General features: G+C 44.1%; 1 protein-coding gene across 3 annotated transcripts; it reads left to right on the top strand.

The window, feature by feature from the left end:
* The first annotated feature begins 36,685 nt into the window (after window positions 1-36,685).
* IBTK (inhibitor of Bruton tyrosine kinase) lies at window positions 36,686-141,158 on the top strand. Of its 3 annotated transcripts, none has more exons than XR_009463610.1 (29): window positions 36,686-36,859; window positions 51,031-51,709; window positions 67,800-67,896; window positions 70,149-70,273; window positions 72,722-72,832; window positions 75,523-75,693; window positions 78,481-78,592; window positions 82,331-82,511; window positions 83,512-83,635; window positions 85,499-85,676; window positions 87,625-87,799; window positions 89,933-90,538; window positions 93,004-93,090; window positions 94,855-94,937; window positions 95,021-95,058; window positions 98,542-98,638; window positions 100,286-100,387; window positions 101,310-101,427; window positions 102,806-102,866; window positions 103,801-103,925; window positions 104,937-105,049; window positions 105,619-105,764; window positions 106,538-106,701; window positions 110,741-110,833; window positions 116,254-116,403; window positions 126,196-126,345; window positions 128,081-128,263; window positions 135,114-135,373; window positions 138,021-138,092. XR_009463610.1 is itself a non-coding variant. In XM_006275612.4 (29 exons), the coding sequence occupies exons 2-29, from the start codon at window positions 51,386-51,388 to the stop codon at window positions 139,921-139,923; spliced, it is 4,062 nt and encodes a 1,353-aa protein (XP_006275674.1). In that variant the 5' UTR covers window positions 36,688-36,859; window positions 51,031-51,385; the 3' UTR covers window positions 139,924-141,158. The 3 variants fall into 3 exon arrangements, 2 of the variants coding, with proteins under 2 accessions (XP_014452167.1, XP_006275674.1); XM_006275612.4 differs by lacking the exons at window positions 128,081-128,263; window positions 135,114-135,373 and adding exons at window positions 138,200-138,332; window positions 139,798-141,158 and having other exon boundaries at window positions 36,688-36,859; XM_014596681.3 differs by lacking the exons at window positions 128,081-128,263; window positions 135,114-135,373 and adding an exon at window positions 139,798-139,927 and having other exon boundaries at window positions 36,687-36,859.
* The last annotated feature ends 3,021 nt before the right edge of the window (window positions 141,159-144,179 follow it).

The raw sequence follows: 144,179 nt of genomic DNA, 5'->3' as shown, positions 1-144,179 counted from the left end.
TTGATGTGCATTAATTGCATGTATAGATACACCCACTGTGCATGTATAGTTGTGACCACTGAGTAGCAGCAGATAAAGAGCCAAGCCTGCTCATTATTCTGCCTCCTGTGAATTGCTGCTGATTGTACTCCCAGTTCTAGCTGGCAAGCAGCAAAATCTGCATAACTGGATTTCTCACATATAATGTGCACTCTAATTTCCAGCAACTTTTCTGGGGGGGGAAGATGTGCTTTGTATATGAGAAGATATGATATTTCTTCCTGCAAAGAATAGAATGCGGTACTTGAGGTAAGGATAGTAACATTGTATTGTTTGTCCCTGGAAAAATTGTAATTAAAGGGAAAAAAATATCATTCCGATGGATGAGAAAAGAGTATAATTTTTAAAAGCTTCCAGCATAGTTTGCTTCTGTCTGAGCCATTGATTTCAACAGCAGCAGAGGTAGGACCTTGCAAAACACTTAAAAAATCTGGAGTTAATTGACAGACTAGTCATGGTAAGCAACTGTTTTAGTACTTTGACTTTAAGAAAATTACTCTAAAGGAAGTGTGATAAGTGAAATATCAAAGGGAATTAAGTTGCATCCCAAATGGTGTTGCTCAGATCAAACTTTCCTATTACCATAATTGCAAACACTTTGATATTTTACACATAAAACTTCTGTGACTCTCTCAAATTCCACTTAGTGGCAAAAATTCTCTTCAGCTTTTAAAAGATGTCAGTGCCAATCCTGAAAACATTATGGATGTAGCCTATGTTTCTCCTAAGCATTTCCTAGAAAATTTAACAGATACATTAAAGCACCAGTGTTTTATAAAAATCAACACATTTACTGGCTGTGCTAATGTCACTTCTAATTGCTTATTTCTTAGTGCCAAAATACTATATGTCTTTCATTATATTTTAGTATCAACATATGGCGAAATATGGAATACAAAGAAATTATTAGTCAAAAGCACATTAGATTGTTAGACTTGTAGGGCATTTATAGAAGTGCTCTAGGAGTGGGGGCTGCTTTGAGAGCAGCTTTAATTAAAGTGCCCGGAGCATCACATGTATCAGCGTCCCCACGCTGAAAAATGGCAGCGGGGGCACTTTAATAAAGTTTGTTTGATAAGCTTTAGTTAAAGCACCCCCGCTTTCATTTTTCAGCATGGGGACGTTGATACACATGACTCTGGAGTGTGCTGGAGTGTGATAATTACCCCACTACAGCAGACTCAATTGAGTCGGATCTGATGCACTGTAATTACAGAGCATCAGAGCAGCCTTCCTACATGTGTATAGGTGCCCGTAGTTCTTAAATGTTTGAGGCCGATTCTTCTTCTCTGGCAGTAATCCTCAGAGAGGATGCTTTGACTCATCTCCCTTTCCCCTCTCTCCCCTTATACAGGCAGCACAGTCTTTATGGGACAGTGCTGATGGCCCAGCTTCACAGGTATAATAGTCTTCTTCTGTTGTGACAGATGCACTGATAACAGGTATTACATGGGGAACAGAAATTATTTCTCTAGGGCTTTTCAGGTGCATACTGAATATACTTGAGATGCTAACATTTCAATTATATTGAAATAGGCATTGCTGCGCTTGAGCTTCATATATAAATATTAATTGCTAAATTCTGTTAAAACACACTATAAAGTTAATCACTGCTCTTTGTTTAAAGTACCAGTCATTCTGCTGAAGGGAAGCAGAATGACATTGGTACAGGTGCTTGCAGTGAAACTCATTGTGGAGCAAATTGTGTCACTTGGGACAAAATAACCCTGCCTGGCTCCTCCCGGATCTGCAGCCAGGGGGAGCTAGAGCCCGGGGTCAGCACCTGTGCTGGCCCCAGCAGTATAAAAACCTGCCATGGCCAGCAACTCAGGGCTATTTGCCCTTAGCAGCTTCTAAGGGAGAAGCCTCTGGGAGGAAGTTGGCCACACCCTTTCCTGTCCCAGGCTGCTGCTGGCTTAGTCTCAAGAGCTTCTGGGGAAAGGATGACTGGGCCCCTTCCTGCCTCTGGCTGCTGCTAGCTTGCTCTTGGAGCTTTTGGGGGTAAGCTGGCTGTACCCCTTCCTGGCTTGGGCGGCTGATGCTGCTGTTGCTGGTCCTCCGGGGGGGGGGGGTCCTCTACTGCATGCCACTACCCTTTCAGGGAGGGGCCCACTGCACTGCACTGCACCCCAGCAACACACCCTAGCTTCTGCACTCCTGTTCCAGCCTGCTGCCCAGCCCACTGCCAAGTTGCAGTCAGGGGAAAGCCTGGGGAGGGAGCCTGCACTGCCAGTGGGCCCCTCCCCCACCATCACTGCCTGAGCCTAAAGGTGCCTTGCCTGCCCCAGCTGCCTTTATAGATTTCTTAGATTTTAGTGTTGGAAGGGACCTATTAGATCACTGAGTCCAACCCACTGCCATGGGCAGGAAAGAGTGCTGGGGTCAGATGACCCCAGCCAGATGTTTGTCCAATCTCCTTTTAAATACTTCCAAGGAAGGGGACAGTACCATCTCCCTTGAAAGCGTATTCCATATTTTGGCAACCCTCACTATAAGGAATTTTTTCCTGATGTCCAGTCTGAATTTGCTCTCCTTCAGTTTGCGCCCATTGTTTCTAGTTACCCCAATGGGCACCCTGGTAAACATCGTATCCCCCATTTCCTGCTGTCCCCCGGATTGAGTTTGTAGACGGCTACAAAATCACCTCTTAGTCTTCTCCTATGTAGGCTGAAGAGGTTCAGGTCCCTCAATTGGTCCTTGTAGGGTTTTTTCTGTAGGCCTTCAAACAGATGGGTGGCCCTCCTCTGAACCCTTTCCAGGTTATCTACATTCTTCCTGAAGTGTGGCACCCAAAACTGGATGCAGTACTTGAGCTGTGGCCTGACCAGTGCAGCATAGAGGGGAAGTATCACCTCCCTAGACCTGTTTGTGATGCACTTACCTATGCAAGAAAGCATGCAGTTAGCTTTACTTACTGCCTCATCAGACTGGTGGCTCATGTTCATTTTGGAGTCTATTACAATTCCAAGATCCCTTTCTGTAGTTGTGCTACTTAGAAAGGTACTTCCCAGGCTATAGGAGTGTTTATGATTCTTCCCCTCTAGGTGCAACACATGGCACTTATTTATCTTTCTTAAACTGCATCCTATTCTATTCTGCCCACTTCCCCAGCCTGTCTAAATCCTTGGCAGGCCACCCCCCACCTTTACCTCCACTCTCACCAGAAGCACACCCTGAGTGACTGAACTGGATGGCTCCAACCTCCACTACTACTGTTGCTACCATCTGTTCTGCTGCTGCCCACTCTCAGGAGAGAGGGAGATTTCCTGCTGCACCACCTTGCACCACTGAACACCACACCTGCACTGGATTACTCCCTAACTGACTGATTGCTCCTGCCCTCCCCAACACTTGCCTCACTACATCTGATCCTGCTTTGTTTTTCCTGCCTGCTGCACTGTTGCTGAGTGCCTGGCTGGAAGCCTGAGGGGCTCCTGGACTGATCTTCAACAAACAAAGCCCCTCCACTGCTCCAGCCATCTTTTACATCTGCCTCAGCAGCCTTCTCTGTGTGTTTTACCCTTGTGTGGTAAGTCCTGTGGTCCACTCCTCCTACCCTGGTGTTCCTTGTGTAGCTGAGTAAGCCGGCTTGAGTCTCCCCAACCTGTGTGTGTGTGTGTGTGTGTGTGTGTGTGTGTTTTCCCCCTCCCCCCACACTTCCCAAGCATAGCCCTCCTGGCTTTTTTCCTGTGGGGATGTAGCTCAGTGAGCTTTAGCCTCCTTTCCCTTCCCCTTCCTCCATATTTCCCCCACAACCCCAGCCTGCCCCTATTAGATTCACCAGCCCCACCGTACATTTTTAGGTTTCTTTATTTTTTTCCTCTCCCTGATGTGAAGCAATGGCATGGCAGGAAACTTCTGGGTGGGGGAGATGCCCCCACAGAACTTCATGCAGCCTCCACTATGGGGACAGATCCCAGTGAAGCCCCCAAGCTGATCCATGCCCCTGTATCCCCCACCCCAGAGTCTAAACAACCTCCTCCAGGGGTAGAGAAGCCTGAGATCTCTGTTGTGGGGGCAGGGGGCTCCAGCAGGGCCAGAAGGTCTCCCCTTGCCAGGCCCCTCCTGGAGGGGTTCCCAAGCCCCTTCCCCACCATCAGGGACCAAGGGCAAGGGCAGTGGGAAGGGCTCCACAGCAGAGGGTGGGAAGGGAACAGGCCCCACCCCCAAGCCTAAACCACCAGCACCTGAGGGGACTAGGTGTGCCACACCCACTCAGCCTGTCCCTGATCCTAGCCCCAGCCCCACCAATGCAGCACCCCCAGCGGGGGAGCCTGGACCCTCCACTGCCGGCCCTTCCAGCTCAGGTGGTGGGGCCCCCTTTCTGGCACTCACCCGTAGGCAAGGATTGAAGTGGCAACTGCCCAAGCAGGAGAACCTGCATTTTGAGAACTGGCTGCAGGCCCTGGCACGGGTAGTGGGGGGCCCCCAAGATTTTGGTGACTTCCCACTTTCATGGCAAAAGGGTCTCTTTCCCCTGCCTTGGAGGCCACTGCACAAAAAGCAGTGGAGAGGGGGTTTGTGGTGGAGAGCAAGTACGTCCCTCTTGAGTCCCTAGAAGAGCTGGGGACCAGAGTGGTCCTCGGCTCCATCCCACCTCACATCCCCAGTTGGGCCCTGCTCCCCCATCTCCAAACCCTGGGGAGAGTTATCTCCTTCGTGGTGCCCTCTTGCTGGGGTGCTGAGACCCCAGCCTCTGCCATGTGTACTCATTCCATCATCAGGTCATGATCCAGCTAGCCACAGGAGCATGGATTGAGGCCAAGGGCAGCCTCATAATTCCTCTTCTGGGGGCCCTAGTGAGGATTTTCTATATCCTGGGGGACCTGCGGTGCTTCCGGTGCCCTGCCCCAGAGCACTTGCATCATGAGTGCCCCATGGGCCAGGTGGGGAGGGCATCTGCAGGTCCCAGTGGCAAAAAGGGTGCCCCTACTACCAGCACCCTTCCCTACTTGGACCCCCCTGGCACCCCAAACACAACTACCAGTCTCCCTGTGAGCTCAGGGGATGCTGCCTCCCAACCAAGTTTGGCAGAGTCCCAGGGAAGGGGGAAGTAGTTGGGGGAGGAGAGGGAGCAGGACCCCCTAGGCCCCAGCCATGCCCCTGCTGTAACTGTCCCACCACTGAAAACCTCACCTTTTCCTACTCGAACCTGTCCACCTGAGGACCACCCCATGGCTGAGTGGGTGCAGGTCCCCTCCAGGCACAAAGCCAAGAGAAAGGCCCAGGTGCAGCTGGAGCCCTTTGTAGAGGTCCCCCCCCCCCAAACTCCCAAGACCATCACATGGGGCGGAGTGGTTCAGCTTCTGGGGGCCTTCCCAGCTGTGCCCAACACCCCACTCCCAGGGAAGATTAAATGGGTTATCCCAGTAGAGGAGGCCTTGGGGCTGCTGGACACTCCTGAACAGGAGCCCATGCAGGAAGCCCCTCACTCCACTAGCCAGGGCCTATCCCCTGAGACCACGGACACTGAGGCTGAGGCCAACACAGAAGAAAGTCTGCAGCTGGAGACAGCAGGGGAACATCTCCTGCTCATCTCCAGGGGCTTGTCTCCAGCCCCTTGCCTATCCTCCTGCTTGTCTGCAGCCTGAGGCTAGAGGCTAGAGACAGCAGGAGAAGTCTCCAGCTTATTTGCAGGGGCTCATCCCCAGCCTCCTGCTTGTTCTCCTGCTCATCTCCAGCCCTCTGCTCATTCCCCAGCTTGTCTCAAGCCTCAGAAGGCTGGAGATGAGCAGGGGGCTGGAGACAAGCCCCTGGAGATGAGCTGGAGACATTCCTCTGCTGTGTCCAGTCTCCTGCTCATTTCTCTGCTCATCTCTAGCCTCCTGAGAGATCTTCTGTATCTGTAGGATTTAAAGTCTAATCAGAAGTTTATCAGTTCTTTTTTTTTTTTTTTTCAAGAAGCAAATAAGTACTTGATTGGAGTTTAACTAGTTAGTAAAACAGAACATTCCTGTGGAGAAAGAAGCATTAAGATTCAGCTTCCTGTTAAGAGGAAAAAATATATATAATAAAGTTTTTGGGTTATTTTTTTTCCCTTTTAGACCAAATTACCTGTAAAAAAAGCTGTTTTTGGTTGTAAGGGGGCAGGCATATGCTGCGTTAGAAACTGGTGGGACTTACAATTACAAATACTTTGTAAAGGGATATGCACACAGAGTGAGGGCAGTGTCTTATTAGGAGGAGTTGAAAAAGCTGAATGTAAATTGCTAAAGTTGAAAAAGGGCTGATCACAATACTTTGCTTCATACAAAAACTAGTTTCAGAAAGAAAAGGACCCTGAGGAGGGTTTCAAATTACTCTCATAGTCACCAGTGAATAATCAAATGGTTCTCTGCCTTTGATACAATTAAACCCCATCTATTTGTAGCGGTTTATTAAAAACCCCCTCATATTCTATCTTTGGCATTACTGTGCAACTGCAATAACTTGGAAATTCCTGATCTCAAGTGCACGCTACTCAAGTAAGTTATCTCTAGCCCTGGGGCTTGGACATTTGTTCTGTGGTGGAAGGAAAATACAGTACTTGGTATAAAATGTAGCTGCATTGGAAAGAAGATAATCACAGTTTTGTTGTGTCGCTGTGCAGCTGAGCTAAGATATAAGGCAACACTGACATGATAACTCTTTCATAATGGAACTAAAGAGTAAGCAAAAATAATTTCTCACGGATCAGCTCATTAAGGATGCTGCTTAAACAACATGGACAAAAAACTGGCTCCCAACACATTTTAGTCATGTTAATTTTTTTCAGATGCTGAATGAAATAGATTTAATAAAGGTTAACATGAAACATGGTCTCAAACTTACTTTGTTAAAACTATATTCTATAGAAATAGAGCTGGGAGAGCAGAGAAATACCACCTGGCAAATGTACCTCATTATCCCCTTGAATTTATTTAAAATATGAAATTGTTATATATTTGTATATCATGAACATTTATATATCTTATACACATATATACATAAATAGACACACTGCTTTCTTGATTGCACTTGGAGGTAAAACAAGTGAATCCTAAAATGGACACGCATGTGTGTTGGTACACATTTAACCTAATCACACAATCCATTAAGTAATGGAAATATTAAAAATGTCTAAATATGCTTGAAATTCCTGTTGTGGACCTAAAGGAAAATCCTACTTGCACATATTACTTTTTACAAAGTACGGAACTTATCCATGGGGATGTGGGGAAAGAAATGGGAAGGTAAAAAGAGAGGGAACACTAGAACTGATTCTTGTAGATAGTGAGTGCTTCCTGGAGGATACAAGGACCAACATTAAGAAAAAAATGGCCTTCAGTTTGAGAGATCCAGCTTGAAACACCTTCAACCTCACTTTCAGAGGTACTGAGCACCCTTGATTCCTATGGGTTTTAAATGCTTCCGCACTGCAGAAAATTGAGACTGAATCTAAGCGAAAACTGAAAAAGGACCTCAAGATCTTATTCTGTCATGGAACAGCCTTAGTTGGCCCTATGGTGTGGTGCAGCTGGCTCTTCAATATAGCATTCCTTTGCTCCACTAAGCCTGCAGCCCATTTGACATACTTACATATTGCAACACTTCAGTGCAGTGCACTTTTAGAAAGCTCTTTCCCTACTGCTTATAAGTCTCTGCATGTTTTCTTGACCACATCTACAGAACTTATGAAAGAATGTTCTTTCTGGTCTTTCACAATCATTTCCAGCTGGGAATTTTCTTTTACCTCTGTAACCTTTCTTTCTCCTCTTTTTCATGACAAAGAGAATATGATTTTAATTGACAATACATATTTCAATTATTACTCCAGCTGGAGTTCAGCCAGTATGTGATCTGATAAAGAATTTTATGATAGTAGTTGTGAATGTTATTAATTTACTTCTCTTTCCAGCTCTCTGGAAAAACAGTCTGTGGCTCTTCAATATTCACGTATTGGTTGGACAGGCTAATGGTGGCATTCAGTGCTACCGCTGACAAGACTTGAGTGAAATGGATGCTGTTAGCCTTGCAGGAGGCTAAGGCGGCTGCTGTTTCTAGCATCGTCAATGTACGCCCACAGCATTAATTGAACTGGGGAGCTATACTGTATACTAAAACCTGGATATACCCTTATTTTGATAGTATGTATTTCAATATTGAATGTAACTGTCAATCAGATAACAGTGGCAGAAGAATCCTAACTTCAATCAATCCATGCACATTAAAAGGTAGAGTTTTTATTTTGTCTGTCAGATTATAACATAGAGGGTCTGATGGACCAAAGACACAGGCCTAATTCCAAAGCTAAGATCAAGACCTTTCTTGGAGAACTGTCTTAAGCCCATTTCCTTTTAAACTTCCACTGATGCTAACTATGGTTATAGGTAGCCATGTCTAAAATGGTTCAGGAAGGGTGCTGGCTAGCTGATAAATGGAACTTTCTTTTAAATCATAATTAAGCAAGGGCTCCAACATCACGTCAGGAGCCCCTAAATTGTTGGAGGTACCATCTTTTAGATGAAATTCAATATTTTTTGCATCAGCAATGGGCAGCCTTTCCAGGCTGTGGACTCAGTGACCCAGCTCAGGTCAAAAGCAGGTGGATATGAAGATACTCTCACAGTTGCCACTTCTCTCCACTGCTGAAGCCCATCTCTGTCAAGTGCTACTCAACGATGTCTGTGAGCCATAGGTTGCCAACTCCTGGTTTAGATGATGCTTAAAACAAAGCATCTCACCCCTTTGCACTTTCTCATAGCACTTTCTCCAACAGCAGGGTTATTAACACAGGCTACCAGTCACATTCTAACTCTCTGGAATTCCTTTGGCAATGTGGTTTTTAAATGGAAAGAAATTGTTTTTCCTGCTTTAAAAAGGTTGGGTTAGGTTGTTGGAGTAAAATGACTCTACTTTTCCTGTCAGTCAAGCTGAGGAATGGGAGCAGTTAGGACTAGTGGCTAGACTCAGGGACAGGATTACAGCCAGGGTTTGAAGTTGGCAGTTAAACTAGTGTCTCTATAACAAAAATATGGTCAAGAACAGGCTAGAGTGGTAATCAGGAAAAAGCCAAAGTGAGAATCAGGAAGCCAGGGTTAGGCATGGTAGCCAGAAGCAAACCAAGAGTTAGAAGCTGGAAACAGGAGCTCTGAAACAGGGAACAAAAGCAAAGACAACCAAGGCAAAGAACTGACATCAGGTCAGTCAGCAAGCTCAACAAAAGGCTTGTGCAGGCAACTCACTATCAGCTGTTCCCACCATCATCTGCTCCTACTGTGTTTGGGGCAGGGTCAACTTTCTGCCAGCACAGCAACCAATGACTGGCTGCCAGAAAGATGATTCACCCCCCCCAGCTGGAGTGCTGACTTGTCATACTTCCATACCTAGATAAAAGCATTTCTGGGCTGGTTCAGTGATCCTGTAAACACGTGTGCAATTTTTAATGGATTTTGTGTTTCTTGCATATTGAAGAGGCTGTCAGTATATTAAAAAAGCAGCAGAGATGTAACCACATGTTCTGATAGAAGCAGGTGTCTGATAATATGAAATACTACCACAAAACACGGAATCAGTAAAGGTTATAGTGTGTGTGTGTGTGTGTGTGTGTGCATTTTATACACACACACACACACACACACACACACACACACTATATTTTAAAGAGTCGAAATTGAACGTCTCTTGCCTTTTTTTCAGGTATAGTTTCTTGTATATGAGACATTATTGCTTTTATGTAGTCTTTTACTTAGGAAATATGTTGAGCATTGCTCTCTCCTACAGACTTCTATGCTAGCTGTATCACAGAGTAAGATAATATTTAGTGTAAAGGTGGCAGAATCTAGTATTCTATTATCAACATGCATTCACAATAGTGTAAGGATGGGTGGGTGAAAGCACCATCTAAGAGAAGGTGTCACTCCTTTCCCCCACGAAGCAAGAAATGGTGGTGCAGGAATTTGTGCAAGTGAGTGCAGGGCTCTCTGGGAATTGGAGCTCTGCAGGGCAACAGCAGCTGACTTTGCTGCTGCTAAAAGGGGGGGGGATTCATCACCCCATTTTTTTGCCACTGAAATCAGATTTTTTTTGGCTCACTAGACATGGGCATCGGCATCTGCAGCAAAAAAATGGAGTGACATATCCCCTTAGCCACAATGAACTTCAGGTGCTACTGTTGCACACTGCCTACTCCTGGTGCCTCTGGAGACAGAAGGTACAGGGAAAAGAGGGAGAACTGCCCAGACACTGTTTTGAGGAATTATGCCTCTGTGAATTCATATAATACTTACTTTGTTTATATATATATTGCTTACCTCCCCATATGGGTCAGTCTGTGCGAATGAGTGTTTTTATCCTACTTAGCCTTGTGGATAATGGGAGAAGAGAGTTTTTCTCTTTCTCAGTGGGAACTTTTGGGGATGGGGGGAGGAGACACACATGTAGTGGGTTACTTTTCTCTTCTGATGGCTAGGGATTTATTTGGTCTCTGCACTGCACAACAGAGGGATAAGATGACACAGAACCCAAGCTACAGGTGCTCTTGGATCAAAACTGCTGATGGCAATAGCAGACAGAAGCTGCCATTTTGATAGATCCAAATGAAACAAAAACCTTGACCAGCTCAATTTCTTCCTACTTTTAAATCTGTTATTTGAAAGAATTTGCATTTAAGTAAAAAAACCTGTCACTCCATCCTTAAATTATGTCATTATATACTACAAAATTTGCATATCTCTACTAGATACTTTGACTTGAATAGTTGGAAAAAATTTTCTTTGCAAGCTTTTGAGTACAAATACCCTTTGTCATGCTGAGGAAGCATCTGCAGTCAGTCTGTGCTCTTCCTGGATTTTACCTGTTCTACCTCTGCAAATAGGAGAACATGCCTCTCCATATTATATATTTTTACATTTCCAGCTGTCATGCTTCAGGAATAAGACTGCCGAAATGACACCAACAAAATATATTTTGTCATTGTAATTGAATTCACCAAGTACCCTTGAAGGAACTTTGGGAAAGGAAAACGAATGTGTCTCAACAGTGCCATCTAGTGGTAAAATCTTACCAAGCTATACTGTACTAATGCATACAACTTTTTCAGACTCAAGGCACCCCTCAAAAGATTTCAGGCATGCCTTGGAGCATGCCAGCTCTCAGCTTTCACTCAACTTTTGACTATAAAAAAATAATTATTCTGTTGCATAGATCTCAAAGACCACAATAGGTCAGAATGTTTTTAATACCATAGAATCCTAGTTGAACCTCTGGATTTATCTTGTGAATTATGCTTGCATGTCTAACAGTAATAACATTACGTGGTACCCTGTGGTACCCTGGAAAAGATCTCAAGTCACCCCAGGGTATCAAGGACTCTGGTTGAGAATCATTGATATACATGCTTACTGGTATTTTGAAGGATGGTATTTCAGCTGTCCAATAGATTCTTTAACATGCTGATTAACAATTGATTCATTAATTTGTTTTTCTTAGGAACTGCCCTGTACATGTTATTTTGAGATTTGTTTAATGTTTTCATTTAGAAAAGAATGGGAAGAGCCTGTAACACTTTGCACAAACAGCAGAGATAAGAGGCCATTCCCACTGTTTTGAGAAAAATGGTCCTTAGTCTTAGGTGAGCTAAAAAGAAAGTTTTGCCCTTTTTTATGTCCACTTTTGCCCTTCACAGTCACAAAACAAAATTGCATAGTCCTGTATGGATAAATAAAGCTGCTGAGAGAGACTATAGTTTCTAAGAAGGAAAGGGTTCTGTTAAGTAGCTTAGGTCAATGCCCTAAAACATGTATCAAGGGTTTGAAAGTGAATTTGTGTTCTATGGGCAGCCAGCCACCCTATACGATACTTTAATTCAGCAGAGCTGGTAGGAGAATGTCTATTAATGGAAAAGGAGAAAAAAATCACAAACACTGAACAGTTATCTTGCCTCATTTCCAAACTGGACTGCACCATGGGAGCATCTGGGGACATTTTTTAAAGTTCCCAAATCATGTAAGAATTCTACCCCCTCTCCCCATTCCCCTCCCTGCCACTTTCACTCTCTTTCAGTCCTGGGGTGGAAAAATCTCTCAAACTCACTCTTGCCCAACCCTCCAGTGTGGGCAGACCATGCCTCAAGAGCCTCCATGCCTCTCTATGCTCAAAGGCATATCCCCCTTTCCTTCCCCCACCCTCTTCTTCCCTGTCTGCCACTGCTTCTTTCCCTGCTGTGCTGGGGGCAGTAGAAGCCACTCCTGCCCATTCGAGCCAGGCTGTGTGGGGACTGGGGTCAGCTGGGAACAGTGACAACAGCAGCAGCAATGGACAGGGGCTTTCCCCCTCCTCACACCTGCTCCTATGGGATGGGGCCAGATGGGGAAACCCACCCTCTGCCCTTCACAGCTGTTGCTGCTGTCAGTGTGTCCTGTTAAGCCCAGTCCCCACTCAGCCCACCTTGAGCGGGCAGGAGTGGCTTAAAAATGTCTACTGCCCCTGGTGCAGCAGAGAAAGAAGCAGCAGTGGACAGGCGAGTGGGGGAAAGGGAGGGGGCATGCCTTTGAGAATAGAGGGGCATAGGGGCTCTTGAAACATGGTCTGCTCACACTGATGGGTTGGGCGGGGAGGAGGATGGGAGCAGGGGTGCAGTGACCTTTACAGCACCAGTGGTTGATCCAGCACCTGCCGTTGCCAAATCCTGGGTCTCCTTCTGAGTGGGGTGATTATGTTGGAGACTAATGTTTCTTCTTTTTAAGGTCAATGTGTCCAGCAATATTTGGAATTGTCTATACCACAGCAGTAGTGAGGCTCAGGGAGGATGGGAATTAGCATGTCCTGTCCACCTGAATCAGCTAACATGCTCCAAGCCGGAAGTTCACCCATGAGGTGGCTGCAGAATCATTTCTGGACACACTCTTAGACTTACTGGAGAGAAGGGGCTCAGCAGTCATGGGAATCAATGAGTTAATTAACTAGTTAAAAAGTTAAAGCAATGGCTAACTTGTAACTTCAACTAGTTAAAAAAAAGGTTAACTTTAACTTTAAAAAAAATATAAGTTAAAAAAAATGAAATCTGGCTTTCCCAGAGTTTTTCCTGACACAGTCACTCTCTAGGACTTACATGGAATGATATTTCTTAGTTGAAACTCTAGGACTTCTTGTGTGAGAGACAGAGAGTAGTGTGCCTTCCTATGACATATGGTCTAAGAACTACAAGTCCCAGAGTTCCTTAGTTCATGCTGGCATTTTCTGTGCATTTGCAGAAGTCAACAGGGCAGCCCACTGGCTGCAGGAGAGGGAACAAGCACCACCAAGCAGAGACATTGATCCTAGTAAGAGTGGGAGGAAGTAGTGAGGGTGAAGCAGATGACTTTTTAAATTTTAATGAAGATCAGAACCAGCAGCCCAGGGTCCAAGTGTCACAACCCAAGGGTGTGATTTTTGTTTGTGTGTGCTTTGGCACCACTGAATTATTTTCCCGCCGTTTGAAGCTTTCTTTGCAGGGTGCATTTCTTCTTTGCAGCATAGAAATGCACGTTGCAAGGAGTTCCCGCCATTTGTATTTAAATTCGACCCCCCACTATTGGTTGTTTCTAAATTATTCCCACGTGGCGGCTAGCGATTGGCTTGCTGGCCGTATAAGAGGCTTGGGTGGTTTCCACCCAAGTTGGAGAACTTTGAGCACGCTGCAGAGTGCCTCTACGGAGATTTGACCTGCGGCTGGATGATTGATAGACTGATCACCTATCGATTCTTCTCCCCGTCGCCGAGCGCAATGCTTGACGTATCCCTCTTCCCTGCGCGCAAAAAAGTTCCACGGAGCCTCGACAACTTCGTGTGAGTCAGAGTTTTGTCCGAGTCCTTAAAATAGGGATTTAAGCGGAGCTTTACCTGGGAAACTGTCCAGCCTACACCGCGACCATCTACGGTGTAAGTAAACAATCTTGAATCAACCACTAAGCGTCCGTGCCTAATTCTAGCGTGTCGCCTGCTTTCTCCGACCCAGCGTGTCCGGGCTGCTGGCCACAGCCCGTGGCGCGAAAAAAGGGCCCCGGATCGCTCCCGGCCCGCACACCAAGAAGTTGAGCATTACATCTCATCTGTGAGAAACATATCTGAGATGTCACCTACTATGAAAAAACTATTCATCTGCATTATTGTAACACAAGCATTCCCTCTTCTGCCCACGTAGAGTGATTGTTCAGTAGTGGGGGCTTAGTTTTGCAAGATGGAAGAGGAAAATTGTCTGATGTAAATTTTGAAATGCAGCTTTTCCTGAAGTTCAATAAGCATGTTTAAACAGTTTCTGCTATGCAGTGGAACATTCTTTTTCTCATTTAAACTGATTTTCTCATTTCAGTCTAATTTTGATTTTCAGACACTTTCATTATTTCTAAGTCAGATGTATTTCATACTCTTTTGTTACCTTTTGAGCAATAAAATTGTAACAGCAGAGATTTTCTGTGGGAACAGCTTCCATTTGTCACCTGGCTATGAATATCTCCTTTCTGTTATTCTGGTATTACCTATATGATGCACTGACTTTTACAAAGTACTTCACATGGAGAGGGTGAGAAGGATGTAACATTACATAGGCATTGGTAAATTGTTATTCTGAAAACTATATGACAAGTGGAACATTGTTTTCAGGTAAAGCAGGGAGAGTTCTGAGTAAATCAGTGTGCTTCTGTGGGCTTATGGAAAAGAAACACACGCATTGCATTTGAAAATGAAAAATGATGCTAAGAGGCAATTCACCATGTTTCACACATTTCTCACAAATCAACTTAACTTTTAACTAGTTATTCTCTTTTTAACTTATATTTTAACTAGCTGAAAGTGGAAATATTTAACTTTTGAGTTAATTTTAAAGGCTGCTAACTTTTAACTTTAACTAGTTACATTTTTCATAATCTTTTCCCATGACTGGGGCTCAGGAATTAGTGCAGGGGATGAGCAGCTTCTTAGACAAACTTGTGATATAAGTTCTCATCTCAGAATGTAGATTCTGATCTCAACCAGGCAGTAAAACATCATGCTGATTGTACCAATACTGTGGGAAATTACTGCAGAGTAGAGAGCTGAGCGTTTATTTATCATCTTGCAAATAAGGAAACTGAAACACAAAATGACTTGCCCAAAGTTACACAAGTTGTTGAATAAGTGGCTTTCCCAAGTCCTAGTCCTACACTGAATGCACTTGGCCATCAGACCTTGCCAGTTTTAATTAAGCAACCTATGGCAAGTGTGTGGCAGGTGAGATAAGATAAGCAAAGAAATTTCAAAATTTTCTTTGAAGTCTGTAAACAGTAAATTCTGTAAGCTGTTGATGCTGTTCATGTCATAAAAGTGATCCCTGGACTTAGACTAGAAATGCCACTGCAAAATGAGTGAAAGGCTATTTGATGACTGTTGTGCAGTGTCAGGTCCTATCGCATGTTTATTATAGTAGATTCTGAAATGATATGACTGATGGGACCCAGAGAAGCGAGACCAGTGGGATTGCCCAGTTACATAATGAAGCCAATCACTGTCAAAGAGCCTAGGAAGGTTGTCAATCTTTCATATCCTTTGTGGTAAAAACAAAAGTATAAAATACAGATTAGGAACAGACTTCTCCTGACACATCTGTGACCATGAATGCTGTATAGAAACAGATTGGTTCATGAGCTCAGGTATTTTTATGGTATCCCCCTCCACAGAGGCAGCAGAGTTCTCTGTGCATTGTCCAAATATTTATGTGGAGAAATGGTGCAGACTCTGTGGGCTGGGAGAAAGAGTGGATGGGCAGGTTGGGGATACAGTCTCTGTCCCCATGGAGATTGTATAGTCTGGGTCCCTGTTATTGTTCCCTCCACCTGGGAGTCCTGGTGGCAACTAGACACCTGGGGAATTCTTAGTAGTGCAGCTAGGTTCTTTGGCCTCTTGAAAATCTAGGAGCATGTCAGTTTGGAGATATTGTGGAGTCTACAGCTGATGGGATCATCTACAGCATAAGCAAGAGACAGCTGTGCCTCTGACAGTAGTATTTTTCTGCAAAGGCCTTAGGCATTTTTTCTGTTCTCAGGAACAGAATCTCCCAATCTCAAAGTGCAGGATGGTCCAACTGGTGCTCTACAGCCTGCATCCGGCCTGTGAACGGTTAATGCACAGCCTGTGAGCTCCTGCCCAGCTGTCACTAGCCCTATTGCTTCTGCTTCTAATGTGGTGGCCAGGATCTCTGGAGCAGGGCTGTATGGCTGGAGGTGGCCTAGTAAGATTGCTGCTTGGGCAGTGGTGGGGGAGGTTTGGACTGCCTAGGTAGTAGTGCCAGCAGCAAGGTGAGCCTTATGCTGCTTGTGCAGCAGCATGAATATGAACTCTTCCTCATGTGATGGTGGAGAGTGGTGAGAGCGAGCTTGTGCTGCTCATGTGGTACATGAAGGGGGGAGGGACTCACCTGCCTGGTGGTGTGGCAGCAGCAAGAGAGCTCATATGGTGTGGAGGCTGCTGGGCTCATGCTGTTCTGGTGGGTGGAGAGTGCTTATATGGCTCACACAGAAGCAGAGAGGCTCCCAGGGCCACAGGTGGTGCTTGAACTGCTCGTGTGGCTGGAAAACAGTGCATCCTGAGAGCTTGTACAGGGTGTGCCCCTCTGGCATACAGCCCCCATGCTTATGAGCCAGGGCATGCTACCTGTGCGAGAAGTGGGTCCTGACCTGTTTGAAACTGTTACAGTGAATAACAGAGTCAGAGGTAGAAGCAATTTTGGAGGCGGTGACTAACAGAAACAGCCTAATCAGGTTCTCTAAGTGCACAGACATTCACTCAAAGGTGAAGGCTTCTTCCTGAAACAGAAGTACACTTTCAACAGTACTTTAATAGGACTTCCATCTAGTCTTTATGTCTTTAGCTTGTTAATGAGAATATCATGGGAGATAGTGTTAAAAGCCTTGCTAAAGTCCAGGCATGCCATACCCCCTGCTCTCCTGTCCACACACCCTCTCACCTTATCACAGAAAGAAATCAGATTGATCAGGCATGACTTGCTTTTGGGGAATACATGCTGGCTGTTCCTAGTCACTTTGTTTTCTCTAAGTGCTTCAAAATAAATTTCTTGGGAAACTGCTCCCTGATCTTCCCAGGTATAAAGGTCATTCCCTGGACCCTCCTTCTTTCCTTTCTTAAAGATGGGCACTGTATTGGCCCTTTTCCAATCATTCAGGACCATACCTACCTGCATAGGTTCTAGAGAGGATAGCTAATAGCTCTGAAATTACCCCAGCCAATTCCTTCAATACCCCTAGCATGTGTCCTATTCTTCTCTGGACTGTTTGTTCAGAGGGTTCCACTACTCCTTCCCCATCTTTACTGCAAATTATGCTTGTCTTCTGGCAGCTGCCCCTATTTCTGAAGATGGAAGTAAAAAAAGGCACTAAATACTTCAGCCTTCTCCATATCACCCAGAACTAGATTGCTTTCTTCATTATGTAAGGGACCTATGGTTTCTTTGGTCTTCCTCTTATTCTTGACATACTTATAGAATCCTTTTTAAGTGTATTTTTGTCCATTGCAAGTTGAATAGGAAAATGCCTTGGCTTTCTTGATTTTCTCCTTGCTTGCCTGTGCAATACTCTTACACCCTTCCCTAGTACTATGACCAAATTTCCATTTTTATAGGATTCCATTTTGAGTTTCAGCTCATTGAAGAGATTGCTGTCAAACCAGGCTGGCCTACTGTTGTCCTTCCCATTCTTCTGTTGCACTGGGATAGCTTGCTCGTATGCCTTTAAAAGGATGTCTTTATGTACAGCCTGTGCCCCTGAACTCCTTTTCCCTTCAGACTTGCCTTAGGGGATCCTGCCCAGTAGTTTCCTGAGTCTCACCTTGGTATCTTGAACTCTTTAATTTTGTGGTCACTGTCACCCAAGTTACCTTCCACCTTCACATTCTCAACCAGTTCCTCCCTGTTTGTGAACAGCAGGTCAAGAAGAGCACCTACGCCCCTCTCCAGTGTACCTCTTTACTACCTGCCAAAAAGTTATCCCCAACATACTCCAAGAATTTGCTGGACTGCATCTGCACTGCTGTGTTTCCCTCCCAGCAGATGTCCTAAAAAATAAAGTTCCCCCTGAGAACCAGGTCCTGTGATTCGAAAGGTTTCATCACTTGTTTAAAGAAGGACCCATCCACCTCTGGTGGCTTGTTGCAGATGCCCACCAACCCTCCTGCTGCTCTCCCCTCTGACCTTTATTGAGAGGCTTTCAGCAGGCCTTCCTTCCACTTTGTACTGCACCTCAGGACATGTGTGCATCTCCTTTATATATAGGGCAACACATCCTCCTTTTTTCTACTGTCTATTCATGTTGAAGAAACTATACCCACCCATGACTGTGCTCTAGTCATGTGAACTATGTTACCACATCTGCCTATCCCCCATTACATCACTTTCTGTTGTCAAAAAGTCCTTGAGGTTTACTCTCAAATTTCATCCGCTGTTTCCAAGGACTTATTCGGATGAATGCTAATCCATCCTTTAGTAGAAGGATCTCTTAATTGGTGGCATCTTTTCTATCCTCGTATTTTCATGACTGCTCTGGTGGTAGGCCAAAGTTCACAAGAGCGGTTTCCCGACTCAGAAACTGAATTAATCCTCATGAGGAGAGTGTCTTGAAGATTAAAAACATTTGTTGAAGAATACTTTTGTGGCATTTCCTTATAGGCTGCCCATTAGTTCAGCAGATCAAGGACTGCCTAAAACCATCCTAAAGCCTGTTGGCTTAGAAATGGTATTTAAAGGTTGTTTTTTGGGAATTGGCTTATAGATATATAGATTATAAGGATTCAAGATGAGCAGCAGGGGTTAATTGATTTGAGTCACACAAAAAGTGTGTCACAGCCTTGGAAGCAGGCAGGCTATCTAACACAACAAGGCCAACAGATGGACGCAGACTAAGAATTGAGGGGGCATGCCATAACATGAGATCACAGCCGTCAGGGCACACAGGTTGCCTAAAACAATAAGGCCAACAAGGACACATAGCCTGGGAAAGAGGAAGATATGTACCATACTGTCCCATAACATGAGATAACTGGCACCAGCTAACAAGGCCAAAGAACGGGGAGGGGAGGGGAGAGGGAGGGGACCTGAGTCCCGGTTTTGGGGCAACAGGTCAAATTAGGAGAAGGCCCGGAAGGCGATGTGGACGTGTGACCACAGAGAGACAACCAACCAGAGATGGCCACAAGTGAAGTCATCAAGAGTCATCACGAGGGAAGGAGAATACAAAAACAGAGACTTGAGAATAACAAGGGGTTCCTCCCTGTCCCTCCTCACTGTCCCTTCCTTTGCCTTGTCCCTCCTCCCTCTCTCCTCATCCCCATCCCTGTGTCCCAGAAAGGGTCCCCGAGGCTGCCATGGACAGAGGGCACACACCAGCAGGCTGTCACATCCACCCCACTGGAGTGGAGGGTGTGGGCCTCGGCATCCCACCTCCAGATTGCTGGCGTGTTGACACCTAAGAGACAGCCTCAGAGTGAAGACTGCATCCTGGCCAGATATACTTTGACTCTGATGGCAGCCCTAGGATTGGTAGATATGAAGAATTGCTTGATTGTTTGTATTACATCTTTTCTGCTATCACCGTGTATCAATAAATTTGCCTGTTATCAAATGGAAAGGTCGTGGTCTGTCTGAGGGTTGGGGGTGGGCCCCTGGACTGGAATCTGGATCCTAAATCCAGAGCCAAAAAAGCCAGTCAGGGATTTTTTAAATAAATCTATTTAGGGCTTGAATATATTCACAGAATACACTGTGAAAAAAGTGATTTTTGTTCTCTAACGGGATTCCACAGCATGTCTTACTGGAAAAAGGATAGACTGTCCTAGACAATCTAACATCAACCTAGTGATTTCCCCGGGTAGAAAATATTGTCTGTCACTAGAATTTTTTTATTTTAATTTGGGTACCATGCTATTCTCAGCTGCTGTCTCTCTATCTTCTATGTCTAGGCCAGCACTTGCTGCCTGACAGGGTTGCAAAATGAGGGTTTCTGTTTTTTTCTTCTTAGGAAATATTTTAAAAATGACTTTACTTTGGCTTCTTTTGATCAGTACCCTGGGACTTTCATGGGCTTTCTGCCACCATTGTCTGATTCTCCCTTGAATAACAGGTTGAATTTTATACATTTGGCTTTAAAGAGTAAATGTCTGATTGTGTAGTAGATGTGGAAGAAAGACTACTGCTTTTCTTGTACTTGAGCACTGATTTTTTTCCCCTATGTAATGCAGTGTGTGGATGTGTTTGTAAGGTGTTTTCTTCTTTCCTTCAGAAAGCAGACTAAAATCCCAGCTGCCTTATCTTCCTTGCAAAATGTTTCTGGCTTTGTAGGCACTGTAGCATCTATGATAAGCAGCTGTTGCTATAAGGGTAGGAATAATGAATTGTGTAATATTTTCTTGTGTTGCATGTGACATTTGTGTGCCCTGAAGTGAGGGCATCAGTGAATTTGCATCGGATTCTCCTCAGGTTCAGGTATAGCTTCTGAGCTCCTTTGCGTTTTCTGTAGTTAAAAGGGGGTCCTTCAGTTCTGTTTTTATTTTACCTGGACTTATCCCATTTCCCCAGAAAGAAAAAAAAATATATCTTGAAAATCAAAAGAGCCCTTGAACTATTATTAAGGAAACACAAACCTAAGGGAAATAGAGATTTTTTTTCTTTTCTCTTCCAGGATTCAGTGCTAGGCCTCAAGAAATATGACACAGCATGGCTGTAGAAGGCTTCAGTAGGATTTCCCAGAATGTGAAACTTAGGCCATACTCCATTAGAGCCCTGCACTCCTCCAGGGCCAGGAAGGGAAGTTGTTCATGAATAAGGATTGCAAAGCTGTTACCTGGTATTTGCTGCACTTTCACAAAGTGCTTCTGACAACTGTAGGAAATTCTGATTTTGAATAGAGTGATAAAAGCATTAAAAGTTCCTATTTCCCTTTCTTATACCACCCCAGCCCCCATTTTTAGTTCAACTTCAAATATCTTATTTTTTGTGACTCTTTTCTTGACTATTTATTTATTTATTTATTAGATGTATACTTGGGCTGTGCGAAGCTTTGGTTGCTGATTCAATTTGGCCTGCTTCGAAGGACGAATCCCCAAATCCAAATCGAACAAGGAGACCCTTTAATCTCTCTGAATCTAATTGGAACCCTCTGAATCAATTCAGAGAGATTCAGAAAGATTCAATGATTCAGACATAGACACAGCTTTAAATGTTTTTTCAACATACCTCAAGGTACCAGGTGGCTCGTGAATGCTGAAATGCTAGGGCTGATGGAGCATCTCACGGGAGCGCGAGGAGTTCCCAGTGTGCTCAGCAGTGGACCCAGAAAGTGGACCAGAAGCACTGGGTCTACTTCTGGGTCCATCGGGGAGCGTGTGGGGGACCCCCCCCCCGGCTTGGCGACTAATGTTTTCTGGGTCTGGGGGGGGCACCCTGGGTCCCCCTGCAGCAGATCACCAAGCTGGAAAGGCACAGGGGAAGGGGGGTGGGGGGGAGTCCCCCGCGCACTCAGAGGTGGACCCAGAAGTGGACCAGAAGTACTTCAGGTACATTTCTGGGGTCACCACTGAACATGCAGGCCTGCCCCCCAATGCTCCTGTGAGATGCTGCATTTGCCCCATCATTGCAGTGTTCATGAGTCGTGCCTGGTACCTTGAAGTATGCAGAAAGAACATTTAAAGCTGTGTCTATGGCCAAATTGCTAACTCTCTGAATCAGCATCAAATCTTCAGATTTAGATCTGGCCAAATCAAATCAGGACAGTGATCCAAATCAATGACTTGAATCACTGTCCCCACGGGCTGAGTCTGAAGCCAAATCAAATACGGCCTGTTTTGCACACCCCTAATGTATACCACACACTATCCAAAAGAGTATGTTTTCTTAGACCAATTGAAGTAGGCTCTTGGTAGATGGGAGGCATTTTCTTAACACACAAACATTTATTTGGGGGCATGTGGCCATCATTTCAATAAACTGTAAACATTTTTTGTTTCAAAAGCTATTTTTTTTCTTTCGTTTGTTTTTTGCAAACACCAAATATTAATCTTGTTCTGCTGATGATTGCTCATATTATGATGAATCTTCCCCTATCTGTTTTGTGGTGCAAGTTTCAAATGATTTCATTTGGCTTTTACTCATTTAAAGTCCACAAAACAGAAAGATCAGCTGGATTCACAAGCAACTTGTTTGGTATCAGCAGAAAGCAAGCCTACAGTTGATTAAGTTTTCTCTCAGCAGAGACTGTTATTGCTACCAATAAGAATTATTACTGAAAGCTCCAGAGGACATTGATAATAAGTAGGCCAGCAAAAGCACATACGCAGAAATATGTAGAAGGGAGAAATCTGTCACTAGACACCTCCTGTAGCTGAAAGGAAAAATAATTGCTTTAATCTGTTTGATGTATAGTATGAACCTTTCAATTACTGATTGATAAAGTAATTGTCATTGGTTCTAATGTTCTGACTTTATTCCAAAAGTTTGTTTTTAGATTGTGCCTGTAATAACAAACAGTATCTTTTTCTTGCTGTATGGTATATGGTTCCTTTTATTGCCTCCTCATACCTAAATCTGGTTTAGCAGACAGGCCATAAAACTATACCTCTGCTAGTGTCAGCTATTCTGGATGGGTGAGGCTCTTTTGTATAGGCTTGGACTGTCAAAATGCTGCACAACTTCAGCAATGACCTTGCTGAATTCCCTCTATCATAAACAGTGAGGGAGGGTGGCTGAGGAAGCAGTACACTGGTTCAGTGGCAATTGGAAACACTCCCCACACTGGGAAATCCTCTCTTTGGCTTCTGTACCAGTGGACTGGATCAAAGGAACTATAAGCATGGAAGAAAATGTAAGTGAAGCTGTTCAGTTACTTCCTTAGTGGCCATAGATGTGTTAGACGTGCCTGCTGGGACAAAAGTAGTACAAAGCCTGCAGTTGGAAATGTTTAAAGAGAATCTGAGATATAACAGCTGTTTTCACTTTCTAATAAGCAGGTGCACAGTATTATTACATCACATGGCTTTTGTAGTTTACTGTAGAGATGGAATATGTTTGACAGCAGGAAATAAGAACATATTTCTGTGATATGTAGTTCAATGAGTGCTATTTGTCACCTGATCAAATGCCCAGCCCTTGTTCCAGTTTTAGCAGGTTTTAATAAAAACAAATAAAGAAAAAACAGAAGAATTGTAAATAGTCTAATGCAACATTCCCTTTTTTGTCAACTAAAGAGGTTTAAAGACCAAGGGTGAGATTCAAGTTATTCAGGCTAGGCTTCAGGAGAATTTATATGTTAATGTCACAAAAAGCAATCCAGGCTGATTATTCCAGAGGCTGCAAAAGCACTAAGGTGCTTATATTCACTAGGTGCTTTCATTTTGGCCTAAGACAATCCCTAGGACCCTAGACAGGCTTCTAAGCATGCTCAGAAGTGACCTAGTTTGGTCAGTTAGGTACCTAACACCCACCTAAGTTACAATGTGATCCAGCTCAGAGTTGAAAGCTGGATGCTTAAGTCTTACCTAAATCAAGCTGTTAGGTACCCACAGAGCACATTTAATTCACACTGGTAGCACTGATATCAGTACAAAGCTCAGCATTTATAATAATTTCCACCTGAGAACACTAATGGTGGTAGTGGTGCTTACTTTGCATAATAGCTTAGTGGTTTAAAGCACGCTCTTAGAAAGTAGGAGGCTTGGTTCTAGGTCCTTCTCAGCCTGGGGAAATTGAACCCCATATTTTCCACCTACCAACAGAGTGCTGTAAACACCAGGCTATAAAATAAACCTCTAATTTGTAGACACACTATGTTATAAGCCATAATCAAGATCTTCCAATATTTGGATATTTTGCCTGTCATGGAGGTCTCAAAATATTATTTCTCCTTCAAGATGTGTTGCCTAGAACAGTGGAGCATCTGACCTAATGGGTCAGGTGAGTGGTATGGAACTGGTCCATGGGCCAGATGAGTGGCATGGAGCCAGTCCATGGGCTGAATTGTTCCCAGAGACCATCTCCACTCACTGAATTCAGTGTGAAAGGCTGGTCTGGAGTGGGCACCATGATGGCAATTATTTTAGCTATAAGGGTGGATGAATCATAGAATCATAGAAAATTAGGGCTGAAAGGGACCTCAGGAGGTCATCTAGTCCAACTTCCTGCTTAAAACAAGACCATCCCCAACTAGATCATTCCAGCTCCAGCTTTGTCCAGCAGGCGCTAAAAAACTCAAAGGATAGAGATTCCACCATCTCGGTAGGTAACCTGTTGCAGTCCTTTACCACCCTCCTTGCAAGAAATTTTTTCCTAATACCAAACCTTCCTTGCTGCAACTTGAGACCATTGTTCCTTGTTCTGTCATCTGCCACCACTGAAAACAGTTTAGCTCCATCCTCTTTGGAACCACCCTTCAGGGAGTTGAAGGCTACTATTCAATCTCCCCTCAGCCTTCTCTTCTCCAGACTCAGTAAGAGCAGTTCCTTCATCCTCTCCTCATTAGTCTTGTGCCCCAGCCCCCAGACCATTTTTGTTGCCCTCTGCTGGACTTTCACCAACTTGCCCACATCCTTTCTATAGTGGGGGACCCAATACTAGACACATTACTCTAGTTATGGCCTCACCATGGCCCAATAGAGTGGAATAATCACTTCCCTTGATCTGCTAGCAACACTCCTACTATTGCAGCCCAGGATGCTGTTAATTTTCTTGGCAACTAGGGCACACTGCTGACTCATATCCATCTTTTGTCCACTGTAACCTCTGGGTCCTTTTCTGCAGAGCTGCTGCTTAGCCAGTCAGTCCCTAGGTTGTAGCGGTGCATGGGATTCTTCCATGCTAAGGGCAGGACTTTGCACTTATAGATTCATGGATGTTAGGGTTGGAAGGAACCTCAGTAGGTCATCGAGTCCAACCCCCTACCTTGGGCAGGAAAGAGCGCTGGGGTCACATAACCCTAGCTAGGTGCTTGTCCAGTCTCCTCTTGAAGACCACCAAGGTAGGGGAGAGCACCACCTCTCTTGGAAGCCCATTCCAGATTCTGGCAACCCTTACTCTGAATAAGTTCTTTCTAATGTCCAACCTAAATCTGCTCTCCATCTATGTGTGGCCATTGTTTCTAGTTACTCTAGAGGGTGCCCTAGTAAATAGATCATCTCCTATTCCCTGCTGCCCTCCCCTGATGAATTTATAGGCAGCCACAAGATCACCTCTCAGCCTTCTTTTGTGATGACTGAAGAGATCTAGGTCCCTCAGTCTCTCCTCGTAGGGCCTTGCCTGCAGGCCTCTGACCACTTATCCTTGTTAAACCTTATGAGATTTCTTTTGGTCCAATCCTCCAATTTTTCTAGGTCACTCTGAATCCTAGCCTTACCTTCCAGTGTATCTACTACACCCCCCCATCTTCAAGTTACCACCTTGTACTCAGACCATAAAGGTGCCATTAAAAACTGTCCTGAGTTTTACCCAGGGTGAGCAGCCAGTGTATCTACTTGTCAAATCAAGGTAACTGCTTTCCCTGATCTTATTCTTCTCAAACAGAATTTCCCTACCCTCACACAGTGCTCTGCCTTTTTACCCACATAGGCCTGAGCCTTGAAATAGTCTTCTTGGCTATTTCTTTCCTTCATCAAGAGAGGTAAAGGTACAGCAATATTGGTGCAGAAACTGTCCAACTGGATACTGAACTGTTTTGTGTTATAAGAATATCAAAGTGAAACAATTGCTTTTGGCAAAAGTGCATTCTACCAACACCCAGGCAATTTCCATAGATTCCCTATTTATTGTTTCCATAACTGATATATCCAGGGCAGCCAGATACAGCTCAACACAAACCTTGCACACTGAAGTTGCAAAACTCTTCTAAGCAAATGCTGCACTTGATAAGGCAATCTCTCAGTTATTTTTTGACTTGGGGACTCCAAAACACACATCCAGGTATGTGGTCACAGTTTTGGAATCATTCACAGTAAGGATGTGCATATGAACAATCATTCAAAGGATGAAGAAAAGCAAATTACCAGGAATTGGAGGGCTTCCAGATGTGCTGCCCATATGCACATCTACATCTTGTTTTCCTTCCCACCTTCCTTGGAGTCACATATATGATTCTGTGATTGACAGGGATTTGAGGAGTAGAAAGTATGCACTACCCTTCATTTCCTTGTCTTGGAGCAGAAGGAGGGGAGGACCTATGGCATGTGTTGTGGTATGTGGGATCTATGGTACATGCTTTTTGCTAGAACTAGAACCTGGAACACACTCCTAGCAGAGGTGGTGCAGTCGCCATCCTGGAGGTGTTCAAGATGAGGCTGCAAAGCATCTTGTTGAGCTAGTTTGAGCTCTTTAACCTCCTGCCTATGGCAGGGGACTGGACTCAATGATCTTACAGGTCCTTTCTGGTCCATTGACTATATGACTCTATGACTTTATGCTAAGACAAAAAGTTCCCAGTCCAAATGGTGAAGATATACATATGTACAATGCTTTTCCAAAAAGTCCACTTGATAAGTGGAAGTCATTCAACAAAAGATCCTTCTGCATTCTGAAACTCATTACTTTCCAGGTGTTGATTTCACCAAAATTCAGTGTTTTGCCATGTAGACTCCCAAATAGTAAGGAAAAAGCTCAGACACCTCAATCTTGTCATGGTGACACACAAAGACTTAAACTCTGAAGTTCAACTAAAGATCTCTGATCTTGAATTTCTCCAAAAAACGTCAAGTTGTATGATACTGGTTTCTGCAATCTAAGAAATCTCTTTCCCTGCTCTTGGGGAGAGAGGTGGTAAGGGTATAAGTTCTGGACCTAGCGCAGAAGGAAAAGATAGTTGAAGCAGAGAAATTTCTTTTTCCTATCAGATAACTAGATGTTACCAAATACATGTGATAAATCAAAAATATGCAGTGCATAATTAACTTAAGAGGCTTGAGAAGAGCGTTCCACTTAAATGTCAGACCAAAAAGACAGACCAACTGCTTCTAACTACCAGAGACCTATTACTTACCTCAACTGCTCACAAATCTATACAGAGTCTGTTGTTTGGAATGTCCAATTAAAGAGACTGTTGGGTGACTTATTGGCTTTTTCACTTTTTGTTTATAATTCTCTCTCAAATACTTAAAATAACCTTTTTTCCATACCAACTATGTCCTTTTCCATTTGGGAAAAAATAGTGATTTCTACAAAGAGCTCAACTTAATCTGTTGGAACTGCTTACACTTTAGAGCAGATACTAATATATTATTTTACCATGTCAAAACGTCTGTGAAACAAGCTTTGTCACCCTAATTTTTGAAAGTCTAAACTGCTTTTGCAGAGGAAGCATAAAACAATGGGCTTTTTGGGGGACACCTATAAGCTAGTGGTAATTAAAAACATCTTAGTGGTAAGAAAAAAAGTAACTAACTTTTTCATCAAAAGAATCTAACTATCAAAAGGCAATAAAACTTTTTTGCGTAGGAACCCTGGCCTGTTTGCGGATGGGTCTAGATCCCTGGACAACACAAACAGATCCAGCAAGGTCCGAGGTACTTTCTGGCCCAATTTACAGGCCAAATATTTCCTCTTCATTGTTCCTTACTACAATGTTGTATGAAGCTTTCATGTTACTGATAAGTATTATGGACTGTGTTAAAGAGTAAATGCTGAGGTTTTGTTCAGAACTGACATATTTTTCCTTGTACAAAACCTATTGTTATTATCCTGGGCCTTGTTGTGGATCCCTTGATCTCTTCACAGTACCACTTGCCACTCTAGCTAGTCACTAGGCTTCCTCATCATGCAACAAATAATTACTTATGACTAAATTCAGTTGTTTTTGTAACTCCTTATCTTCCCAGATAGACATTATAGTGTCCACAAGCCAGCTGGCAACATACTTATACCTCTGAGATATGCTAGTGATTGAAGCAGAGAGAATTTGGTCACTGGGAAAACTGTGTGTTAATGACCTTCAATTTAGTGTGCAACACTATTTGTAGGGGTAAATGACTTGTGGCAAACTTGATCTTTGTGTATCAGAATGTAGGAAGCAGACCACAAGGCCACATTAGCTGGGTCAGATAAAAGAGTAGTAAACATATTTTTGCTTCATCTATACAGCAGCCTCTATCAGTGATAGCACACTAAAATTGCTATTACAGAAAAATGCATACAACTTTTTTCTACTTGCAGACCTTTTTATATGCTAGATAAATTACTAACCACTATTTTGATCCTCCTGCCACATCTATTACATTGTGGTATGTCTACATGAGTCACTAACTATGCAGTAGCCTAACAACACTGTGCAGTAGCATGTCAGGCAAAACCCATGCTAATACAGCACTGCACAGTAGTATTAGGCTACTGCGCAGTTAACATCCAAAAAAACCCGTGTGCTGGCACTACTGTGGGCATTACTGTGAGTTACTGCGCATTGATTTAGTACTTGGTTATCTAAGTAATAAATTTAATGTGCTGTAACTACAGCACATTAATGAATGTGCATTAGACTAATCTAATGTGCAGTAAAGCATCACTGTCTACACATGTGTGGGACTTACTGGGAAGTAAAGTAGGCTAATGCGCTGTTTGCTAGTACCTAGAAATACAAGTACCAGATTAACAGTGCATTAGTTACTGCACAGTAGCGCATGTGTAGATGCTGACCAGGAGCAATTTGTTTCCAGTTGGGCCAGGCAGCAGGGAGCCTGCTGCTGCCTGGCTAAGCACTGATGCAGGGGTAGGGAAGCTGTGCAGGCTGCAGGGGCAGCAGTTTTTCTGCCACATGGGGATTGGGATCTGTCCTGATCTCCACATGGCTGGGAGAGTTGTCCCAGCAACCAGGACTGCTGCATCCCAGCCACATGAAGATCGGATTAGAACCCAATCCCCATGTGGCTGGGAAACCTGTCCAGCCAGTCAGGACTGCTGCATCTCAGCCATGTGGAGATTGGGGTTGCAGCAGTCCGGGTTGCTGGGACAACTCTATCGGCCATGTGGAGATTAGGTTCAGTAGCAGTCATGGCTGCTGATCTGCACATGGCTAGGATGCAGCAGTCCCAGCTGCCAGGATAACTGCACCGGCCACGTAGAGATGGGGGCCTGACCCTGTGCTTGGAGCTCCCCCTGGCTGCTGCAGGGGGGCGGAGCAGGGCAGGAGAAGCCCTGGAGTGAGCTGCTTTAGTGGGGAGGACATTCACATGAGTGCAGAGGCACAGTTTTATGCACCTGAATTTTCTGCAAAGAAAATTTAGGCATATTAATTCAGGCAGCACTGTGCAGACATGCCTACAGTGGCTGAAATGCTGGCCCTATTGAAGTTATACTTTGATTTTACTTTGTTTTACCCTGTTAAGCCATATATAACATTTCTCCCAGATATACACAGGTCATTATATCATCATTTGGACTTCTTTGAACAGGGCTAATCAATTAGGTGTGCCTCTCTCTTGGCATTCTCCATTAGGGTTTTGCCAGTGTAAATAGGAATCACTAAAATAGTGACACTAAAAATATAAATGGTTATTCTACTTTCACTCCATGGTGCACTGATACCCAAATATAAGGCCTGTGCTCCGTGCTTTTTGAAAACTACTGCATATGAGTCACAATGGCAAGAAGGATTAACTTCTTACCAAGTACAACCTGCAATTGTTAGGTGACTACTGTTTTCAAGAATGACTAGCAGTATTTGGCACAACTGTTAAAATACCTACACTCTGTTTATATTTTATTTTCTACTACTGGTTAGCACTTGTGCAGAAAAATGCTTACAAATTTTCCTAGTTTTGATGAAGATTTAATCATGAATAATGCACATACAGCTTTTTAAAGGAAAACAGTAAAAGACATAAAGCTAAACATAAGTGATTGCAAAAGGAAGTGATTGTGTAGTTAACCCCATCAATCCTCTGGTTGGGTAAGAGGTCTAGTCAGATGCCTGATGAATCCATCTGTGGCTGACAAGCCCAACTAGAGAGCAACACAGCTTGTTACAAGTTTCATAGATCCATATGTTGTCTAAGTTGGAGTCCAAATTTACAGTGTCCTGTTTTCTTTTTCCTTACTTTGTTTCCATCCTCTGGATTAAAGCCGCTTCATGTTGAGCTGCACCCAGTGCCAGATGTTCCCTCCAGACTGGACAGGATCCTGCACACACTTTCCAGCTTTCTTCACTGATGTTGAATGACTTGGTATAATTTTTGCACACTGTGGTATCACCAGAGAGGGCAACACCGCTTTCTAGAGCCATCTCAAATCTCACTGTACAAAATGTTCTTGGGGATACAGTCTTCTCCCGTTCTTCTGATGTGGCTGATCCATTGTAACCTGCTCTTCTTGATAGCGTGTCAGTCCCATGTGCTCCAATACCTTTGTGTTTGGTATTCTGTTTTCCCACTTTACTTTCAGGACCTTATGCAGATGTTTCATTTGGAAGCTGTTCAGTCTGTTGATGTGCCTAGCATAAGTAGTCCACGTTTCTGAACCATAAAGCAGGGATAACAGCACACAAGTCTTGTAGATTTGCATCTTTATCTTAGCTGATGGTTTGCTGTTATTTCATGCATATTTTTGTAATAGCCCCAAATTCTTAGCTGCTTCTTTGATTTTGTTAGTTCAGTCTGCAGGTCAAGATTCCTGCTGATAATAGAACCCAAGTAGCAAAAACTGTCAACGATACAGAGATTTATTCTGCAGAGTGATGCCAAGTATCTACATATCTACATTCTATCAAATGAATTAGTTAAGAGTACGGGTGCACTGATAAAGATTTTTATTGGCCAAGGGCCGATTATTAGCCAGCCATATCGGCCTATACTGACTTGACAGCCAATATGAAGCCTGGCAGCTTGGAGAACAGCATCCTGCTGGTAAGTCTGTGGGGGGAAAGGGGCATGGGAGAAGGAAGAGGCATGGAGGCACAGATCAAGGCCCCCACTGTGAGAGATGGAGTGGGGTTGGGGCAGGACAGGGCACAGGATGGAGCCATGAGCGGCTCATCTTGGGGGCAGCTCCCTGAAGCTGCATGCACCCATGGGGGAGGCATGGAGGGTGTGTGCCTCCCAGATCTGTGCATGGGGCAAGGGGTGGTGGGCTTGGAGTCAGGGGCTGCTCCAGCCTCTTCCCAGTGGGGGATTGCACGAGGGTTGCACTTGGGAAAGGTGGCGGTAGTGCTGGGGGGAAGGGCTACAGGGTGGGCTGTGGCCACTCCAAAATTTGCCATAGCTCTCCCATTGCCCCCCACCCAGTGCTGCCACCACCCACCCTGTCCCCACCCACCCTGAGTGCAGCCCTTCTGCTGGGAAAAGGCCGGCACAGCCCCTGGCCCAGAGCCCACAGTGGGCAGCCTGCCTGCACCCTGGGCACAAATCTGGTGGGGGGGCACATTCCCCCATGACTCCTGAGGGGGTGTGAGCAGCAGTGAGAGCAGCCCTCCCTCCCTGCCCCCCAGCACCCTCCAGACGAGCTGCCTGTAGGTCCACCCCATGCCCCACCCCACCCCGGCTGGACAGTGCCTGCCCCTGCCCTTGCTTCACTCCCTCCCTCATTATGGGGGGGCCTCAATCTGCCCTGCCATGCCCCTTCCCTCCCCCATGCCCCTTCCCCCCCCACAGACTTACCGGCTGCTCTCCAAGCTGCCAGGCTGCATTCCTGGCTGTGTGCATGCTGAAGCTACAGGTGTGCACATGGTATTTATCGGTGGGTGACATAATCGGCCACATTGAACAAAAAAAGCTGATTGCCAATAATGTTTATTTTCCTTCTACTGGTGCTGATACGATATGGACTGATATATTGATGCACCTCTACTTAAGAGGTAGATTTAAGTTATCTCTAACTTGTGATACTATTAAACAAAGAAGTCCTTCAAGTTCCTACTTTGGTAAAATTCTTAGCTGTTTTAATAAGAGTTTTGCTTAAAGTAAGGACTGAAAACAATTACTACTATATTATATCCTATGAGTGATTAAATAGAATTAAATAGAAGTTGCTTTAATGACATTGTCTACAAATGTCATCATTTTATCACATTGTGCTCTGGTTTAAGACAGCCTCTGGAAATATACACAAACCTCTGAGAAGCTGAAATTCCTGATTTTAAATACAGTGACCAACTGCCCTGACTAAAAAGTTGTTAACTATTTTTTGTCATATACTCTTATGCAATTATTTTGACATCCATTTGCAAAAACAAGATTCCAGTGATGGGAGTTCAAATTATGAACTGAATGGTCAACACATTGGGCAGCAGGTAGCACAGGGAAGGGCAGCAGTCATGGGGATGCATGCTGGGCACCACACACCTAGCTAGGCAGGGGAAAAGTTGCAGATGGGTGGCTCCTGCCCCAGCACACAAGGCTCCAGCTCCGAGACACCTTCCACCCACGTGGCTTATCACACCAGGTGGGCAGAGTAGGTGGAAGGTGCCTGGGAGCTGGAGCCCTACACACTGGGGCAGGAGCTGCCCAGCAGCAGCTTCCCCCTGCCTGGTTGGGTGTGTGGTGCCCAGCAGGCATTCCCATGGCTGCTGTCTTTCCCTGTGCTACCTGCTGCCTGGAGCGGTATAGCAGGGGCAGCAGGAGGAGGAACTGGTAGAGACAGGGGGAACCAAGGAATACCTGGGCAGTTGCAGCCACACTAGGAGCAGTCCCACTGGGAAGCCGTGTGCATGCTGGCCCAGGCCAGATTGATTGACTCTATTTGTGGATAGTTTAAGGCCTCCATTATTTCTGTTTTCTGCTTTTGCAGTCTCAACTCCCTTAGCATTTCTACCTTGCTGCTTCTAGCCTGGTCTGGTGGGAGGGGAGAAGGGAGCTATACTTTTTCTATTGAAACTTAGCATTTCTAACCACAGAGGTCCTAGGGTACCTCTCTCATCAGTTAAAAAACAAATCTACCCTAATTGAGTCAATGCAGCATTTGATGTAGAGTTCCACTCCCCCACCAGTCCGATCTAGTACTGGGGTCGGCAATGTTTTTAGGCAGAGTGCCAAAAACACCTGCAACCTTGACTTGTAAGATGTTGGTGTGTCAGGGGCAGATGGTGGGGGAGCCATGGGGGCCCCTATCCTTGTTGTGGCAGTGCAGCCCCAGCCCATTCCCTGCTGTTCGCCCCAATGTGCGCATGCCAAACAAAATGACTTTGTGTGCCATACTCTGGCACTTGTGCCTGATGTAGTCTAGCTTTCTGTATAACTTGTATTTTGGTATTACATCTTCCAATTGATTTTCCTCACTTCACATTTCTGAGATATCTAGTATGGCAGTATTGTTATTTACTGCTAGGCAGTCAAGTTCCTCAGTCTTGGACCTTAGAATTCTGGCATTAGTATAAAAGCCAGAATCTTTTAAAAAAAATTATTGAAATAAGAATAGGAATACATAAGAATATAAATATAAATCTTTTTTATTGTTGCCTGGGTGGCCACTTGTATATGACAGTTTAATTAGTAAATCTATTTTTTCATGCTGTTCTCATATTTCACCTGCATACTTCTAGTCTGTTTCTTATGCTTATTGTTCACAGCTTCACCCCTATAGGGTGTTTCAATCTGAGCCCTATTCTGTACCTTTTAGCTCCCCATTTATTAGTTTCAAAGGTGTTCTACCACCTTTCTAATGTTTACCCCTTGTCAAGCCAGGACATAGGCAGCCAGGTCTGGGGGATCATCTATGGGTCAGAAACACAGCTGAGGTCTGAGGGGAGCAGGCCACATCAGAGGTAGGCAAGTCAGGAAGCCCGAAGATCCATCCAGGAAACATGTCAGAAATCCAGAGTCGAGCAGAACACAGGGCCAGGAGACTAGCTGGGTCACATATCCAGGAGATCAAACCAGAATTGGGTCAAATATCCAAAGGATCAGGCCAAGCTTGGGGTCCACAGGCCAGCCAGGTCAGGCCTGGAGACCGTCAGGAAACCAGTGGCAGCATGACCTGAAGGTACAACCCAGACACAGGACTGAACCTTATTGCTCTGACATTTCTTCTTCCAGGGCAGGGGTTTATATTGGAAGAGGTGAAGGGCCAGCTGACCTAGGCAGACCACTTTTCTGGCAGCGAGTGGGTATCTGCTAGGCCAGGGCTGGGCAAAATATGGCCCGTGGGCTGCATCCGACCTGCCAGGCCATTCGATCAGGCTTGCGGGCACCTCTAAAATTTAGATAATTATTACCTGCTGGAGGCTGCCTGTCTGAAAGCGGACTGCCCTACCCTGCCCCTTCCTCACCCCACAGAGCTTCTGGAGACCAGAAGCTCCTGGCTAGTAGAGAATTCTGCCCTGGCAACCCTGTGGCTGTTCCCCAGCCCTCCCTCATCCGAGAGTTGAAAGTCAGGTGAGAACTGGCGGGGGGAGAAGTACCACTGGAGATCGTCCCACTCTGTGGGGGTGGTGGGACTCTGGCTGTGTGCCTCCATGTGCCACTCCTGGCTAGAGTGCCAGGAGCACCGCGTGTAGGCATGGAGCTTGCTCAGCTTGATGGCATGTGACTTTCCATGGTTCTGGCACTCTAGTGTGCCACTGGGTCAGGCTAGGTCAGCTCCATGGCACACTGTGTGGGTCCTGGCCTTGCAACCAGGAACCATGTGCTGCTGGGAGGAGACAGGCTGAGCCAGGCCAGCTCCATGCTGTGCCATGTGGGCCCTGGACATGCAGAGCAGAACTGCATGCTGCTGGGATGGGCCAGGCCTGGCTGGGTTGTCTCTGTGCCACACTGTGTGGGTCCTAGGCTTTGCAGCCAGGACCTATATGCTGCATGGTGCAGCACAGAGCCAGCTGGTTCAGGCTGGCTCTGTGCTGCACCATGCAGGTCCCAGCCTTGGACCTGGGAACCATGCAGCGCAGCAGGGAGCCAGCCCAGCCCACCCTGTCCCCTCTTGGGCAGCATGTGGTTCTCCGCTGCATGCCCGGGATTCATGTGGCACAGCACAGAGGGTCTGGGCCAGGCTGGCTCTGTTCTGTGCCATGTGGGTCCTGGACTTGCAGCCAGAACTGTGTTGTGCCTGAATGGGTTGGGCCAGGCTGGCCTCATGTTGCACCATATGGGTTCCAGCCTTGTAGGCCGAAACTGCATGCTGCAGTCAGGATAGGATGCGCAGGGCTGGCTCTCCATCTCCCACCATACCCCCAACCCATACCAACACCCTCCCACAGCCCCCCACACACTCCCAGCCCCCTCACCCTTCACTATATCCACACACATACTTTCCCACACTCCCCCATCATACTCCCACACACTCTTACAGCCCCCCACTCCTACCATAATCACTCCACAACCACACAGCCCCCACATGTGTCCCCTTATCCCCCTCCCCCCTGACACAACATACAAGAGTAAGACTGTATTTTGAGCTATTATGCAATCACCTCTACACCAAAATACATACAACAGGGCAAAAATATTTTAATTTTATTTTAAAATATGTTATAGTAGATATTATTTGATTTTTTTTTTTTTTAGTATACGATTCGTTTTTTTCCAGTTTCACGATCGCAACCCCCACCCCTCCCAAAAAGGAGTACTTCATAGATTTCATAGACATTAGGGGCTGGAAGGGACCTCACAAGATCATTGAGTCCAGCCCACCTGCCATAGGCAGGAAGTCTGCTGGGGCCAAATGATCCCAGCAAGATAAGCATGCAAACGCCTTTTGAATGAGCCCAGAGTAGGTGCTTGCACCACCTCTGGGGGGAGTCTGTTCCAGACCTTGGACATTTGGACTGTAAAGAAGTTTTTCCTTCTGTCCAGTCTAAATCAGCCTTCCCGAAATTTGTGGCCGTTAGACCTTGTTATCCTTTGGGGGGGCCCTGGTGAACTGTTCTCCCAGTTCCTGGTGCACAACCCTTATATACTTCCATGGCAAGGGGAGGGACTTCTGGTGGCAAAGGTCAGGGGCAGGATTTCTGGTTCCAAGATGGTGACCAGGGGGCAGGGCACCTGTCAAAGGGCAGGGCTACCCTCACCACCCTCCTTAAGCAGCCCTCCAGCAGAAATAATTGCCCACCCCTTGCTAGGCCCAGCTAGAGGTTTCTGGCCACCTGCATCTGCCCCCTGTGCTGTTGGGAAGGTGGCAGCCTGGGGCCCAGGCAGGGCCCTGGGTGCCTGACACCCCCTGCCGGGAAGCAAAGAAACCCCCAGGCCCCCGCCTTCTTCGCCACAACAGCGGTTTGCTTTCCTTCTCTTAGTGCCGCTGGTTTCGGAGCTTTTCTTCTCGCCTGACAACGTTTCCTCTCGCCCTTGCTGACTGGTTGAGGGATGGGAGGGAGTTATCACCCGCCCCTGAAGTCAGCAGAGGCAGCGCAGGGAGGCACCGCATCAGCCTGCAGTTAGTCCCCAAGGAGTCACCTGCCCGCTGCCCCCGGCCAGGGGAAGCCTCTGTGCCTCCGGCTCCTTCAGAAGTGCTGGCGGCCCCCTCGCCGCACGCTGCAAAGCCCCGGGCTCCTTAGGCCAAGCCCAAGCTCCCGCTCGGAGCTGCGGGAGTCGGAGGGGCAGCGGCACAACCCGGCGCGCTTGGTTTCACCAATGCTTGTCCAGTCCCGGTTCCCGTCCAGTCCCCCGAGCCCACCCCGTCAGTCCCGCCCGGCTCCGCGGCATTGGGCAGCGCCCTGGCTTCCGGCAGCCAATGGACGCGCGGGACGTGCGGCGCTCCAGCCAATCCCGCGCGGCCTTGTTGCGGGGTGGGGCCGTTGCTCATCCCCTGCTAGTGCCAGCTCTGTGCCGGAGCCGTGGCAGTTGCCCCCTGGTCAGGCTCGCAGAGTAGCCTGGCTCCGCGCTGTCGCCACTGAGGATGAGCCCCCGTGAGGCCCAGCGCGCGGCCTGTTCCCCCCGCCCTGGCCCCGTCATCTAGCGACTGGTGAGGAGGCGGCGGGGGGGCTGCACGGGCCGGCGGAGTGGGGCGGGGCGGTCAGGTCCCCCCTCCACCTCCGGCGTCTTAACGGGCCGTAACCGCCCGGGCAGGAGCAGTGGCCCAGCGGCCGCCCCGGGGGCAGCGCTGGCGGCGCCGCTGCTCCTGCTCGTCTCTTTCCGCTGCTGTCCCTTGCGCCACGTCGTAAGCACTCCGGGAGCCTCCCCAGGCATAGGCGGGTTTCGGCTCCTGAAAAGGGGGTTCAGGTGCTGCGGTGCTGTCAGCACGTGTAAAACGACACACTTTTCTCCAGTATAAATAAGATCGAAGCTTTGCTAATGGTGGGAGGGGTCAGGTGGATTATTCCCTTTTAAGATGGAAATGAAAACGAATTGCTGAAGGAGTTACAAAGAGTGCAGAGGGCTGTGAAATAGCGTCTTTCCCAGAGTTAGCAAGCAGCCACAAAGGCCAGCCCCTGAGTACGTGGAGACGATTAAAAAGAAGAGGTTTGTTACCAGTGGTAGGATGAGTTTAGAAGGGATCAGGTAGGTTTATAATGATACATGAAGTCAAGTGTCTCCCTTGGCACTGCTGGGACAGAGTTCATGGTGCTGCTGCTAGGCACTAGGTTTTGAAGTTTCAGTGGAGCAGGAATCAAAGTGTAGGGGGAGGGTGCAAGTGCATTTCCCTGGATCCACCTCTTTTTCCTGCCCCCAGGCATTTGGTTTCACTTTGCTGGATGTTTGGTGAAGCATTTACCAGCTTGACTTCAGAGCTTCATGTTTCGGGTAGCACATCTGTAAATCTCCAATGACTGTACAGGGGATCTTTGAAATAATATTTGGGGTTCACAGATCTGACTTGTCAGCAGCATTGAGCAATTTGAATGTGAAGAGTTAAAGCAAAGGCCCAGCCCCTGGTCCTGGCAAATAATGGGAAGGGAAAACAGCTGTGCTTTTGTGTGAAGTCAGAATGGTTTTGACCATTTCCAGTTGTGCCATTGCTCTTTTTTGTTTTTAACTTAAAATTTCTCCATAGCTGTATCTTTTTTTAACTGGCTCATGGACTATGTATAAAGTGGAAGTCATTCCAGGATGATTTAAATGAGTGTTGTAATTTACATGAATGGCATTTTTATGTTTTGTTATGAATTAAATACAAACCTTTCTATCTATAGCGTGCATTAATAATTAAAAGGTTAACAAAGTGAGGAATGAACGTTGGATAAGGAGACTGGAGTTGCTGGGGTGCTGTTACTCTTTCTCCAACCACAGTTATGGCAGAAAGGAGACTTTATGCCAATGTGCTGCTTGGTGACAAAAACAATAATTGGAGCATGTTACCTGGCATTTTGAACTGTTTGTGTTATGATCAGAGAAACTTTAAGGTGAAATAAAACACTACTCTTAGGTAGCAAACGTACTTAGACTACCTTGGATTCATGTTTACTTAACCTGTTCTTAAAAATCTCAGTCATGGGGACTCTACAAACTCTATAGATAGCTTGTTCCAGTGCTTACGTAACCTCATAGTTAGAAAGTATTTCCTCAAGTCCAATGTAAATCTTCTTTGCTGCACATTAAGCTGATTACTTCTCATCCTATCTACAGTGAACCTGGAGGACGACTCATCACTCCTCTTTAATAGAACCCTTTCCATGTTTGACAGCTGCTGTGTCCTCAGTCTTTTCTCTTCTAGAGAGAAACTCAGTTCCTTCAACCTTTCTCTGTAGGTCATTGTTTTCTAAACCTCTTAACGCTCATTATTTTATCATTTGGACCCTCATCCATCTTAAAAAGTGGTGGTTGAACTGGCATGGTATTCTAGTTGAGGCATTACAGGTGCTGTGGAGATGATTCCTTCCCCCATGTGGTTGTATATACAACACTTTGGTTGAAGCATTCCAGAGTGAGGCTTGCTGGTATGTATTTTGCAACTTCACATTATTGGTAGCTCATATTCTCTTGCATGCAACTATTACCTTGACAGTTACTGCCCATTTTGCATATACACATTTGGTTTCTTTTTAAACGCACTTTTCTTGACCAAATTTCATTTGGCTGATCTTTGGATCATTTATCTAATTTTTCAAAATCATCTTGAGTTCAAGTCTTGTTCTCCGAAGTAGTTGCAGGTCATCCCTGCTTGGTCATTTACAAGTTTGGTAAGTGAACATGTTGTTCTGCAATCCAGGTTGTTGAAAATGTTGAATTGAATACTCCATTTGAGAGATCCTTGATAATTTTTCAATGAAAAATCATGTCCAAAGATCTGGTAATTTTTTTTAGTCTGTATTTTTCTGTTTATTTATAAGAACATCCTGTAGGGCGCAGTAGGACAGCTCAGCATTGGGATATAGTTGTTTCAAAATAAAGTCAGGATATATGCTGTAATTATTGTGTCCCTCTCTGGCTGCAATTTTGGTGATGATTATATGATCCCCCAGTAATAGGGAAGATGAGGGTTAAAGATTTGTATAAGTACTTTTTAATGATGTAGACTAAACTTTAAGGCTTGTTCTTTGGATTGCAGAGTATCAAAGCAGGTATTGTATTTATTACCAAATGACTTTAGAAAGTACGAATCATTCAACTAAAGGGGCTAAAACTGATGTTTATTTAAAGCTACACCTGAGCTCAGTTTGAATTTATAGGTAAAAATTCTTATAAAATGTTCTTATCAACAAAGCATTCTAATGACAGTCTGCAATGAGACTTGAGTCTGGAGCTTGCTCACTTACTTTCTGGTTGGGGCTGCCAACTCTGTGGAGACAGCTTAGCAGATATCAAAGGAAGGAGGGCAATGTGCTACTTCCTGTTCCTTTTCTTGAGGTAGATGTTCTTCCCCTGCAGCATTCCCACTGTTTGTTAAAATAAAATACGAGGAAGGAGATGCACATTCATTTCAAAATCACTTTGGTGTCTCATTTTTGTCTAATCCCAAATATAAAGATCTTTAATCTTTTAAACAATGCAAAGTACTCCAGTCATCTTCTAAATCATGATTGTTGTACATAAGAATTGCCTTTTCAGATCATAGATTCATCTTTCCCAGTATTCTGTATCACACAGGCAGGGAGTGGATGCTGACTATGGACACTTGTTTATCCAAACTGCTGCATCTTCCCACTAGATGGGGAAGAACAAGTCAAGTATAAATAATATTCATAAGCTTGTAGCTATAGAAATAATTTTGTGAGGGACTTTTAATGTATATATTAAAAGTTAGTTATATTTTTCATTAGTTAATAATAACTTCCAGGCTAGTTTTAAAAGCCCATTTGAACATCAGAGCTTCAAATCTCACTTTAGTTCAAGAACATTAATGTATTATTTGGAAATGTTTTTGAAATTTGTCTAGATACTTTGTGCCTTAGTGTTCCTCAGGTTATGATTGATAGGGTGTACGCTACTTATTCACACCACGTAGAGGCATGATTTGTTTAACCTCATAAGAGTAAGCACATTTCTATTTGTTATCTATTGCTTACATTGCAACAAGCATGGGTTATTTGCATAGTAAATGTAAAGCTATTTAAGTGTGTAACATGTTTCAGCTCCATAGTCATCTTTTGTAACCTAATAGTATTCTGGCTAACTTGAGGGCTGCAAATATCACAGCATTGATGGTGCTGGTTAAGTAACATCAGTGCTGTGGTATTAGGCCAGACATTGACTAGTTCTTGTCACTTTCAAGGTTTCCAGTGGCAGCCATGAAACTGACCGACTATTAGGGACTTGAAAATGATGGGAGCTGGTCTATTTTGAGGCTTTTAATACCACCATACTGAAAGTACTGTGTATTTAGGGTGCATTATTTACACTAAGTTTGGATAAGTGTGTGCATATTTTAGGTGAGTGTATAGCTTCTCTTCTGGTTCTGAGGCTGCGTGCTTAAATGCAGTACCCTGTAGGTTACTGTAGCTTGTGCTGAACCTACAACATGGTTTGAACTGTTTGCTTACCGTCCTAACAAATTGTTTTTCTAGTTTAATCTCTGTTTATGGTGCTCTTCATAACATTTTCTAGCCATAATAATCAGAAGGACATGGAAAAGCTTGAAAGAGTCCAGAGGAGAGCCACATGCATGATCAGAGGCCAAGAGAACAGGCCTTATGAAGAGAGGCTGTGAGCTATGGGACTCTTCAGCCTGGAGATGCACAGGCTCAGGGGTGACTTGGTGGCAGCCTATAAGTTCATACGGGTGTACATCAGGATCTGGGGGAATGCTTGTTCACCAGACCACCCCAAGGGATGACAAGGTCCAACAGTCACAAACTCCTGCAAGCCTATTTTAGGCTGGACATAAGGAAAAACTTCTTTACTGTCTGAGCCCCCAAGGCCTGGAACAGGCTTCCCGCAGAGGTGATGCTTGCATGTACTCTGGACACTTTTAAGAAACATTTGGACGTTTATCTTTCTGGGCTCCTTTGCCTCTAGCTGACTTCCTGCCCCTTGGGCAGGGGGCTGGACCCAGTGATCTTACAAGGTCCCTTCTAGCCCTAGTGTCTATGAAATCTGTTTGTACTGTTTGAACAGTAACTAGAAAAGTTGTTGACAGTGTATATTAACCCCCCCCCCCAAAAAAAAAAAAAAATCACCAAACAACTCTTGATTTATTCTGCTTTTGTTTGGCCTTTTCCTTTCCTTTCCTTTCCTATCAGACCATGGTTAAGATAATTTTTTTTAAGTCATGTCTAGGATCTGTTTTCTCTCTGCTTTGTGTCCTATATACTTTTTTCCTACCTTTTCCACTAGCTTTATCTTGTCAGATTCTTTTCCTTTCCCTGATGCTTACTCTTGTCTACATGCAATCGTTTCACCAAATATACTCAGTGTTTTGATTATTACCTGCCACTTAACACCTAAGGACCAAATACTATTAACCAAAGAAAGTAAAAGATGAAAGAAGTAACAGGTTGGGTGCCAGTGCTTGTGAGAAACTAGGGTAGTTTGTCTTCTCTTTTGTCCAATCAGCTGACTGCTTGCAGAGGGGAGCTTAAACTCCTAATCAGTTAGTATTCCTTGAACTCTTAAGTTTTATCCCATTACAGTAAAAGGTTATGTGACAAATCTAGAAAATCCTCTTACAGTCCAATCCCATCTGACTGCTGTGAAGATTTTGGCTCTTTTTATTCCTTGCCTAAGCCATTTACCCACTACTGAACTAAGTTGGGGATCTTGGTTGCTCCAGTAAGGACTGTATTCTCTTAGTTCCTGGCAGCTGCAAGGTCAAATTGTTATCCAAGTTTAATTAAAAGTAAACTCCTTTAAGTTAGATTAGAGTATATTTGACCTCTTGAATATTGGTGAAAATTGCATGTAGTAGTTAAAGAAACAGGCTATTTGCAGACTTAAAAAAAATAAAGCAACACTTTAAACTCAGTGTGTTCCCAGGATGAGCCCAGTGCATGCTCAGAAGAGGCAGTGTCTTGGTTGGACCTGGCTCACCTGATCAACATCTGTATAGATCGGACACTTTAGTGGGGCTTTTGGCACTTTTATCTAATAGTTGATTGAATCAGCTTTAGCTAAAAGTGCCAAAAAGCCTTGCTGGAGTGCCTGATCTATACAGGTGCTGCAAAGCCGGGTTCAAGTAACATAGCACACTGCTTGTACTGGGAAATTGCAGGGTATTTGTTTTTTCTTTGTTTGTTTTTGTTTTTTGAATGTCTGCTAGCAGCCATGGTGAGCAGAAAGCATTTAGGGAAAAGGGTGAAAAAACCCAGTAAGAATAACTATGTGTAATCTTGCAACTCTTTTTATTTGAGCAGTCTTGAAACCACTTGCATGAATGAACGTAAGCTGGTACATCAGTATTTGCAGGATTAAAACTGATATTTTTAAATTGAATAATCTATTCTGTGAAACTACCCTTCAGTGGACTTAAATAACAAATCACATAAAAATAATTTTTAAAAGGATTTACTTGCTTGTTAACAAGTCATCTGTAAGAAAATCCAAAGAACCCATATTGTTGCTATGCATGTAACTTTGAGAGTGCAGCTTGTACCTTTGTATTTGGAATACTACAGCAGCAAGTAAATACATTATCCCTTCTAATGACAGCATAGATAAATGACTTAGGTGCCTGTTCTAAGAACAACACGCTTGTGTATTAGGAGAATAGTATGACTTTGCCAAGAAAAAAATTATGCTCTTTTTTTCCATTAAACGTAAGTATTTGCATGTAGTAATCACATGACAACATGTCTTTTTTTCCTTGTGATTTACTTTTGTTCTATAGTTTTCATTCTTCAATCACACACAGCCTAAGTACAAACAGTCAAAAAGTCTGAGGCTGTATCGATTCAATCTGTGCAGGTTAGTCTAAGCCAGTGGCTCCCAACCTTGGGTTGCAACCCAAATCGGGGTCACGGGGGAGGGGGGGGTCTGTCCCTTGCCCCACCCTTCCTGCCTGTGGGGCTGTCTTGGTGCATGGTCTGCATAGCTCTCACCGCCGCTGTTTCCCACGATCCCAGCCTGGCCTGGGCTCTGCTGGTGCCACCGGGCATGAGTGAATCAGTGGCAGAGGCAGGGGTTGCGACCCGGATTTAGGGTTGCAGCAAAAAAATGGTTGGGAGCCACTTGTCTAAGCTATGTAGATTGAACCAATAAGTAAGTGAACAGACATTTACTTTTGATTCTGGAAATGCAGCCACATGCCTGCAGTGGCCCAGGTCAGAAGATGGCAGGTGCTAGAGCACGCCTCCCTGCTCAGCTGAAGCAGATAGCTTTGGCCAAGGCTAGGCTGCCCTCCCTGCGAGGCAGCGGGGTTTGCAGGGGAAGGTGCAAAGCATCCTGGGATGCTGGGGGACTGTGAGTTAACTTGAATCTTGAGGGGATTTGGGACAAAAGTTCAATAAACTGATTTAACCCAAATCAGTTAAGTCTGATGCTACATCCATCTTGGGTTATCTTAAACTAGTTTGGGCCATTTTGAAAGTGGTTTATGTGCCCTGAACTTCTGTTGTGTTAGAGAATTGAACTGGTTTCTGATGACTTTTACCAGTTTGTGTAACTTCTGTCCATAGCCATAATGCCTGCATTTAAGCAACATTTGTTATTTGCTTCCTGAGCTAGCTTGTTTTTTTACATGCTTTTATTCACAATTCAAAGACTTTTTTTTTTATGATTATGAGGAAACTTCAGTCAGAGCTTTTGAGTGTATGGATAATGTGAGAATGTTGTTCTGTTGTATATGCAGAGAACCACAAGTAAGATTTTTTTTTTAATTTTATGTATTTTTTTAAAACAGGACTGAGCTTTTTGAATAGAAAATTCCTCTGGGGTGTACCAAGTGAAAAAACAAAGTGCTGATTTTTATAGGGCAGAACACATGGTATGAGGAAAAAGGATTCAACTCTAAGCTGATTTAAAAATAAAATAAAGTTTTGAGGATTTTTTAAAAACTAAATCCTGGGACAGATTGCTGAACTCAGGGCCATCCTGGGTGGGAGGGAGGGGGTTGTGAATCGGGGCAAATGCCCCAGGCCCTTGGGAGGCCCCGTGGAGTGGGGCGGAGTAGTGGCGGCTCCGTATCCAGCCACTCGCTACCCCGCCAATGCCAATGCTGCCGCTGCCATTGGTGGCGGTGGCTTTTTCAGGTCTGGGGCCCAGATCGGAGCAGGGGCAGAGCCCCGCGTGAGCTGATTTGCTCTGGGCCTTGCACCCTGCTCGGGTCAGCTTTGGCTGGACTCTTAGTAAATTAGTCACTTACTGGAGTGCATATGCAAACAATGATACCAGTAGGCTCTCATAAATGGTATTTAATTCTAAATATTTGAACCTCTTCTCTTCTCTGCTCTTTCTTACTTCTCTTATGACTTGAGATCCTTGCCCTCTGAGCCTAAGAAGCATTTACTAGCCAGTGCTTCAGCATTTGTGTTCATTGCAGTCATAGGATCTGATTCTTCTAGATCTAATGCGAAAGGCATTGATGTGTGCCTGTGTCCTTCAGTCTTTCAAAGGACACTTAGGTTGAAATGAATTCTGGAACCACTAGCCTTACTTCTTGGTCGCCAGTTTTGCCAGTGCCTGATCCTGCCCAAACATCAGAAATAGCTGATCTAGGTTTGGTTCCTGTTTCTGTTTTAGCACCAAGTCTACCTGCAGGCCCTGGCATTGATACTTAGTCATTTGTTAGAAATGCATTCCAGCAGGAAGAAGACTTGAGATTATTGACACAGAAGGAAGTCTTATGAAGTTGGGGAGAATCTGTTACACATCTTCTCTGCCTGTTATCTCAGGAGTATGGAATCTGGCTCAGCAGCTCTTCACCGCAGAGAAACCAACACTGAGTATGCTGATACCAGTATTGGAAGGCTTCCTCCTCTGCCACTTTCCATGACCTTACATCTCATCCATATGTCTCCCTCCCCTTTTTTTTAAAAATCAGCATCAGGAATTCATAATCCTTTTTATGCAGTTGTAACCCATCTACCTCTCCTTCTGCTGTAGTAGTATTCAGCACCTTCAGAACTATTGACAAATTTTGCAGTTGGAGAATACACCTAGAATGGGGCCATCACAACCTTTATTAGCTATTTTTCCCATTCAGGCAAAAGGCAAGGTAGTCATCTCTATCAGCCCAAGACTGTTGAATCCCATGAGCATATAGCTAAATTCTGTATTTGCCTTTGTACTGTTCCACCTCATTTTGAAGAAGCGTGTTTCTGTGTTGTGTTTGAGGGGTGCAATCTCCTTTCCTTCCTGCCCCTTTCCAGTTCCCCGTTCTCAGTCCACTAGTAATTTCTTTGCCCCAAGATGTATTTGAGGGGCTCAGATAATTTAATTTTGCTTCTCTAAAGTAAAGGCAGAGCTTACTCCTCTGGGTCAAGTGGTAGGGGAACTATTAAGTTACCAGGCTATAGTGACCACGCATTGTTACTTTGAGACATCCTGCATCCAACTTCAGTGTCTCTCCTTTCCGCCCCCCTACCCGCCAGTAAAATCAGGTAGCTTGACAACAGTGGCTAAAAGGCCATAAAACCACCAGACAGGCCTGAAAACAGCTTATGGATGGGTATCTATGTCCGCAGGGCTTAGAAAGAGGCTTCTATCTATTTGCTGCCTTAAGGCAATTTTCACAGTGCAACATAGGGGCAATTCTTGATCAGTACTGGTTATAACCTTACTTCTGTCCTGGGCTCCAGAGCATGGGCAAGTGGCGCCTCCTGAGTCTGGTGGGCGTTGCCCAGCATGTGGCACGCTGCTGATGTGCTGCCAGCAGAGCCAGTTTCAGGGAGGGCACTACTGCTGCCCTCCTACCAGCTGGAGCACTCGTTCAGGGGGAGCACCAAAGCTCTTGGGGGTGGAGAGGAGGGAGAGGAGGAGAATGTGCCCCCTGACTCGTCGCCTATGCTCCAGAGGAAAGTAGGGAGCAAACTTGTGAAACTAACTTGCTGTGGTTGCAAAATAAGCTATAACACTAAGCTTCTTTATGCTGTCACTCTTTTTAAATTCTTTTCTTTTTTCTTTTGAACTATTTTGTGTTCTGGAACAGTTTTGTTATATTTGAAAAGTGTACTTCTAAAAGAAGCTAGAACATTGATTTCTAACAATTCTATTGTAGCATTTAAACAAATTAAAAAAAAAAGAGTACTAGTCATATTATGACTAAAAGCCCAATAAATACAACTACAATAAGGAAGAAAAACAGATTATTATAAATAAAAAATGAGGGTAACAGGCAAAAGAAATGTTAAAGGAGTCTTGGGAATCTGTTTTTGTTTGTCTTTTTTTTTTTTAAACACAGCACAAGGTAGATCTGTAGAAATCCTAATTTGTATGTATTTACTCACTGCAACAAGGTGTATACTTTATTGATTTGCTTGATAGGATTCAGAGGTTTGATCTATAACTTTGTGCCTCTCAAACATTCAAAATGTATTCTGATATACCAATAGAAGTTATTTTGCAGTGCTGAAATAATTATGGACAGGGCTGGGCTGACTTGGAAGGAAATTAATCCATAGAGTCTAATTCTGCATGCTTGCAGCAAAGGTCACTATAATGACATTAGTGTAACACAACTCTGCTTATCTCTTGGCTTGTTATACAGGATGATATGTGTTTCTAAGTCAGTAGTTTTCTGTCTATTTTAATATTTAAAGTAGGTTTCTCTATTGTGGTTCAATTTTTTTTTTTTCTTCCTAACCTTGACTTTTAAATTTTGGGTCTCTCTTTGCTTTTCTATAACTGATTTGCTGCTCTTATTTTGTCTCTGAAGTACCTCCAGCAACAGGGTCTTGAGAACTTCTGCTATTTAAGATATGCCTGATCATAGAAGAACTTTACCTACATTGACTTTAATATGAAGCCTGGCATGGACCATTACTTCACTGATTATAGACATGAAAAGGTTTTTTTGACTATAGGAAGAGAAGAAAACTTCAGCTTTGACAGTTTCTGTATGTGTACTTTTTTCCCTCTTTTATCATTTCTGACAAATAGATCAGTATCAAAGGGTGACAGATTGGATTATGCATCATAATATCTAGTTCATACTGCTTTTCATCCTGGATCTCCAGGTTTTATGAAGTGGAATAAGTATCTGGAGGCCTGTTAAAGGTATAGTTCTGTCTGTCTAGTGTACTGGTCTTCCACTGGCTATCGTAGTTCTCAAAACTATCTTTTTCTGCCTTCTTAGAACAAAGAGGTGTGTTAGTGTCCCTTGAATGAAGGCTTGATAGCCAGTATCTATTACTAGGTCAGTTCTTTTGCATATCATTCAAAATGATACATAGGGCTCTTTCATATTGGTGCAGAATTGGCTGTCTGCACCTCACCTTCAACATACAGTACATGGAAAATGCCTGTAAGATGCAGACAAAACCATGGTAAACAATAGTTCTTATCAGTGTTGATCTGTGAAATATTTCAGAATGTCAATGGTAGCTAGGGTTGAGTGAACAACACCTAGTGAATAACTTGCTAAACCTTGTTCCCCCTATTCATGGATTTTTCCAAACCCAGTTTTTTTCACAATGTCTGGTGACTTAGAATTACTGGGCAGGTGCTATCTAAAAAAAATGGTCTTATTATAGATGGGGGGGGTGTCAGAGATACAGCCCACGGAGCCCTGCAGTCCAGCTTGTGGGTCTCAGACTGACCCTGTGCACCTTAATGCAGCACATACCAGCCCCAGGGGTTCTGTACATGGTATGTGGAGCTAGAACTGGGGCTATAAGTAGTACCCGCAGTGTGGGGGCCACTATGGTGAGCGTGCTGCACTTGGCACCCACCCCGTGCTGGCCCTGTGTTCCATGTGCAGTGTGAGCCCTGGATCAGGGCTGGCGTGTGCTGCATACATTGAATGGGGCTGGACCTAATGTGTGCACTGCACACAGCAAAGGGCCAGATGAGCCCTGCATGTTGGCTCTGTAGTTTGTGTACATTGGGCCTACGGACCATCCCTGCATGTTGGAGCGAGTGCACAGGGCTGGGCCAGCAGGTCACCTCATGCAGCATGCACTTTGTGCCATTTTTGTATGCAAGTCCAGAACCAGGGCTGGTGAGCACCTCACACAGTGCACAGGACTGGCTCACGGCATGCGCTGCATGAGGTGCATGGGGCCGGTTTGTGGGTCCAGTTTGGCCTGCAGACTGGCCCTATACCCCTCACCCAGCCTGTGGGGCTGGATGTATTTGACAGAGTGCTGTAGATTATTCCTGAATAATGTTTTTTGGTAGTTGATATTTTTGAGTTTACTTTTGTTTAGGGCCCATGTCACAGGAGGCTTACTATATAAATACTGTTTGTTCCGTTTACATTGAGATTTCTTATGCAAGTCCTGTTTATGAGATTAGAATTCGTTTTCTGCAAATGTTAAACAATTTATTGTTTACAACAGTTATTTTAGCATGCTTGATATTTTTAACTTCGGTTAATGAAGTAGAGGGCATGATAATCAGGATATCTCCATTCTTTTTCTTTCATCTGTCAAAGTCTTCCTATACAGTACTGATCCTGGACAAAAACATCAGCCTGTCTTCTCTGTCTCTCTGTGTAATGTAGTGATATCACTTCTTTATGAAGTTATAGGACACAAAGCTGGCGCACAGTTCCATGACAAATGTCACAACTTTCATGAATGCACTGATAGGTATAGCATACTAGTTTGACTGAATCTTCATAAGCCCAATATTATTTTGTTCATCTAGATCTAGCAGATGTTTTGTTGTCCTTTGTTTTTTGGTATGTTCTGCTCAGGGAGCAAGCATTTCAGACTCTGATTTAGGTCACAAACAAAAAGAAAGGTCTAATTCCTAGGAATGAAAAGCCAAACATTTGATATGTGAGCAAACCTTCTTGAAATCAAGGAGAATAATGTAACATGTAACGGAGAATAATATTTGGCTCAGAGTGAACCTTGTGTTGGAAAAGTTAGTTTGAACCATTTTTAGGTTGAAGAGCAATTCAAATTTGCTGGGTTTGTTACAGGTAGGTCTTGCTTGACCAGTCTAATTTCCTTCTACCACCAGGTGACCCATCACCTGGACGAGGGAGAAGAGATTGATGTCATATATCTTGACTTAAAAAAACCCTTCGATCTGGTATCCCATGATCACCTCTTGGCAAAACTGGCCAATTGTGGTCTTGGGTCCACCACGATCCGCTGGCTGGGAAATTGGTTCTGTGGTCAGACCCAGAGGGTGGTGGTTGACAGAAGCCAATTGTCTTAGTGCCTTGTGACCACTGGGGTCCCCCAAGGTTCTGTCCTTGGACCCACATTTCATAGATTTCATAGACATTAGGGCTGGAAGGGACCTCGGAAGATCATCGAGTCCAGCCCCCCGCCCAAAGGGCAGGAAGTCAGCTGGGGTCATAGGATCCCAGCAAGATAAGCATCCAGTTTCATCTTGAAGGTGTTCAATGAAGGCGCTTGAACCACCTCCGGTGGCAGGCTGTTCCAGACCTTGGGGGCTCGGACAGTAAAGAAATTCTCCCTTATGTCCAGCCTGAAACGACCACAAGATGAACGTGAGCCTGCAATGCAATGCTGCGGCTAGTAAAGCAACCAAAATGCTGGCTTGCATCCATAGATGCTTCTCAAGCAAATCCCGGGACGTCATTCTCCCCTTGTACTCAGCTTTGGTGAGGCTGCAGCTGGAGTGCTACATCCAGTATTGTGCTCCACAATTCAAAAAGGATGTGGAGAAGCTTGAGAGAGTCCAGAGAAGAGCCGTCAGGAAAACAGACCTTATGACAACAAGTTGAGAGCCATGAGGCTCTTTAGCCTGGAAGAGTGCAGGGTCAGGGGTGATCTGACGGTCACCTATAAGTTTATCAGGGGTGACCAGCTGTATCTGGGAGAATATTTGTTCACCAGAGTGCCCCAAGGGATGACGAGGTCGAGCGATTATAAACTACTGCAAGACCATTTCAGGCTAGACATAAGGAATAATTTCTTTATTGTCCGAGCCCCCAAGGTCTGGAACAGCTTGCCATCGGAGGTGGTTCAAGCACCTACATTGAACACCTTCAAGAGTAAATTGGATGCTTATCTTGCTGGGATCCTATGACCCCAGCTGACTTCCTGCCCTTTGGGCAGGGGGCTGGACTCGATGATCTTCTGAGGTCCCTTCCAACCCTAATGTCAGTGAAATCTATGAAATTTAGAATGAGCAGCCGTCTTATTTTCCTGAGAGGTGTATGTAGGTCACTGTGCCTTCCTTCCCCTATCTCCCCAGCTTATTACCTGCTTATCTAAGTATCTGTTTGAATGCTGCCTATATTTCATGTGAAGCATAATTTTTATTTTCATGCTGTATCTGGGAGTCTAGACTAGGATATCTCCCATTCTTATGAATCCTTTTAAATCTCATAAGAAAGCATGACATTTGAAATTATTTCCTTATCCTTACTAAATTTTCCTGCTGAGATGTTTTGATCATTTTGTTAAATTAAAAGCACATCTTTATTTAAAGCTTTGTGTTTCTGTGTGGATGTAGATTGTGGCTTATTTGCTTCTAAAACTTAAATTGTTGGAGAAGCAAGGGGGCTATTGGTATTTCACTCTGTGCATGGGAAAGCTTAGTATTAAAAGGAATCAATTAAGTAGGGCTTTTCTGGTACCTACAGACATAGTTATAATGCATATCTTATTGGGACCTTCAGCCTTTGAAGATGTTTTATGTTAAATGTTTCATAATCCTTTCTTCTTTTCTCTTTTGCAGGACTCCCTTGCAATTATGGAGATTTAGAGGAATTAGACAGTGTGGAGGGGGAATCCCCCTCCCCACTTTTAGTTGACTTCTGGATTTTTTTCTTTGGACAATAAGAAGACTTTTGTATAAAATGGAGTAATAGAAGACTTTATAAATATAACTTTATATTTATAAAATATTTATTTTGTTCAAGTGCCAAACCGAACAGCACAAAGATTCTCATGGCAGCTTTGTAAAACTGAGTCTAAATACTTGGAATCATGAATTTCCAGAGGCACTGTATTATAGTGTACTAAAATCTGAGTGCCTTGTTATTCTTATTAGCTGTTACTTTTTAAGGAGGGAGCAGTTCTGAAAAGTAAAGATGACTACTTCCATGCCTGACTGCACTTTGAAGTGTCGCTCTCTGCAGCATGCTTTGGATGTTATTTCTGTAGTTACCAGAGGAAGCGAAGCCCAGGTGAAAGCCTTTCTCTCTTCTCATTGCTACAATGCAGCAACTATAAAGGATACTTTTGGCAGGAATGTCCTCCATCTTGCTTCATCCTGTGGCAAGAAAAGTGTGGTAGATTGGCTTACAGAGGCCAAAGGAGTGGATTTACTGGCAAAAGACAAAGAGTCTGGATGGACAGCTTTGCACAGAAGCATCTTCTATGGCTACATTGATTGTGTTATGTCATTGCTTAAGGTTAGTATCCAGCTTAAGTATGTACTGTGTATTAAATTGATGTGTGCCAGATATGTGCAGTTTGGTCTGGTATCAATGGCTTTTTCTATATTCAGAGTTTTGTTAGTGTAACTGAAGATACACTTTTACTCTTTTTTTTAAACATGGTACAAACCCTTTGAGGAAACCTTTAATTCATTGTAAACCTGACAAGCGTTATATAGTTAAATTTAATTCCTAATAGCTAACGAAAAATCATTTCAAACTGTGCCGGGTTAACTTTGGATTTCACACCTCGATCCTGGATGTGATTTCATGCAATCTGATCCCTGAACCTGCAAGAAGCCCCTTCGATAGGCAAGGGGCTCCACCAGTATTCATTTAGCACCAAATTGTAGATTGCAAAATATATCAATAGAAGTGTTTTGTAATAATGAAAACAGTTAAACAGAGCAGTGAACTTTATCTTGTGGTGTCTGCAGCTCAAACACCTAACATCGTATTAATACACAAATATGGGAAAGTGAAATAGATTGAAACTGACTGTTTAGTGGGGCTCTAGTTCTGTCCTGTTGGCCAGTTGGTGACTAGATGGAAAAAGGTGGGAGGGGTCCTGTCCTTTTCTCTTCTCCCTTAGTATTGCTGCAGTCCCTAGTGGCAAAGAGTGCAGAAGATAGCGAGACATGAAAAAATAATGCTACCCTTTTTGGTATAAGGATTTGAAGCCATTCATTCCCAATCTTCCTTCCCTGGTACCAGTGATATGGAAGAGAGGAGACATCCTGTTTAAAGTATGCTTAAGTTTTGCTCCAGGAAGCTCTCTGTGGTATTATGCCACTTGTGAGAGGTTTGTCTCTTTCTTGCCTACAGTGGCTTAGCTTCTTGTGAAATTTGGATAGGAAGCAGATTAGGGTTGCCAACTGTTTGTAAATTACTGAATTTATAGATGGTAAAAAATCAAGCTAAAAATGGCTCTCAAAGTTCATAAAAATCAAAACAAAAAACTTTAGCTTCAGTAAACACACAAAGCAGCCAGAGCTGTTTCACTGATTCTCTGACAGAGCACAGCAGTATCATGTGGTGTCTGAGTGGGAGCCCAGCATCCTGCAGGGAGTATTTTTTTTTTCAGGGCTTTGTAAACCCCTTCCTTCCTTCCTTCCTTCCTTCCTTCCTTCCTTCCTTCCTTCCTTCCTTCCTTCCTTCCTTCCTTCCTTCCTTCCTTCCTTCCGCTTTGGACGCTTCGGACCAGGCTCGCTTGGAGCTGCGTGGGGCGATCCCGAGCGTAAGACTCCCCGGCTTCCTATCTCTTTTCTTGCTTCACTCCCACCTGTCTAAAGGTCTCTAGCCTCTGTTTATTTCGCTTTCTGACTCTTTTCTTGCTTTTTTGCAGCTTTTACCCCCACTTTTCTCTCCTCTCTCTTCCCTCCCCCTCTGCTTCCGGTTTCTTTGTCTATGAGACGCTTCTCGCAGCCTTCTCTTTTACTGTCTCTTTCCCTCTCTTTCTCTTTTTTCTGTCTGCTTGTTACGGGGAGTTACCTTTTCCATTAGCCTGCCTTCCAGAGGTGCTCTTAATTAACCCTCCATCCCCCCCTCACCCTTTAGTTTTCCTTTTCTTTTTTCTTTTTGCTGTTTTAACCCCCCCCCCTCCTTCCCCTGCCGCTTTTTTCCCCCCCCACCCTCCTCCCCCTTTGTGGGGAGCTCTCTATTATCATTTGCCGCTTGAGGGGTGCATTTTCCCCCCCCCTCTTATTTTGTTCTATCCACGCTTTTTTTTTTTCTTCACCGCCCAAATCCCTCCCTCCCTTTCAGTGGCTTATCTTCACTTTCTGTTTTGGCCGCATTCCCGGGAGCTTGGCCTTGAGCTCCTGTGTTTAAGTTTTCTTTTCATTCCCTTAGTTTTTTTTGCTTTGCAGTTTAACCCTGTCCTGGTGAGGATGGCTGCTCCTACACCTGGCAGTTGGCATGAGGATGTCTCTCGGGACCTCCCGCTGACGCATGGCCTGAGGGTTCATGCCCCTCTCCATGTGGGGCTTGAGGTTTGCATGGAGGCTCTGGCTGCGCTCCTGGGATGGCGTACGATCCGCTATGCGGGTCGTGTGAACACGGTCCCGATGATTTATTTGAGCACGCCTGCCTTGGTTGACAGGGTGTGTGCTGAGGGCCTAGACATTGCGGGCATCCACTACCCTGTCACGCCCCTAGAGACTCAGGCAGTGAGGGTGGTGATCTCTAACATCCCACCACATGTTTCTGATCGGGAGCTGGCCAGGGGACTCGAGGCCTATGGAGTTCTTACGAGTCCTTTTCGCCGGCTGCCGATGGGAAGCAAGGACCCTCAGCGGAAGCACGTCCTGTCGTTTCGGAGGCAGGTCTTTATGCTCCTCAAGGAGGGCCCCCAGTCTCTACCTCGCTCCCTGAGCTTCACGCTCGAGGGTCGGAGGTATATTATCTATTTGTCTGTGGGAGAGACTACGTGTTTTAAGTGCGGCGGCTCCTCCCACCTGGCTGCTCAGTGCCCTCAGGGCAAGGCGGCCGGACCATCGCCACCTGCGGCAGCGCCGAGAGACGGCGTGTCGACTTCTGGGACACGCGGCAGGCCCAGGGAAGCAGGGAGCTCTTCCTCCCAGCCTCCTTCCACCCCTACTCCATCTCAGGGGACGGGGGGCTCTGGTGTGAAACCATCGTCCAGTGGAGAGGCTGGTGCTACTACCCAGGCCCCGCCGCCGCCTCCCCCGTCTGTGGCGCCCCCTGCCCTCAGTGCGGGGGCCCCGCCGGCTGGGGGGGCAGGGCAGTCTGGCCCGTCCCCAGCACAGGGGCAGCTGCCCACTACCACCAAGAAGAAGAAGAAGGAGGACAAAGAGAGGAAGATGAAGGGGGCCTCTCAGGATGCCCTGCCCTCCTCGGCCAGTGCCGAGGGACCCCCCACTAAAGAGCCTGGCCCCGCTCTGGCTGCCATACCACCCACCCCGTTGGATGTAGCTGTCGGCGGGGCAGACTTAGCGGAGGGGGAGGGGGCTTCAGGGGTCCCTCTCCCCTCGCCTGTCCCCCAGCCTCCGGAGTCGGGCGGCGGCGGGGATGGTGGCGAATGCCTCTCTTCTGGTGGCCTGGCCTCGGGGGTGGCGGGAGAGTCTGCTACCCCCTTGGTCATGCCCCAGCCTGGTGGATTAGATGGAGAAGTTGACGAGATGGAGGTCCAGCTCACTGAGTCTCGCAAGAGGCGTCGTGAGCGGGATGGCCTCTCCCCCCCCAGGAAGACAGGGAATGCCCTCGTGGAGCCGGTCCTTGACTCGGACGATGAGAGGCGGCTGATGTGTCTAGACATCGAGGGTGTCGATGCTGCGGTTGCGGACGAGCTCCCGCCGGGGGTGCGGACTCGACGCTCTTCCTTAGGCAACATCCACCCCAAGCTGGCGGAGCCCCCCTGGGTCCCTCCAGACTATGGGGGACTCCTGTCCTTCTTGAAGTTAACTAAGGGGCAGAGGAACGTAGCAGGACGCATCACTCAGTGGTGCACAGACCCCAAAGTGTTCGTAAAGGGTGCCAGGGCAGCTGCCAAGCTCATGCAGCGGGATCTGGGCACACGCCAGATGGCTTACCGTTTGGAGAAGCTTGCCCAGAGGGTGAGAGCTGAGTGGGACTTGGGCGGGTCCCTCGACTAGAGTAGGGCACAGTAGGCCTTCCTTGACCTGTCTGTACTGCCTTGCTCTGCTCTTGGGTGCTCGTTCTTCCACCCGTACCTTGCTTTGCTCTTCCTCTCCCACACCCACATCCATGGCAGCCACAATCATTGGCACCTTCAACATCAACGGCTGTCGAGACTCGGTGAAGCGCGAAGCCGTCCTGGAGCTCCTGCGACAGAAGAGGCTGGCCGTCGCCTTCCTTCAAGAGACACACTCTGACAGATTCAACCAGGCGGCCTGGCGGGCTGCCTGGCGAGGACAGGTGTTCCTGAGCCATGGCACCAACCTTAGCGCTGGGGTCGCGACTCTCTTATCACCACAGCTGCAGCTTGACGCGGCGGTGCCGCGGGAGGTCATCCCCGGCCGCCTGCTGACCGTCCGCGTCACCCTCGCACAACACCGCCTGCTGCTCATCAACGTCTACGCGCCTTCCGATGGTCAGGAGAGGGTCGTTTTCTTCGAGACCTTGGCTGCCCTCCTGCGCGACGCTAGCGAGGATGATGACCTGCTCCTCCTCGGTGGGGATTTCAACTGCACCACTGCCCCGCGCCTCGACCGCACAGGGCCCGAACCCCACCTGCCCTCCGCTCGCAAGCTGCAATCTGCCTTGGAGGGGGCAGACCTCGTGGACATCTGGCGAGCCCTGCATCCTGATGCGCGCCAGTACACCTGGGCCAGGATGGGTGCCGGTGGTGTCACCATGGCTCGCCTCGACCGCCTTTATGTCACCAGGCACCACCTGCCACTCCTGCGCAGCAGCTGCATCGCTCCCTCGGGTCTGTCAGATCATGACCTAGCCTTCAGTGAACTGAGCCTGCCGGGGAGAGCCTGTGCGCGGGCACCTTATTGGTGTTTCAACGTCAGCCTGCTTCAGGACTCCTATTTCCGGGACTGCTTTGCCCACTTCTGGAGGAGGTGGGAGGCTGCGAGATCGAGCCACTCCTCCTGGAAGCTGTGGTGGGACGTGGGCAAGGTACAGATCCGAGCCTTTTGCCAGCAGTACACCCAGCTGGCCGCGAACGAGACGCGCCGACGTATCCGGGAGTTGGAGGAGGACGTGGCGGAGCTCGAGGCTGCTCTGCTGGCCGCTGGCAGCGACGCGGCACTGAGCGAGAGCCTCCGGTTCCGCAGGAGATGTCTGCGCGACCTGGCGGAGAGCGCGGCCCGCGGCGCGAGGATCCGCGCCCGTTGCCAGGAACTGGCGGAAACTGACGCCCCGACCCGCTTCTTTTTCAACCTGGAGCGGCGGAGGGCAGCCAGCAAAGTCTTGGACCATCTCAAGACTCCTGAGGGCCGGGTCATTACAGAGCCCGGCGAAATACGCGAACATGCCGTCGCCTTCTATCGTGACCTGTTTGCGGCCGAGCCGTCGTGCCCCGAGGCCACGCGGGAACTCCACGTGGGCCTACCACGTCTCGATGCCCTGGAGGCCGGAGAGCTTGAGCGGGACTTGTCCCTGGAAGAGCTGGCGGCCGCCACGGCCGGCCTCGCCTCCGGCAAAGCCCCGGGCCTCGATGGGTTGCCTGCTGAGTTTTACAAGACCTTCTGGCCTCTCCTCGGCCCCAGCCTCCTGCGCGTTTTCCAGGAGAGCCTCGCCGACAAGGTCTTGTCGATCAGCTGCCGCCGAGCGGTGCTGACCCTGCTGCCCAAGAAGGGAGACCTGGGCTACATGAAGAACTGGCGGCCGGTCTCCCTGCTGTGCGCGGACTATAAGATCCTGGCCAAAGCGTTGGCCACCCGCCTCCGCGCGGTCATGGCCTCTCTCACCGGGCCCGAGCAGAGCTACTGCGTGCCGGGCAGGACCATTCAAGACAACCTGTTCCTGCTGCGGGACCTACTCACGGCTAGCGAGCTCTTCGGCCTCGACATCGGCCTCATCTCTCTAGACCAGGAGAAGGCCTTTGACCGGGTGGGCCACGCCTATCTCTTCCGGACTCTGGAGGCCTTTGGTTTTGGGCCCCTCTTCACCGGGGCCCTCCGGGTCTTGTACCGAGACATTTCCAGCCTGCTCAAGGTGAACGGTGTGCTGTGTGCTCCGTTCCCCGCACGCAGGGGCATTCGTCAGGGGTGTCCGCTGTCGGGCATGCTCTACTCCCTGGCCATCGAGCCGCTGCTGCACACGCTGCGACGCCGCCTGAGTGGTGTGGCCCTGCCAGTGGCCAGCGGCCCGTCCGCTAGGCCTCGTCTCCGGCTGTCGGCATATGCGGATGATGTCACCGTCTTCCTCAACACTCAGGAAGACGTGCGGGCCCTGGCGGATTGCCAGCGTGCCTATGAGCGCGCCTCCTCCGCCCGCATCAACTGGGCCAAGAGCGATACTTTGTTGCTTGGCGCATGGACTGGCACGCTCCCCCCGGACTTGCCGGGGGGGCTCACATGGCGCCGCGAGGGCCTCAAGATCTTGGGCGTGTTCCTGGGGCCACCGGCCTTCATGGCGCGTAACTGGGACGACCTCGAGGAGGGGGTGGAGGCCCGCCTGCAGTGGTGGCGCTGGCGCCTGCCCAGCCTTTCCTACCGGGGGCGCGTCCTTGTCATCAACAACCTGGCGGCAGCGACCTTGTGGCACCGGTGCGCCGTGCTCGACCCCCCACCGGATCTCCTGGAGAGACTCCAGCGCAACCTGGTGGACTTCTTCTGGGATGGGCGCCACTGGCTCCCACGAGCCGTCCTTCACCTGCCTGTTGCCGAGGGGGGCCAGGGTCTGGTTGACCTGGCCAGCAGGGTGGCGGCCTTCCGCCTGCAGGCCCTTCAGCGACTGCTTTACAGTGAGGAGCAGCTGCCATGGCAACAACTGGCGTGCTGGTTCCTACAGAGGGTCGGCGCCCTTGGCTTTGACCGGGAGCTCTTTTTGTTGACACCCACGCTCCTGAACTGGGCGGTGCTTCCGGCCTTTTATCGCAGCGTGGTACGAGCCTGGCAGGTCGCCTTCCGCCTCCAGCCTCGAGCCCGGACACTGTGTTTCCCGCAGCTGCTGAGGGAGCCTCTGGTGCACAACTCAGCCCTGTGGGGCTCCGTGCCGAGCCTGGCCTCTGCCAGCCTCACGGCCACCCTTATCCAGGCGCGTGTCCTCCGCCTGCACCATCTCCTGGACCCCGCTCGGTCAGCCTGGCTCTCGCCCGAGGCGCTGGCCGCACGGCTGGGCGTGCGCTCCATCCGCACCATGGGTCATCTCCTGCGTGACATCCGCGCCGCCCTCCCGCCGGTGGCGGCGGCCGCCTTGGACGAACATCTCCGTGCGCGCCAGATCCCGCGGGCCGCGGATGCCGCGAGCGAGGCTTTCCCTTCGCTGCCGGTCACCCCGGCTGTGGCCGCGGAGTTGGCCGGTGGGCCGGGCACTCTGTTGCGGCTCCCCATGCCTCCCGATAGTGACACGGGTTGTCCCTTTGCTTCTCTATCGCGTAGAAGCTTGTATGCCTGGGTGGTCTGTGTCCGCCATGCTCAGGTGCTGGCGGGACGCCCCGATACACCGTGGCGACGGCGCCTGGGGCCACCGGCTTCCCCACCGGCCCACCCGGCGTGGCGCACATTGTATAAGCCGCCGACCGCCAAGAAGACTGGCGACCTGCAGTGGCGGTTGCTGCACGGCATCCTAGCCACTGGCTCGTTTGCGTCCCACTTTGACCCAGCCGCTTCGACGGCCTGCCCCTTCTGCCCTGGGGGCGTGGAGGAGGATCTCTTTCACGCCTTCCTGGACTGTCCCCGCCTGCGGCCGCTCTTTGCCACCCTCGAGCTGCCGCTGCGGGCGCTGGGCAGGAGCCTCTCAGAGACCACCTACATATGCTCCTACCCGTACCGGGCGGCCGAGCGGGGCGCCATCTGCCTGGCCAACTTTTTGCTGGGCCAGGCCAAGATGGCCGTCCTCAAGAGCCGCCGTAACCGGCTTGCCGGCACCGGCTCAGACGATGCCCCGCGGCTCTTTGGCCTCCTAGTGCGGGCGCGCCTCTCGCTGGAGTTTGAGCACGCTGTGCTCCGGCGGGGGGTGCCCGCCTTCGAGGCACTCTGGGCCCTTGAGGGAGCGCTGTGCCACGTGGAGGACGGCCGTCTCAAATACGCGCTCTGATGTCGTGACCGGTCTGGGCGACCGGGCGGGCGCGGTGGCGGACTGTGGCTTCCGGCTTGTGCCGTGCCCTGGGCCCTCACCAGGCTGCTGTTGTTTATTTTCTCGGGGTGAGAAGAAGAAGGGTTTTGTACGTGTACTATGGGACAGGGAAGGGTGGAATTGTTCGTTTCTCGAGGGCTATATACATAAATAGCATGTTAGACACGATGTGTATTACTGCGAAGGTGTTTGTCACGGTGTGATGTTCTGAACGTCCGGGAATGGTTTCTCTTTGGTGTGGTTTGATGGTTTTTTTGCTTTCTGTACCCGATCTTTTGTGAAATAAAGTTGTCAAAAGTCAAAGTCAAAAGTCCTTCCTTCCTTCCTTCCTTCCTTCCTTCCTTCCTTCCTTCCTTCCTTCCTTCCTTCCTTCCTTCCTTCCTTCCTTCCTTCCTTCCGCTTTGGACGCTTCGGACCAGGCTCGCTTGGAGCTGCGTGGGGCGATCCCGAGCGTAAGACTCCCCGGCTTCCTATCTCTTTTCTTGCTTCACTCCCACCTGTCTAAAGGTCTCTAGCCTCTGTTTATTTCGCTTTCTGACTCTTTTCTTGCTTTTTTGCAGCTTTTACCCCCACTTTTCTCTCCTCTCTCTTCCCTCCCCCTCTGCTTCCGGTTTCTTTGTCTATGAGACGCTTCTCGCAGCCTTCTCTTTTACTGTCTCTTTCCCTCTCTTTCTCTTTTTTCTGTCTGCTTGTTACGGGGAGTTACCTTTTCCATTAGCCTGCCTTCCAGAGGTGCTCTTAATTAACCCTCCATCCCCCCCTCACCCTTTAGTTTTCCTTTTCTTTTTTCTTTTTGCTGTTTTAACCCCCCCCCCTCCTTCCCCTGCCGCTTTTTTCCCCCCCCACCCTCCTCCCCCTTTGTGGGGAGCTCTCTATTATCATTTGCCGCTTGAGGGGTGCATTTCCCCCCCCCCTCTTATTTTGTTCTATCCACGCTTTTTTTTTTTCTTCACCGCCCAAATCCCTCCCTCCCTTTCAGTGGCTTATCTTCACTTTCTGTTTTGGCCGCATTCCCGGGAGCTTGGCCTTGAGCTCCTGTGTTTAAGTTTTCTTTTCATTCCCTTAGTTTTTTTTTGCTTTGCAGTTTAACCCTGTCCTAGTGAGGATGGCTGCTCCTACACCTGGCAGTTGGCATGAGGATGTCTCTCGGGACCTCCCGCTGACGCATGGCCTGAGGGTTCATGCCCCTCTCCATGTGGGGCTTGAGGTTTGCATGGAGGCTCTGGCTGCGCTCCTGGGATGGCGTACGATCCGCTATGCGGGTCGTGTGAACACGGTCCCGATGATTTATTTGAGCACGCCTGCCTTGGTTGACAGGGTGTGTGCTGAGGGCCTAGACATTGCGGGCATCCACTACCCTGTCACGCCCCTAGAGACTCAGGCAGTGAGGGTGGTGATCTCTAACATCCCACCACATGTTTCTGATCGGGAGCTGGCCAGGGGACTCGAGGCCTATGGAGTTCTTACGAGTCCTTTTCGCCGGCTGCCGATGGGAGGCAAGGACCCTCAGCGGAAGCACGTCCTGTCTTTTCGGAGGCAGGTCTTTATGCTCCTCAAGGAGGGCCCCCAGTCTCTACCTCGCTCCCTGAGCTTCATGCTCGAGGGTCGGAGGTATATTATCTATTTGTCTGTGGGAGAGACTACGTGTTTTAAGTGCGGCGGCTCCTCCCACCTGGCTGCTCAGTGCCCTCAGGGCAAGGCGGCCGGACCATCGCCACCTGCGGCAGAGCCGAGAGACGGCGTGTCGACTTCTGGGACACGCGGCAGGCCCAGGGAAGCAGGGAGCTCTTCCTCCCAGCCTCCTTCCACCCCTACTCCATCTCAGGGGACGGGGGGCTCTGCTGTGAAACCATCGTCCAGTGGAGAGGCTGGTGCTACTACCCAGGCCCCGCCGCCGCCTCCCCCGTCTGTGGCGCCCCCTGCCCTCAGTGCGGGGGCCCCGCCGGCTGGGGGGGCAGGGCAGTCTGGCCCGTCCCCAGCACAGGGGCAGCTGCCCACTACCACCAAGAAGAAGAAGAAGGAGGACAAAGAGAGGAAGATGAAGGGGGCCTCTCAGGATGCCCTGCCCTCCTCGGCCAGTGCCGAGGGACCCCCCACTAGAGAGCCTGGCCCCGCTCTGGCTGCCATACCACCCACCCCGTTGGATGTAGCTGTCGGCGGGGCAGACTTAGCGGAGGGGGAGGGGGCTTCAGGGGTCCCTCTCCCCTCGCCTGTCCCCCAGCCTCCGGAGTCGGGCGGCGGCGGGGATGGTGGCGAATGCCTCTCTTCTGGTGGCCTGGCCTCGGGGGTGGCGGGAGAGTCTGCTACCCCCTTGGTCATGCCCCAGCCTGGTGGATTAGATGGAGAAGTTGACGAGATGGAGGTCCAGCTCACTGAGTCTCGCAAGAGGCGTCGTGAGCGGGATGGCCTCTCCCCCCCCAGGAAGACAGGGAATGCCCTCGTGGAGCCGGTCCTTGACTCGGACGATGAGAGGCGGCTGATGTGTCTAGACATCGAGGGTGTCGATGCTGCGGTTGCGGACGAGCTCCCGCCGGGGGTGCGGACTCGACGCTCTTCCTTAGGCAACATCCACCCCAAGCTGGCGGAGCCCCCCTGGGTCCCTCCAGACTATGGGGGACTCCTGTCCTTCTTGAAGTTAACTAAGGGGCAGAGGAACGTAGCAGGACGCATCACTCAGTGGTGCACAGACCCCAAAGTGTTCGTAAAGGGTGCCAGGGCAGCTGCCAAGCTCATGCAGCGGGATCTGGGCACACGCCAGATGGCTTACCGTTTGGAGAAGCTTGCCCAGAGGGTGAGAGCTGAGTGGGACTTGGGCGGGTCCCTCGACTAGAGTAGGGCACAGTAGGCCTTCCTTGACCTGTCTGTACTGCCTTGCTCTGCTCTTGGGTGCTCGTTCTTCCACCCGTACCTTGCTTTGCTCTTCCTCTCCCACACCCACATCCATGGCAGACACAATCATTGGCACCTTCAACATCAACGGCTGTCGAGACTCGGTGAAGCGCGAAGCCGTCCTGGAGCTCCTGCGACAGAAGAGGCTGGCCGTCGCCTTCCTTCAAGAGACGCACTCTGACAGATTCAACCAGGCGGCCTGGCGGGCTGCCTGGCGAGGACAGGTGTTCCTGAGCCATGGCACCAACCTTAGCGCTGGGGTCGCGACTCTCTTATCACCACAGCTGCAGCTTGACGCGGCGGTGCCGCGGGAGGTCATCCCCGGCCGCCTGCTGACCGTCCGCGTCACCCTCGCACAACACCGCCTGCTGCTCATCAACGTCTACGCGCCTTCCGATGGTCAGGAGAGGGTCGTTTTCTTCGAGACCTTGGCTGCCCTCCTGCGCGACGCTAGCGAGGATGATGACCTGCTCCTCCTCGGTGGGGATTTCAACTGCACCACTGCCCCGCGCCTCGACCGCACAGGGCCTGAACCCCACCTGCCCTCCGCTCGCAAGCTGCAATCTGCCTTGGAGGGGGCAGACCTCGTGGACATCTGGCGAGCCCTGCATCCTGATGCGTGCCAGTACACCTGGGCCAGGATGGGTGCCGGTGGTGTCACCATGGCTCGCCTCGACCGCCTTTATGTCACCAGGCACCACCTGCCACTCCTGCGCAGCAGCTGCATCGCTCCCTCGGGTCTGTCAGATCATGACCTAGCCTTCAGTGAACTGAGCCTGCCGGGGAGAGCCTGTGCGCGGGCACCTTATTGGTGTTTCAACGTCAGCCTGCTTCAGGACTCCTATTTCCGGGACTGCTTTGCCCACTTCTGGAGGAGCTGGGAGGCTGCGAGATCGAGCCACTCCTCCTGGAAGCTGTGGTGGGACGTGGGCAAGGTACAGATCCGAGCCTTTTGCCAGCAGTACACCCAGCTGGCCGCGAACGAGACGCGCCGACGTATCCGGGAGTTGGAGGAGGACGTGGCGGAGCTCGAGGCTGCTCTGCTGGCCGCTGGCAGCGACGCGGCACTGAGCGAGAGCCTCCGGTTCCGCAGGAGATGTCTGCGCGACCTGGCGGAGAGCGCGGCCCGCGGCGCGAGGGTCCGCGCCCGTTGCCAGGAACTGGCGGAAACTGACGCCCCGACCCGCTTCTTTTTCAACCTGGAGCGGCGGAGGGCAGCGAGCAAAGTCTTGGACCATCTCAAGACTCCTGAGGGCCGGGTAATTATAGAGCCCGGCGAAATACGCGAACATGCCGTCGCCTTCTATCGTGACCTGTTTGCGGCTGAGCCGTCGTGCCCCGAGGCCACGCGGGAACTCCACGAGGGCCTACCACGTCTCGATGCCCTGGAGGCCGGAGAGCTTGAGCGGGATTTGTCCCTGGAAGAGCTGGCGGCCGCCACGGCCGGCCTCGCCTCCGGCAAAGCCCCGGGCCTCGATGGGTTGCCTGCTGAGTTTTACAAGACCTTCTGGCCTCTCCTCGGCCCCAGCCTCCTGCGCGTTTTCCAGGAGAGCCTCGCCGACAAGGTCTTGCCGATCAGCTGCCGCCGAGCGGTGCTGACCCTGCTGCCCAAGAAGGGAGACCTGGGCTACATGAAGAACTGGCGGCCGGTCTCCCTGCTGTGCGCGGACTATAAGATCCTGGCCAAAGCGTTGGCCACCCGCCTCCGCGCGGTCATGGCCTCTCTCACCGGGCCCGAGCAGAGCTACTGCGTGCCGGGCAGGACCATTCAAGACAACCTGTTCCTGCTGCGGGACCTACTCACGGCTAGCGAGCTCTTTGGCCTCGACATCGGCCTCATCTCTCTAGACCAGGAGAAGGCCTTTGACCGGGTGGGCCACGCCTATCTCTTCCGGACTCTGGAGGCCTTTGGTTTTGGGCCCCTCTTCACTGGGGCCCTCCGGGTCTTGTACCGAGACATTTCCAGCCTGCTCAAGGTGAACGGTGTGCTGTGTGCTCCGTTCCCCGCACGCAGGGGCATTCGTCAGGGGTGTCCGCTGTCGGGCATGCTCTACTCCCTGGCCATCGAGCCGCTGCTGCACACGCTGCGACGCCGCCTGAGTGGTGTGGCCCTGCCAGTGGCCAGCGGCCCGTCCGCTAGGCCTCCTCTCCGGCTGTCGGCATATGCGGATGATGTGACCGTCTTCCTCAACACTCAGGAAGACGTGCGGGCCCTGGCGGATTGCCAGCGTGCCTATGAGCGCGCCTCCTCCGCCCGCATCAACTGGGCCAAGAGCGATACTTTGTTGCTTGGCGCATGGACTGGCACGCTCCCCCCGGACTTGCCGGGGGGGCTCACATGGCGCCGCGAGGGCCTCAAGATCTTGGGCGTGTTCCTGGGGCCACCGGCCTTCATGGCGCGTAACTGGGACGACCTCGAGGAGGGGGTGGAGGCCCGCCTGCAGCGGTGGCGCTGGCGCCTGCCCAGCCTTTCCTACCGGGGGCGCGTCCTTGTCATCAACAACCTGGCGGCAGCGACCTTGTGGCACCGGTGCGCCGTGCTCGACCCCCCACCGGATCTCCTGGAGAGACTCCAGCGCAACCTGGTGGACTTCTTCTGGGATGGGCGCCACTGGCTCCCACGAGCCGTCCTTCACCTGCCTGTTGCCGAGGGGGGCCAGGGTCTGGTTGACCTGGCCAGCAGGGTGGCGGCCTTCCGCCTGCAGGCCCTTCAGCGACTGCTTTACAGCGAGGAGCAGCTGCCATGGCAACAACTGGCGTGCTGGTTCCTACAGAGGGTCGGCGCCCTTGGCTTTGACCGGGAGCTCTTTTTGTTGACACCCACGCTCCTGAACTGGGCGGTGCTTCCGGCCTTTTATCGCAGCGTGGTACGAGCCTGGCAGGTCGCCTTCCGCCTCCAGCCTCGAGCCCGGACACTGTGTTTCCCGCAGCTGCTGAGGGAGCCTCTGGTGCACAACTCAGCCCTGTGGGGCTCCGTGCCGAGCCTGGCCTCTGCCAGCCTCACGGCCACCCTCATCCAGGCGCGTGTCCTCCGCCTGCACCATCTCCTGGACCCCGCTCGGTCAGCCTGGCTCTCGCCCGAGGCGCTGGCCGCACGGCTGGGCGTGCGCTCCATCCGCACCATGGGTCATCTCCTGCGTGACATCCGCGCCGCCCTCCCGCCGGTGGCGGCGGCCGCCGTGGACGAACATCTCCGTGCGCGCCAGATCCCGCGGGCCGCGGATGCCGCGAGCGAGGCTTTCCCTTCGCTGCCGGTCACCCCGGCTGTGGCTGCGGAGTTGGCCGGTGGGCCGGGCACTCTGTTGCGGCTCCCCATGCCTCCCGATAGTGACACGGGTTGTCCCTTTGCTTCTCTATCGCGTAGAAGCTTGTATGCCTGGGTGGTCTGTGTCCGCCATGCTCAGGTGCTGGCGGGACGCCCCGATACACCGTGGCGACGGCGCCTGGGGCCACCGGCTTCCCCACCGGCCCACCCGGCGTGGCGCACGTTGTATAAGCCGCCGACCGCCAAGAAGACTGGCGACCTGCAGTGGCGGTTGCTGCACGGCATCCTAGCCACTGGCACGTTTGCGTCCCACTTTGACCCAGCCGCTTCGACGGCCTGCCCCTTCTGCCCTGGGGGCGTGGAGGAGGATCTCTTTCACGCCTTCCTGGACTGTCCCCGCCTGCGGCCGCTCTTTGCCACCCTCGAGCTGCCGCTGCGGGCGCTGGGCAGGAGCCTCTCAGAGACCACCTACATATGCTCCTACCCGTACCGGGCGGCCGAGCGGGGCGCCATCTGCCTGGCCAACTTTTTGCTGGGCCAGGCCAAGATGGCCGTCCTCAAGAGCCGCCGTAACCGGCTTGCCGGCACCGGCTCAGACGATGCCCCGCGGCTCTTTGGCCTCCTAGTGCGGGCGCGCCTCTCGCTGGAGTTTGAGCACGCTGTGCTCCGGCGGGGGGTGCCCGCCTTCGAGGCACTCTGGGCCCTTGAGGGAGCGCTGTGCCACGTGGAGGACGGCCGTCTCAAATACGCGCTCTGATGTCGTGACCGGTCTGGGCGACCGGGCGGGCGCGGTGGCGGACTGTGGCTTCCGGCTTGTGCCGTGCCCTGGGCCCTCACCAGGCTGCTGTTGTTTATTTTCTCGGGGTGAGAAGAAGAAGGGTTTTGTACGTGTACTATGGGACAGGGAAGGGTGGAATTGTTCGTTTCTCGAGGGCTATATATATAAATAGCATGTTAGACACGATGTGTATTACTGCGAAGGTGTTTGTCACGGTGTGATGTTCTGAACGTCCGGGAATGGTTTCTCTTTGGTGTGGTTTGATGGTTTTTTTGCTTTCTGTACCCGATCTTTTGTGAAATAAAGTTGTCAAAAGTCAAAAGTCCTTCCTTCCTTCCTTCCTTCCTTCCTTCCTTCCTTCCTTCCTTCCTTCCTTCCTTCCTTCCTTCCTTCCTTCCTTCCTTCCTTCCTTCCTTCCTTCCCCCCACCATTCTTTTGAGGGTCTGTGCTCAGATGGAGAGAGTAGTGACTGGGTGTGGTGGGGGGGCAGGGGGACATCAGGGTGTAGGGGTTGAGTAGGCAACCTCTGGTGTAAAACCAGTGCTGCAGTCAAGCTGCCTTTCTAACTGAAGAAAAAATTAGTTTAATGCAAACTTTACTGTCAACCAGTCTTATTTACCATGGTTGATGTTAAAGCCTTAAAACTGAACCCATCCCTTCTAACAGGTCTGGAAGCAGGGCATTTACATTTTAATGTGTATCAGTAAAAACATGTGTTGGTAGCAAAGATTTTGGTTATCAGTAAAAAGTTTGTATCCTGTCAGTAGAGAGAGATTTCTTGGGTTGGCTACCCCAGTATGGGCACCATCTCTTGAAACCTCTAAATATTGTTTACCCATTATTACTTTCTTTTCTGCTGTATGTTTCTTGATGGCCTAGTATCCTTACTCACCATTTACACATTGAGTCCAATTACCAGGTCAACGTATGTGATTAACAAATTATTACAGAAGAGCAGCTGCCTTCATTGAAGGCACTCAATGTAAACAGAAGATTCTCCATACTTTAACTAACATTTTGTTGTACTTCTGCCTTTGAAAGCATGTGAACTGGTTTCCTTGTTTTAGGTTGTGGGAGCTTGTGACTGCTGCTGTGTTTAGTAATAATTAACGTTCCGTAGGCAGTAAGATGGTTTGTTCAGTTGGGCCTTCTTGTAGACTTATTTTTGGAATAAGTACATTTCTGTTAACCCTAATTTAGTCTTAGTAAGCTATAATCATCTTTAGAATTTTGCATTTAATATCTTGTTTGTGAGACTTGTTCATAGAACATAGTGATTTTGAAAATATTAACTTTAACTGGAACAATGGAGGAATATTTATCAAATTCATTTCTTTCCTTTTTATGAAATGAGAAAAGAATCAGTAAATTTGGGTTTTTTTGGTTTTGTTTTCATTCAGCATGGAGTTGGTTTGTATATCCAAGATAAAGAAGGTTTATCTGCCTTGGATCTTCTGATGAAGGATAGACCAGCTTATGTAATCTTCAAGAAAACTGGTAGGGCATCAAATAATAGCTCATTCTGCAGGATTCTCTGTCTTCTACCAACCTTGCGTTTCTGTGTGTGCATGCATGCTCATGCTTCTGTATAAACCATACTATTTTTAATTGACTAAACACATTTTGAAGTACCATATCATTAGTAATCACTATTGTCTCTTGATAAGAGTGCAAAATAAAAGCTTGTTCACATGTGCCAAATGTGAAATGTTTGATGCTAGCAACAATTGAAATGTTAGAGTAAGCAAGAGTGATTCTATTTGTTCCTTTTAAATTTGGGTGGACAATTATTTTGGCCTGAGAGCTACTTAGGGAATTTTGGGGAGTTGTTGTGGGCCAGGTCTGCAGCCCAGCCTCCCCCACAACCCCTCTGCTCCCAACAGGTCACCAAAGCTCTCTAAGTGGCTGTGTTCTGCCCTGGGCCAAGCAGCTGGTATGGGGCCATGGGTGGGTGGGCAGTGGCATCTGGGAGTGGGATGAGTAGGCTGGGCCTGGTCTGGGATGTGTTGTCACCATCCTCGGCTCTCAGTGGAGACTGGCTGGGATTCCTTGTGGGCAGGGTGCTCAGCCAGGTGGATGGGATGGGAGGTGTGGGCAGGTGGGGAGTGGCATCAATGAGTGGGATGAGTCTGGGTCTAGGATCTTGGCTTGTTGACAGTGCGGGGCCATGTCTCAGGCCAGTGCGGGGAATGGATCACAGCTGTGGCCTGGTGCTACACTGTCACTGCTCTGTGAACCTGGCCCTACCTGCCCAGCTCTCAGATGCTGCTCTCTGCCCATCTGTGGCCCCATCCCATCTGCCTGGCTGCATGTCCTGTCTGCGTGGGTCCCAACGCTGGGTGTGGGGCAGATGGGCCGGGTGTCTGGGCAGTAGGTCCAGTGGTGGCTGCGGCAGCTGGAAGGAGCTGCTGTTGCCAGGAAATGAGTCTGGCCGATACACCACCCTGGTCCTGCTGCGTGTGCCTGGGGGTGGTGGGACCAGCTGCATGTGCCATGGCCTGGAGTGACCCCTGTGCCTGGGCCAGGTGGGAATGGGGTACCTGCACCTGTGGGCCATATTTTCCCCACCATTGTTTTAGATCCTCATGTATTCTGGGGGAGGGGAGGTGGGTAGGGAAGGGGGGAATTGAGACCTTAATGACTTAAGAAGTAATTCTGTCTATTAAATTAAGTTACTCCTGGTTTTCAACAGAATTAAGAGCAGAAATAGTATCCTAATTATGTTAATCTTCAAAGCATTGTTAGAGCAGCTTTTCAATTTCCTTTTTTTAAAAGTAAGTAAGTATGACAGCTAACACGTTAACTAGGATACAACTGGCTCCTTGAGAATATGGATGTAAGAATACTCTTACAAGTTAAAATCTTTGGAAATTTCTCCTTATCTACATAAACATCATCTTAGATTATAAGTTTAAAAATATTGATTTATGCACCTTTATTGAAGCTCCTTTTTCATGGGTTTTTTTTCCCTCAGCTTTAGTTAACTTGAGCAATGGAAATAATGTATCTGTTTGCTCTTCTACGTGGTTAAATATTTACAGTGTTACTTGGTTGCATAATGTCTTAGGTTATTTCTGTTATTCCTAGAGTACATTTAAAAAAAATACTAAGTACTATTTCATGATTTATTTATTTTTTTTCTTCTTTTTGCCTCTAAGCAGTACTGGATTATTTGGCAATCTTGTTTTCAGATCTATATTTTCACTACTGATTTTGATTTTTGTCAGAGAAGAAATAGATTTTTTGTCTTTCCCCCCAATAAAGTTGTTCTTGAACAAGAAAGAGCAAAAGCGCTTTTGATGCAAAAGTTACTTTTTTTTACAGACCTGCAAAATTTAAATACCCCATCATCTGTAACTACAATGATCCTAGAGTATGGATTCTGATCTGTATAACAGTTCATGGTTGTAAAATTAGTAGGGTAATTTGTACAGTTTTGTATTAAGACTTCACATGTACAGTAAATGTTTTCACTGGTGATTGCTTTATATGAAAAAATATTAAGAAATACTTGTGAATCTGGGAAATAATGTAAGGGAGGGGACACTCTTTGGTCTCGGGTCTTCCTTGTTTAATAATGTAAATTGCCATAATTTTTCTTTTTTAAAAAAAGACTTGTTTTAATAAAATCTTATTTATTTTAAAATCTTATTTTAAATAAGTCTTTTTTATTTAAAATGGAGTTTTAAACATAAAATAGAGCTAAATTTAATTTCTCTCTCATACAGCATGTTGTCATTGCATTGTAGATCCCACAGAAGTCTACACTTGGGGAAACAACGTAAACTTTACTTTGGGTCATGGTGGTCAGCAGAGTAAACACCATCCTGAATTGGTGGATCTGTTTCCTCGGAATGGACTCTATATCAAACAGGTATTCTGAAACCTAATACAGATATCTTATCTGCGTATTCTTGCGTAACCTGAAAGACAAATAATTTATATACACCTACTGTAATGAGTCAAACTCATCTGCAGAGAAGTCTAGACCAGTGGTGCTCAAAGTTTGTTGGTCCAGCAGGCCTGATAAGCAACTTGGGGCCTGTTTGTAGGCTGGATAGAGCCCTGTGGGCCTGGATTAGTCCTGGCCCCTTCTGGTCCTGCGTGCCAAGCACAGGGCCCAGGATTCCTCATGAGTTCCAAAATTTAGCAGCAAGGGAGCAGTACCAATGTTCCCCACCACCAAATTTTTGGACCTGTGAGGAGCTGAGGAACCCTGCTGGCTGAGGATTGAGTGCCTCTTGTCTAGGTAGTGCACCTGATCTTCCTAGCGCTCATATGGACAGTCCTTGCTGCATTGGCCTACCATATATTTTCCTTTTAGTACCTGGACGGATCATTCACAGATATTTTTATAGATGCTGATGAATATAAAAGCATGCATTACCATTTTGATTGGGAGCTATGACAAATTCTTAAGCTCTGATGCAAAATTAACTTTCATGTAGGTAACATGGCTAAATATTTCAGTTCAGGCATATGAAGCTATTTTAATTTCCTAATAACCTGTGTCATTTAGACAGTGAGCTGAAGTTAAGGAAATAGCTTGATAAAGTTTTTCTCCATTCAGGCTTCATACACAGGTCCAGTGTGTTGCAGGATAATTTATCACAAGGAAAAACTGACAGTCACCTGGTCCTTCATATAAGACTGTAGTTGCCACAGTATATCATATCATACCATATATTTTCTCTTTAGCCTGGAGGAAAGAAGGCTCAGGGGGGACTTGGTGGCAGTCTATAAGTATATAAGGGTGGTGCACCAGGATCTGGTAGAACAGTTGTTCACCAGGACTCCCCAAAGGATAACAAGGACTAAGCCACAAACTTCTTGAAGGCCGATTTAGACTGGACATAAGGAAAAACTTTACAGTCCGAGTGTCCAGGGTCTGGAACGGACTCCCCCAGAGGTGGTGCAAGCACCTACTCTGGATTCATTCAAAAGGCATTTGGATGCTTATCTTGCTGGTATCATTTGGTCCCAGCAGACTTCCTGCCTATGGCAGGAGGGCTGCACTTGATCTTGTGAGGTCCTTCCAGACCCTAATGTCTATGAAATCTATGAACAGTTTGTCCATGAAAACCATTATTGGAACTTGAGAATTATCAGTTGAACCAGCATACTGAGGAAATAATTTTACTGTATTCTTATGTTGTAGTGTAATTCAGTGTGTTTTATTATACAGCTCCTGTGATTTAAGACCGTAGTGGTGACCTTGACAAAAACCCAACAGAGCAATGTTAATTTGTTAGGCTGCTGTTGTTTAAACATAGACTTGTATATTTATTAAAGCATTAGGTTTGGTCCGCTAGTTTTGTGTGTTGTTAGATTACTATAAATTTACAGTGACTTTACACGTTGACTGGTAGTGCCTATTTTATAATTTTAGCTATGAAATTACTAGTGATTAAGGTATAAAACTTCATTTAAAGTAAACAGCTAACAGTGCAATGCAGCTATGAGAGAGCGCTAAATTCTTAACCCTTATTTATCAGGACTTTTTAATGCTTTATCACAGCCTGAAAATGACGAAAATTAACTTGCTTATGTGTCAATGTCTTGTGGGTATGGCACAGGACTGGGAGGTAGTTATTTATGTTGTTTGCTCTACACTACGTTTCCTAGACTGTAGCAAAGGACATTAATTGTTCAGCGCTCTTTGGGCTCCTAGACCTTTCTAATCACTAGGTTGTTTCTGGTGGGAGGGTACCATCATTTCCAGCACCTGTTCAGGTAGCCATGAATCATTGACAAATAGATGCCGAAGCTGACCTCACTTTCATGAGGTGCAAGATTATTCTGTCTTCTGCCTCACTTTTATGGATGTTCTCCCAAAGCTGGAGGCGGATGCAGGAGGCCTGTGCCACCTAAGGGAAATCTTGCATGGGCAAAATGAACTGGTCAGGTCAGCTTGTGAGGAGGCTTTGTGCTTTCATAGATGGGCTAGAGAATTGGGGTCATATGTGAGCCCAAGAATTATTTTACATTTGTAACTGAGACAATTTCAGTTCCTTAATATTTGTAGAAACAATTTTGAAATCATTGCCTCTTTCTTAGACTTAGAAACTAATTGATCAAGGTAATTTTTCTCAAAATAGTGCTTTAAATCATTTGATTATGTTCATAATTGGTTCTATAAATGTTTATATAACTTTACAAATAGCTACTCCACACTTCCTTTATAGTATGTTGTACAATATTTTCCTGTGTTTTAAACTGGACTTCCTGTAAACTTGCTGTCTGTTCTAAATAGTAATAATAAAAAAAACCCAAACAAAACTTGAATTGACATTAAACAGTAACATATATGTTGTTTTTTCAGGTGGTCCTGTGTAAATTTCACTCTGTCTTCCTTTCCCAGAAAGGACAGATTTATACTTGTGGACATGGTCAAGGAGGACGCTTGGGTCACGGAGACGAACAAACATGCCTGGTATCTTAGATTACAACTATATATTTAACCAGATAATTTTAATTTCCCATAGGGAAGCTAAGAATGCATTAAAGTATTTCCCAAGTACACTGTCAAGTTTTTTATATTTTCATTCATTTGGGGATTTTTTTAGCAATAACAATATTTTTTGGAAAACAATGGATAAATCACATTTAAATGGCTCTTTTCAATTTTAATATTTTAAATTTTTCTTTAAAGTTTTAAAATGCTTAAATATATTCTTTGCATAGTGCATAATTGCACTACATAGCAGGGAGTAAAAATTGGGAGTTCATTTTGGTGCTGTGCACCTCATTTGCAACTTTAAAATTTTACTGGTCATTTCCTATTTATTTATTTTTTCTGAGAAGCCTGTCAGTAGAATGAGTGGGCAACGTTTTGAGAAATTGCGATGTGTAAGCTTGTATCTTGCAACATTGTGTTCTGTGAAGTCTCTATTGGCTTGATTTAGTATAACCATTATGACATATGAATGGCAAGCCATGAGTGACTAAGTGCCATGCAAGTACCAGTATAATTTTAGACCATTTATATTCAATAGATGTTGCACATCTCACGAATATAGGCTAGCAGAATTATTTGGGGAATATTTAATATCTCTTCTAAAACCAGGGTTTTAAATACTAGCTATCTCATGAAAAGTGTTAAAGACTTTGCTGTGGGTTTTGTATGATGGATGTTGTAGAAAAACTTAAAACGTGTTGTGAATTGTTGTTTTAGTTTTAAAATTGTTTTTCTGAGCAGGTGTAGAAGCAATTATCTTGGAGAATTTGGATTCTTCTCTTTATGGGATAATGCTGTAGCTCTACATGTTTTTGACATTTTTGAGCCTGCACCATTATAATCTAAGAGGGAAAAATCATGTATGTAGGAGAAAGATGGAAGCCTTTCCCTGACAGGTTTTGATTCCTCCTGTCTTTCCTGTCCTTCCGCTCATCCTGGTTGTTTTTTTTTTTAAAATTTCTCCTAACTGTGGCTGTCAAACTATTCAGATGTACTGGTGTATTTAAAAAAAAAAAAAAAAAAATATTTCTGTACAGTTGACTTAGTGCAAAGATTGCTGTAGATGTGTTTCAAAGTAATTTAAAAAGTATCTTTTTGTATTAATATGATCTCCATGTGATACACAATGTAATATAGAAATAAGGACCTAGTTAATTTGTGGATTTCATAGAAACTACAACATCTGGGATTGTTCAAGAAATTGACCAAAACCTCACTGCTGGGATCAGAAGGTGCTGGCTGGTGGGGCGGTGTGAAGGGCATCTGACAAGATGACTGCTCCCCCTTTATCCCTTTTCCCCCTGGTGGGGCTTCTCTGCCAATTAGAGCTGAGGGGTGACACAAAGAACAGCTGGCAATTAAGATGGTGGCCTCCCCCTTGTCCCTTCTCCCTCCCTTGGGGCCTTTTTATCAGTCGGTGCTGAGGGGCAGGGCTGCTGCAATATACCTGCAAAATGGGCTCTGTGTGCTGTGAGTGGGCCGTGAAAAACCCTTTGACTCACCACGATTTAAGTAGATCCCTATTAAAGGTGCTCCGATACATCTGTCCCATATTGGATCAGCAGTGATATAGGGAAAAATGACAATATCAGCAACCAGCTTTTTTTGGCTGAAGTGGTCGATAAATGCCCTGTGCATGGGCACAGCTGCAGCATGTATGTGGCCAGGAGCCTAGCCCGGTGGCTTGGAGAACAGCATCTGGTTGGTAAATCTGTTGTGGAGGAAGGCAAGGGGTGTGGTGGGGGTAGATGGAGGCCCCCACTGTGAGGGGTGGGGAGTGGAGCTGTGCGAGGGGCGGGGCAGGCACTGCACACCTGGGGAGGAGTGCAGGACGGAGTTGTGGCTTGTCCGGGGTGGGAGCAGCTCCTGCTGCTGCATGCACCCCGGGAGGGCATGGAGTAGGAATGTGCCCCTTGGATGTGCGTGCGGTGTGAGGGCAGGTTGCTGTTGCAGGCTGGGGCTGGGGCTGTGCTGCGCTCTTCCTGGGGGGAGGTGGGGGCTGGGTTGCGCTCAGTGCGGGCGGTGGCAGCACTGGGGGTGGGGCTTGGGGGCTACAGTAAATTTTGGGGTGGCTGAAGCCCCCTCATAGTCCCCCTCCCAGCACTGCCCGCCTCAAGTGCAGCCTGGCCCAGGCCCCACCAGAAAGAGTCCATCCCTGCTCCCGCCCTGTGAGCAAATCTGGGGGCACCATGCCCCCATGCCTTCCTAGGATATGTGCAGTGGCGGGAGTCACCCCTCCCCCAGATGAGCTGCTCACGGCTCTGTGCAGTGTCCCACCCTGGCTGTGCAGTGCCTGCCCCAGCCCTGCTCCCTCACTGTGGGGTCCTTGATCTGTCCCCATCCCCCTGGTTCCCCTTCCCTTCCCCTGCCCCTTCCCCCACAACAGATGTATCAGCTCAACCTAGTCTCCAAGCTGCCCAGCTGCATATTGGCAATCAGATTGCTATCAGCTGATATGGCTCCTTAAAAATTGGCAATTGGTATCGGCCCAAAAACTCTCCATTGGTGCATCCCTAGTAACTACCATATTTCCATAATTTCTTAAAGAGTTAATTTGGATTTCTTTTTCTTCTGAGGATTTTCTGTGAATGTTTGTTTGCTTGTTTGTTTTAACTTGGCTCATAAATAATTGGCTTTATTTTTAACACTCGGTCAATCTTTTATAGGTTCCTAGACTGGTAGAAGGTCTAATTGGCCATCAATGTTCCCAGGTAGCAGCGGCTAAGGACCATACTGTTGTTTTAACAGAAGATGGATATGTTTATACCTTTGGCCTAAATACTTTCCACCAATTAGGCATTCTTCCTCCTCCTCCTAACTGCAGTGTTCCCAGACAGGTAAAAAATAACTGTTAGTCAGTTCTTGGATCTTTTTCTCACTGAAGGCTCTCAACATTTTAGGGATAACGTAATTGATTTGTGAGGTCAAATTAAAAATATATTCTCTAGATTCTTTAGTAATATTTAGTCTTAGTTTTAATTCTTTATATCCTTAGATGCTTGAATTTGTGGTCTGCCCGCGTTCTAAGTTTGCAGCAGTACTTGACCCCTTTCCTAACGCAGGATTTAAGTATTTAAGAATGATTGTGTTGTATTTTACAATTTATTGGTTCCATTTTAAATTAAGGGAATTTATTTTTCTTTTATTACTTTGTACCCTTATTCATGGATTGTTGCTGGGCACTGCAATGAGTCTTCTGTCGTATTATGTTAGGATTGCATCCCTCTGCTTTGGGGTATTCTTTTCCTAGAAACTCTTTTAATTAGGGCTGTCAATGAATAGCCATTAATGGGTATGATTAATGCGTTAATTTATTTTTGCGTTAATCACTGCTGGTGCTGAGGGAAAAGTGGCGTCTCCCCTTTGCTGTGTGCCTGGCCCTGCGTGCTGGGGGAAAAGCGACCCTTTCCCCCTTGCTTCTGCTAGCCCACACGTGTCCAGCAAGCAGCTAGGCAGGGTCCTGGGAGCAGACTTTGCAGCTGGATGCAGGTAAGTGTATGGAGGGGGGCAGGGGTTGGAAGGCCAGGTCTTGGGGACTGTGTAGGGTGTGTGTACATGTATGTGGGGGGGCTGGTGCCTAGGGGAAGCTATCCAGGCGCTGAGGCTGTGGCAAGGCAGGGTGAGGCGCCTTCCCCTCCAACAAGGGAATAGGGTGGACCCTTTGGTAGCAGGGAGCTCTGTGGCCGGGCTGATGGCACAGGGGCTGGTGCTTATGCTTGCAGGGGTTGGGCAGGGTCAGGAGCATGGGGCTCTGGCAGTACCAGGGGGCTGCGGGTCAGGATTAAAGGCACTGGCAATTATAAATAAATAATAGAATTATCTAATAGAATAAATGGGGATTCTGTTATTGTTTAACTGCGCAATTAAAATTGCACTTAATCACAATTATATATTTTTTAAATCTTGTGATTAATTGTGATTAATTTTTTTAATTATTTGACAGCCCTAATTTTAATATCAGAAATAGGTAATGCTTTGAAAAAAATATTAAGAGGCAAGAAGAGGAACAGTGAATGCTAGGTAATTTTTCACAGTGAATGACACTTCCTGATGGTTGCACAAAGTGAGTAGTGGTTTCAAGCAAACAAGTTTGTCAGAGGTGGTAATTTTCTTCTGAGATATCAAAGCACCTTTAAAGCAGTACATGCGTACTACTTTACATACTGGTTCAGGGAAGCTTTCTTAGGTGTGAAACACCAAGGAAAGCACTCAACAGTGCTACAACATGCAGCAGTTAATGACCCAGAGTGAATAGCAGGTCTTACAAAATTGAAAGGAGAATTTTGGGAGACAGAAGTGCCTCAAGGAATGGTGTAACTTCTGTGCATTTGTAGTATTTACCTTAGGATCTTTAACGACCATGAATAATAATGACTTAGTATTATTGTATATTTTTACATACCCCACATACCTTGTTTTGGGCAAGACAGAATGAAGAAAAAAGATTATCCCAGTGTTACAGCCACGTATAATGAGGATAGAGCCTAATCTTCAGTTTGCTTCCCCTTCCCTTCCCTTGCTTCCCCTTCCCTTCCTGGTCAAGCAAAAAATAGAGTTTTAACCATTTCACAGCTGAATTGTCATCAGCTGAGCCAAAAAACTGAAATTGTAGCTGCTGCTGAAGATTGGAGTCCCTGGACAGATCTACGATTTTGAAAATATCTAAAAATAGTCTTCAGGGCTGTAAATAGGAGAGAGGCCAGGAGTAGTTAAATTATAAATTCTTCCACCAAACTGCCAAAGAAAGGATAGCTTGAGTGGTGCCATCATTAAGACGGTTACAGGCAACCCCTGCTTAGCACTATTTTGCTTAGTGCAATTTTGCTATAACTCTCATTTGAAATGCATGATTTCACTTAGTGCTCAGTGAGTTTCATTATAACACTTGTGGTCGCCATCTTGGGTCATCAAATACTTTCGGTTTTGCTTAATGCTCGTTTCGCTTATTGCTTTGTTTTTCAGGAGCCAGTTAAGAGCACTAAGTGGGGGTTGTCTGTACACAGGAGTATATGTAGTTGACATCTGTTGAGTGAAAAATAGTTAGTAATTAGAATTAGAGTCTAATAAGCCATGAGGTCAACTGACTTCTTCCATGCTGCCTGAATAGAAATGCCAGTGCTGCTATTCTTGGCAGAAAATCACTTTCCCTGCCCCTATACCCCTAAAGATATGCACCCCTGTTTGGAAGGCTGATTTTTGGGAAAAAGGTCCATGTGGTATGCAAGTAAATATCATATTTTGCATATGATGGATGGAATTTTTAGCTTTCCTTCTGAGTACTTAAAATAGAAGCTTTCAGTACTGTGAAAATTCAATATTTTGTGGCATTTGAACTTCCTTTGGATGCTTTCCCCCCCTACATGTTGTGCCACGCCCTACCCTGTTTAATGTTTTAGATGTGATTATAGCCTAAGGTAGCATCGCTAAGTTTTGACAGAGAACATAGATTTCCACCCCCACCCCTCCCTGTCATTGATGGAGAAGTGTCTTGTTATTTGAAACTATCTCTTTCTGAACTTTTAATGTTGTAAGAACTTTGTTATTGTCAAATAAGCAAGTAACTTTGATGTATGTGGACAACCTTAGGACTTGAATTGAGAGAGGTTTTGCTTTTTTATATTTAGGTAAAAAATCTCAAAGGTAGAACAGTGGTTGGAGTGGCTGCAGGCAGATTCCATACAGTGCTATGGACTAGAGAAGCAGTGTATACCATGGGACTGAATGGTGGGCAATTAGGTAAGATAATACTCTAAAAATAAAAATCAGCCTTTAAAATATGGTGCTTATTATGGTATTATAATTTATTAGAAAAGTAATTAAATTTTGGTATGTATGTTATCTTCTATTTTATTTGGCTGATAACATACTCTTTTCCCTTCCTTCCTCTCCTTTGCTGCTGTTAATATTTGAGGATAAGAGCGTGACCAAGGAAATACAGTGTTATTATATGGATTTGTTTGGCCAGCTTCTTGCTCCAATGTCTTGTGTGGTCTGTTGCTGAAGGCTTTCAGGATATTGTTGTTTTCATTTCAGTGTCCCTGGGGTGTGCTTGTGCCTTGTGCCAGCTGTCTACCCTCTGCTGCCCTGAACAAGTTATAAATGAGTCTTCAACTTCCCCTCTTTGTGAACATGCTACTAATAATTCTTTCCTGTAGTAACTTTTAGGAAAGGAAATGCATACCTGCTTATACTATTTTGAGGCAGGGGTGGGGGAAAACTATGCTACAGTGAACTTTTCCTTTTGTATTTCTTTTTCTTCTGGGTGCCAGAATAAATCTTTTAAGTTAAAAACAATAGCTACTTTATCATATCACGCAGGAGAGCAGTTTTTAAGGAGAACTGCATGAACCAAAATACCGTAATCACTTTTTAAAGTGTTTTTATTTATTTATTTACTTATTTTTTACACCTTAAAAATTTTCAGCTTGGATTTTTCTTTCTCTAGTTTCCTGTGCAGACTAAGAGGGTTAGTTAACTGATCAGACTACCTCACTTGCACATTCATAAGTGTGCTAATATCCTGTTGGAGGCTCTGCAATGTAAACTGCTTTCTCCATTTATTCCTATGGTATAAGAAAGAAGTTGTTCACATTTGTGTTTTAGCAAAAGAAAAAAAAGGAAAAATTTGCTATTGAAAAGAAATTTATGGTGTGACTATGCTGTTCTAAATCTCCTTCCCTCTTCCCCCACCTTTTTTTTTTCCCCCATACTCCACCTGTGCTCCTGCTGTTGCATGGTGAGGCAGTGTGTGGTATGATCTTTGCTTCTGGATTAACAGCCTGCTTCTGGTGCTGCAGGAGAGCATAAATTATCACTGGGATTTCTGTGGGGAGACTAATTCAAAGTTGTCCTTATTTGCAATTTAAGAAGAGGTTCAGTTGAAATTGTGTAAGGTTCTTTCACAATTCTCCTGTCTGGCTTCCCCTGCCAGTATTTTAAATTTATTTGAAGAAACTAAAAGTGGTTTAAATGATACAAAAAATCTGTACAATTAAATCTTAATATACACCCTAAAAATTAAACATAAACCTCATTAATAAATGTTTTCTCTCTGTAGTCTTTAATCTGGTAAGTGAAAGCTAACTCTCTCCAAGGGTCTATCTATCAGAGTCTGTTCTAATATTATGAAGGCAATGACTGAGGAAAGTGCCTGAGCTGGAGTCTAGTAGGCAGTCTCCAGAAGGGTGCTGGGTTTGCTTGCAAATCCTTTTTCTTTTTCTGAAGTATTTGAGGAGGGCCAAAGGGCTGTGGAGGAAATGGCATGATAGATTTAGTTCATCCAATAAAGAATTTTTATTTCTACAAAATGTGGTTGGAAAATTTTGTTTTTCAGATTTGATCCAGATTCTATGAAAAAGGTAGCTTATAGTTCTATTTTAGTGTTTCATGTCATCTTCTTCATGGTGACTTACCAGTAAAATGTGTTGAACGATCACATCTAATTAGTAACTGTTTTTATATAACTGGTAAACCTGTAGCAGCAGTTTTTTCTCCATTAATTTCTGAAAGCAGAGGTGGGCAAGATTCAGCCTACAGGCCAGATCCAGCTTACCCACTGATTGTATCTAGCCTGTGGGCTAGTGAACACCAACTATGGGATCTGGTCCATGGGCCCCTGGTGGCTCCAGCTGCAGTGGTCACGTGGTGGCAGGCAGGTGGGGCTATTTCTGTTGTGCTAGGTGAGTGGATGAGACTTTGCCACATCAGCACTGGACAGGTGTCAGCTGTGGACCCGGGTTGATGCCCTGATCCCCACTCAGAATCTGTTGGCCATGTCCACAGATGACACCAGCGCCCACCTGGGCTGCTTCTGCTGTGCTGGGCAGGTAGTGGCGTAAGCTGCAGACAGGGCTGGCAGGTTCTGGGTTGGAGATGAGGATTGGCATGTGCTGCAGCTCTGGGTGGGTAGGGGGTGGGGGGAAAAGAGAGAGAAGGAGAGGATTGAGGTGTGCTACAGCTCCAGGGAGGAGAAGAAGGGGAGAGACAGAGGTGGCCCTCTAAAGCAGCTTTCTCAACCCATGGGTTGCGACCCGAAAGTGGGTCTCAAGAATATACGAAAGGGTCATGGAGAAACTTAAAAAATGGATTCTCCTTTAAAGAAGAAAAACGTGAGAAACCATGGCTTTTCCCTTGCAGGCTGCTTGGGGCCCCCCATGTCCCTCCTTACTACATGCACCTACACCCTGCCTGGCACACTGGGGGGTGGGGACCTGGGGGCAGCGGCTTGGGAGTGAAGGGGGCTGGGTCAGGACTGGCCATTGATGTTTACAAATGGGTCCTGGTACAGAAAGAGTTCAGAACTGCTCTAGACACCAAAACTCATATGGACTTTGAGGACACCAAAATGGTTAAGTGGCCCTCCAGTCAAAATAGTTGTCCACACCTGTCTTAAAGCAACACTTTAGCTGTGATTGCTTTTGCTTGGTGAGTTATCCTGGGAGGTGCTGATGTAGCAAGGTAATACAGATGTATTTAATACTAATTTCTTTGAAAGAAATTAGTGCTCCTTCTGAGGGCTTATCTTAAAGTCTTAAAAGAATTTAAAAAAAATTGTTTGGACCAAGAAAGGCAATCTGACTTCAGCTGCTGATATACATTCCAGTTAAAGCATGATAGATCTGACCTGTGATCCCCAAAGTTGTCTCCCATGTGCACGGAGGGAGTGTGACTGTGGAATTGGGCATTGTGATACTGGCAGGTGATGCTCCCATGTCTGGGTGCATTTGTCAGTACCTTGTGGTCTCTGGTGCTGGCCACATGGTCAGTTTATGCTGCTATGAGAACCGGCCACAAAGTTATTATGCATTTTTTCGTATAATAATTATGTGTCTTTTTCCCTGTTTTATTGTGTCATTAATTGAATTCATGTGTGTCCAGGTTACTATTTACGATGTGATTAACTTGTTAATCATGTTTTAAGTGTTATGTCTTCTAGGGGCCTTCTGCCTTGACCTACAGGAGCCATTTTGGATAGGCTGACACCCTGCTAGAGCTCTGAACAAATTAGAAACAGTGATTATGGGCAGATGCTCCACAGATTAGCTAATACCTGCAGTTGTGTTGTGATAGTAGCTATAGTGTTGCAGACTGTATCTTGCCTGAATACAATAGAGTTCATATGCTGTGTTGTCTGCCTTACCAATACATTTTTATTTCAAAGTGCTGCAAAACAAATGCAGGTTCTGTTGTGGCATTGTAATGGCTGTCTCTACTGAATTATTCTTCCTCTGGTATGTTTAACCAGAAATCCATGTTGAATGACATCTGTGTTGGGTGAAAAAAATAGCAACTTCATTATAACTAACGTTTTATATTTGCCTAATTATTTGGGTGGGGAGGTAAGTTATTTTCCTAGGAAAGGTTTTAAAATTTAATTGGTGTGTTGGGAATCTTTAAAGGAATGAAGAAGATATTGTTTTTAAGTCAATAATTATACTTTCTAAAGTAAGATTTGTGGGTAACTGTATTTTGTAGGATACTTGCTGGATCCTAATGGAGAGAAATGTGTAACTGCACCTCGTCAAGTCTCTGCTCTGCATCATAAGGGCATTGCTGTGTCCTTAGTCACTGCAAGTGATGGTGCTACAGTATGTGTTACTGAAAGAGGAGATATTTACTTGCTTACAGATTATCAGTGCAAGAAGATGGCTTCCAAGTAGGTGTGGTTCTCCCTCTTTTCCCCTGGGAAGTTCAAAAATTGAACTATCACAGTGTCTTTTCCTTTAACAAACTGTATTGGAAGGCCTTGCACGTTTAAAGGTCTTTAGGTGTGTGTCAGTCTTTGACCTTAACATAAATTGTTATAATTTATTTTATAAAGGCTGTTGGAGAGGTGTATTAAAAGGAAATATCTAGTTTAAATAAAATCCAGTTTCTTTAAAAAAAAATAACCATGGATTTTTATGCTGAAATTTTTGAAGGAGATCTAATAAGGGTGAAGTGCAGACTTTGTTTTTAGTTGAGTGTGGTGGACATGATTTTGAAGGTAGAGGAGGACAACAGTGGATTTCTATTATGTAAAGTTTGATATGTGCATCCTGTTGTTTCCAAAAATGTATTCTAACATAGGAGAACCTAACTTGTTACTTTATGTTCGGTAACCACATGATTTCTTGGTCACTGAATTCAGGTTTCCAAATGTGGCATGCAAATCTTTTTGGGGATGGGCAGAGTTTATGAGAACTATATGAAATGCAGGTTAGGTTTTTGCTCAGTTAGAACAGAACTGTTAAGAAATCATCATGTGCTGTACAGAGCCATCTGATTATCTTGCACATCCCCTTCTACCTCCTGTGGGAACTTCCTTCTCTTCATCTGGGTGAAGTTGCTTGGATTAGATAGTGCTGAAGAAATGCAGCAAAATGGAAAGATAAATCAATGACTACATTTCATATTCTAATATGAGGGGGTTTTTTCTGGAAGCAGAAAGAACTTTCATTTTTAACAATGAGAGATCTAATTCCATTTCAGGGCTCTGGTGGCATGACCTCTATTCTCATGGGGTTCACTTGTCCTCTCCATTCTTCGCAACATATTTCTTGTGATTTATTCTAACTACAATTTTTAGTGGTTCTCCAAATATAGTGTCAACTATTGTACACCTTAATATTTCCCCTAAAATACATATTAATTTATATTTTCATTTTTGTATTCAGGCAGCTGAACCTCAAAAAGGTTCTTGTTAATGGGGGATTTTTGGACTACAAGGTGGATCCTCAACACCTTGAAGAAAATGGGGGTGAAAAGATTTGCATTCTTGCCCTGGATGAAGCTGGAAGAGTAAGTTGTTTGCTGAATGCAGTAGTGTATTTTCAGAGACCTGTATATTGATAGTAAACAGAGGACAGAACTAGTTGAGGTTCCCAGTTGTAATTTTGTCTCTCTCTCTATGGGTTGCTGAATGGGAGGCGTGTGGCACCTGACATCTGGGCAGGTGTTACCTGGCTGAAAAAAATAATGAAATAACTACTCTCATGGGTTTAGTTGTATGAGAACTCTTGTCTGCCTGCCTTGCAGCTCCCTTACAAGCTGTGTTCATCCCTTTCATCTAGTTGCAGAATAATAATAATAATGATAATTATTATTATAATCTTGTGAGCAATCCTGACAGCAGCTTTGTGAGTAAGGCATTAGAATAAGATGCCTTGAGCTCTGCATTCTGATAAAATAATTAAGTTACATAAGCATGTGCCATTTGTTTGTAATTCCTTGACTTTTCTTTCTTTGTACCCTGTGCCTTAAAGGAAATGGGACATTAAATGTAATGAGTTCAGACCAGCATTCTGTTTAGACAAACCTGATTCTGTATAGCACTGCTAGTAATCTTCTGAAATGAAAACGACATAATCAGTGCTACTACAGCTTATCTTTAGACCGTCCTAGAGATCCTATGCATCTTATAGCCTGAGCACACTTTGGAAAAATTTACATTCAGACCCAGTGAATGGCTCTAGTGTTTATATTTAATTGCAGGCAACCGTATTTTCTTACAAGTGTGCAGATGCAGAGAATTGATTGAAATGCTCATTTATTTATAAAGTAGTCATTTGTACAAATCCTTAAAAGTCCAAGGAGTTTAGATCTAGGTCACTAAGTTCTAACCGTGTTCTAACCGTGCAGCACCATCTAGTGGTGTGTGTATGTAAAATTTATGGATGAAAATAACTACGGTAGTGAAGGAAGCAGTATTCTGTACAGCTGATAACAAAGAGGGCAAATGTGGTGTTCCCACTTGAGTTTTTTTTCTTTCCCTGCTTTCACAACTCATTTTTAGTCTTCATCAAGGGCTCTTTTTCCCATATCTGTTCAGTGTTATTTAAAATTTAGAGATGTAATTATCACCAAAAATAGGTTATCGTGATGTGTTTTTGTGTGTGTGCACTAGAATGGCCATCATAGAGGACAGTCTGGGTTGTCCTCTGTCCTCTATTGATACAAAACCCGACGCCTTTATGTCCTCTATTTTTCTCTTGAAGAAAAGAGTATTCAGGAGTTACTAGAGTTACAGCCACAGGTGCACCTGTGGTGGCCATCACAGAGGACATTCCAGTTTTCTGCTACTCTGTCCTCTATTGATATGAAACCCGACGCCTTTATGACATAAAGGCGTCAGGTTTCGTATCAATAGAGGACAGAGTAGCAGAAAACTGGAATGTCCTCTGTGATGGCCACCACAGGTGCACCTGTGGCTGTAACTCTAGTAACTCCTGAATACTCTTTCTGTGGCATTAGTAGTGTATTTGCAGTATCCTTCCCCACCCCCTTAAACCTATTGTGTCAGTGCTTCAGCAGAGTTTTTGGAGATGGCTTGAGATGTAAGCAGTGTAAATGCTGCTGGGAGTGAGGATGAGGCAGGTCTATGTATGTGCTTGTGCACTGAAGTAAAAGTAAACTTTTCTTGACTATTAGGTAATCCCTTGTAGTATTTTCAGGAAGGACTTCCACAGGCAAGTATCTCCTGATATCACAGAATCTTCCTGTACTGCTCCAAGAAAATGTTCCAGAGAAATCCAGATCATTGAAATGTTTGCGTACTGGATTGCCTTTTATCCAGTTTTGAGATGTGATGTGGTTTTTGTGCAAATGTTTTGCTCGTTTCCTATTAGTTTCTCCATTTTCTAAAGAACAACATTAATGTTACAGGTGTTCTGCTGGAAGTCATCTACCAGTCCTATGAAACAGTGTCGATGGGTCTATGGCCGCCAAGTCTTCATATCAGATCTTGCTTCAAATAAGGATGAAATGATGTTTGTCACTCAGGATGGTGAAGCCTTTAGAGGAATGTGGATAGAAGAGGGGAAAAAATCTTCAGAAAGAAAAGGTTAGTATTACTATGTGTTTTTTAGGATGACCTTTTAGAAATGCTGAAGTACAATCAAGTGGTAGCAAAAGTTCTAATTTGACTGTCACTTCTGGTTTTTATCTCTCTCCTAACTGTTGAAGGAGGTTTTAGAGGGGTGTTTTTTGTTTTTTTTTAATATTAGGAAAGGGAATCTTCCATTCTTAGTCTCCTTTATTTACTCACAGTTTGTGCTGGGGTATCTTTTACATTCTGCTTGGCTGGAATATCTGGCTCAAACCAGAAAGAGGAAGCTGTAATAATTCTTTTAGTTTTTGCTTTCTTGCACTGATATTTGGTTCTGCTCATTTCTGCAACTTTCAACGGCCTTCTGGCAGATATTGACCCATGCCTCTCCCATCCCTCTTTCACTTGGGGTGTTTCCTCATGTTGCCTCACCAGAACAGCAGTCTAGTTTTATAGAAACTGTTTCTTGAAGTCCGAAGGTTAATCAGGCTTCACCAAGTCCTTGACCTCTTGACTCACATTGCTAACAGAGTTGTGCGTGCATGGTGGTTTTTGGAAACGGAAACACCCGTCCATTAGGATTTGATTGAAATCACCAAATGTGTTCAGTTCTAGTGTTCAAACATATAGACTATTATAGGTTTTGTTACAGTCAACTTGGGATGTATTTGAGCTTTATGGCCTTCAGAAACATGTCTTTTGAGTCTCATTTCCATTTCCGTTTTCAATAGCCAGTTTCTTGCTTCACTTTTAAGATTCTAGTCTTGTATTTTCCGAAGTGAGATATTATCCTTCCCTCCCCCTCCTCCCCATCACTTCCAGTACACTGTGAGTTAACCTGTCAGTTTTTTATTTTACTTCTCTATTTTCCCACTAGGCATCACAACATAGCAACTTCCCTCCATTACAGAATCATTGAATACAGCTTCTTTTTGAAGCCCACAGTGCTGTTCATTGGCTTATAGAGATGATGGGACATAGTCCCCAGATTGGTCAGTAAAGGGATCTGTTAACTTGGATAGACTGCTGGTTTGATCCTGTACCAGGATCTTTATTCTTGAGAATTTTTTTAATTCTTTAAAAACATTTTTTTAAAAGGCTTTTAAAGTCTTGTGTCATCACTTCCTGGTAACCTGAAGTGCTCTGGATGAGTGGAAAGAGCCATCTTTTTGCTTATTAATATTCTCTGTTTCTGACCTAAGACTACTTAAATGCAGAACTTTTACATCTTCAAGCATGCATCAGACTCTGATTAAAATATTTTAGTAAGATTTCCTGATATAATGATAAGAACTCAAGTGCTACAAATTCATGGTTAAAAAAAACCTTATCTGTTTTCTAAGTTGTTCATTCTGCAAATACATTGACCGTGCATTTTAATTACAAATCTTATACTGAAAAGTATTCTGAGAGAGAGAAGTTGGATATAACTCATTAGCCTATAACCTTGCTGAGGTAGTGTGATGCTGTTACATCTGACAAGCTTAGGAGGGTTGAACTGGCTAAGAACTTAGGTGAGACGTATCCAGTTTCAAGTTCTGTGATCAGAATGTCTTGGTCAATCACTAGGTGGCATTTGTGTTCTGTGTCCAACCAGTTCCTCCTCATTGTGTTAAGGCTGGAGGATATTGTGCTCCTGGAATGTTGCCTTTTGGATGACTTTTAGCTCTTATATATTTTTTTAAGTCTAAATCTACAGTTTTAATCAAATTTCAGTTTGTGTAACTATCATGTGTCTCTCGATTCTCCTTGCTGCTTTTTTAACTTCTTGTCCTAATATGTGTTGTATAATATTGGTGCTGTACAGTTTTCTGTTTCACTTCAGAACTGGCCACTTCTCACTAGTAGGTGGAGTGATTCCAAACTAGCAGTCATGAATTTTGTCCTTTTGTTTTATTAGTTAAATCTGAATTTACCCTTTCATGTTCCCCCTGCCCCATATCTTTTTTTTTTTTTTAAACAGATGTTATAACAAGTCTTCAGAATTGCTCATATGATGCATCTTGTCACAATGATACAAACAGTGTATATGAAAAAATTCGACTTGAGAAGCTTGCTTTTGTCCACAGAGCTGTTAGTGTTACCACAGATCCTAATGGAAATAACTTTGCTGTTTTACAGTCGGATCCTAAAACAAGGTATTTTTCAGATACCAAACCTGTAAATTCAGTTGCTGAATGTGGCTGTAAAGCATTTTCCCTGTTCCATCAACTTTTTTTTTTTGTGATTTCTACTTAGCTTCTGCCTGACAGAGCACCACACCACCTTTTTGGCTTCTGCAGGAGTCACTTATATATGGTGACCTTAGCTTCTGTGCAGAATATTTGCATGTTATTAAGTACCTACGCACCTTAGTTTGTGTAGGCAAAATGCTTTTAATTATTTTGTGCAAAGACAAAATAGTCTGATAGATAATCATGTAAAAATACTCAAGCCAAACTCTCCTAAAATAGATTTCAGGGATGATTGTGTACTAATGTTTGCTCTGAATTGCAGGAATTGTTATAAGCAACATGTTTAAGAATGCTTTCTGGGAAGATTTCTCGTTCTTGAAACACAAAGATGCTCTGTAATTTATGAAACTGAATGGCATATTTTCATTTGAGAACAAAAATTAACTCCTGTTGTTCATTTGTGTGAGAATAAATTAAAACATTGAAAGGTTAATTGTTTCTTTCCCAGCTGTTTTGATTCTGAACATACTTTCTTTAACATGACTTCTTCCATTTATTTTAACTTCACTGTTGAGCTTTTCAAATGGTTTTAGAATTTTTTTAAAATTATTTTAAGTACTTCTGTGTTGGAAAAATGATACAACACTCAATGCTGATTTTTTTAATAGAAGAATTGCTGGCTTATTATTTTAGATGGAAAAATACAATATTTGATGCTTTAGAAAATTGTACTTTTTCATGTAATTCTTAATGACATATTAGTGGTTTATCTGTGTAATAAAGCCTGTACCATGAAACTTTAAATACAATATTCAAATAAATATGATATTTTCTTTTTTCACTATTTAGTCAAATAGAAGGCAACCCTGATTATAAGATGACCTTCCAAAAATTATATTCTATATGTGGAAATTTTATTAATTTATATTATAATTAGATTCTATTCCTGGAAAATTATTAGAGGTTTGCCTTGAATTTGTCCCTCTCTGACTGCTACAGCAAGGAAAATAAATCTGGGGGGTCAGGTATCTCTTTGCTTTCTCTTCCCCTGGCAGTCCCTTCCCTTTCTGTTTACTGTCAGACCTTGCTCTCCCTGGACATACGGAAGTGAAAAGCAAATTTAAAAACAATAGTCTTGAAAGTGAACATTGCTGCAGCAATTTACGTATAGTACCCATGCACTTAGTTTGCATGTTATCTTTTTTGGGTGGGGAACAGCTGCAAGTTTTAGTACAGGTACTCTGTAAACACACTTTTGAGCAGCATTTTGAGACCTGCTTACATTAGTCCAAAACCAAAGGCTCATGACTTACCCTAGCAGGGTCAACAACGTTTCAAACCATGGTGATCCGTAGCTCAGCACAGCTCAATATGCGTGTACACTCCAGATCCCTTTCTTCGCGGCCGCCCCCCCCCCCCCCCCCGGCAAAAAAAAAATCCATGTACTAATTAGCCCTCACTCATGCCTGGAATTGCGTTGTCTTGTCACAAGTCCTGGGGTGCTCCAAAAGTGTATATGCAGATAAGGCATAGGGCAACCTGGTCTGGCTTCACATCATGGAGGGTGGAACTACACTAATGATATGTACCAGATTTGAGAGAGGGGACAACAGAAGCATTTTGGGTGAGCTGTATGCAATGTTGTGGCTCACCGTGACTTGAAAAAAGAGTTGGCACTGAGGGGGACAGTGCTCAATGGGCACTACTGTATATCTTATTCAGATGGGCTGCATTAACCTGTCCTTTCGGTAGGCATCCAGGAACATGTTTGCCCAATGTGGGCCATGTGTTTTATAGTCATGCTCAGTGTTGTTTGCATTTAATCAACTTTGTAGTTGGTTTTCATTGCTGAGCACGTACATGGTGGTTTTGACAGCAGTTTAATGATAGACACTGTATTTAGCGAGACTTCCTTGTAAGTGATTGTAAGGTGGGGGGGCTTTTTTTCCCTATGCTGATTTAAGGGGTGGGGGGAGCACACTCATCTTGTATTCAAGTAAATACAGTAGTTAAATATTGCAGGGGGGGGAGTCCTTTTACTTTTAAAATAGCTCTGATGGGATTCAACCAAATAAAAATTATTTTATTGTATTCTAGTCTGTATGAAATTCCAAGCGTTTCCTCATCAAATTTTGTTGAGGACTTCAGCAAATTGTTACGAGAAACTGATGAAATGGACAGTGTTCATGATGTGACTTTTCAGATCGGCACTAAGACATATCCTGTGCACAAGTACATCTTGGCCATGCGTTCTGACTTCTTCGAGAAACTATTCGTTTCTGATGACAACTGTCTAGACACTCTGGAAGTCTACCATAAAGATGAAGATGTTGTAGGATGTGATCTTTATGTGATAGAGAAAGTTCATCCAGATTTGTTTGTGTACCTTCTGCAGTTCATGTACACTGACACTTGTGATCTTTTGACACCTGGTTACAAGCCAAAAATACTGTATAAAGAAAAAACAGAAGACTACCATGATACCCTAATTTCTAACCTGAATAAAATGAGTTTTGATGGAGATGTTAATGAGAAGTCTGCATTTGAGGTTTACAGAAGTAATCAAGTCCATGTAATAAATGACAGACAGAAAAACAAACCTAAGTCTTCTAAAAAAGGCAAAGTTGCTGGTGAAGAAATCAACCCAATAAAAATTTTGCAAGTTGCTGCAAAGAAATTTGGGCTTGACAATTTAAGTATAAGGTATGTTAAGGGAAATGTATGCTCTTTTTTGAGTTCTCATCTTTGTGCTGCTTGGTGAATTATCCCTCTGACCCAAATGTCAGCCTGCCCAGAAAATGGAAAAGTTTCTCATGACCAAACCTGTTTAGATAGATATGTCTTCTAATTTGGTACTTTCACATATTCTGTAAACATGTCAGCTGGGAGGAGATTGAGGTAGTTGTATCATGATATTCTTCAAGAGACAATGCATTTAACAGTTACTAGTACATGTACAGTGGTGTGAAAACTAACAATTTTAAAGTGCCCTCTTATTTGGCACTGTGTTGCATTTGTGAGCCCTCAGTGCTTTTGTGGTTCAAGAAGCTGCTTTGTGAAGCTCCCACTTGGAAAGAAGCTGTACAGCCAGAGATTGATTGAAGGACAGACAGGGCACAGCAACTCCACCTGGTACCTGAGTGAGAGTGCACAGCACTGCAGGAAGCCTTCTCTCAGGGCTTTGTAAATCCTACCCCTTCTAACCATGGGCACAGACAGAAGCGCAGCTCCTGGATCTGAATCATGGTGATGTATAGAAATTGCCATGAATTACACTGATTCCTCCGATCCAACAGATGTTGGTTGTTGGTTCAGGAGAGTAGAAGATCGGCTCCAATTTGGAGCCAGTCCAGAGAGAGGGGCTGCACCTTCCCCTGGCTCTGCCTCTCAGCTCTGTTGCAGTTTCTGGTTGGGAGTGGGGAGAAGGCAGGGAGCGAGGCCCCTTCTGGGGTTATCTCAGTCCTGCTGGAGTGGGGTAGAGGGGTGGGTAGATCAGAGCCCCCTCCCGCAAGTTGAGCTCTAATCTACCAGCCCCCCCACTCCAGTGGAGCTGAGAACCCCAGAAGTGACCTCCTCCCCTGCCTTGCCATCCAGAGACAGTAGCTGCAGCTTACTGTGCTGCAGCTGGAGCAGACCGAAATTAAGTTGCTTCACTTAGGAGAAGCTTCATTTGAACCATCATAGAATGAGGATTAATTTGCCATGGCTATCGCAGGGCTCTGCAGCTGTACTCTTCTGTTTGGGCATGGCTTTAGAGCGATTTCAAGAGGCAGATTTCACGATAAATGTCACTTCTGTCTGTGACCTGTGTGCTGCTGTTGTTTCCCATCCTGTAATACTGTTGTGTTGTAGGTAGGCTTCTCTGGGAGTTGGTTGGGTTGGGCTGGAGGCAGCAGGACCAGTAGGGGTAAGGCTGGGGGTTAGTTGGGAGGGGCAACATGGTTCAGGGTGCAGTCGGGGTATGAGGGTGAATAGGGGACCCCTGGATTGGAGTAATATGGTTACCTTTATTGCGAATGAGCAAGTTTGCCAGCCCAAGATTCTCTTACTGATAACTAAGCTTTAGTTAGTTTTTTACTATGCTTGGGGTTAAACTCCTAATTTGAATCCAGCCCTTCTGAGGCCTGGTGGCAAAGCAGGACCTGGCAAATATAAATTATGTACATTATGTAAAATATACACCACTAAAAACATGTATCAGTACAAAAAAAAAAGTTTGTCAGTTAATTTTGCAGTACAAAACATTTTTGGGTTGGGAACCCTACTTCCAGCCCCTTCAGCTTCCCTTAGCTTCCTTGCCACTTTGCTAGTTGGCAGAGATGGTGATTTAAAAGCTGGAGTGGCCAGGAGCCAAGCATGCAGAGGTTTTCCCCAGGCCAGCCCCCATGAGCTTCCCCTTGCTGCCTTGCCACTCAGTTGGGCAGCATTTAAAAGCCAGTGGCTGGGATCAGGACTCCAGGAATGTGTCCCTGACCTGGCTTCTAGCTTTGCCCAGTTGAGTGGTGGGGCACCAATTTTACAAGCCAGCAGCTGAGAGCAGTGTTCAGGGACCTATGGCCTGCTCTCAGCCACTGACTTTTAAATTGCTGCCCCATCACTTGCTGGGTGGCGAGGAGCCAGGAAACTTTCCCAGAGCCCAGCTCCTGAGTGCTGGCTTTTAAATCATCACCCTGCTTCTCAGCTGGGTGGCAGGGGCAAGAAGCAGGAGCAGGCAAAGTCCCCCGCCTCTTCCTAAACCAAGGGCTGCCTGGTTTGGGGAAGAGGCAGGGAGTCGTGGCTGCTTCTCTTTTCCCCTCGTTGTGTGGGAAGGTAGAGAAAGCAGCTGCCCTCCACACCTTCTCGAAACTGGGGTGATCCCAGTTTCAGGAAGGCAGGAAGCTTTTTCTCTCTTGTTTATCCAGGGGAAAGCATATAGATGTTTGGTCTCCTGGGTGTAACTCTCAGGAGTGATTTAACCCTGATTCCCTGGAGTGGCTTTTTTTTTGCTTCAGGAGAAAAAGCCTGAACATCTATATAAACTTTTAGTTTCTGCCAGGAGACCAGTGATTCTCCCCATAGGCTACCTACAGATATTCAATTTTTAAGTCATATTGTTTTTCAAATTTACCTCACCCGTGTAATCTAACAATAATTAGATAATAGTTGAGATATGCATTTGTGCCTTACAGGTTGGATGGAGTCAGATTAGAAAATGGGAAAATTAATGTTGTCAACAAGAAAAATGGAAACAAACCAAAGTTAAACCAGAAGAAATGGTGAGAGCACTAAAACTGAAAGCTTAAATCTTGAAATGTGACCTTACTTTTAGAATCTGGCACTTACACACGCATACATACAACATTTTTTTTTGCTGTGTGTGACATGCATCTCTTCTACAGTTAATGTCTTGTAAAGTGAGTTCATACACTTACGCGCATTTCATAGTTGGTGACAGGAATTCTTTTATTTCTGTATATACTGACTTTTAATCATTGACACTTCATTCGTTTTCTGAAACTCGTGTGTTTTCTTATTTTTTCACAACTTTCACAGATTTAATTTGTTTTGTAAAATAGTAATGTCTAGAGAAAAATATCCTGGTTATTCTGTTTGTAGACAGACAAAACAATTGCACAAATTTTAAAAAGGTGGGGAGCAAAGCAAGTTAGCTGACTCTACCATAACTGCCTGCTTACAAGTGCACAGTTGCAACTAATTGTCTGCTTAGTTTAGCAGTAAGTGGAAGCTAAACTATGGGGACATATTGCCTGTTATGTTGAAGGACGAACTATATTGCACTTTAGTGTTAATTTATTGTAGGATAGGAATGGACAGAAAAAAAGGTAAGACAGAGCAGCTGTCACTCATTCATCACCAGTAAATTCTTTGCTGCCTCTTAATGCAGTATACTGTATTTACTTCCATACCACATGTATTCTACCCCCCTTCCCAACAGGTAGCCCTCTACAACTGGGGTACATCTCAAAGCAGGCATTATGATTCATGGCTGCTAGGATGGCTGCTGTTTCTTGAGGGTGGGGGAGAGATGGGGGGCAGTTAGAAATGTACAAGTTTTACTTAATGATATCTGAAACATTTTCATTTGGGGGAATATGCCTGAATTGATGCTTTACTACTATTTGTGCTTGGAAATTGTTTTTACATAGTATAGCCCAGTAATGCTCAACCTTTCAGGCTTGCAGGCTGGATGAGTGGCATGAGGCTAGTCTATGCAGTTGGTACTGGGACCTGTGCAGCCTTGGCCCAGTAACGTGCACCAAAATCTGGCTCTTGCCTGCCCCAGGGACCTATTTCCTGCTTGTGTTATCTGGCCCTCTGGGATCTTCATGGGTCTAAAAATTTGGTAGCACAGGAGTAGCAATTAAGTTGGTGGTAGGGGAATAGCAGCAGCATTTTAGACCCATGGGGAGCCTGTTGAGCTAGATGACATGACGACTGAGGGCTGGGGGTTGAACACCCTTGGTATAGACTATTCCTGTTCAAGTATGTATTACATCTTTCATAGAAAACATTTCAGACATTTTTTCCCCCACATGGATCAATGAATAGTTTTCACTCCTGAAAGATGTGCTGTCAAGCTATCCTAGTTTAAGTTAGCAAAGATAAGTTTTAAACAAAACCACAAATCTTGCTTCAAGCCTACCATTGTACATGTATGGTTAAGGCTTTGAATTAATGCTGACTAAGTGTTTGTGACCATAGTTTGTGAAGTGGTAAAGGAAGGTAGGCCTGCTCTCAGGGGAAGTCCTTTTCACGGATGTTACTTTTGTTATCTTAACGCTGAGAAACTTGTTCTGCTTTGGTTACCTTTCGCTTACTACTATTAATGTTAGAATTTATATAAGCTACTATATTTCTAGCTAAGTGTTTGTATTTCCATCCCTTCTTTGAAATATAAGTCAAAACCTATCAAAATATCTAGTTTCATGTATCAAAAGAAATTTAATTTCTTGTATAGTTATATTTACTCAGTAGCTTCAGGATTGTCATTTTTCTAAATCGTGTTAAATGTCTTGTAGTTCATACCTCTGTGATGTGACCCTGAAATCTGTAGATGGAAAGGAATTCCCTTGTCATAAATGCGTACTCTGTGCAAGACTTGGTACGTATATAATATTTTTAGCCTGTGTTGTTCACAGTAACTTACCTATTATCGTGTCTCAAATTGACCTTTTTTCTTTACAGAATATTTTCATAGCATGTTAAGCAGCTCTTGGATTGAGGTAAGCTTGGCTAGCTGAAAATATATGCTATATTGTTTGTGTTCTAGCTTTGCATGAGTGAATGGTTCCTACTTCTAAAACAGCATATTCCAGAAAACAATGGAAAAACTTAAAAATTCTTACAGGATCTTTCTTTTTTAATTTTATAGTGAATAATTATTCAGCCAACAATTCTTATTTTGAGCCATTCAAAAGCTGTTTCACATCAAACGATGTAAATGTTATGAATGTGGCAGGTTTTTTTTAAATACAAAAGCAAACTTCTGGGATAATAGCTATTGCTATATTAAAAAAATCTACTGCAAGTAAGTTTTGTTATTGTAAAAATTCTCTCTTTGAATTTATAACCTTTGGAAGAGTGTTAGTTTCCATCAGAGCAAGTCTTAATCTTATTTACATGAGTGTTCTTATAGTACAGGTATCTTCTCAACAGTGCTGAGGCATACAGACTCATTGCAAATATGTGGTTAAATTCTTCGTTATTTCGTTGTTGACAGATTGCAGTCGACTGAATATGTGACCAAAATGCTGTTTAGCTGTGTGTGTAATGTATTAAAAATATATAAATGAAATGCATATGATGTATTGAAAACTTATACATTTGATTGGTTATCTTAACTACCCTTAACTTGATGGTTTTCTGAATTTACCTAGTAGCAAACGTAACTTTTTTGCTCATCAGTTCTTTGTTAACATAAGCTAAAACAAAACAAACAAAAAACCCAGCACCTTTCTTTTTCCCATTCCTTTCTTCAGTCCTAATAAAAGTAAAGAAAGTAGCATTGTGAAGCATTATTTTCATGTCAGTAATTTCCACATTAACTATGCTGAGTTAAAAGATAAGAAAATCTATCTACTTAAGTTACTGCTGCTTCCTTAGGCCAATCAGCCCTAAATCCTTATTTAAATGAACTGAGAATCCTCCTGGCCTTTGCGTGGTTTTGTCTCATTCAATCTAAGTAAATTTTTTCTTATCTTAAATTTAAATATATGAGTATCAATAGCATTTCCCCACATAGAAAAAAGCTATTGTCTTTAGTCTCAAGCACTGTGTTTACTTAACTTTGAAATGCATGGAGGTTGTTTAGTAATTTTAGATGAAGGAACTTGAGCAATATTTTCTGCATGAATTAATGACTAATCCCATTCATCACCTAGATTGCAGTTCCCTCCTTGCCGTTAAGCACAATACAGATATTTCGGTTGGTGGTATTTACTGATGTCTTGCTCTTTTCTTATGGATTTAACAGTAGGAGACTAAAGAAATTGTTTTGCCTAAAACAAGAACATTTGTTTTACTTTAGTTTGCTTCTGGTTAGAAGGTTTTGGGCCTCATTAGTTATTTTTGCCTTTGTTGCCTGAAACCTGGTTACTATAATGCTTTCTTCATAGACCCAAAGAATATTCAAAGCTTCAAATAACAGAATTCAGTAACCCACTTTTTTACAGAATGCTTGTATTGCATATTCTATAGTATAGTGTATGCAAGGGCTTCAGTTTTCAGTTTTCACGTACAATTCAATGTCTCATTTTTAATTTAACTGACAGTAGGTGATTGGAACCTGATGGTCATAGGCTTCCTCTCTCAATTTGAAAGTGCAGTTAACATCAGCTAGCAGTGTGAAGAGAAGGGAAGCTATTGACAAGATGGGGCTGTTAAGGGTTCATGATTCTGTAATTACTTCCTCACAAAACTTCATGCCTGTTTGACCTCCTCATCTTGTGCCACAGTCTACATTTTCTTAAATTTTTTAAGCCATGTACAGACATTACACTTTGACTGGTTTAAGTGCTTGGAAACTGGTCTATATCTGTAACAGAGCAGAAGTACAGCACACACAACCTGGTTTAAAAATGGCAGAACCCAGTTTAAGATCTGTGCCCCCCCGCCCTCCCCACAAAAAGGGGTGAATGTGTATTCTGTTTGCTACTGATCTAAATTACTCTGCTTACAGAAAACTGTGCAACTTAGATCAATTCCACCTGAAGTTTTTTTGAACATCTGTACCTAGCCTTAAAGTTCACCAACTTAGAGTGGAATTGAATCTGGCATTCAAAAGATGGCATTTTGCAATGGAGAGCTGAACGTTTGGTATGTGTTAATCTCTCTGGAATACTGTATCCAGTTTTGGGCCTCCCATGGCAGAAAGCATGTAGACAAATTGGAGAGTCCAGCAGAGGGCAATAGAAATGGTTAGGGGGCTGGGGCATATGACTTCTGAGGAAAGGCTGAGGAAACTGGGCTTATAGCCTGGAGAAGAGAAGACTGAGAGGGGATTTAGTAGCAGTCTTCACCTACTTGATGGGTAGTTCCGAAGAAGATGGAGCTGGACTGTTTCCAGCAGTGACAGATGACAGAACAAGGAGCAATGGTCTCGAGTTGCAGCAAGGCCAGTTTAGATTCGTTATTAAGAAGATATTTTTCACTAGGAACAGGTTACTCAGAGAGGTGGTGGAATCTCCATCCTTGGAATTTTTTAAGACCTGGCTAGACAAAGTCTTGGCTGGGATGATCTAGTTAGGGATGGTCCTGCTTTGAGCAGAGTGGTGGACTGATGACCTCTTTAGGTCCCTTCCAACCCTAATTTTCTATGATTCTTCTTCCCTTCTGTTGCTACAGGTGTCAGGGTTTTGGATTTTTTTTTTTTTTGTTTTCCTTCTTTGGAAGCATTTGGTGTTAGCTGTAGCCAAGAATGTGGACTTTGACTGTGGTGTCTGTATGCCCCTGCAAGAATTAAGATTCCTGGTTAGAAGGTTTTGGCCCAACACTCAGACTGTTTGTCACGTTTGGAGTCAGAAAAGTGTTTTACCCCACAGTCAGATTGGTATGGACTTTTAGAGTTTTTGCCTTCCTCTGTGCAAATGACATGGTCCTCTTCCTTGGGTCTCTTGAGTTTATTTAACAACCCTCTAGTGGCAGAACATTAACAGCGCCCTTGACCCTACACTTTACTGTGGCAGGTTAGGGTGCTCTTGGTGTCTTTGTGCTATGTGCTTGGTAGTTGCATGAAAAGGTGGTTTATCTACCCTATCCTTAAAACTACACAAATACATGGATGGTTTGGATAGAATTGTTTGCACTTTGAGGAGGAGGTTGGGCTAGATGACCTTTTGAGTGCCCTTCCAGCCCTACTTCTTTTAAATATTCTGTGATTAGCAGCAGTTGATATAAAAATGTGTGACAATAGGGTAAAAAGAATGTTACTTATCTTCTGTAAGTTAAGATGTAAAGACTACCTGGGATCAGCAGGGGAGATCTAGAATTTGTTGAATACCCATGAGACTGCTAAAAAGGATATTTAAAAGTTGAGCTAATTTTAATTGGCTTTTTTAGGAGAAAGCAGTTCTTAAGGTAGAATTTAAGCAGCTCTTACACAATTATCCATCTATAATGTAGATTTTCAAATCTAAGCCATATTAGTGTTTTAATTTCAACTTTCACCTCTTTAAACGGCCATTTACTTTTATTCCTGTTGCATTTAGGCTTCCTGTTGTGCAGCTCTGAAAATGCCAATCCATTCTGACATACTACAAATAATACTGGATTACATCTATACAGATGAAGCTCTTGCAGTAAAAGGTGACAACGATAATAGAATTTCAGAAAATTGTAAATGGAACTGGAATATATTCGCTGCATGTCTGCAATAGCAACAAGCTCTTCAAATAGCAAAATACAGTTTTGTTTCAGTTGAATTTTTTCAAGCTTTTTATGATTAAAGCAAAAGTATATTTCAGGGTTGTTGGTTGTAGCTGTGTTGGTCTAAGGACATAGGCAGACAGGGTTCTTTGGGCAGAGGTGATATCTTTCATTAGACCAACTAAATACAGTAAAAGCTCTCTTATCCAGCATCCCCTGGGAATGGGGGATGCCAGATAACAAAATATGCTGGTTAATTGAGCGGTTCTGGCTGCCGCTTCTCCCACTGCGTCTGGGGCATCCCTCCGCTCCTCCCATGGCATCGCTGCCCCTCCCGCTGCATCGCCTCCCCTCTTGTGGGCCCCATGGGACAGGGAGGCGGGCCCTGCACAGCCCCACACAACCTGTTATGCCCCCGGGCCACGGGGGCTCGGCAGTGCAGGCTGCTTTGCCCCAAGCCATGGGGGCTTGGAGAAACCGGAAGTGCCACGGTGGGCACTTCCAGTTTCATTTTATCTTATAAGCTGGCATGCTGGTTAGTGGAGCATGCCAGCTTGTAAGATGCTGGATAACAGAACTTTTACTGTAGTTGGAAAAATTGTTCTTTGCGAGCTTTTGGGCACAAACACCCTTCTTCAGGCATAGGGAGACTCTCTTCAGACTCTTCCTATGTCTCAAGAAGGGTATTTGTGCCCAAAAGCTTGTAAACATCATTTTTTTTTTTCAACTATTTAGTTGGACTAATGAAAGATATCGCATCTACCCAAAGAACCTTGTTTGCCAAAGTATATTTGATAGACCCAAACCAGTGTGATGTCATTTAGGCTAGGGACTGAAATTACACACAAACTGGTATAAGTGATCATAAACTGGTTCAAACCTATAACAGGACAGAAGTTCAGTGCGCATAAACTGCTTTGAAAATGACTGAAATTGGTTTAAGATGAACCTGGATGGATGTAGTATCAGACTTAACTGATTTAGGTTAAATTGGTTTATTGAACGTCTGCCCCAGATCCTCTCCAGATTCAAGTTAACTCACAGTCCCCCAGCATCCCAGAATGCTTTGTACCTCCAGTGCAATCCCCCTGTGCAGCCTGGGTGGGCTAGTCTTGGCCCAAGTTGTCTGCTCCAGCCAAGCAGGGAGGCATGCTCTAGCAACCCCAGCTTCTGGTCTGGACCACTGCTGGTACTTGGCAGCATTTCCAGAATCAAAAGGGAATGTCTGTACACTGTGCAGCTTAAAATAACCTGTGAAGATTGAATCGATTCAGCCTTGGGCTTTTTGACTGTCTGTACTTAGCCTTGTGGCCAGGCATTTAATCCTGTATTTTGTCTTCCTCTTTTCTTTGCTTTGTCATTATCATGTTTCCCAGAAATACCTTAATTTCTTTTATACAATGCCATATGTTTTAAGAGCTCATCCTCAGATTTTTTTTTAATGTTGCTACTAAGTTGTCATATTTTAAATATTGCCATACAGTCTACAACTGCCATGGTGCCCAAAACAGTGATGTTTGCAAGATGGATTGTGTTGAAACTTCTCTAAATTATTTTTCAAGTTTGCAACTCCCGTTCTGTTTCCAGAATCTCAAAATGTGGAATTTATATGCAATGTCCTTGTGGTAGCAGACCAGCTCCTTATATCTCGCCTAAAAGAAGTTTGTGAAGTTGCAATTACAGAAAAACGTGAGTTTTACCATTCTCTTTAATGGAAGGAGGGGGAAACTAACTATTCATTAAGTACTTGATTGTTGAAAGATTTTTTTTTATTTTTTTTTAATTGCACTATACTTAAATTCTTTTTTCTCTCCATGGACACTGTTGTTACTCTCTCATATCTGGACAGCCCTAGCCATGTCCATTCAATCTGTCTGGCATTCCAGAACAAAAATAATTCTGCTTGCAGTGTCATCTGTCTCAGACTTTCACAGTAATCGGTCTCTAACATGAAAAAATTTAAGTGCCTTGCCTTTAAGGCACTACAAAATTATGCCCAGGTTTGTTTCTTGCCTCATGCCCTTTTGCTAATTCTTGTGCTGTTCTTTTTTCTCTCCTTTTTGTTCTTTCATGTCTCTTCTCCGTGATGCTTCTCTGCCTTTAAGGCTGGAAAGCCTTCCTGGTCCAGTACCAGCCATCTTCCCTCAATATGTACTTCTTTCTTTTGCTTTGCTTTTTCCTCACTTCTGTCATCACTCCTCCCCTCTTTCATTTTTCTCAATTACAGGAAAATATCAGGTCTTCAGCTTCATTCACAATGGGAAATGACTGCTGTTACTTCTGTTAGTTTTAATTTTTCTATCCCTACCCTCCTCCCCTACTTTGCCTGTTTTCACCATATTTGGGGTTGCTTTCTGTTAAGACTAAACATTTTTCCTAGCTAGAATTGTTCTTTTTTCTGTAAAGCAGCAGTCACTTTCATGTTATATAAAAGTATTGTCCTTATCCTACACAGAGCACCACTTAAGTATTAGTCTTTTTATTTATAATAGTCCAGGAAGGGAGACTTCATTTTTTAAATCTTATATCTGTATGTCTCTGAGTAGCAAATGAATAAAACAGAATTGGAGCATGTCGTCCAATTCAGTCTCTCATATTTCCTTTTTTTCAGTTACCTTGAGGAATGCTGCTGAGCTGTTGGAGTTTTCAGCAATGTATAATGCTGAACAATTAAAACTTTCTTGCTTGCAGTTCATAGCATTGAATATGGCAGCTTTACTTGAAGCAAGGTAAGAGGAGGTGTTTAAACAGCATACTTAAAGCTTCTGTTGTCAAAAGATGGGATTGGTGGAAGAATGAATAAGAATTTTGTATACTGTATTTACTCTAAACTAAGAAGACCCCCAATAATTAGATGTTATATGTGGAAAATGTATAAATTTTTGTTATCATTTTCCAGGTGTAGAATCTGTTTATTGGAGGGTAGTCTTAAATCCCTCCCACCCCTAAACCTCTAAATACAAACTGTTTAGAGTTTGACTTTTTGGGGGGAACTTTTGCATTTTTTCATGTCTAAAGATAATTTATCATTTTAACTAGTAGCCTAACTGTGTCTTGGAGCTATAATTATTAAACTTATTGTATTATATTTATTCCTAATTAAAACATGCCACATCTCAAATCTGGAAGGGCCAGATGCATCCCAGTTAGAAATAAGAACTTACTGAGTTTCTTTTGAGAAGCTGAACGTTGGCACTGTTCATTTGTATAAAGTGTCCTTTTCCTACTTACAGCTGTGATAGGGGTGTAGATTGTAGCCGTGTTGGTCTAAGGGCATAGGCAGACACGGTTCTTTGGGTGAATCTGATAAATTTTATTAGACCAACATAAATCATTGGGAAAAAAATTTTTTCCCCAAAATTTAAAAAGCGTGCTAAATTTTTTGCCCCAACTTTTATAAGTTGGTTTAATAAAAAATATCAGATTCACCCAAAGAACCATGTCTGCCTCTGAGTTGTGATAGAGCACTTTAAATTGTTATCTTCTGTTGCATGGGAAAAACTTGTCACTGCTGCAGGATTGTATTTTTCTCACCCTGAACCTGGGTCTAGGGCAATTGGGGGGAAAATGTAACGTTTCCAAAGGATGAAGAGCAAATATTTATGGTCAGTTGGTTAAAAAATATATAGCATGATACCGTGCAGTGCTTTAGACACCTTGAAACTGCTTCAGGGCTTGGAATGTTTGGACAATGCCCCATGCACGTGATGCAGTGCTGGGCGCTTTTAAAAGCGCCTAGTGCTGCATCGCATCCATTTATATAAATGGTGAAATGTGCATCAGTGCTGAGAAAATGGCTGCAGTGCCCTTTTCAACTAAAATACATTGAAGGTGGATTTCCACATTGGAGCAGACAAATGTATACATATAAATGCCCCTACAGTGTATCCCAGGGGCACCAAAGAGCATGAAAAAGTACATGATGATTTAATTTACCATTTGCCTATATATCTGTGCTGGGATGTTAGTGCCCATTATTTCTATATTTAGTATGTGCTTGAAACACTGTTTTATTTGAACCACACAGATTGATGTTAGGATTTGTGGGGAGGTGGTAAAACAAAGGATAGTAGTTGAGATGGCATATAACTGTGTATTTTATTTTAGGACTCTTCAAGTCTTAAGTGATGAAGTTTTGAAGGAACTTTCCATTTATTACAGAAAGATGGTAAGCTATGCATCATTTAATGGAAAGTCACTCCATTTAAAAACAAACATGAAAACACCCCATATACTTACTCTGTATATGCTCATACTAGGTGTGCTGTGTAGCATTCAACCCAGAAATAAGTTTAACGTTTATTCTTTATTTTTGATGTTCTTTGTTCACTAGCCATGGCAGGGTGCAGCAATCTGCATTCCATTAATACTATCAGTAAAAACCATTAATTGAATTAGTGGGACCAGAGAAACTAAGTTCTAGAATGACTTCAGCAAGCTAACAAGTGTCAGCTAATTACATATGTTTGGAAAAAAATTATTGGAAAATAGGACATTTTATTTAGCAGAACTGACAGCGTAGGGGAGAGCTTTGTATTTGGCTTTCCTGTTCCCTTGTTAGTATACCATAGTAATAAGAGATTTGGCACATGTGCATAAGCCTGCAGCATTTATCTGTCAGTTATTCTTGGCCAGGGGTTGGCAACATTTTGGGGCTGAAACCACTTTTAACAGAGTTTAGCTACGAGCACAAGCTGTTTGGAAGCTAGCTTGTGCCGTTGCAGCTACAATCACTGCTTACCTCTCCCCTGCCTCCCCCTACCCAGTTCCTTACCTACAGTACTGCCACTGCTGCTTTCTCCCTGCAGACCTAATAAAAATGGTGGTATGGGCTAGATCTGGCCTGTGGGCTGTACGTTGCTAACTTTTGTTCTAGGCAGTTCAGAGTTAAAATCTGAGAATTCATTTAAATCATTTGTAAAGGAATTCCACTTTTTCTTTGTTTAAAACTACAAAGTTTCTTGGGTTTTAATGTGTAATGGTGATATTACCTTCATTGTGAAAGTATATATTTAAATGACTGCAGTCTGGTACCTCTACAAAGAATAGCAGGTTTTCTGGTATATAACTGATAAGGAATGTAATATCTTTTGATACTACAGATTCCAGCTATGGTCAGGAGAGTGGTTACTCCATATCAAGATGGACCTGATATTAGCTCTTTGGAACCTGAAGAAGGAGAAAATTTCGTCTTTTTGAAAGAAGAAATGACCACAGAACAAACTAGGTATTTCTTTCCTTATTATTTCTTCTTGTTTTTTTCTCCTTCAGATTGCTAAAATTGTTGGCCTCGGCAGTTCTTGTCATTCAACACTTTGACCAGTTAAACAGCATCCTTGAGAGCACACTAGTTAGTTCACAGCTGGAAGTCAAAGATGTTGGTGGAACTCAACTGATGGATATCAAATTGAAATATAAAAATAGAGAGATGTAAAGTAAAACCTTTATTTCCTTCAGAAACTGTTTCAATGTCTCTCCAGTTACAGGACAATGTCACAAAGCACCAACAAGGTCCTTTCCTTTTAATCTATCATAATTAAGATGTGGTAAATGGAGATGGCAAAAGACATGTAAGTTCAGTGGAGAGAAGAGTAGGAACGTAATTATGGACCCCGTTGACGAACGGTTTAAACTGCGTAGTGTTGGGGGGAGGAAATCAGTGAAGTGATTTGAAGGGGAAGGGCAGACATAATGAAAATATTTTTAAAACTTTACTAGAAAAGTGTTTTGTTGGATTAGAAAGATGTGTGTGGAGAGAAGTAACAAAAGGAAGAGAAGTAGGTGGTTAGAGGAAAATGAAAGAAGGGCAGGATTTGAGGAGTCTGCTTCTGTATTAATTCTGGAGAAAAATATTCAAATTATTTCTAGTAGTGAGATTGTGTAGTAAAAAGTAATGTGGTTCAGTTTTCAGAAATAAGCTTGAATTTTTGGTTCCAGTTACCACTTGCAGTTATTATTTTACCACCTTTCTTTGCTTGCATTCTGTGCCTTTGGAGTGCCAAATACATTAAAAGCCCATATCTGGTATAACACTTTTGCAGGTGTCAAGAGTGTGAGAGGAAGAGTCTAATCATGATAGAGAAACTTTGTTAGTTTGCCACATGCTTCTGTACAGATGTTTGATGCATGGAATATTGCTGCTCATACTGAGGCCTGATACTATGAAAGATGGGCTTGTTACTTAAAATAAGTTTGCCTTATTTGGAAATACTCACACAATTATCCCCTTTTGTTACAGGGAAGCTCTTCTCAAAAAAGCAAAAACAAAGGCAAAAAAGAAGCCGCGAAGACGGTCAGACAGCTCTGGAGGATACAATCTTTCTGATATAATTCAGAGTCCACCCTCCACAGGTTTCGTGTGCAACATACTTTATCGTCCTTACAAGATTTTTTTGTTTAACACACCTTTTTTGGCAAATAGTCTGTATTTAAAAGATTGTTATTTTTGTTTTTCCTTTTTCAACATGCATTTATCTGAGAGAGTTTGTTTCCAGGTTTAGATTTTGTGGAAAATCCCATTTTATAAAATTAATGGGCATTTTTCCTGTGCAGATGTATACCACTAAGAGACAAGGCTACGAAGCGATTAGTCTATTTTCATTGGCCAAGTTGTGGGAAATAATAAAAAAAAAGTAAAATACTTTCCTTATTAACAAAATAGCTTTAGCTATTGCAACAGTTTGTATAAATCGGGTAGAGAAAAGAGCAGAAAAGAAGCTCTCTTTTTGTTTGTTGTGAGAATGCTTGAAAATAGTTGGTAATTACTTGCAGCTGTTAAACTGCAGTGAGCTAGTCTATTAGACATAAGTCTCATGATTTTTAAATTGTTCAAAATATAAGGTAGCCTTATAGCTTTGCGTGCTGCATTATAAGCCTGTTTATCATGATCTAATATTCCTTCTCCATGTTCTAAATCTTAGGTTTAGTAAAAATGGAGAAAGCTAACTCTGTAGAGTCACTTCAAGAACTAACATCTGATTCTGAAGGTAGTTACGCAGGAATGAGCAGCCCCAGAGACTTGCAGTCCCCTGACTTCATGAAAGGATTTCCAACCGATAAGACTGAGGTTGGGCATTTTTGTTGTTCTTCCTCTTACCCCTGCTTCCACCACGCACACTTTACTTAAGTGTTTAATGCTTCTGTATATCTTTAAAAACAAAACAAAACCCCCCTTTTGTTTGGTGTGTCTTATTGAAAGAGACTTTTCTTAATTACATTTATATGTTAAAAATTTGTAAAGTGTATTTTCCCAGCTATGTTCTGTTTGTATGGCATTACAATAAGAGCTTCTAAACTCCACATTAGAGAACTCTTAGCCTGTTTTTTTCTCTTTTTCAGTTCTCTGTTCTCTTACACTTGCATTGTGTAATTTGTGTCCTGTTTTCATTTCTGAAAAAGAAAGCAACTTCTTAATGAGCAAAATAGAGCTAATTTTCATGGACACTTATTTGTTAAAAAAATCGTTCCTAAATAATCAGGATAAGAGGATAATTATCAAGGCACTCTAAAGAGAAATGAACTTCACAAGCACTGAGATGGATGCATACTTATGTGCACATCAGTCTCAAGTATTAAAGGTTCATTTTAGGCACCTAAATCTTTAAGATAAATATTTTGTTGCTCATCTTACATATTTAGCCTTGTAAAGTCATTCATATCTGGCTTGCATGCGGGGGGGGGAGGGGGAATGTGTGTGTGTGTTGTCCTGTCAGTTTAACTGAAATAAGTAATGCAGATGTAATGAGATGAATTGCTACTGATACTTTCTTTATATATTGTTATTTCAAAGTAGTAAAAAATATTCCAAACTGTTTCAGTGCAATTGTTTTCTTTTTTCAGGTAAAAGACAAAATATGTCGTCAGGGAACAAAAAACCTCCAGCTGAATAAAGAGGTGAAATTAATTGAGGGATCATCAGGACTGAAACAGTCTGTTCCACAATCCATTCCCAGTAATAAAAACATTTCTATTAGCTCTCCCAATTGGGTTGCTACATCTTTCAGGTATAGTAATATATTTATGTTTAATTAGCTAGCAATGCTATATTTCCATTTGGTAAAGATAGTGGATTATTGTTATTCGTGTTTTGTACTCAAGCTAAATAATTAATTGCTTTTACAGGGAGTCTGATGAGATCAATTTAAGACTTAACATGTCTGCGAGATTTCACCTATCTTCTGCAAAATAATTGGTTTTTCTCTTGAAGAATAACAAGCCATTAGTTTACAGGATGTAAACTGTAAACAGGATATCGTGCTGGATTTCTAATTTTTGAAGTGGGTTGCTCTGTAAAGTTTGTTTTATTCCTCCTCATCTTCCTATTAATAAAATACTATTGCATTCTGTTGGTCCATCACAGCAGTGGCTTTTTCAGTATTGTTGTAGCAATTGGAGGTCATTTCGTTTTACTTTGTTTAAAGGGGTGCTTTACAGATTTGAAGCTTACTGATTTATAAGCTGCTCAAGATCAAATTTGGTAGCCTCAATTGATAAAGCAATCAAAATGTTTTAGTATTTGTCTGTGTAGATACTTCAGTAAATGTCAGGCAGAAGGTAGGGCAGACTGGCACCACAGAGATGAACTGGTTCAAATGGGGGCTTTCATAGGCAACAACCTACTTTGGATACCAGCAGTAGGTTGTTAACTAGGAAATTTTATGCCTTTCTGAACTGCCAGTGTCTGTTGGGACACGGGCAGAACATCTCTAATCACCACGCTTTTCTTTTTGTTGGTGGCTGCAAGACAGAACTGCAAATTCTATCTTCATCCTTGTAGCTTTCTTAAAATAAGATTACAGTATCACCAGTTGGTTATTACTTGTAGGTTACATAAGCAATAAATTGCTTACGTAGCTGTGATGGTCCAGGAAATGTACCATATTTACCTGAATACACAATCTCAAGGCTAGCCTGAATGTTTGGCCCATCAGATTACTGGTAGGCATGGGCATAAAATTTACAGTAATCGATTTATTTATTTTCAACCAGGGAGCTGCGGCACCCTGGGTACCTTGAGATCCCTTCAAGGGTACCATTGGGTGCCACATTTGTACTGTTAGGTATGCAAACATAATAAACCCAGAGATTTCAGAGAGGATTACATAGTATCAAAGACATTCTGATCTGTTGTGGTCTTTATTTTTTGGTTCCTTGCAACAGAAAAAATGCTCTATTTTTTTTTCCATAGACAGAAAAGTGTAAACCAAGAGTTGGTATTTTCTGTGGGGTACCTTTAGTCTAATGAGGGGTACTTTGAGCCTAAAAAGGTTGACAACCACTGCTCTAGTGGAAGCATGAAGCTGAAGACAGTCACCATCCTTATTCTGTATGATGGTTACTGCAGTATCAGGAGTAAGGTGAATCTCTGGTACCTCCACTACTGCCAAACCACTCCATTATTTCATAGGTTTCATAGACATTCGGGCTGGAAGGGACCCCAGAGGATCATCGAGTCCAGCCCCCCACCCCAGGGGGAGGAAGTCAGCAGGGATCATAGGATCCCAGCAAGATAAGCATCCAAATGTGTCCTGAAGGCGTTCAAAGTAAGTGCTTGAACTACCTCCAGCGGCAGTCTTTCATCTGTAGTGCTAACCAGCGTAGCACTGCTGAACCTTTAAGCATGCTGCAGGTTTTTCCTCCCAAAGTGGAGATCCTTGCATTTGGTGTTGAACACCATCAGGTTCTCATCCGCCCATGTCATTAGCCTGTCAAGATCTGCCTGGATCACCCTCCTATCTTTAGCTGTGGATGCTTTTCCCCAGAGTTTGGTGTGGTCAGCAAACTTGGCCAATCTGCTTCTGATACCAATGTCCACATCATTGATGAAGATGTTAAACAATATAGGCCCTAGGAAAGAGGCTTGAGGGACCCCACTGGTGACCGCGCACCAATATGATTGGTTTCCGTCAACCACCACCCTCTGGGTCCTGCCGCAGAGCCAATTCCCCAGCCAGCAGATCGTGGTGAGGTCAAGGCCGCAGTTAGCCAGTTTTGCCAAGAGGTGATCATGGGATACCAGATCGAAGGCTTTTTTGAAGTCAAGATATACGACATCAATCTCTTTTCCCTTGTCCAGGTGATAGGTCACCTGGTCGTAAAAGGAAATGAGACTGGTCAAGCAAAACCTACCTGCAACAAACCCATGCTGGGTATTCCTCAGGGTATTGCTGTCAGCTAGTCTGTTAAGGATGGCCTCTTTGATAATCTTTTTCAAGATCTTCCCCAGGATAGAGGTCAGGCTGATGGGCCTGTAGTTTGCCGGATCTACTTTCCTCCCTTTCTTGAAGATAGGCACGGCATTGGCCTTCTTACAGTCTTTGGGCACTTCACCAGAGCGCCATGAGTTCTCAAGATCCATGCCAGGGGCTGAGCTATGACGCTCGCCTGCTCCTTGAGTTGAGTACCCTGGGGTGTAAAACGTCAGGGCTGGCTGACTTGAAGGTGTCCAGCCTGTCAAGGTGTTCCCTTACAAGGTCAGCTTCGATGGAGGGCAAGGAATCTCCCTCACCTGGGCCTCCCTGTCCTGCAGTGGGCAGGGTTGTCCCATGGGACTGGTGAAAAACTGACGCAAAGTACCCATTAAGCAAGTTTGCTTTTTCCTGGGCATCGGTTGTCAGTTGTCCTATCTGGTTTAGCAGGGGTCCAGTGTTGCCTTTGCTTTTTCTCCTGCTCCCCACATATCTAAAAAAGTACTTTTTATTGTCCTTGATATTTGTAGCTAGCTGAAGTTCCATTGCAGCCTTTCCTGGTTTTATTCCTCACAGTTCTTTTGTAGGCATAAAACCCAATCATAGAAGTTAGTGTTTCATTTACCAGATGAATAGGGTTTTAGATATGGGGGATTCTGTCATAAGTTTCTCTAATAGCTTCTGCTGCATGTTGAGAAATACTTTCCTCTGTGAGAATGAATGCAACATTACAGGTGATGATTATTCCCAAATCCCAGCTTTATCAATTTAGGTAACTTGGCATTAAGGATACATTTCAAAGCAATCCAAGCTTGTTAAAGTACCCAAGCAAGCTTGTTTTGGTAATGTCACAATTGTACTTATGTGACCCTAAGGTGTTTGATGTCTTTGATACCAGATTCTTGAAGTAATTTTAAGACATTATTTCTTCACACTTTTTCTCTTGCATGACTTCACTACAGAGTGGACTTTAAGATTTGCTTGGGTATGGTAAATGTATGTTTTTTTAGGTTAATATGTTAGACTTATTGAATAATAACATTGATTATGAATTCCTGGGTTTGTATTGATACATAATCATGCTTCTGTCTTAACTTATCTTTCTGTTTTAGAATAACAATAGATGTAAAAAAATCTGTATATTCCTTGTTCATAATTCTTAAGATATGTTACCTATCAGACAGTATTTCATATGACTTGAGGACATGCTATCAATCTAAGTTGCCTTTTAAAATTTTAGGTTTTTATGAGCAGTTTCATGGTGACATCAAAGCACATGCCATTTAGATTTACAGTTGCTCTTGTATTTCCAGTGCACTAAAAAGCAAGTGGAAATGCTAATTTTGAAGCTTTTACTTATAAATTAAATAATTTCCTTGTAAGTTTTGAGGATTGCTTTACTGTATTTCAGGTGCTATAACTAGAAAGTTTGGATGCTCTGCATTTTTCTAACACAAAAGCGAGGCTGAATATTTGCTACAGCTCTAGATTGGAATCTGTTCTTAGCTATGGATTAGTGACTAGTGTCTTCATAATACTTCCTTAGCTAGCTGACAACTGAATAAGTATCCTAGCTTTAAATATCTGATGTACAGTATCTTTTTTTTTTATAGCAGAGGTCACATCTTTTGTTTCATAATGCAGTGAAATGTATTTCAAGTATTGTGTGTGTAAGCAAAGGTTTTTTGTCAGAAACATTTTATTTGAGGTTTTCCATAATTGAGGAAGCAGACATAAATTATACATCCGGTTACCAATCTTCTATATGATTTAGAAGGTTTCAGTGAAGGTTGGAAACAGTGGAATGCAAGTAAAAATGAATGCTTTGAAAGGTAACTTTTCATTTTTCATTTAGTCCTGCCAGTCCTCCTGCTATGGATCTAAGAACCATCATGGAAATTGAAGAGAATATGCAGAAGTGTGGAACTATGCCAAAGACAAATGCAGGGTTGGTAAAAAACCAAAATCTATAAAAGAAAGATATGATAAAATAGACCATTATGAACTCACTTAGTGGTTCAGACAGTTTAGGATTTAAAAGAAGAAAAAACTGTCCTTGCATTTGCATAGCTTTGTTTACTTCATTCACTATGAGATTTCTCTATGAGTATTTAAAATTTACCTCTGCATCTTGTTCTGACTCTACTCAACCAGCTGGTACAGAATCATGCATGGACACACAGAAGGGCAAGTAGCACTCTCTCTGGAAACAGTTTGGGACTAAACCCACATTTCTCAGCTGAGCAGGTCACACTTCCCAAGAGCAGAGGTGGGAGGGCTATCATAAAAGGCAGCTCAGGAAGTGACCAAGAAGGTATTAAAATGTTATCACAATCTAAGTGAAAGAAGTGTCACACCCACACTCCTCATAAAACCATTCCCTTGAAGATCAGGAATTCTGTCATGCATGCACAAATTATGTAATAACAAATTATGCATGATGATAAACCTTTTTATTTTTTTTAAATAATAAATTATAATGGAATTGTGAACATTTCTGACTTCAGATAAGGGGTTACTCATCTGAAATGGTTGAACAGCAGTAGATTAAGTTTAGGATGAGAAACCAAATACTAAGAGAGGAAATAATATATTTATTAAAAAACAGATTGTTATATACATTATATTTATTGTAATGTTGTGATTCAGCAGGCAGTTAATGCTAGTAGTAGATATTCTAGTTGTGAATACACTGCATGATACAATCACAGTAGGTGTAAGTGATTAGCAAATCACAAAAAAACCCAAGAACTTTTGTTAAGCACTTTGACTTCCACTACAAAAGTGGTTAGTCACCATTTCAGAATGAAATAAATAGTGGCTAACTGGTTTTAGTTTGGATTTGTCTCCTCCTCCTACATTGGCTACTGTAAATGTCAAGCTGTAAGCAGTGAAACTCTTGACACTTCTGGCATCAGATGCAGAATCTTGTGAAGAGCAGTATCTATTGGGACCACTTTCCCATTTAACATGAAGGTTTTTGAAAGTAGCTTAGTTGCCCTTCGTTTTCTTTTTAACGGCAGAAGGTATAGCAAGCTTGGATTGTATTCAGTGTCCTTATTGGCTTTTCCTTATCTGTTTTAAGGCTTTTTTTTAGTTACCAGCTTTCTTCTCCAAGGCAAGGAAAAATACACTAATATTGGCATCCCTCAGATCTACGGAGTATGGGAGATTCGTGTCGCATACTGCTGCTCACACGCGTTAACAAAGTTTTTGGCACTGACTTGAAAGATCAGCTCTTGAACAATATCCAGGTCCTGCTGACTAAGCCTGGCACTTCAGTTCTAGCCCAGGGGGGGCCAGCCTTTTTGTCAGGTGTATCACAAATTAGCCCCACACCTTGTCACTCCAGTCCCCTTCCCCTGTCAATCTGCTGCTCTGCTTTTTGCTGTCTGTCCTATCTGCCACTGTTCTGCCTGTCTCCTCCTAGTCTGCTGTGTGACACACATGGAGGCTGCTTGGACCAGTTGTGGCATATGTGCCACAGGTTGGCCACCCCTGCTATAGCTCCAGTGACATGGCATCAGAGTTCTTAACTGAGTCTGGTTTGACTTAATGTGGCACCAGAGATCTTGCATAGTTCGTGTTGATGAGCTATGTGCTTAAATTAACCTGGTTGCCAGTACTGGCACTGCTGTCTAGGTCATTAGCTGAGCCTGGTGGTGAGAATCGTGAGCAAGTTAGGACATCTTATTGTTCTAATGACTCATTTGCTTTTCAAGTTCTTGGCCCACAGTGTCCTTTGTTTTCACCAGTGCCAAGGATGTGACACTGTTTTTTATAGATCTGCCAGTTTAAATGCCTCTGTACCAAATTCACTTAAAAACAAAATCTCCTAATCTGTCTGAGTTAAATTACTTCAATGCCAAGGATTCAGCGTTGTTTACAGTCTGCCCTAATATTTGCCAGTGGGGGTCATGGGATCTTCATGTCTTAATTTTATGATTAAGTACATATTGGCAGAGCCCTGGAGTTTCCAGGCAATAGCATGATATGGGAGTGAATCTGGAAGAGAGAAGTGGCAACCAGTCATGAGACCTCTACAGCAAGTATCTCTTTCAGTCATTGGCCTTCTTGTGTTGTATTTCTGATACACTTCAGCCTGTGAATGTATTCTTCTGTACTGAAGGCAAATGGGTAGGGAGAGGGGAAGAAAACTTCTCTGGGCTCATTGTTTTGTAAATTTTACCAGGCTGTTGCCTTCAGTGAAGATAGTTAATATGCCAGTTTGAATTTACCAATAGAGGATAGTAGTTACTTGATATGGTTCATGTTCAGTTTCTTGGCTGCACAACAGATTGCATTTTTTTTCTTTGCCTCATTCTCTCAGGACTTCCCTGATTACAAGAAGGAACCTTGGGAAACTTCCTACTTCCCATGAGAAAGTTTCAGTAGAAAGCTTGTGGCAAGGAATGAATGAGAAACAAAATTGATTTGGCCTCAGTTGTATCATGGCAGGCATGCTTGCATATAGATTTGGGCCACAGAAAAAGATTTACCTGAACACTTTTTTCTTGCATAAAATAACTATGCAATGAACTTTGCATAAAGTTTGAGGTTTCTATTGGGGATTATTAACAAATATACAGCTCCTTTAGGGTGTTAGTTACAAGTGGCATAGAGGTAGGCCTTTCAAGGTACTTCAAAAGGAAAAATTTCCTGATCTCATTTACCATTTCTAATACTGCATTTATTTGTATACTACACACAGTTTCGGCCCCCAAAATCAGCCCTTCAGAACTGGAGTGCATGCCTTAAGTTGGGAAGATGATTTTTTTTTTCTTCACTGGAATTCAAGCAGGGAAGAATAAAGGGATGCAGACCCTGTGCTCTGATGTCTGCTAAGCTGGCTGCTACTTCTCTCTGGTTCCAGCAAGCAGAAGGGGCAGAGTCCTTTGGTAAGCCTCTCACAGCCACAAATAGTTATTGGCTGAGCACTGTACCTCAGGCCTGAAGCAGCAAGTGAGCAGCTGTATGCACCCACTATCTTGACGAGGCTTGTGGTATGGAAGCAACACTTATTTACAGGAATGTATGTAAAGAAGCTCCCCATACAAGGCCCAACTGTGGCAGAGGTGTACGAAAGTTGAGCTGTCACGAGTCTGTTCCATCTGATACCTGAATCTCTTTTGCTGTGAAATAAGAGTGATTTTGTAAAATTCCTAGGACATGTCAGACTTGCATGTATATAGGCAACCGTCAATCCTCTGGATCATGGTATACACATAGGTCTAGTCAGATGTCTGATGAATCGACTTGTGGCTGACAAGGCCAATTCAAGAGCGACACAGCTTGTTATAAGTTTCACAGATTCATGTTGTCTGATTTTGAAGTAAAAAATTACAAGCTGCTTTCTTCTTTTTTGCTTTGCTTCCGTCCTCTGGATCAAAGCTGCTTCATGTTAAGCTGCACCCAGTGCCAGATGTTCCCTCCAGATTGGATAGGATTCTGCATGCTTCTCCCAGCTTTCTATGTTGATGTTGAACAACTTTTATTATTTTTGAACACAATGTGGTACCACCATAAAGGGCAACTTTGCTTTCTAGAGTACTCTCAAATCTCACTGTACAAAATATTCTTGGGGGTATGGTCTTCTCCCATTCTCTTGGCATGACTGATCCATCACAACCTCCTCTTCTTGATAGTGGTTTCTAAATGTGTCAGTCCTGTGTACTCCAATATCTCTGTTTGGTATTCTGTCTTTCCACTTTATTTTCAGGATCTTATGTAAACATCTAACGTGGAAGCTGTTCAGTCTGTTGATGTGCCTAGCATATGTAGTCTACGTTTCTGAACCATAAAGCAGGGATAAAAGCACACAAGTCTTGTAGATTCTCATAATCACTTTAGCTGATAGTTTGCTGTTATTCCATGCATATTTCTGTAATAGCCCAAAATTCTTAGTTGCTTCTCTGATTCTGTTAGTTCAGTCTGCAGGTCAAGATTCCTGCTGATCATAATACTGAAGTAGCAAAAACTGTCAATGATGCAAAGAGATATATCCTCCAGAGTGATGTCAGGTATTGTTTTTTTCATCCTTTGGTCTTTTTGAGCTGAAGCTCTTGCATGATTCAGAAAATCTGTCCAAGAGATTTGGCAGGGAAGATGCACTGTGGGCAGCCAAAGCCATATCACTCTCAAACAGGAAGTCTCTCAGAACCTGTTTTTACCTTGGTTTTTTTCTCTACACCTTGTAATGTTGAACAAGCCTCCATCTAGTCTGGTTTGAAGATAAATGCCATCATTGCTGTCCCTGAATGCATGAAGAATCGGGAATGAAAAGTAGATGTTAAAAAGCATTGGGTCTAAGGCTCATCTTTGCTTCACCCTGTTGTTGATGTCAAAGGCATTTGATTCTGTTTTTGTACACTACAGTTGCCTTCATACCTTGATGTAATGAGCAAATGACGTTCAGCAGTTTGAGGGGACAACTCAGTTCCTTCAGAACGGTTAGAAGGCCCTGTCTGTTGACTGTATCAAAGGCCTTTGTCAGATTGATGAAGACTATGTACAGTGGTATTTGTTTTTCTCTATACTTTTGCAGACTTGCACGTACACATATAGATCATGCCCTGTAAACAAGGCAATTGTTTGTCTGTGGTTTTGACCAAGTGGCTGGTGAGATGCAAACCAGAAAGTTGATTATCCATAAGCCAGTGTTCCTGTGGAAAGATATGGTCCTATGTTTTTCCTTGTTATAACTGAGTCAGCAATCCACCTCTGACTTTATCCTTCAGGCCACTAATTTTTACCTGCACTGCTTTCTCATACATAGCCATTCACCAAGTATGCAGTCACCTGTATCCAGCTGTACTAGCCTGAAGTGCTAAGCACTTGATGCTTTATAGATTCTTGGACAATGTTTTGTATGGGTCTAGATGTTCTTTACACAACCTCACTCCTCTGATTTGGTTAGGAAATGTTGATGTTCCTTTTTACAGTGTTTAGCTGGAACTTTCCAGTTCTGCAGGGATGCACTGATTTCTGTTGTACAAGTGGGAATATACAGAGGCCACTTGGAAGAAAGAGTGTGCCTGCAAATGGCTCCGTGTTGCTTCTGCACATTCACACTTCCCACCCATGCTTTCAGCTTCTTTGGACTTATGAGTTTTAGATCCCAAACATCCTCAACTATAAAAGAATATGAGATGCAGTTGAGGCACTCCTTAATTTTATGCTGTTGAGATACCCCTACAGGGCAAGAGGAAAGGTGTCTTCAAAGGTACTGCTTTTCAGATGATTCTATAGCAATAGCTTTCAAATAAAGCAAAAGCATTAATTAAATAAGTTACTAGCCTGAAACTTTAATCAACATTTTAAAACAATAAATCAGTTGAGCCTTTTCTCTTTACTGTCATTAATTTATAGTAAACTGGCTTCTCATGGAATCAGGCTGTCTCAGAAGCAAAGAAAAATGATTGCCATGGCTGCAAAGGATACTAGTTCAGTAACAAACAACTTGGAGAGGACTCCAATTGCAGCTGCACCACTGACGCCTACAAAAGCAGGGAATGTATGGTATGTTATGTAGTTTCAAATACTTGTTGTGCATCGTTTCAGTTATGTGGGGTTTTTTTATGTTTTAAATGATGAATGCTCAGTTCAGTGCTCTTGTAAAGGAACAAGGTTTTTGTCATGGATTTTGTGTTCCGGTCACTTACACAGGAAACCTATGAATGGTGGTTGTCCTTTAGTACTCTTATATTGCAGTAGTGCCATTGGACTGGGTCCAACTGTGTGTATGGCACATAATTTAAGTACAGGTAAAAGTACTGAAGGTCGGTAGCTGATTAAAGAGGACGGGGATGGAAAATAAATTCAAAAGTTTGGCCAGAAACAAGTCTCTAAAGGCCGGCAGGGCATGGGGGGTGAAGGAAAGATGGTTTGGTAATGGTTTAGTAGAGAGGTAGGAACTTGACTGGAGTCCAGTGGAGGTTAAAATGGAATTTGGGAGAAGAATAACTTAACAGAATAGATGGCAAGGACTTTGGATATGGCAGGACATGAACTAATACAAAAAAAAGGTGGGGAGGACGGCAATGCTGGGACTTCTTATGATGAAAGAGATTACTATGAACGCTTTTTGAGATGTTATGATATTGTAATTATAATGCTATAGAACAATAGCACTAGTTCATTTTGTGTGTGCACAGTTTGATATAGCTGTGTATAATTCAAAAATTGGTTTCTGACCTGCTCAGAGAATTAAAATGATGATTGAATTATGATGAAAACCAAAAGCTCAAAACAAATTAGCTCACAATATTGGCTGTAGCTGATGGTGGGTGAAACACCAAGAAGCTTTTGCTCTGGGTGAACTTTTCTCGACATGTTTGGCAGGCGCAGCAGGCTCTTTCCAGAGCTTAGTTGTTTGTTTCTCAGATTAATAGAAAATAGAGCATTTTTAAAATTGAAATGGCATAATTTTAAATTCCTACCCATGTTCTAAACTTTGGACAGTTTTCTCCTTTTTAAAAATCAGGGTAGTCTATCTTGAATACAAATTTAAGAATTTAAATCTGTGTTTATATCAGTTTGACAGTTGCATTTTAAAAATACAGGCTTTCCTTATTTCATCCCCCCTGGGTTTTTTTCTCCTTTTCCTCCTTTTTTTCCCCAGCATTCCTTTGGGCTTTTCTCCTTGGACCACCCATCATTTCTTAGTTATTCTTGCTGGTTTAGGTCATAGGTGCGGGGAGGGGGGGGGGGGGGGGCGGGGTTCACTGATCTCTCTCTCTCTCTCTCTCTCTCTCTCTCTCACTTTTCTGTGAGGCTTTGTTAAGAGTCTGTGCAGGTACAGCTATTTTGACCAGGGTTTGAAGAAAAAAATTAATACATGAGCTAGAAGTCATTCTGGGCTGATTGCTGAACCCAGGGAGCAGAAGCCCTTTCTTGAGACTTTTTTCAGCATTGAGTAGAAGATATCTTGTATATTGCTGTTGCTTCTCTATGGCGTCTGCTGTCCGCAAGTGATTTTGTCTTATGGCAGCCCAAATTTGATTGATATAAAAAGGGTCAGCATATTCAGAGGTTCACATATTCTGTTAGTAGTATACTATTATCTTTTTGGGTTAAAGGTCTCATTAGTACTTGCAGGGATTTTCTAGGACAAAATCTATGTTAAATGGAGCTAAGGTTCAGATTACATATCAGTAATTTGAAGAAGAAATCACAGCAGGATGTTATGATTATCCCAAAACTGAGCATTACAAACAGGTAATCAGTTGTTAAAATTAACATTTTTGGGTTTCTTTTAAGGTATAGGCAAGTCCCTAGTTATAACACAAGAACGAGCTCATCTCTATTCCCTTTTGACTTTCTGTGTTAACCATATGCTTATGGTTAAAGCACTCCAATGTTTGTGGTCCTCAAAAAAATCATCATTTTAATCTAATCAAGGGTTGCAAATGTTAAATGCCCTGGAAGTGTTGTCTTTAAGTGCTCTGGAGTACCTTTTCAGGCACTGATTCTCAAAGCTAGCTTGTGGTTGTGGAACCATAACAATTGGGTCAAAGAATCTACCAGTGAAAACTCTTGATAGTATCCTTCATATTACTGATTTTTTTTATAACCAGTAGAATCATTGTATATAATATAGCCGTGGAAAGGGTTTTGACTAGCCCCTAACAACTATGAAACGTATCCCAAAGACCACTGTTTTGAGAGCTGTTGACTTGACTTTGTAAACTAAAGCAATTACTACAGTAATCCAGGGATCCGGTTTTCTCTGCTAAAAAATAATCCCCAATTTTTGGGTTAAAAAAGTAACCCCAAATTCACATTTTTCCATGATTAAAATGAAATGCCTCTAATACACAGATGTGTATATATAGTGGTGTTTCATTTTGATCACAGAAAAATGTGGATTTTGGGGTTATTTTTTTTAACCTGAAAATTGGAGATCCTTTTTATTGGAGAGAACAAGGATGCCAGGTAATTATTAACCCTTTATTACATTTTTTTTTCAAATGTAGCTTGTGCACAAAATATTTCAGTGAATATGAAGAATCTATTTAGTTGATGCTCCTCTGAAAAATATACTGTATTTCTTAATTTTTAATTAAAAAACAAAATGTGTTGTCCCAACAAAAAAAACTAACTTATTTTCATTGAAAATTCTTTATGTACATTGAATAAGTGCCATAATTTTTGACAGGAGAAACTATATTTTTCATGTATAAGGAAAAAAGTATAAGTTACTATTTAAGTTCAAGCTGGAACTCATTTTGAACCCTGGTGTGTAAATGGTGCCTCCATGGAAGTTGTACTGTTACAGTTTCTATTATCTGGTTTATAGAACTTTAATATTAAACTTAAGAATCTCTAAAACTAAAAGTATTTAAGGATGCTGGAATAAATTCTAAGCTCTGATTAAACAATGCTTTGAAAATATTTTTATGGAATTATGCAAGATGACCAATCTTAAGTGAAAAGGCCAGTGCATCTTCTGCTGAAGGTTAGAGTTCTGATTTAATTTTCTTGTGGTAACAAATGCCTATAAATTTTCCTACAATATTCCTCTGGCTGCTAAGATGGAAAATGGCAATAGCCCAAGATTTAAGGCAACAAGTCGGTGAGAAATCTGTAGCTGTTTCAGATAATATCTAGCTGCTGAAAAGGGAAATTATATTTTATTTACCGAAGTTTAAACTGCCTCAGGCAAGGTTTGTACTAGTTTGTTTTATTATATTCACAGATCCAATCCTACGTTGTCTAGTTTAGTTATATGAAAGAATACAACAGTAAACCTTGGGTGCATCACTTATCCATGTGGTATTACAGCAAACTTCTGATCTGTGGACTTTTAGAATTCATCTGGCAGCAAACTGTGCTTTCCATGCATGCAGTATGTTGAGAGTTAGGACTTTTTTGTGTTCCAGTGAAATGAAATACTTATCATGGAAATTCAGCAGCTTTACTGGCAAGGAGATTTGCCAGAAGGGCGGGGGACCTTCTGGCATTCTTTTTCTTGGTTGACTAAAACACGCAGTATACCTTACACCATTCTTATTTTTTTGCCAAAAGAAACCTCCGCTTTCACAGTGTTGGGATTGAAGCTTAGATTAAGTCCTTTGAAGGTGGTAGAGGAGAAATAAAGTTCACATATGGATCATTTTGAAAGTATACGTCTCAAAAGAAACTAAATATGGTTTTAACTTTATTGGTGTTTCTTTATTTTTGGTTCAAGTAGTTAGAGCAGTGTTTTTCAACCTTTTTAGATTCAAGGTAACCCTTGGAAAATGCCAGCTCTTAGTTTTCCCTTTTTGCTATGGAACATAGTAGAGCAATTCTTCTGTTGCAGAGATCTCAGAAAGACCACAACAGGCAGAACTGTTTTTAACCCTGTGAATTCCTATTTGAAATCATTGGGCGCGTCCACACATGCAAGCATGTGCACTTGCAGCAGCTCAAATAAAAGCGATGCAAATTTAAGCCGGGGCTTTTTGCCTCAGCGCACATGCTCAGCCACGCACTTCATTGTGGAGCAAATTGTGCCACTTGGGGCAAAATAACCCTGCCTGACTCCTCCTGGATCTGCAGCCAGGGGGAGCTAGAGCCCAGGGCCAGCACTTGTGCTGTCCCCAGCATTATAAAAAGCTGCCCTGTCCTGGCCCCAGCAGTATAAAAACCTGCCCTGGTCAGCAGCTCAGGGTTACTTGCCCCCAGGAGCTTCTGGGGCCCAGCTAGTTGGTATCTGGGGCACTAGCCCCTTGTGTCAGCTAGACAGCTGGAGCAGCATCCCAAATTCACTTTTTAAAATACCCCAAAATCCACATTCTTACACAGAACAAAAGAGAGAGAGAAAGGGGTATTGATCAGATGGGCAATGTTTTATTGCTATGTTTACAATGTTAAAGAAATTGGGAACCTACCAGTGTCTTTAGCATCATAATAAAATAAATCCTAAATATCTGTATGTTTTTAATGTTTGCTTTTGGTTTCCTTATCACATGGTGGGTGTGTGATGGGGAGATGTGGGGTTTGCATGAGGGGGTAGGAAGGAGGGTGGGGGGATGTGGGTGTTGGGGGATGAGTCACTGTGTGGGTAGGTGTAGGGGGACTGTGGATATGGGGGCTGTTTAGGAGGGGTGGGTCCCCTGCGTGAACGCTGCGTGCCCCCGACAGCTGGCAGGGCATGGAGGCGCTGGGAGCATGGCGGCAGTAGTAAGCGAAGAGCTCCTGTAGACGCCACTGGCACTGTTGGCAGCAGGGAGAGGGAAGGCAAGTGCTGACTGGGGGTTGGCGACCACCCCCATTCACTGCCGGCAGTGACAGCAGTGGCCAGCAGTGATCGCTGACTGCCCGCAGATGCTGGTGGTAGCAGGGTGGGAGGTATTGACAAGCAGTGACTGGCCACAGGCACTGCCGATAGCGTCAGCGACACCTTTTCTGAGGGGGTGCACCACTACACAGTGGGTTCATGTGCACCTGCATCCATCCCCCCTACATGTCGCCAGTGGTCCCCTGCCCCCCACAGGGCAGACCCCCCTCCCCCAGCACGTGGACTACCCTGCCTGCAGGGTCCCAGGCCCCCCACAGGGGCTACAGCTCCCTTCCTGGCCGCCCCGCTGATCTCCAGCCCCTGCTCATTCCTCTGCTCTTCTTCAGCCTTTGGAGGAGGCTCATTCCCCCCACCCCGTTGGTTCCCCCAGCTCTCCGCTTGCTCTCCCAGCCTCCCTATGCTCACCGGCAGTAGTAAAGAACAAGCAGCAGGCTAGAGATAGCAGGGGAAGTCTCCAGCTTATCTCCAGGGGCTTGTCTCCAGCCTCCTGCTGTCTCCAGCCCCCTGTCTTCAGCCTCTGGCTTGTTCTCTGCTACTGCTGGAGAGGGGGCTGGGAGAGTCAGCGGGGAGCTAGGGGAACAAAGGGAGGATGGGGAGAACTAACGGGGGTAGGGGGAATGAAATGGCAGTAAGGAGAACGAATGGGGGTGGGGAGAGTGAGCAGGGAGCTAGGGAAACAAATGGGGAGCAGGGAGAAAGAACGGGGAGTTGGGGAAGGTCCCCTCCCCTCTCCTCCAGCCCCCCAACCCCCTACTTACCTGGCAGAAGCTGGGTCCTGGACGGGCAGGCAGTGTGCTTCAGGACCCTGGAAAGAACCAACCACAGAGATGCTCTGGCAGGCTGCCAGAGCATCTCTTTGGAGGACTGAGCCTCCAGTTGCCTCAGGGCATGGTCTGGGACTTTGCTATGACCCGGTTTTTTCCTCCCCAGGGTATTATTTAACCCCTGGATATCCAGGGGTCTAATTTTGCTCCCCTGCTGCAAATTTGCAGTGTGGGGAAGGTTTTTTTTTTTGGTTCCCACACACGCCTCTTGCAGCGTCTCAAAAGGGTTTGGGACGCTGCAAGAGGCACGTGAGGGCTCATCTGGACGTGCCCATTGGGTTTATCTTGTGAATCGCATTGGCACATCTAGCAGCGCTAACATTGTGTTGGTACTCTTGAAAGAATTTCAAGGCACCCTGGGTTGCCCTTGTTGAGAAGCACTGAGCTAAAGTGCTTCTGGAATGAAGGTTTAAACACTTTACATACAACTGTATTACATTATTTTGCTGCCCATACACACACTTGACAATAAATATTTACAATATAGTAAGTGCTCAGTTTGTCAAATGCCGTCTATGACCCATCAAAAAAAAAAGCTCTTTTATAAAATAATTTAATCCTCGTTTGTCCGTAGCTACAAAAAGTTTCCTCCACGGAAAATAAAATGCAGTGTTTTTAATTGGACCAGACTGTTTTTACAATTAGTGTTATAAATTTGATGGAAGTAAAAGTGAATTAAAAAAATAATTTTAAATGTCGAACACAACATATGATTCTCCATGGCAGGAAAGATATTTAAGCCTTCATTTTATGTTGGATATATACTTAACTTGTTTATAATTTAAATAGTTGTCTGTATTTTGTTGTATGCCATGTTGCAACTGGATAAAACTGACAGAATGGCTTCCTTGGAGATAGGCTGCGTAATTCCCTAGTCTTAGATGAGGTTGCTAAAACATGTCACCTAGTAACAGATGTCTTCCTCTTCTCCCCTCTGCCTCCCTCAACAGAAGAAAAAACAAAAACACCTTGCTATTAGAGGATGGCCAATGTTTGGTTCAGTCATAACTCTCTTAAGCTGGAACTGCAGTGTAGTTCCCATATTGTTTTTCTTTCCTTTTCAGTACTTGCACCAAGCATAGGAAACCATGTATACCAGAGGATCTGGCCTAGTATCCTGAACTGCTGGGTATAGCATTTGGGTGCTCGTGGTATGACCAAAAGAGCATCCTGAAGTAAATCTGACTTTGACTGTGATTCTCAGATAAATACTGCTTCATCTATTTGATGTATTATTAAAGTCTTCAGTTTCTAGTGGCTGATTATAAAGTATCTATACATAGAATCATGGGGCTGGAACGGACCCCGAAGGATCATCGGGTCCAGCCCCCTGCATGAGCAGGAAAGACATCTGGGGTCACGTGACCCCAGCCAGGTGACTGTCCAGTCTTCTCTTGAAGACCTCTAGGGTAGATGATTGCACCACCTCTGTGGGGAGTTCGTTCCATAGTCTGGACACCCTAGTTGTGAAGAAGTTTTTCCTTATGATCAGCCTGAAACTATCTTCCAGGAGTATGTGACCATTGTTTCTAGTTTTCCACCAGGGCACCCTGGTGAACAGTTGTTCACTGAGCCCTTGATGTACCTCTGCTATAACAGTAAGTTGCAATCAGGTCCTCTCTCAGCCTTCTTTTCTTTAGGCTGAAGAGGCTGAGATCCCTCAGCCTCTCCTCATCTGGCTTGCCATGCAAGTCCCTGATCATGCGGGTGGCCCTTCTCTCGACCCTCTCGAGCTTTAGCACGTCCTTGTTGAAATGCAGCACCCAGAACTGGATGCAATACTCCAGCTGCGGCCACACCAATGTTGAGTAAAATGGGAGAATCACCTCTTTGGATTTACTGGAGATGCATCGATTGATGCATGCCAGAGTTTTATTGGCCCTAGTGGCTACTGCGTCAGATTGCTGGCTCATATTCATGCTGGGATCTATTGTTACCCCCAGATCCCTTTCATTTGTAGCGCTGGTCAGGTTAGCGATGCCCAGCCTGTAGATGTGCTGGGGGTTCTTCCTTCCCCGATATAGCACTTTGCATTTCTCTGTGGTGAACCTCATCTGATCCCATTCAGCCCAACATGCCAGCCTGTTTAGGTCTGCTTGTATCTGCAGCCTATCTCTGGGTGTGTCCTCACAACTCCATATCTTGGTGTCGTCCGCGAACTTGGCCACTGGGCTTCTCACGCCCTCATCCAGGTCATTGATGAAGATATTGAACAGCACTGGGCCAACCCCTGGGGTATGCCACTGCCCACATCTTGCCAGGATGACACCGATCCTTTCATTTGGACTCTGTGTCCTACCCCACAGCCAGTTTTCCACCCACTTGACGGTCCTGCAGTTGAGACTGATATCTTTCAGTTTTCTGATCAGTACCTCATGAGATACCAGGTCAAAAGCTTTCTGGAAGTCAAGGTATATGATGTCAACCACTTTTCTCTCATCCAGATGACGAGTTACCTGATCATAGAAAGAAATAATAGAATCATAGAATATGATTCTTTATCATATACAATACTTGCTATTTGTATAAGTTTTATTATTTCAGTCATGAGAGATTTCCAGTTCACTTATCACTTAGGTTTTTTGTGATAATTTCTTAAATACATACTACTAACTTTAGAAATTCTTGCCTTCTTAACACACATTTAATTTTCACTATTTTAAGTCCATCCCACTGATATGAAGGAAACTATTGTTGGTATATTTAAGTATGTTCATTAGAGTCCTTTTTAAGTGCCAATAAAAGTGTTCAGTAAAATCATGGCAACTTTCCCTTTTCTTGTATAAATAAAATAGCTTTTGCCTAAAATAAGTCATTCTCCCATTCTCCAGTTTAGGTGAGGCCTATTGAGGTAGGAATTAATTTTCCTTGCCTATTACTTTTGCATACGAAGAATAAGAAATGCAATACTGGGTCAGAGCGATGGTCCATCTAGCCCAGTATCCTGTCTCCAACAATGGTGGAAGAATCATAGAGAAGTAGGGCTTGAAGGGGACCTCCAGAGGCCATCTAGTCCAGCCCCCTGCCTCTGAGGCAGGATCTTCCCTATCCATACCATTTTATACAAAACATAATCTAAACTCTACATAACACTACCACTCTATATAACATAACTATGCAGGGAGAGCACTAAACTGGTTAAGTCTAGAGTGATCTTTCTCCTATTCAGTGTCCTCCCCAATATACGCCATTTATTGGCATGGAGATGCCAAAGGAAAGATCTCCATACATTCTGGTAAATAGTCATTAATAGATCTATCATCCATTAATTTATCCAGTCTCTTTCTGAACCTGGGTCTTTCTGCCCCCATCACCTCCTGTGGCAATTAATTCCATAAGTTAACTGTGTTATAAAGAAATACTTTCTCTTGTTAGTTTGAAACTTGTCATCTACTAATTTCAGTCGGTGCCCGTTAGTTCTAGTATTCTGTGACTTGGTGAACAGCAGTTTAACAAGTGCAGTTTGGAAAGGAAAAGGCTGAAGGGGCCTATGATAGAGGTTTGTACAATCATGAAGGTTGTGGACCACATGAAGAGTCCCAACTCTTTTTTAGTTTCTCTTGATTTGGCAACTGTTCCCTGCCCCTGATTATTTGGTTGTCCTTCTCTGTACCTCTTGTACTATGTTTGCTTTATTACCTGTATAATAAAAAAGATGTAGTAGAACTATTATCTTGTATAGCTAAATATAAATATCCTATATTATCTGTTTGTTTCTCAACAAAATATTTATTTTAGGGCAAATACTTAATTCAGTATGCAGTACAGGAAAGACATTGCTGAAACTTAAAAACTAAACTTGACCTGCATTTGATTTTGAACATTTATAAAATGTAATTAAATACATCTTTTATGGGACTATTCTGTAGTCTACATACAGTTAACACTGCCAGGATTTATTGATCCTTGACATTTATAATCTTGGTGTTAATGACTATTAAGTAGTATGATAGCTTTACGGCATAATACATGTTTAGTATTTAATCCTAGGCTGCAGTGATTAAAAAGTACCTGAACACTGTATATACATTTAGTTCACTTATCATTACATGGCAAGGGGCCTGAGAAATATGATGTCCAAAAATAACATTTTCTAATTAAAAAAAAATTTTTTTGCATGTTGACATTTAGATCTGTGTCCATATTTGTGTTGCACAAATGCAGTCTTTGAAAATGTACATATAAATGTTGTATTTTTTAAAGGTCATCTTCATTACATTCGACTTTGCCAAAGTCATTCCGAGATCTTGTAATGGAAGAAGAGAAATCTGTCAGTGCAGGTCATTCTCCAGGCACTGGAGTTAAAGTTTGTTTTCAAGGAACTGAGGATCCACAAGCTCCAAAGCCCTTAAGGTAAGAAAATAATATACTTCTAATCTTCAATGTACAGCAGAGTACCATATTTCTTGTATTTCACAAGTCCCCAAATAAGATGCACACCTTGTTTTTGGACAGTAGAGTGGAGCAGAAAATATATTTGCAGAGTCATGATGGATTATGTGACTGAGTAAACCATGTGTCATGTTTTCTCCTGGAAACATGTCTCCCAGGATGCCGCAAGTCCTGGACAGTCTGGCTGAGGCAGAAAGAACTTTCTGTGTAGCAGGACAGCAACAAGGCTATAACCTAGACCTTTGCAAAGGCAGTAGCAAAACTGTTACAGAACTGCTTCCTTTGCAGTATGTAAGTTCCTGTAAACCAGTGGTCACCGAGATCCACTGGTAGACCTTTGAGCCTCTTGTGGTAGATCTTGGAGTTGATCCAAGGCTGGGGTGGGGGCTGAGTGCCCGTGTGCATGCATGCATGCATGCGCCCCAGCTCAACAGGACAGTACGTGGAGGAGGAAAGGGGCGGGGGCTAGATCGAGGCCCCCATGGTGAGGGACAGTGCTGCAGAGGCAGGAGCAGGGGTAAGTTGAATGGGGCCCCAGCCAGGTGGGACTTAGCTGCTGTGGAGGCACGATCCCAAATATTTTTCTCCCTTTGCCTTGATCTGCACCCCTCTCCCCTTCCCTCCCCACACACTTACTTGCTGGGTGGGGTGAGGGGGTGGGAGGTGGCAGCAGCGCATGGTAGATCTTGGGTTGTTTTTAAATGCCAAAGGTGACCTCCTACTTAAAGGTTGGAGACCACTGCTGTAAATAATAAAGTGTTTCCATACCACAAGCCTCATGCAGGTGCTACAGACCGCATGCAACAGCTCCCTTGCCTGCCAGCTCAGCTGCTGTTTCCGGCACAGCGAACTCAGTGCCCAGCCTTAGTAGCTGTGACAGGGTTAACACAGAACTCCACTCCTGTTTTGCTGGGGCCACAGAAGAGTAGCAGCTATCTTGGCAGCATTTTAGCAGAGTACTTGTTAAAATCCCTCTGTGCTTCAGTGTCCACAATGAAAGATCAGCTTCCCTGCTTAAGATGTATACCCTGATTTTGGAGGGCTGATTAGGAGGGAGGTGGGGGGAGAAGAAGGTGCAAGTTGTATGTGACTAAATACAGTATTTGTTTGTTTTGTTAGCTTACTACTTACCCTATAAAGATGTTAACACCGATTACTTTTAAAAATTGGTTAATTATACGTTGATTTAAAAAAAAAAATAAAGAGGGTGTTACATTTGTAGCTTTTTAACCATATTGGTAAACTTGGTTTTCAATTAATAATGAAATACATTAATAAGCACATGGTATTTGTGTGTAAAATATATGTAAGAGAAACTGGAGGGCTCCAGGTACTGAATACCCGATAACAAGCAGTCTATTAATACAACTCCTTGGATTCAAGCATCAAATGAATTGTATTATATATGGAAAACGTGGGAGTAGTATTAATTCTCATATCTAGAGCGGTAATTTATGCCCATTTTAAGACTGGTTTGTTGATTTCACTCATCTTTTGGGCCTAGTTTTTTGACCACTTGCTAGAAGTAGCATGGTAGTGGCTAGAGGATGATGTTTGCAACTAGAAAGAAAAACTTTTTTGTTACTTGCCTCTAAAGTACAGTATCTTTAGTTACTGGTTTAAATCACTACCATAAGCTTGTGAATGACACCTTTACCTTTAATGGAATACAGATTCTTTATTTTTCTGTGTTCAGTTTTCTTAGGGCATGAGTATTCTACAAAAATTAAATGACCCACTAAAGACAATGGCAAATCTCCTTCTGTCCTTACCAAGTTTTTATATGAAAAATACCTGTAAGTGACTTAAGGAAACTCAGTCTGAACAGAGAAATACTCATCATGAAGGTTAGCTGTTGCACTTTGGAAATACTACAAATGTAGGTATTTTCAGTAACTACATACCATTAAATATTGCAATCAGTGGTGAGAGTGAAAGTAGCTTGAGATGACTTTGTCTTTATTGGGCTGAGAGTCAATTTAATAATTCTGGAATTGTCTGTATTATGACAATGTAACCGTTTTGAAGCATTACATTGATAAGATGCAAAAGTCTTAGTATTTAATAATTTTTAATAAAAGCAGCTCACTTTTCAGTCAGGCATAAATTTATGCATCTAATTTACACTATGAAATGCTTGACTTGCTGTCATGGGGGATTTGTATTTGGTATATTTGCTGTATTATTATTCTTATGAGCTTAGTGACAAATCTTATAAGATCCCATTTTCAAAGCTACAAGATATACACACTACATGAGTTGCTATATGAGCACTCATAGTTGATTGGCTGCTTGCTTATTTAATAATGTCACTTTTTTATGCCTGTATGTATAGAAGTCTTGCAGAAAACTAATACTGTTTCATAGATGAAATAGATCACAGTATTGTACTACAATTTTGAGGTGCATTTTCTGAGGAGGGCTTCATTGGGGATGAGCAAACTGAGCAGACTTTATTTTATATATAAATGATTTAGATGTTTATAAGAGTGCATAACATTAAAATATGCTACCTGGATCTAAGGTTCTATAAAAAGTAACTGCATGTGATCCTATAATGTAAAGAGTGTTTTGTAAATGTACATCCATAAAAGGATAGAGTTGAGAGTATACGTGCAACTTCAACATTGGTATTTCCTGACTATAGTGTTCATTTTATGCATCTGAATTTTCCCTGAAAACTAAATTTAAACACTGTCTTTAACATTTTAAACTGACATAAAGGTTTAGCGTAAACACTGGTGCCTCACTTGATATTAGTTCAGATATGGAGAATTTTTTAGGCACAGTGACAAAGAATGCAACCAAAAATGCTTTTTCTTGGTAACATGCTCACCTTCCTCTCCTCTCTACATCTTCAACTGGATTAAACATTTCTAGTTTTTCATTTTGAATATTCTTTTAAAAAAACCCAACAAACCCCCCTTCCAAAGTAGAACTGCTAAAGCTAAAACCTGCCTGATGATGAAGACATTGGGGTGGATGGGGAAGGGGGCTTTTGTTTCAGTTCACCACCTTAGTCTGTTTAGTTTGCAAGCTCCTGGCAGGCATTCAATTAAAGCAGCAATATCTGATCCTGCAGGACAGGAGTCAGGATTGTACGATCAGAGATCAGATTCCAATCTCACCTTATTGCACAGACTCCCCCTGCAGCAAGTAGCAAGCTCAGTACCTAGTGCATCAAGCTTGGAGTGCCAGTCTGTTGATTAGCAGTCCCAGCCTCAGGAGTAGATCCGAGTCAAGGGCTGTGGTGCGCTTTTGAGACTGGGTACCCCAGTCAGTGTACTGCTACTCCTAGCCTTGTGAGCGCATTGGAGTGAAGTGCTCCAGTGCACATCTCAACCCCCTGCCTCAAGGTTACGTAGGTTGATTTTGAATATGCCCTCACAGTCCCAATTGCCTATGAGTTTCATAGTCTCATCCATTTACAGTGGGCAGGTAGTTGCAGCAGCAGAATCACAACTAACATCCATATAGATGTGTGCAACAGAAGGCTTTTGAGGCATGAGGGGAGTTTTATTTTGTTTGGGTAGAGGACATATTGAATGAACAGGGAGAGTAGCCAAGTTCTGCAATATCAGGAAGTCGTGCTGCTGCTATTTCTGCTGGATAAATTGAGCAACTATGTGGAACAAGGTTCAGCAAGCTACAGCCTTTGGGCTGGATCTGGTCTGCAGAGCCATTGAATCTGGAGTTTTGAAGCATTTGGCAGCAGAATTTTAGGGATGAACTGCAGTGGCAGCCAGCAGTGTCCTAGTGCCCATCCTCCCACCCAACTTTGACCTTGTGTGGATTGTTCTGGCCTAGAGCCTGAAAAGGTTGCTCGCCCCTGATGTGGAGAATGAAAAGCCAGCAGATTTTACAAACCTGTATTCAGAAAAGCATTACTTGAACATGGGGTTGGTCTGGGACTTAAGCAAATTGAAATTTCCTTAAAACCCTCTACTATTTTTCTCTTACCTTCATTATTTTGATACTTGTTGAGAAACAAATTTAACACACTGATCCATTAATCCATTATCTACACTTAAATTTTTAGACTTGATATTACGGTAACCTGGATCTAAAAAGCATAATACTTGAAATTTCTGAACTACCTATGATTTACATTTATGGGCCACAGAAGGAGTAGGATCAATCTCTTACAGTATTAATAATGAGCCCTGTATCATTATTCTCTGTTTTATGTTTTAATTGATCACTAGAGTGTGTTCTGCCTTTAGAACTGCTAGTTGTGGTAACATAGCCTTGCTCTAGAAATAACTTTTATCTAGACAGTCATAGTTTCATAGATTTCATAGACATTAGGGCTGGAAGGGACCTTGGAAGATCATCGAGTCCAGCCCCCTGCCCAAAGGGCAGGAAGTCAGCTGGGGTCATAGCATCCCAGCAAGATAAGCATCCAGTTTGCTCTTGAAGGTGTTCAATGTAGGCGCTTGAACCACCTCCGGTGGCAGGCTGTTCCAGACCTTGGGGGCTCGGACAGTAAAGAAATTCTTCCTTATGTCCAGCCTGAAACGGTCTTGTAGTAGTTTGTGACGGTTTGACCTAGTCGTCATCCCTTGGGGCGCTCTGGTGAACAAACGTTCCCCCAGATACTGGTGGTCACCCCTGATAAACTTATAGGTGACCATTAGATCACCCCTGACCCTGCACTCTTCCAGGCTAAAGAGCCTCATGGCTCTCAACTTGTTGTCATAAGGTCTGTTTTCCTGACGGCTCTTCTCTGGATTCTCTCAAGCTTCTCCACATCCTTTTTGAATTGTGGAGCACAATATTGGATGTAGTACTCCAGCTGCGGCCTCACCAAAGCTGAGTACAAGGGGAGAATGATGTCCCGGGATTTGCTTGAGAAGCATCTATGGATGCAAGCCAGCATTTTGGTCACTTTACTAGCCGCAGCATCGCATTGCAGGCTTATGTTCATCTTGTGGTCAATGATGACCCCCAAGTCTCTATCTTCTATAGTGCTAGCCAGCGTAGCACTGCCGAGCCTATAAGGATGCTTCGGGTTTTTCTTCCCAAGGTGGAGAACCTTGCATTTATCAGCGTTGAACACCATCAGATTCTCATCCGCCCACTTGCTGAGCCTGTCCAGGTCAGCCTGGATCATCTGCCTGTCTTCTGGTGTGGATGCTTTGCCCCAAAGTTTGGTGTCGTCGGCAAACTTGGCCAGTCCGCTTCTGACTCCAGTGTCCACATCATTAATGGAGATGTTGAACAATATGGGTCCAAGGACAGAGCCTTGGGGGACCCCACTGGTCACAGGACACCATGATGAGTGACTTCCATCAATTACTACCCTCTGGGTCCGACCACAGAGCCAATTTTCCAGCCAGTGGATCATGGTGGACCCAAGGTGACAATTGGCCAGTTTCAACAAGAGGTGATCATGGGATACCAGAATGAAGGCTTTTTTGAAGTCAAGATATATGACATCAATCTCTTCTCCCTTGTCCAGGTGATAGGTTACCTGGTCGTAGAAGGAAGCGAGATTGGTCAAGCACGACCTACCTGCAACAAATCCGTGCTGGCCATCCCTTAAGATGTTGGCATCAGCCAGTCCATTAAGGATGGCCTCTTTAATAAACTTTTCTAAGATCTTCCCCGGGATAGAAGTCAGGCTGACGGGCCTATAGTTAGCTGGATCCACTTTCCTCCCTTTCTTGAAGATAGGCACCACATTGGCCTTCTTCCAGTCTTCGGGCACTACACCAGAGCACCAAGAGTTTTCAAAGATCTGTGCTAGAGGCTGGGCTATGATGCTCGCCAGCTCCTTGAGTACCCTGGGGTGTAGATTGTCAGGGCCGGCTGACTTGAAGGTATGCAGCTTCTCAAGATGTTCCTTCACAAAGTCAGCGTTAATGGAGGGCAGGGGATCACCCTCACCCGGACTTCCCTGTCCCGTAGCGGGCATGGGCGTCCCATGGGACTGATGAAAGACCGACGCAAAGTACCCATTTAATAGGTTGGCTTTTTCCTGGGCGTCAGTTGTCAGTTGCCCCATCTGGTTCAGCAGGGGTCCAATGTTGCCTCTGCTTTTCCTCTGGCTCCCCACATATCTGAAAAAGAACTTTTTATTGTCCTTGATGCTCGAAGCTAGTTGGAGTTCAGTTGCAGCCTTGGCTTTCCTGGTATGCTCCCTACAGGACCGGACCAGTGCAGAATAATCCTCCTTGGAGGTGACTCCCATCCTCCATCCTTTGTAGGCCTTTCTTTTTAGCCTCAGGAGGTCTGCTAGGTCCCTGGAGAGCCAGGGGGGCTGCTGTGCCCTCTTGCTGCCTTTCCTCCGAGATGGAGTAGACTTAGCTTGTGCATTGAGGATCGCTCCCTTGAGGAGCAACCACTCTTCTTGAACTCCCCTCTCCCTGGGGTCATGGTCCCTTAGGGCCTCACTGACAAGCCTCCTGAGCTTGTCAAAGTCGGCTTTCCTGAAGTCAAGGACTTCCATGTTGCTGACTGACTTGCCAGTTTTTCAGCAGATGGTGAAGGTGATCAGCTCATGGTCTCTGTCACCCAGCTTCCCATCGGGTGACAGAGACCATGTCAGGGGCTACAGGGGATGACCTACAAGGGATGACCTAGTATCGCTGACTAGGTCATCCCCTGTAGCCAGTACTAGGTCGAGCAGTGCTTTGCCTCTCGTTGGCCCATAGACTTCTTGAGTCACGTAGAGGTCATCCACGCACGAGAGGAAGCTTTGCAACCGCTCGGATTTTGCTGAGCGATCCTCCCACGAGATGTCTGGGTAATTGAAGTCACCCATGACAACCATGGTCCTGGAGCATGCAGCCTCAGCCAGTTCCCAGGCAAACTCCTGGTCAAGCTCAGGACTTTGGGTGGGAGGTCTGTAGTAGACTCCCACCATTGTGTCCCCTGTGCCGTGTTCCCCACGGATTTTAACCCAGAGGGTCTCCAGTCATCCACCCTGGTCGCCAATATCGGCTTGCAGGGACGTGTAGCTTTCCTTAACATAGAGAGCTACACCCCCGCCCCTTTTATCTACATGATCCCTCCTGTACAGAGTATAGCCATCTATACCCATGGTCCAGTCATGGGTGGAGTCCCACCAGGTCTCCGTTATCCCTATGACATCATAATTATTTGCATTGAGCAGGAGGATGAGCTCCTCCTGCTTATTCCCCAAGCTCCTGGTATTTGTGTACAGGCAGGCAAGTGTCCCCTGGGGGGCTCCTTCCTTGCCCACAGATTTTACCAGGGCTGGGGCAGGGGTGGGCTCCCTTAAGTGCCTTGACCCGCTGGCTTTGCAAGGATTGCTCAGCGGGCCATCAGTGGTGGTAGTCCCCCTGTCCCCCAGCGGGCTTTGTTTAAAGCCCGGTGGAACAGGTCAGCCAGTCTGGCTGAGAAGAGTCTCCTCCCTAGGGGAGAGAGGTGGAGGCCATCTCTTCCCAGCAGCTCGCTGCCTCTCTCGCTAAAGAGCGGGCTGTGGTCATGGAAGCCAAAGCCTTCCCGATGACACTAGTGCTGTAGTCTTTGGTTGACTACGTAGATTCTCCTCTCCCTCCTCAGCCCATAGCCTTAGACTGGGAGGATCGACGAGAACACCGCCTGTGCCCCCAGACCCTTTAGCCCCACTCCCAAATCCCTGTAGTTGCTAAGTCTAAAATAATTTTGTTCATGTTCACAGTAATGTTCTGAGTTTTTTGAGCAGGAGGTTGGTGCAAGAATGCTGTCATCAAGGAGGCTTGAGGTTTTCTGGTTTTATATGGCCAAACATGCACACAAGTGAACATCTTTAAAGCAAATGGACATGGAAAAATTACAGAATTCAAGCACGAATAAGTATTGATAGTATATATTTTGAAAACTGGTCTAATAAATGCCAGCAGGGACTGGAAAATAGTTTTGTTTCCAAATGAAGGAAAATACTTTAACAGCTTCAGAGTCCAGGTTTTCTAAGTATGCGTTACTGCTTTAGTCATTCATCTACATATGTATGGCTGCTTCCACATGTAACCCCCCATCCTAAAACCCCACAAAAAAAAAGCGCTTTACTTTAAAGTCTGTGCGCCTCTGCACCAAGCCCAGCGTGTGCCCAGAAGAGGCATTGCATTAGTTGGACCTGGCTCTCCCAATGTCTATATAGATCAGGTGCTTTAGCGGGGCTTTTTTACGCTTTATCTAATAGCTGATTCAAACCCTGATGATGCGCCAGATTTATACAGATACTGCGGAGCCGGGTCTAAGTAATGTATTGCTTCTTCTGATATAGCATAATTTTTTGTTGTGTTTTTTTTTTTCTCCATATCTGTCATCAGCTCATGCTGCAGTGCAAGTTCACCTAGCTTTACAACCTTTTCAGATGCACCTTCCTGTTTTTATTGCACTTCCCTTTTTTTAAATGAGACCTGAATTCCGCCTTCAGAATCTCTGCTCTGTTTTTCTTCCTAGTTTTTCCTTGAAATCAGGCCATTTTCTTTCACTTAAGTAGGTGCATACAATAGTAACCATAAAAAACTGTCTCACTTAGACTTCATCTAAAAAGTAATCCTCTACTGTATTTTGTTATAAGTTTTTGTTTTTTGGAGTGGTAGGTTTTGAATTACCTAGCTACATAGGGATAACTTAAAAATTGAATCTCAGAATTGAGACGGTGTGGTAGAGCTCTTTGGCCGGTCAAAATAAAGTTAAAAACAAAGACCAGTGTGTACATTGTCAACCAGAAATGTTCTTGCAAAATATTGTCCCCTTGTGTGTTTCTCAAACAGCTGAAGATTTTAATCCCAGAGTTCCACAATCGGAGGCAACATATGCGAAGATTGCATTGAATTTGCTTCATATTTCCTTCATATTAATAAAGGAATGAAAGAGACTATCTACATTTATACAGCCTCGTCCACTGCTATCTTGGTCAACTATCTCATATGCTTTCTTTCATAATGTGGTCAAGCTTTGTGTTGAAACTTGCTTATTTTTCTGTCCTGCTATTCTGTTTGAAAGGCTGCTCCATAACCTCACTTCATTAATGGTAGGAAACCTGCTAATTTCTAGTCTAAATTTCTTTATGGCCATTTTATACACATTTATCCTTATGTCAGCATTGTCTGTTAGCTTATTATAAATTGTTTCTCTCTGTATTCTGGATGCCATCTCTTCTTGCATAATGGCATTATGATGTCCTACCTCCACTGGAAATACCTACTAGTATACCAGTGGTATAATTTAGGATTGCATTTGCCTTTTTCCTGGCTGCATTACATTGGTGGTCCATAATTATCCTGTGATGGACGAGGAAGATGTGGGTACAAGAGTCAGTTGAGATCTCAGGAAGAGTGAATTTTGACACTTATGCTTTTTTGGGTTTACTAGGCAATTTGTTTATTTTGCATATGTTTCTGTTCCTTTGGAGTATTTGTCAAACTAGGAACTCCCAAGTTCTGTTTTTATAGCAAACATAAAGCATTGTTCTCTTGGAAGTATGTTTTGATGGATTCCTCCTTAGTCATACTTGAAACTTTCTGTTCCCTGTTCAACAGTGAGTTAGTTCTTCTTGTCCTTGAAATATTTGTCCTAGGGAGGAATCCTGAAGAATGTGGTGTGAGGGAAACAGATGCATGCAGCCACTGTGTGGGATGTAATATGGCTTCTCGCAGAGTCTATCCATCATTTATTACAGTCCCCCTTGTACAGCGTGTTTAGGTATGGTAGGAGGCCAGGACTCTGTGATCACTCCACACACAATTCAGCGGTCAATGGATCTTGTTTGGGTACTTTTTCCTAGGATTCACTCTCATATAGTTTGTGGTTATTTAATTGCAGAATATATTCTAGAAGTTTGGTAAAATACAGTGTCTTTCTATCACAGAATGATATATGATTGACATACAATACTCTATGGTTATCTTGCAAACACTTTGATAAGTTGGTATTTCACTACAGTAAAAGCTTGCTGAGCCCCCATGGTCTGGGGCATAACAGCCTGCGTGGGGGCCCTCTCCCTGTCCCCCGTCACACTGATGCAGCGGGAGGGACGGCAGCATACTGGGCACAACGGGAGAGGGGCCGGCCTGAACAGGCAAAGACACCTGTTCGGGCCTCTCAGGTAAACAGTGTATTTGGTTATCCAGCACCCCCCATTCCCATGGGTGCTGGATAAAAAAGCTTTTGCTGTATTTATTTGTATACATCTCAGTACTGCAAATTGCCAGATGTATATCTAATGTAGAGGGAGATTATATTATCTAGGATAGATATCTTCCATCTTCCCATTAGAATTGTTTTGGTAGTTTTAGAGCTATGATTTCAAACATGGAATTCGACCAATGTGCAGGCAGACCTTTTGGTTCATTGTGTGCGCTACTGGTGGGCCAGGGAATTTGGGAGCATGATTATCAGTGGGCATAACCTGCTGCAGAATCTGTTGCCCTGGTGTTCAAGGTTCATCAGTGGCAAGGGCTATGCCAACACCACCCTCACTCAGTCTGAGGCTGTTTGGCTTGCTGCAGCTTGCACTACCTCCACCAAAGCAAGCAGCTGCCTGCTGCACTGATGCCACCCCAGGCCGGATCTCACAAAGTGAGTTTGATACCCCTTACTTAAAGTATTTGTGCAATCTAGATTTACATACACAAAATGGTGGCTTCTTTTGACATCAGTTAAGAGTCAGTCTTAAAAAGGGCATATTTTAGTAATAAAATTCTAGATAACAGAATCAGTACTTCCCCTATCCTTTCTCCACATGTATTGTAAATTCACCTATAGCTTGAATCCAAGAAGTTGTATTAACCTCCTCTTAACATGTTTACTGAATACTGAATGTTTTCTGATAGCCAGAAGGATTTTTTTTTTGCCTTGCTTCTGTTCTTTTAATTCTCATTTTCTGCCTTTCACATATAATTTAGCAGAATCCAGATCACTTATGCAGGGGAAGTTTTTTTTTTTTTTTAATATATCTGTTTATTGAAAGTTCACTGTTCTTGGCCTATAAGGACCCTGCCACTTGTTTACGATGTGATGGAAACCAGCCACAAAGTTTTTACATACTTTGTGTAATCATTTTGTGACTGGTTTTGCATTTTGTGATGTCATTACTTACTTGAACATGTGACTGGGTCACTTTTTAAGATGCGATTAGCAGGTTAATTGTGTCTTAAGTGTAAGGTCTGACAGGGGCTTAATAATTCACACGTGCTTAGAAAAATAATATCCTATTACTGTGCAGTTCATTTAATGCTGCGGTTATTATTTATGTGGATGTTTAATAAGAACACAAGACAGTTTTCAGCCTGGAGGCCACATCCTCACGTTTTCTATGAGCATACTTAAAGCCTATATTCACACTGAGCAGCACAGCTGGAAATCTTTTAATGTTAACAAGACAACATTGAGATTTGTTTGCCCAACCAAGAACTTAGAAGTTAGGAAATGCCAATTTTTATTACCCATGTTATAACTTGATTGCAATTGTAGTGATCAAGCATTCCCTTTTCTGACAATATATTGCACTTAAATATAACCTGACCTGAGATTCCCCCTTCAGCCTATTTCATTCCTACTTCTGTTATAATATATTCAATAGAGTAAGTCTGAGGATTTCTAACAGCATTATTGTGTACCAGAGGAATGTTTTTGTGAGTAAATTTAATTCCCTTCTCTCTGCTCCCACTCTTTACCAGGTGCACAACCAAGACCAGAACGTGTGCAGAAGAAGACAGTATTTCTGATTCTCCTCACCTGGAAAGTCAAAAGTAAGTTTGATCTCTCGCACTAGTTAAAATAGCACAAAATATGCCCTATAATGTTGTTTCAAAATGTTGATAATTATACCTTAAAGCGTAATTTATTATCTTTGCAGTCCTTGGTTAGCAGCATCCTTGAATAACTCTACTGCAATGGCACCTATCACTTTTGCATCAATTGTAGAGGAGGAGCTTCAGCAAGAGGCTGCACTTACCAGAAGCAGAGAAAAACCTTTGGCTTTGATTCAGGTAGAAGCTGTGTTGGGAGTTAACGTAACACAAAGGTTTTCCATCAGAGGCATATCAGCTAGGGGTGTGTGATACGGGCCTTATTCGATTTGGATTCAGATTTGTCAGATTCAGGGGACAGTGATACAGTGATTCGATTAATTGATTTAGATCACTGTCCTGATTCAATTTGGCCAAATCTGAATTTGAAGATTTGATGCTGATTTAGAGAATCAGTGATTCAGTCATAGACACAGCTTTAAATGTTTTTTATGCATACCTCAAGGTACCGGGTATGGCCCGTGAATGCTGAGATGGTGGGGCAGATGTAGCGTCCCACAGGAGTGCGGTGGGACCCCCTGTATGCTCAGTGGTGGACCTGAAAGTGGACTGGAATCATTTCTGGTCCACTTCCGGGTCTGCTGCCAAGCATGCGGGGGACTCCCCCCTGCTCAGCGATTAGCTGCAGGGGGACCCTGGGTGCCCTCCCTGACCCAGGAGGCACCAGTTGCTGAGCAGGGGGATAGAGGGGAGTGGGGTCCCTGCATGCTCTGTGGCAGACCCAGAAGTGCTTCTGGTTCACTTCCGGGTCTGCCATTGAGCATGCTGGGACCCCCCCCCCCCCCCCCCCCACCCGGCACTCCCATGGGATGCTCCATCTGCCCTAGCATTGCAGCATTCACAAGCTACCAGGTACCTTGAGGTATGTAGAAAAAACATAAAGTTGTGTCTATGTCCGAATCTCTCCAAATCAATTCTGAGGGTTCTGATTCGATTTGGAGAAATTAAAGGGTCTCCTGATTCAATTTGTATTTGGAGATTTGCCAAATTGGGCCAAATCTCCACCAAATTGAATCAGCGACCGAAACTTTGCACAGCCCTAATATCAGCCAGTTCTGTGCCTTGGGATGCTGCTGTTTTTGTCCCCTCTAAATGGTGTCTGGGGCTGGTGCTTTGGTTTTCCACCTGTAATTATATTATTACTTTTCACCAGCTTTTCCACAAATTGCTTTTTAAGAATCAACTTTTCAGATGCCGTGCTTATCAGCTGTTAAAGCATCATTTTGCTGTGCATTTTCATAGTGTAGGACTGGCCTCCATGACATTAGCCATTCTTAGCTTCAGGGGTCGCATTCCATGTCAGTCCTTTTTTGCATCCCATCATGGTTCTAGAGTGTTTTGCCCTCTTCTACAGTCTGCTGGAGAAGGGCATCTAGTCATCCAGGAGTTATAACATCTCTTAGGACCATACAAATCCCATAACTGCCTTCCAAAGCAGGGAGACCTTAAAACATTTTTGTCTGGTAGGCTGTTTTAAAAATGCACCTGTATTTTAATAAAGCTGAGAATTTTCATATAGTTTATGCATGACAGTAGTTAATTTGAGAGTGTTAAACCTTATTGGTAACTAATTTAATTTTGAGAATGCACTACTATTTTGTAGACCTGATTACAAAATTCATGGTTTCTCCTTTTTATTTTTCAGATTGAGGAATGTGCTATTCAGGATTTGTTAATCCACTACGAAGCTTTTGACAACCCTGATGAATATGTTGTTGTTGAAAGGGCTTCCCAGGGACCTATTGCAACACCTAGATGGAACAAACATTGATTCTAGTTCTTCACAATCTGCGTGAAGACATGTATTTTGGAGGTTTTAACTTCAGAAAGAACTGGATTGAGGGAATAGTCCTGTAAATTTTGCATCTATGTTTAAACAGTGAACATAATCTACATCTTGTGAATGGATCTTAGTCACGAAAGGGTATGCAGACTAAATAATTTGTCCTTTAAAGTTTCCATTTATTCACCACATATTGATGTGTAAGTTTTGAGGTTTTTCTTTGCTAATAAGCCCTGTATTAGTGACATTATATAGAAAATGATAGATTGAAATTGCATTAATTAGCTTATATTGTTTTACATGGGACAGTAAGGCTATTTGTTACATTCACAGGTGGTTAAAAAGCAACATGCTTATTTTCTGATTTATGTAGAATGAACCTGCAGAATTATGCATAGTTTTAATTTTGAGTTTCATCAGGATTGAATGACAAATTTAAAACATCCCAAATATTTCTCTGCTTAAAATTTGTGTAATAATACCTTTTGGTAATGAAGTTTCTCCCTAATCTCCAGTATATATGTATGAGTACTAATTCTGTTGGCTATTGTGGCTAGTATTCTTGACTGTCACTCTTCGGGATGAGTCTCTGTGCAGGACCTAAATGCCCTGTCACTATCTGGTTTTAATTCCATTGTGCATGCTTTTTCACTGTTGTGAAATTGGCTTATTGAGTAGTCTTAGTTCTGTTGGATAAGTTATGGTGGTGCTGTTTGGCTCATCTGTAGTCTTATTCTAGTACACTTATATAACCAGTGGTTTAAGGTACATTTTTTGACGTATTGAGGAAATATGAAACCTGTATGTTACATGTTAAAGCTACAAGGTTGAATGCATAACTGGACTTTGAGAATAACTAACCTGAAAGATTGTTGGTTGTTTTCAGTATTGTGTGTTCAAAAAGAACTCTGTGCCTGGTCTCTCTAAACAGATTTCTGAAAATTAATCGCCTTATGTACAATATCCTTTCTAGCTGGTCAGTTTGGATAGTTAACTTTGGATTTGCCTGTTTCAGTAATCTCCACAATTAAATTTGGGATAAACTGGAGAAGATAAAGCTACAGAAGATTTACCCAGATGAATGTACAAAGTTATCCCTGTGCAATGATTTAGTCTTGAAAAACAATGTAGCTTAATCTAGTGGTTTCAGGTTGAGCTACACCAAACAAAACAAAACCCCCAAACATGTAAACGAATGCAATAAACAGTAAAAATTTGATTGATTAATTTGTGTAGTTAATTTGTGTGCATAAAATTGACATTTTAAAATTGTAGTTATGGTATATGTAGAAGTATTTACTGTTTCATTTGAAGCCTGAAAGGGTATGCTTACTTGAAAATGAGGGGGTATTGTATGGGCAGACCTTAATGTTTTGAATTTTAATGCTGATTTGTAAGTCAGTACATTCAATGTGAACCAAGGTTTTGCTGTACCTGGATGCTTCACTTTGGTCTTGCTTTTCAAGATTTTGTGAAGCATTTCTATTCTCCCCTCCCCCTATCCCCCAAAAAGACCATGCACAGGAAGAAAAATGGGTTTAATAGTAATGTTAATATGCTTTTTAAAAAGGGCGTATCACATTTCATTCTCAAATATTAAATATTTTTAAAAGGTCATTAATTTGTTGCATTTTGAAAGAAATGTTTCAAACTTCCAATAACAAGCTATTGAATTATTTTCATCTCCACATGCTTCAAAGTTTAACTGTACAGCTAAAGGAGGGATTCATATCAAACCTCTGGGGAACTTTTGATTAGTTTTACACTTAGAGTTCTTGTATAATGTGTCATTGGTTATAGTTAATTTCTCATTCTTGTGTGTTGTGTATATTATAAATATGCACTTTCAGTGAAATTGAAAACAGATGTTTAGACAATTGTGTTTAATGCAGTTGAACACCAAAAGAGCTTTGAACAACTCTCCATTTAAGGGGGCTGCCAGACATTCAGTTAATGATGCAGTGGGATCTAATCCCTGATCCCAGCAATCACCCTTCCTGCCATGTCACACATATATGACAGGGTGCACAGTTGTTGAGATCAGGGATCAGAAATACTGTGTGCAGGCTGCCAACTTTGGCAGTCCCCTAACCTGGCATTTAAGGTGCTGTGCCCTGCAAACAATGATTTTCAACATCAGCGTGGGCATAGTACACATTCAAATTATGGCACTGTACAGACGAGCTACAAAGGCATTCCACACATTTTGTGGAATATCTTTGTGGCTGGTTTGCCACTTTATGGTGCCATAAATCTGCTGCATGTGTAGCACTGTTACTATTTATGATGGAATTAACATTTTAATTATGCTTTAAATGTAACATGCGCTAAGGGCCTGCCTAAGATAGATCTCTCTCTGACAGTTGGCAGCTAGTTTAAATGTATTTCAAAATCTTTCAAAGTCACAAACCTCAGGGCCTCAAAGTATAGGGATACTAGACATTAAGATCATATAACTGTTATATGAAATATCTTAAATACAGTTATTTGTACTATATTTGCACTCTCTTTGAAATTACCATATGTATTTGAATCTAAGATCAAGGCTTTTCCCCAATTTTAACACAGGTTGGGAAGCCTCTTATCTTGGATCTGAGTACAAGTAGGGGGCAGCAGAGTTGCATCTCTGAGACTGATGCTTCATGGTTGCAGCCACAGCTGCTGCTTTTCCTTGCCACTGCCTCTGGGTCTGACCCCTCTTTCACTCCTACCACTGCTGCTACTTACTCCCTAGCTCCAGCCCTGCTCTACCCTGGAGCTCAGAGCACATGATTGTTCCAGCCCCAGCCCAGCCACACAACAGCAGTGGCTGCATCTCTGACTCTGGCTTTGGCTCTGGGGTGTGGCTGCAGCTAACACTGCTGCAAGAACTGCTGTGTGGCCAGGCTGGGAGTAGAGCAACCATGTGCTCTCTGCCCTGAGATGGAGTGGTTGTGGAACCAGAGGGTAAGTGATAGGGAAGGGGGAGCAGGTGCCAGGGCCATGGGGGTGGGAAGGGTTAGGCAATGGGGAGGGAGAGTGGTGGCAGGGACAGATGAGAAGGAGCAGGAGACAAGCCACTTGATTTCCCCACCATCTGCACCCCCTCCCGCACCATTGCTTGGCCTGCTGCAGGGTTGTGTTGGTGGGGGGGGGCAGGTTGGGAGGAACAAATATACAATGACCCTCCATCAGTTAAATTGTAGATATGGAAAATTATAACAAATTTATACATTTTCTGTTTCTAGAGTCTTAATTATTGGGGGAGAGGCATATTAAATTCAAGGTCATCCTGGATTTGGGTAAATAAGAAGTGCATTTCCCAAGAAATAAGAGGAAGCATTTCCCAAGAAACATTTCACATCTCAGCAGGTTACACTGACACCTCTTTGTTAGAAAAAATTCCTCCAGAGAAAAATCCAATTGGATTGCACCCTTCGTTTGTATTCAGACCACAGGGGTCCTTGTGGGCCAGATCCAGACCTGCTTCAGGTGGCAGGGGGGTGGTAGCAGGGAGCCGTTAACACAGTTGTCACTTGATGTGTATCCCCAATGGGGCTCCGTACCCCAAATTTCAGTGGTGGGTTTTGCCCCCTAATTCATGGTCCTGTGTGCCAGATGATGACTCTGTGGGCCAGATCTGGCATGAAGGCTCTGCTTGACACCAAGAATTACCAGTACATGTTTATATAAGTAACTGTGGGTGCATCTACATGAGATGCTACTGCACAGTGAATATTGTGCATTTATTTAGTACTCGATTATACAAGTACTATATAAATATGTAGTAATTGGCTAATGCCTTTTTAGTGATGCTACTGCTCAGTAGCCTAATAATATTGCTCAGTAGCATATTAGTACTGTCCGTGCTGTGATGCACTACTGCACAGTATTATTTAACTATTGTGCAATTAGCATCTTGTGTCAGTGTGTCCTGTGGGTAAAAACAAATGGTTTATCCTGTGGGTTAAAAATCTAAAAGAATGTTGAATCTCAAGTCATGTTAACTATGTTGATTGATTATCTATTCAATCTTCTAATTCATTCTGGAAGAATGACACAGAACCTTCCTGGGTGTTATAATTTACTGCTAGTTTTGGCATCAATTAAGCTAAAATTTGCTAAAATCACTGTTATTTTAACTTGTAGAATGCAATTTGGGAATGTGGGTAATATATATGTAGGGAAACGTTGATATTTATGTTGCCAAATCAAGCTGAATGCATCCCTCTGTAAATTTAACTTGTGCACTGCCTGAAGCAAGG

The sequence above is a fragment of the Alligator mississippiensis genome, chromosome 1, assembly GCF_030867095.1.
Source record: "Alligator mississippiensis isolate rAllMis1 chromosome 1, rAllMis1, whole genome shotgun sequence".
Lineage (NCBI taxonomy): Eukaryota > Metazoa > Chordata > Crocodylia > Alligatoridae > Alligator > Alligator mississippiensis.
This window is presented reverse-complemented; position numbering and strand designations above follow the sequence as displayed.

Excerpts from the sequence above, each read along its gene's own strand:
- IBTK (XM_006275612.4), top strand. The coding sequence starts at position 51,386 with ATGACTACTTCCATGCCTGACTGCACTTTGAAGTGTCGCTCTCTGCAG. Across the intron at positions 83,636-85,498 it reads CCCTGGATGAAGCTGGAAGA|GTGTTCTGCTGGAAGTCATC; the intron begins GTAAGTTGTTTG and ends TTAATGTTACAG. Across the intron at positions 126,346-138,020 it reads CAAGCTCCAAAGCCCTTAAG|GTGCACAACCAAGACCAGAA; the intron begins GTAAGAAAATAA and ends ACTCTTTACCAG.